Source organism: Carassius gibelio, chromosome B20 (assembly GCF_023724105.1).
Source record: "Carassius gibelio isolate Cgi1373 ecotype wild population from Czech Republic chromosome B20, carGib1.2-hapl.c, whole genome shotgun sequence".
NCBI classification, from domain to species: Eukaryota; Metazoa; Chordata; class Actinopteri; order Cypriniformes; family Cyprinidae; genus Carassius; species Carassius gibelio.
Genome location: NC_068415.1, coordinates 27,123,685 through 27,247,880, shown reverse-complemented (window position 1 = coordinate 27,247,880; position 124,196 = coordinate 27,123,685). Strand labels below are relative to the sequence as shown.

Genomic DNA, 124,196 nt, shown 5'->3' with positions numbered 1-124,196 from the left:
ACTGTCAATCAGACTATAATGGGAGGGGCCTGTCTTTGTAAGATAGGCTCGAATTGAGAAAGGGGTTAAGATTTGAGGAGCTTAAAATTATGATCTTAGCATCTCTATATATGTTGTATGCATATGTTTATAAATTGGCAAGTCATGTCAGTAGCTAATGACAACAAACCAATATTTATTTATTATAGATTAATGTTTAGCAATATGGAGATGATTTTAACACTTTATGCTTGAATGTGTTCTTGAATGGAACTGTTCATAGAACTATTTTAAAATTTAGCTGCTACAATTTAAAGTTGTTTTGAAATCTATAATTACACCTAAACTCTATAAATGTCACATGCACCAGTACCCAAAACATCAGTTTAAATGTAATGCATTTATTAAGGTGAATTTTTTTTTGTCTTGTTATACAGTATTGTTCAAAATAATAGCAGTACAATGTGACTAACCAGAATAATCAAGGTTTTTAGTATATTTTTTATTGCTACGTGGCAAACAAGTTACCAGTAGGTTCAGTAGATTGTCAGAAAACAAACAAGACCCAGCATTCATGATATGCACGCTCTTAAGGCTGTGCAATTGGGCAATTAGTTGAAAGGGGTGTGTTCAAAAAAATAGCAGTGTCTACCTTTGACTGTACAAACTCAAAACTATTTTGTACAAACATTTTTTTTTTCTGGGATTTAGCAATCCTGTGAATCACTAAACTAATATTTAGTTGTATGACCACAGTTTTTTAAAACTGCTTGACATCTGTGTGGCATGGAGTCAACCAACTTGTGGCACCTCTCAGCTGTTATTCCACTCCATGATTCTTTAACAACATTCCACAATTCATTCACATTTCTTGGTTTTGCTTCAGAAACAGCATTTTTGATATCACCCCACAAGTTCTCAATTGGATTAAGGTCTGGAGATTGGGCTGGCCACTCCATAACATTAATTTTGTTGGTTTGGAACCAAGACTTTGCCCGTTTACTAGTGTGTTTTGGGTCATTGTCAACCATTTCAAGGGCATGTCCTCTTCAGCATAGGGCAACATGACCTCTTCAAGTATTTTAACATATGCAAACTGATCCATGATCCCTGGTATGTGATAAATAGGCCCAACACCATAGTAGGAGAAACATGCCCATATCATGATGCTTGCACCTCCATGCTTCACTGTCTTCACTGTGTACTGTGGCTTGAATTCAGAGTTTGGGGGTCGTCTCACAAACTGCCTGTGGCCCTTGGACCCAAAAAGAACAATTTTACTCTCATCAGTCCACAAAATGTTCCTCCATTTCTCTTTAGGCCCGTTGATGTGTTCTTTGGCAAATTGTAACCTCTTCTGCACATGCCTTTTTTTTAACAGAGGGACTTTGCGGGGGATTCTTGAAAATAGATTAGCTTCACACAGACGTCTTCTAACTGTCACAGTACTTACAGGTAACTCCAGACTGTCTTTGATCATCCTGGAGGTGACCATTCTGGTTATTCTTCTATCCATTTTGATGGTTGTCTTCCGTTTTCTTCCATGTCTCTCTGGTTTTGCTCTCCATTTTAAGGCATTGGAGATCATTTTAGCTGAACAGCCTATCATTTTTTGCACCTCTTTATAGGTTTTCCCCTCTCTAATCAACTTTTTAATCAAAGTACGCTGTTCTTCTGAACAATGTCTTGAAGAGCACACTCTACAAGAGCTGTGGCTTCGTCCTGGGCTTTGGCACGGGGCGCCTCAATTGCAGACATCTGTAGAGTTGCCGGCTGGGCGACACCTAACACGTTTGCGAGATTCTATAATCTCTGTGTAGAGCCTGTGTCCTCTCGGGTACTCGCCTCAGATGGCCTGTAATGCTAGACCGGCTTGGTGTCAATCACGCTTGCTGTGCCATTCCCCTCTATGGACCGGATACATGTGCCTAAGTGCTTAGTTCAGTTTCCCTCTTGGCAAACCCTGTAGAAGTTCCTCCCGCACCCTCGGCAGTCAGGCGTGGTGGAGCACTAGACGCCAGATCCAGCACTCGTGTGTATGCCCAAGATCAGCCCTTGTGCTGGGCTAGGTGCCGTGTGTACACCCTTTTGGGGTGATCCAACATGTGTATTCTTCCACGGTACGGCTTACCCCATGGTGAGTCTGTGTCTTTCCCTTGCAGAGGTCTCTCTGCCGTCTCTGCTGTGTAGTGATCTCACCCAAGGTGGCCTGAGTCTACCGCAGGGACTTCCATATGTAGCACTGCCCAGAGTGCAAATTACCCCACCATAATTGGGGGGTACTGCTCCTTCACTTCTTCTATGACCATCATGGTCCACTACCATATCAATCCCCACCATAATTGCCAAGAACAACATGTGTTGTGCAACACACATACAAGGTCTAAACATGCGACAAACTGATAATCAGTAGGCTACAAAATATCTCATTGTTATTATATATCCCAAAGAGAACTGTTTTGATCAACTCAAAAGTTATAAGTTAAGTGCACTGAAATACCATTCTAATAACTAGTAAAAGTAATACCTTTACAAGAAGCCTATTGCCTATTTCATGAAATATTGATTTGGTTTATTTTTAGATTTAATAAGACCTGGAGATAAGACCCATCCCTCTCATATACTGTATAAACAGAAACCAATTTTCCTGCGCTGCGGGGCGGGGTACACAATGCAAATCTCGCACGCCAATATTAATTGGCTGATTTTGTTAACACTCGAAGGCGATTTGTCTCTCTAGCGAGATCCCTGATTTCGTCAGTCACTGACGTAACGTCTCCATTGCCTACTTTAGGGAACGAGGGTTACATACATAACTGAGACGTTCTGCGTCTTGCTAGATTCTATGGGAAAATGGAAACTGAAAAAAAAACAGAAGCCTTTTTTCAATCATGCAGTGAAACTTTGGTTTGTGTAGTGAATTAAAAACTAACATATGACTTGGCAGCAGAGCTACACGAGCCTATGGTGACGAAGCCCGCCAAAGCCTGCCAGAATGGACAGGGCATCTGGCTAAATATGCGGGTGTTCGCCACATAATTCTCAGATTACCTCGACTGAAACAATGACTGAGTCATGCAGATACATAGCATGGCAAGCAATGCAGTACTACACCCAGGGGTCGAGAGCTAACCAGTGAACTAATTCCAGAGAGCTTGAGCATGATACGGCCATGGCCTCTGGACCACACCACTGGACCATGCCCAAGATACTCCAATGGGGCATTGAAGGCCCAAAGAAGAGCATGCTAGTGAGATGGAGTCTACTATCCATCTACAGAGAGTCTTTGCTTCATGACCGGAAGTTACTGAAGCTGACAAAGAGTTGTTCCGCCTATAGGGGTCGGAACGCTCAATGTAGAGTTTCAGAGCTCTGACAGGGCAGAGCAGAGATAACTCTCTGTCCTTTTCAGAAGGAGGAAGTGCGGAGAGCGTAATGACCTGTGCTCTGAACGGAGTGGAGAGCACCTTAGGTATGTAACCGTGCTTTGGTTTCAAGATGACTTATTTAGTTATTAGGCCCGAATTCCAGGTAGGCAGGTCTAATGGAGAGCACCTGCAGTTCCGCTATTCACTTTACTGATGCTAGTGCCAGAAACAGAGCAGTCTTCAGTGATAGCGACCGAATGTTGGCAGACTGTAATGGCTCAGGTCAGTGGGCATATCCCATGAAGGTATGGTAAGAGGGACTGTAGAAGATTTGTATTGGTCAAAAATGAATTGTTCTAGCATAATCCTTGTGAAGATAACCATTTACGTATCTTTGCTTTGTTTTTATTAAATATTTGAATGTATTAATTGTTATATTTCAATCCTGTCTCTCAATTTCAACTAAAAATGTACCATCAACAACAGACGTTGCATCCGTCGATCCATCGATTCTGCCATGTTTCCCATTGACACGCCCCCAACTCGGAAATAGCATCTTAAGATGCAGTATGAGTGTACTGTCAAAAGGGAACACCTTTTTTACCATGTCAACAACAGCTCTTTTCAGAGTAAACAGTTTACTAGCATTTTCCTTTAAATGTTAATGAGCTCTGCTGACCCCACCCTTCTCTTCAGAGCTGCTCTCTGAGGGACTGTTCACTTTAGCCACATTCATCTGAAACTTGCTAATTAGCACATTATTAGGAAAGGCGATTTGCAAAGATTCATAAAAAAAAAAAAAAAAAAAAACTTCTGTAGGTGAAGCTGGATCACAAATGATTTGCACGAACATAGATGCATTTATGAAGATTGGGGGCGCAATCCCTTTAGAAACAAATTGAATCTACTGTGTTTTTGGCGGCTTAGATGTTGGGAGTAAATGATGACTGCTTTGTGTATTATTACATCTAAGAAAGAACACCTCAATCGCTTAGGAGTCATTTTTGTGTACACCTGCTCTGGCCGTGAAGCAAAGGTCGACACCAGTCCAGTTTGTGCTGAAACGCTACTGTCAATCAGACTATAATGGGAGGGGCCTGTCTTTGTAAGATAGGCTCGAATTGAGAAAGGGGTTAAGATTTGAGGAGCTTAAAATTATGATCTTAGCATCTCTATATATGTTGTATGCATATGTTTATAAATTGGCAAGTCATGTCAGTAGCTAATGACAACAAACCAATATTTATTTATTATAGATTAATGTTTAGCAATATGGAGATGATTTTAACACTTTATGCTTGAATGTGTTCTTGAATGGAACTGTTCATAGAACTATTTTAAAATTTAGCTGCTACAATTTAAAGTTGTTTTGAAATCTATAATTACACCTAAACTCTATAAATGTCACATGCACCAGTACCCAAAACATCAGTTTAAATGTAATGCATTTATTAAGGTGAATTTTTTTTTGTCTTGTTATACAGTATTGTTCAAAATAATAGCAGTACAATGTGACTAACCAGAATAATCAAGGTTTTTAGTATATTTTTTATTGCTACGTGGCAAACAAGTTACCAGTAGGTTCAGTAGATTGTCAGAAAACAAACAAGACCCAGCATTCATGATATGCACGCTCTTAAGGCTGTGCAATTGGGCAATTAGTTGAAAGGGGTGTGTTCAAAAAAATAGCAGTGTCTACCTTTGACTGTACAAACTCAAAACTATTTTGTACAAACATTTTTTTTTTCTGGGATTTAGCAATCCTGTGAATCACTAAACTAATATTTAGTTGTATGACCACAGTTTTTTAAAACTGCTTGACATCTGTGTGGCATGGAGTCAACCAACTTGTGGCACCTCTCAGCTGTTATTCCACTCCATGATTCTTTAACAACATTCCACAATTCATTCACATTTCTTGGTTTTGCTTCAGAAACAGCATTTTTGATATCACCCCACAAGTTCTCAATTGGATTAAGGTCTGGAGATTGGGCTGGCCACTCCATAACATTAATTTTGTTGGTTTGGAACCAAGACTTTGCCCGTTTACTAGTGTGTTTTGGGTCATTGTCAACCATTTCAAGGGCATGTCCTCTTCAGCATAGGGCAACATGACCTCTTCAAGTATTTTAACATATGCAAACTGATCCATGATCCCTGGTATGTGATAAATAGGCCCAACACCATAGTAGGAGAAACATGCCCATATCATGATGCTTGCACCTCCATGCTTCACTGTCTTCACTGTGTACTGTGGCTTGAATTCAGAGTTTGGGGGTCGTCTCACAAACTGCCTGTGGCCCTTGGACCCAAAAAGAACAATTTTACTCTCATCAGTCCACAAAATGTTCCTCCATTTCTCTTTAGGCCCGTTGATGTGTTCTTTGGCAAATTGTAACCTCTTCTGCACATGCCTTTTTTTTAACAGAGGGACTTTGCGGGGGATTCTTGAAAATAGATTAGCTTCACACAGACGTCTTCTAACTGTCACAGTACTTACAGGTAACTCCAGACTGTCTTTGATCATCCTGGAGGTGACCATTCTGGTTATTCTTCTATCCATTTTGATGGTTGTCTTCCGTTTTCTTCCATGTCTCTCTGGTTTTGCTCTCCATTTTAAGGCATTGGAGATCATTTTAGCTGAACAGCCTATCATTTTTTGCACCTCTTTATAGGTTTTCCCCTCTCTAATCAACTTTTTAATCAAAGTACGCTGTTCTTCTGAACAATGTCTTGAACGACCCATTTTCCTCAGCTTTCAAATGCATGTTCAACAAGTGTTGGCTTCATCCTTAAATAGGGGCCACCTGATTCACACCTGTTTCTTCACAAAATTGATGACCTCAGTGATTGAATGCCACACTGCTATTTTTTTGAACACACCCCTTTCAACTAATTCAACTAATTGCCCAATTGCACAGCCTTAAGAGCGTGCATATCATGAATGCTGGGTCTCATTTGTTTTCTGAGAATCTACTGAACCTACTGGTAACTTGTTTGCCACGTAGCAATAAAAAAATATACGAAAAACCTTGATTATTCTGGTTAGTCACATTGTACTGCTATTATTTTGAACAATACTGTATTTGTACAAAGAGACATTTCTTCTACTAGCACCTCAGCAGTTCATGTCGCTAACCACAAATGAGTTTTAGAGGCATAGTGGTAATTTAATTTATTTATGGATCATAGACAAGCTGAAATTCAAATGTATGCAAAATTACTGGGAAATATTAACAAATATTTCCAAAATGATGATCACTGAAGGGCTTTGAAGGGGAAAAACACTTTTGTCAGTAAAGCACTGTAATTGTCAGAAGAGCACAAACAAATGTCACTTTCTGCTGCTTCTCATAGAGGAAAAGTGTTGCAAGGTTGAATTCAGTCTGTTTATTTCACAGATTTAAAATTAGAGCTCTAATACATGATGTAGCAGAACACAAACAACAGCATTGTTGCGAGCAGCTGTGTGTTATTCTGTGACAGATGGTTTTCTCTGAGAAAGGATGATGTCTTTAATGTCGCTGGTGAGACTGTGAAGCTCCTTCTGAAGGCCCTCCACATCATCAGAAACAGCAGGACTTTCTTGGGCTCCCTCTCCCAGACTGCTCTTCTTCTCCATGCCATGACCCTGCACTACCAGCTGCTTGACCACCAGACTCTGGTACTGAGACAACAGCTTGTGCTGCTCCTAAAACACACAGACAAATGCATAGCTCATGTGTTTTTGTAGATTTGTCATGGTGCCATATGATACAGAATTGTAAGGGTTTTGTTTAATTGTAAATTGCACTTTCAATAAAAAAAAAAAAAACAGAGTGCCATACTACCTATGCAAAAGCATATGTGACCCTGGAGCACAAAACCTGTCATATACAGCATGGGTATATTTGTGGAAACAGCAAACAATGCATTGTAAGGGGCAAAATAATTCATATTTCTTTTATGCCTAAAATCATTAGGATATTATATAAAGATCATGTTTCATGAAGATATTTGGCAAATTTCCTACCGTAAATATATAAAAACTAAATTTTTGATTAGTAAAATGAATTGCTAAGCACTTCATTTTGACAATTTTGAAGCAGATTTTTTTTTTATACTTATATTATTTTACATTCACAGATTCCTGATTTTCAAATAGTTGTATATCAGCCAAATATTGTCCAATACTAATGAACCATACATCAGATGATGTATAAATGTAAATTAAAAAAAACTGACCAATTCACTTATTTTCGTGGTCCAGGTTTACATATGGCATTTTAGTATTTTTATAAACCTCATTGTTTGTCCCCGTTTTACCATAAAGTGTGCGCAGTGACTGACTGTGCAAAAATCTTTTGTATAATAGCCATTTGTATATTTGAACTGATTTTACTGCAGGTTTAGGGCACAGCTGGTTACCTCAGGAATCTTGCTCTGCAGGAAGCCGATGATGTGCGGCACACAGCGTCCAGGTGCATGCAGCATGCAGTGTGTGATGTTCTGGAAGAGCAAGACACTGGTCAGATGCAGCACAAGCGCAGGGTCTTCTGTATCCCTCAACTGCTCCAACAGAGCCTGGCGGTGCACAAAGAGAGCCTGCCTGCAAACACACACACACACACACACACACCAACCATAAGTAAACTTTGTCAGGCTATGTCTGCATTTGCTCCTAAATAAACTATATCACATGATTTGACTCATTGAAGTCTCCATCACTGATTCTGTTACTTTCCTGTTTAATAGTGTAAAGCTGCTATAAAAGCATTATAAAAAGAGTGTTATGTCATGGATACATTGTCTCTATCTGCAGCAAAAAAAAGTTACGGTTTGTATGTAGTACGTAATCAAACATATAGACATGGTACAATTTAGGAGGCATAATTAATCGAAATAAAAATCGCAAAGGCAATAAATTGTGATTAGACCGAAGCTGTGATTGTCATGCGTATCTTTCAGTGAATCTCCATCGAAAGGCCAGAGGACGCTCTCGGCTGGAAATTGAAATATACCCCGAAGAAGAAACCCAGTAAATGCCTATCGCTGCAGAGGAATAAACAGAAGATTCAACTGCTTTTATTGATTGAATGTGACTTAGAGTTCTTTTTATTATAATTTCCATCATAATAAAGTATATCTATAATGAAATGCTATTCGACATAACCGTTATCACTGCTTCGAATACAATGGAATATTGTGTGCCTTAATTATTCTGTTTATGAAGCCACAGAAGGCTTTATTTCAAACACTCGACCAACGTTATGAAGTGATTTTGGAGTTAAAACGTTATTAAATGTGTGTTTTTTTTCACATGCTCTCAGATGGGAGCAGAATTTACTACACAGAGCCGTAGTTTACTGAGAAGATACGCAAACAGCTGTCATTATCGCGAATGATTTCGTTTTTCTAATCTTACAATTATATCGTCTGCGATTATGAACGTGATTTTGCATAGCTTTTCAGTGATCTACGGCTCTGTGTAGTAAATGCTGCTTCATCTGAGAGCAGGTGATAGCGATTCACTGCTAATCTCAGAACTAGCTTTACTGACTAAATGTGCATGAAAATCGCGATTAATTACGTTTGATTAATCGTGTGGCCCTAGTACAATTACACTGTCTACACGACACAATAAAGCCCATCAGTGGTGCTGTGGCTGTTTTGGAGGACTGAATGTTCCACGAAGGAAATATTTGTGCAGATTAAAAATGCATTATGTTATTATATGGGTCGACCTTGAGCCAACATTAAGTGCTAACTTGAGGCTTCCTTAAAGCAAAGCAATGCCCATGACTGAATAATATATATATATATATATATATATATATAAAAGACATTTGATTACTGCAGTGCAGTGCTGGGGAATGAAGTGGTTATACCTTTCTCTTTTCTTGTCTCCTTTCTTCAGAAGAAGCCCACACTCTTCTGCACTTGTCTCCAAACATAACAAAAAGTCTTCAATGGCCTGAAAGTGATAAAAAAAAAGCTCTGCTACTTCCAACCCAGACAACTGACAGTAAAATGTAATGTAATATTTGGTATTTTTCCACATTTTCTCCATTAAAAATCTGCGGAATTTTCTATAAATGGATTTAAACATGATGACACTCAATTCTTGTATTCATAACTGAAACCATTATAAAATGACTTAAACATTGATTAAAACATGCAGTGAGGTGTAGAGCTGTGTAAAAGTCATGTGTTTGAACTGACATATGAGCAGTTCCATGTTGTGTAATGTGTCAAACACACCTTTCCATTGAGACTGTTGTGTAGCTTCATCAGAGGAGATTTAACTTCATCTGAGAGCTTCGCCAGAATCTTCAGCCTGATCTGCAACACAGTAACAAACAGACCACAACATAAAAATGTGTGCTTTTTCCTATCAACATTTATTGTTTTGTGCAGCCAATTGAAGCTGTAAGCTGCTTCTAGTGGAGAATCCGAGAGAGTTGATGTCTATGGCCTGGTCTCTCAGGAGGCCACAGTGTTGATGAGCTTCCTCTCGCCCTGCAGTCCTGCTCAGATCTGATCCAAACCTCTGCCTCAGCAAACACAAAGCTATACGCACTGCAAACGCTGATTTTAACCCATTATCATTCTGTGTCTGGGGTTCAGTTCAACCAAATTTACTAATAACAAAGTGGAAGCAGAATGGTTCAGTCTAAATTGAGGTCCTGGACTACTACACATTTATTTCCCAGCAGCGGGGAGCAGCACGAGTGGGAGCAGAGGGTAACCGGCTGTGAATGCGGTTTATGTGACAGCAGTAGGTCGTACCTCACTGGTGATGGCAGTCGAGCTGTCCGAGGTCATATGCTCAGCTGCCACAAAGCTCAGCAGCACATTGGTCGCATCCGTACATACGGTCTTCAAAACATGCTTAGCGATGGTAGCCTGTGTCTCATCTGGTGTGTACAGGAAAAAAGCACAACGTTTGCGTCGGACAGACACTTCTGTAAATTGTGCATGATTGATGACTGATACACTATGAAAAGCATGCAAGGTTTTCTCTATAGAACAACTGAGATAGACACAAACAAACCTGAGAAGAGTTTGGTTCCTTTCTCAAAGAGGCGGATGTTGTTGTACAAGTTGTTGATCTCCTCCTGAAGATCCTTCATGTTCTTCTTACGACTCCCTCCTGCTCCGGCTGAACTTGTGGACATGAAAGCTGCACTGACCACTTCCTGGTACATTTTGCTCAATGGCCTGGCAAAAAAAATAGTTTTAAAATGACAAACTCAAGGTCTGTTCACACCAAAACGAATGTTCTGTATGAATTGAATGTAGAGATTGAACAGCTGTTAAAGGTGCAGTACGTAGGACTGACACAGAGTGGCTGAACCGGGTATCACAGTCCAAATTCAACACACTAGAGAGGGTTTTATTCACTCAGACCCTCCTCCTCAGACCTGAGGCACATGTAGGTTTAGATTGAAGACACCAACAGGAACGAGTGCACTTGATGATGAATGAAATGAAAGGCGCTGTGTTTTCCGCCAACTGGCTCTTTTATGATTTAGTAGAGTCAAAAACTTACAGCACCTTCAATGCTTAATCTGCTCAGACCAACACTAACAAGATACCATTCATGGAGCATTTTTTTAAATTGAGAGATGGTCTTTCAAACTATTCCAATTTCAATTCAGTCAATCAGTACTTTTTTTTTTTTACACTATTTTGTGGTCTCTATATGCTTGAATATGAGGGTTTGAACCTCTGTATCTGCTCTGCTAGTTCCTGCAGCATCTCCTCGGAGCTGTCACACACTTTCTCCCCCAGCACCTCCATGATCTCCTCCACTGAGAGGAAGGGCACGTCTCCTTGCTTGTTTCGGCCTGTAAGATCACAAATTAAAACAGGAAGTACAGCGGTTTCCTTCTGACATCATACATTTCACCAGAAAGGTTTTAAAGAGGTAAAACTTGTTACCATTAGTTATGAAATAGCTCATGTGAATTAAAAATAACAAAACTTCAACACAAAGCAAGGTTAGTAAAGCTCACAAATTTATATATACACAAAAGTTACATAATACAAATATAAATAAACATTAAAATGATAAATCAGCATGTATATATATATATATTGGTTAAAAAAACGAACAGTAACTAATAAATGCAAAGTGTATTATTAAGCGGATCTGTGTTCGTACCCTGAGAGGTGTGTGTGGTCTCCTCGTCACTGTCGTCCTCCCTCCTGCCCTTCTTCTTTGATTTGCGAATTCGGATCTCTCGGGCATTTCCTCCTCCTCCTCCTTTCACGCTTCCGCTGCCCTCTGAGGAACACAGAGAGCCAACAGCAATTTCTACTACAAGAATGAAAAACTACTGCAAAAAATCAAATTAAAATCTGAGTGATGTATAGTGTTGTTGCTCTGGCTAGCTTCTAGCTTTTATTCTGCATCACAACCGTTAACGGTGTATGGCTTCTCTCTATTGCTAAACTGTGTTAGATGGTATAGCAGAGGAAAAAAAAGCATTTGCATATTTGACCCTGAGTGTAACGTTTTCTTCCCAGAGGAGAGAGACTATACATCTTAACCTTGGTGTTTATTTGCCCTGCATTTGGTCAGTTTAATACACTTGCATACAGATGGTTACAACACTAAGAGCAGGCATGGATGAAAAGCCACACTGATGAATTACTCCGATTATCTGAAATAAACTCTTTACCTGAAGCCTTCTTCCGGCGTTCGTCTCGTTTGTCTTTCTTTGAAGAGGCTGAAGACTCCAACAAAACAGACGCTTGTTTGACATCATCCTCCGTTATCAGAAACACTGGGTTATTCTTCACTTCCTGTTGTTCAAGCGGAGAAGTTCAACAGCTATTTCTTGCTGGAAACAACGCTTTCAAGCCAGTGTGTTCACCAAAAACGTGCTGACGTCTTGTTACTTGTTCATCCATTAGTATTTTTGATTTAGTTTATATATTTTCATGTCTAGTTTTTAGTTTATTTTAATGTTTAGTAATTCGGTTCAGTGATTTGGTCAATTCTGTCATGTTAATATGAAGTGTGCAGGTACTCCAGATGTGTAGTGTACAGAAAAGGCTTGCATACCTTCTGTGCCTTCTGTTGCATGATATCATCGAACAAAGCGATGCATCCTGTGATGAACTTCTCGCTGACCACACACGTGGACAGAAGCCTGGCACTGGGCTGCACATTCATGCCCCTCAGCACTTCATTCAACAGAATTCCTACATCCTCCTCCGACAGACTGCTCGGGATCATCGGCTGAACAAGAAATTAACATGACATCTATAGAGGTATTTATTCAAATAAAAATAAATGTCTGCCTGACTGTACCTGAAGGTCGACCCAAGTGGCTGAGCTGATAGTCTCCTCCACAGAAGCCTCCAACTGATCTATGATGCCTCTGCCAACACATGCAGATTTGAGAAAGAGCAGTTTGCTAGACTTAAACCGCCTCTTTATGTAGCTGACCGGATCAGGTATCCCCAAACGGGTCAGCGCCTCAATCTCTGCAGGGAAAGAGACACAGCTGGACTGAGAAGAGCTTTGCAGGACTGTACTTGGATTGACATGAACTCAACTCCAGAGCTAGCCTAGTGTCACCAGTTTTTCTGGAGAAGGAAGACTGAACATTTTAAATGAATTAATGAAATATACTATCATTTAAAATAAACAGACCTAAATATCCATTCTGCTTGAGAAAGGACTCGACCCATGAGCTCTGGGTTTTGGAGTAGATGTCAGGAATGTAGATGGCTTTATCCTGCCTGCCTCCGACCACAGAGCCCTTCAGACGGCCACATTTAACCAGCTCTTCAAGCACCGCTGGTCAACAAGAGAGAGCCAACAGGCGGTCTGTACGCAGAATGCTCAAATACTGTAACAAAGCCAAACTGCAATACTCACAGTACATCAGATTCTCCTGAAAACCATAGAGATTCAGCAAGTTGTTGATCTGTGTAGGCCTAGGGATCGAATCACAACTGTTAAACAACTACAGAGAAATACATCTTTAAACACAAGAGAGACTGCAGGGAAAAGGTAAGACATAAAACTATTTATTCTATTGACAAATATGAGAAATCAGAGATTTATAAAAAGAAATCCACTGTTCACTGGTTCAACACAATTAGACCGATAGTTAACCTGAAATGTTAACATATTTCACGTGTTCTGTGAGTCCTGGTCAGTGGTATATGAGAATAAAAGCTTAAACTAAATCTGTTAATCATATTGATTACTTTTCATGATCACTTTATGAACTTTTTGGATGAATGGACTTTTTATGAAGGGACAGAAATCTCATTAAAAATACATCTGTGCTTCAAAGATGAATAAAAGTCTAATGGGTTTAGAATGAGTCATTTTCATTTTTGGTTAAACTAATCAATGGGCTACTAACAGCACATTATTTGGATAACTTTGTAATAGTTACTGAACACCTCTTATTCTATATTTTCCATCATTTCTCTATTGAGACGGGGGGGTGGAGTTCCTTACCTCGTGATGGCACTGAACAGGCCGCAGATGCAAGCCTTGTGTCTGGAGAGGAACGCTTGTGTGAAGATCACTCCTCTGTTGTACTGATCTATCTGACCCTGGATCTCTCTGCCCAGCCTCGAGTTCAGCTCCTAGCAGAGTGTTAAACTCTCCGTTAAACTGGCCAAAAAGGCAGTCAAGAGATCATTTCGTTACAACTGGAAAATAAATATTGTGTTGCTCATACAGTGTTCTAGTATTTTTTTACTATACACTACCATTCAAAAGCATTCCGTTATTTTTATTTATGTAGCTCTCATGAAATCCAAAGTGAGCCAGTATTTGGCATGACATTTCAAAACGTCTCACTTTCAACATTTGATATGTCATCTATATTCTATTGTGTATAAAATATAAGTTTATGAGATTTGTAAATCATTCCATTCCTTGTACAGTTTCCCAAGTTTTTTGGAAACACCTTATTCAGGACAGTTCTAAATAAAAAACACCATGCAATTTTCATGATCCCTCTTATTTCGTATCAATTATTACCATTTAGCACATTCTGCAAGGGGTGTGTAAACTTATGAGAACTGTATATGCAGAGACATGCAGACAGACACACCACAGTTTGACAATTACTGTAACTGCAATGCAAACGGGTTTCCACAAACCGCTGAAAGTGGTCATGAAGATGCATTCTCACAAGAAGAATCCCATTAGTTCACACAGACTGGACTAACCTCGGTTAGAAAATCTCCTGGTAGATCATACGTTTTGCAAAGCTCTGCGATGTTCACCTGTCCAGCCTCCTGGAGTTTATCATTCACCTCCTCAGCAAGTCGATCTAAGTATGTTCTTAACAGGAGAAGACTCATTTAAGAAGAAATGTGTAATACACTGACAGAACCGAAGAGCATTTTCAATAGTTCCCCTCTATTCCACAACTAACACTCTTAAGAACATGTATTGGTTTCTCACTCACTCGTCGATCAGTTGACCCAGAATGATCTGTGTGCCTTTGTCTGATTTGGCGATTTCACTTGCTCTGCTCTCCACATGCACCAAATCGACATTGATGATCTGTGACAAACATTAGAGAATAATTAAAGAAACAGTTCACTCAAAAACCCTCAAGACATGATGATGATGTTCCTTCATCTGAACAGATTTAAAGAAATGTTGCATTCCATCACTGGTTCACCAATGAATCCTCTGAAGTGAATGGGTGCCGTCAGTCCAAACAGCTGATTAAAACATCATAATAATCCACACCACTCCAGGAGTTAACATCTGGTGAAGCCAGCTGTGTGTGAATTAATTAAACTCATCACAAAGACATTTTTAACTTCAAACCTCAAGCTAAAATACCAGTACTCCATCCAAAATATTGGTTATTTTCAGTGGAAAAGTTTGTCTGAATCAGGAGAGAAATATGCACCAATCAAGCAATGATTACAAGCAGAAACTGTACTAAACAACACGTTCATGGATTTTGATGTGTGTTTACAAAAAGCGATGGATTTTTTTCACTGAAGAAAGCATTAATAAGGAAGATGCGACTGGAGTCGTGTGGATTATTGTGATGTTTTTATCAGCCTTTAGGACTCTCATTCTGACGGCACCCATTCACTGAAGAAGATCCATCGGTCCTCCTTCATAAGTTGTATATAAAAACTATAAATGTTTATGTTATGTCATATATCAAACCAACCTTTTGAAGGTCCACAACATTAATCCTCCCTTAAAATATAAAGCAAAACATTAGATTCAAGCAGTCGTGTAGTAGACTCTGTTACTCAAAGAGACACTTATTAAAGTCAAATACCTCTGTGCATATAGAGCTCGTCGCGCACTTCTCGGTTGATCTGTGCAGGAGTCACATACTCTTTCCCATCCAGAGTGTGAACCACGTCTAACTTCTTCTCCTCCACCAGCTTGGCCACGATCTCGATGCAGTTCCTCTCAGACAACCTGAAGTCAACACACAAACACACATCTGTAGTTAACTAAACTAATTCTGAGGGAAAATCGTACATGACAGGCAGCTACTTTCACAAAACAATACTGTTATTTCTGGTTTCACTCAAAGAAACAGGGAATTAACCATTTCATCAACCCTACTACACATATTCAATCAGGTTTGAATTTGTAAGACTTTTAAACCTGATCAAAACTTTGCATCTTCTACGAGTCCCCGAGTGATGCGATATATATATATTGTTATCTTTCTAAAAATGTCCACCTTCACTTTTTTTTGTTCTGAAATCTTTAATGGTTTTATAATATAAGCATAAGAGTAACTTTGTTATGGTTACAGACACTTGAAAAATGAACATGTACTGGACAAATTAGGTTTACTTGATTATACACACTTTTATATATATATATATATATATAAAATCATGCCAGAATGCATCATACAACATGCTTTTTTTTAAGGAATGTTTACGTATACATCTGTCAATCATCATTGTATTGCATTATTAAGATTATTTAAATAAAATATGACTCTAAAGTCATATTACAGGGGATAAAGAGTGACAGCTGATGTTAATATGCATTCTAATAATCTGCTAAACTTTTATAATAAATCTGACTTACTCTCCATACTGTTACAATAATGCATATGCTACAACGTGCTTGACACTGACAGACAGTCCAAAGAACATCATTGTGCATCATGACACGGCCAAAAACATGAAGTTACAACACAAGAGCTCGGTACTGGACAGAAATGATCAGTTCTGACGCGTCATACAGTGATGATGTTTATAGACACCGATGACATGTTATTGCGCGACCGTTAATGTCGCGTGAAACGGAGTCATCAGTTTAACAATATTTTTTTGGATCAAGACTCTTGTCAGTTTGCAAATTCCTGTGCAGGATATACTGCTTTAAAGACATTAGAAACCAGAGGCGGGATGAAGCACAACAGCTAAACAACTACAACAACATGGTTTTTACCTTTGGATAGTATCTGCAAACTGAGCTCTCTGAAAGTCCGCAGCTAGACGCCGGATTTCCTCCCAGTCTGCCGCCATGATTTCACTTAGTTACAGAACTAGTGTTCTCGTATTGCTAAAGCATTTAATTAATTCTTGATTTTCGAATCAGTTCTAAATAATCTCACGCTGAAAGGTCTGAGAGAAAAGACACGTCAGTATCCTGTAAATATCAGACGGAAACTCACGAAGGACAAAACCCGCGTCACCCTGCGTCAGCACGTATGCAAGGTTAAAATACACTATGTTTTAAAAGTTGCTTTTACTTATTTGATAATATTTACATTTTTGTTTATGACTTATTAAACAATATAGCCTATATAAATAAATATAGAATCTTTTTTGTAAATAAAAAAAATTGTGCATGCAATTGTAAATAATATTATTTATCATGTTGACCAGTACAGTAAATTTGAAATTTTCTGTCTAATTAAAAAGATTAAATTAAAACTTACCAGTGTCCATATGAAAAATTATAAACACATTCTTGCAAACTAGGAGACTCCTGTCACGATTTTCTTTAGTTCTTCAGCCTTTTTCAGGACAAAGGCGTATTTTACTTTGTTATAATTCTACAGTTGCAAGATATTATCATTGAATAATTACTATGTCATATAGGCCTACTTCTATATTTTTCAAATGGGTTTAAAGTTCAAGAAAAACGAGTTTGACGTCACTCAATATTTCGCGACAGTCCCGCTGTGGACCTCAAGGTGTCACCGAAGCCCTTCTGAACACTGCTGGACATCTATCTGCGTTCAGTCCATTAGCTTAAAGCAGTTTCTCAAAATAGTTTCTACGTTTTGGATGTTTATAATGTTATGCATGAATGAAAACAACAAATCCACTAAAGAAAGAATTTGTTCTGTTCAGTCAACAATAATCTGTCTCAAAATAATGTACAATTTGAATCGTCAGTTTAACATTACAAACCTATCTGGTGACACAAATGATACCAAAAGGGAAACAATGTGGTTTTTACTCGATAATATGAAATGATAATCTCCTTTTACTTTGCATTGCTTAACAATTGTTTTCAAAATTTTTGAAAGAATTGCTTCAGAATACATAATATATCGATATGATATAATGACAATGAATGTAATCAAACATAAAGGACTGTGAAAATGTGTGCTTTTATCTGTTCTTAAGTGTGTACACAGACACAGCTTAGTATTTATGTGGAATAAGACTGTGATGTTTTTAAACGTGTTCTTATCGAAGCAGAATGTCGACAAAATAACGTTTTTATTTATTTATAAAAATAATTTAAGCTAAGTAAAACACAAAACAATTAAAATCACTCTATGAAAGTTCTTACAGAGTCTTGTGGTATTGTGAATTTTTTTTTTTTTCAGATGTTAACGGATATATCTGTGTTGCACAATTAAAACACATTAGTTTGAATATTAGTGCAAAGTGGAGAGAGCAATGAAAAACAGTATTGTGTTGCAAAATTCTTCACATTATTCATGAGACGAAATGATTTCCATCAAACAACTGTACTGACAGATATAAGAGATCCAGATCAGCTTAGAAACAAAAACACCATCCAAATTCCTTCAAAAAATTATTTACTTTATTTTTTCTAGAAGACAAAACTTTCTAAATAGTGTCCTTAATTTGTCTTTTTTTTTCCTCTCTCTAATTAATTTTCTTGAGGCAAAATATTCTTGACTCAAACCAACACTAAGGCTATCAAAATACTTTAAAGCTGAACATATCTGAATATACAGAATATTATGGATATGGAAATCACATTTTTCAATATTCCCTAATAAAAGGATTGATTGAATGTATATTTTCCAAGTGGAAATGTAAATAAATCAACAAAATAACTTTTCTGTAGTTGCCTTTTAATAGAAGAGTACAAAACAACATCCAAAAAAAATATATATACTTTGCTTCAACATATATACATTTTACACATTTTATGATGAAAGATAGTCCACGTTGTTATCAAGAGTGTATAGCTTGCAGTAGGTCTGGATAATAGCGTAGAGAGAGAGTCCCACTTTAATACGGAGCCCCAAACATGACATTCGCAAGAGAGTAAAAAAATAGATACTTTAATCAGGATCTAATAATTTGTTCTCACAGCTTTTGTTGTCATGTTTTGTTAATTTGTTACCTCCTGTCAGTTAAACCGTGGCCATAATTGAACTAAAACGATGGAATATATTACTTCCAACATGCCAAAGCTTTAACAATATTTTCCCTCCACAAAATGAGTAATGTTGTAGAAGTGAATTCTTATTTTTTTCCCCTCTCTTATGTCACATGCAGGGCTCTATACACTTTTAAAAAGAAAGTTTCTTCACGATGCCATAGAACCACCATTTTATCTAAATGGTTCTATAAAGAACCTTCAACATCTGGAGAACCACAAAAGGTTCATGGCAGAAGAAAGTTCTTCAGATTATAAAACGGTAAGAAAGAGATGCTTTTTTAAAGAACCTTTGACTGAATGGTTCTTTGTGGAACTAAAAATGGTTCTTCGATGGCATCACTGTTAAAGCTGCAGTCGGTAACTTTTGACGCTCTAGCGGTTAATAAACAGAACTGCTTGTGTCTTGCGGAAGAACATTGTAGCCGGAACTACTTCTCTCTGTTTATGTCTATGAAGAATCACAAAGGTACTGGGTTACTCCGCCGCGGTACCCCCGAAGCAATCTAAAATAGTCTGAATATAAACACTTATTATAGCTGCACCCTAGTGATTCAGGACAAGCTAAAAACACGGTTTGGAAAATGGATTCATGGTGTACTCGCTTATTATATACATTTTTCTAAATTTTGAACACAAACAAAGTTACGGACCGCAGCTCTGATTGGTTGTTTCTCACCGGGAGCGATGGAGTTTCTGCAAATGGCAATAGGACACTGGGAGGAGCCAGAGGAGCTTGATTTTTTCACAGATTATCTGTCTCATATTCTACTGTCAGGACATAATGACAGGTTTAACAAATATGTAAAAAATAAATATTTACAAAAGTTACCTACTGCAGCTTTAAGAACCTTTTAAGCCTTTATTTTTAAGAGTGTACTTCAAGACAAAGTTCATGTAAACTCTTTCAAAGCTCCACAAAAGCTTTTGATCTGAGGTGGGCTGGCTATCTTCGCAACATCTCTTCCCAGACAGTTAGGTAGCACCGACTCAAGCAAGCCAGCACTTGTACGCACTGCTGCTGCAAACAGGGATATTCTGCCGTAGAATTGGTGTCAAAACTTGCTGGAATGAGTCATTCTGAGCGTCCCACAGTGATGTTAGTCAGCACTGCGCCTGAGAGCAGGAGGAGTACAGACAGAGCAGGATGAAGCTGTCTATGAGGAGGACGCAGTACAGACAACGCTGCGTATGCAAGCTCTGCGCCCTCTGGAAGCGCGTCAACAGCACCGCCAGCAGGACGAAGAAAGTGGCTATGTTTAAAATCAGGAAAAGGCGAATGTACGAGGTGGCGTTAAACAGGTCGTCGCTCTCTGCCGTAGCCCCCAAGCGTACCTCTTTGAATTTCCGCCCCTTGACAAATCCCACTTTCCTGCCCTTTCTGAAATCAGTGTAATCGATGAACGCCCTGGAGTCGCCGTCGGCCTCCTCCGGAGCCTCCTCATAGACGCGCTTCATCGTCCTCTGCCTCTCCTTCTTCTCCCTCGCCTCGATCTGAGCGAAGATGTCTGGGAGGCTGTTGGAAGAGCTTGCCTTCTTGCCTCCCTTCCCTTGCTTCTTAGAAAGGGAAAACATCTTCTCCACAGTCCCCGGAGTCTTCCTCTTGTCCGAGGACTTCAGGAGGCGCTCTGCAGTTTTGTGGAAACTGTCCGTGTTGAGAACCCGTGAAAGGACGTGCCTCTCCAGCTGCTGGAAGACTGGTTTGACATGCTGCAGATTGTCCTCCACAACATTAACGTATTCCTCCACCTCCTCCAAGGGCTGCTCATTTGTCCCTGCTGTCCTTTCAAACACTACTTTCTTTTGGTCCATCAACACCATGGCCATAGGCTTGGTGGAAACCACGTCTGTGTACAGATAGACGGTGTAGGTGTGATCCCCGGTGACCAGATAGATGTCCAGTGTTTCCGAGTCTCCGTGCACGCTGAAACTCTGAACATCCACTCCGGATCCGAAGAAGATGTAGGCCACTCTGCTGGAAGGGTGCCTCAGTGGCAGAGTCACATTCACATAATTCGAACCATTGTAGGGGTATCCACGGGGGTAGCTCCTGTATCCCACTACTGCCTTTTCACTGCTGCCCGTATCGTCCAACCAGAACATCTTGGATGTTTCGTTTCCGTGTCTGATCAGAGCCCCGTGAACTCCATCGACTTGGGTTTCCTTAAAGGGAAAGTCAGTGTTGTGGAAGAAGGCGCTCATGCTGCGTGTCTCGCTGCCTAAATGCAGCTGGATGTGGTCGACCATCAGCAGCAGCTGAGGATGAAGCAGCAGTAAGTTCCTTTGAAAACTCTTGATCTTCAGCTCAGGGTTGTAAGCTCCTTGACCCTCCCCACGAATAAACACCATGCCCTGCCGCTCCAGAGCCGCCTCCACCCGCCCCTGGCAGTCTGCCGCTTGACCGTGCTTGTACTTCAGCCATTTAGAGTTACAAACCTCTGTAACTTGGCCTTCCCATGGTGCAAAGCAGCTCTCCGACACAGCAGGCCCGAACATGACGGCATTGTTGAGAGAGGTGTATTTGGGACCGTACAATGCCTCTGTGATAAACGGGACTCCATTTGGAGCAAAGGTAAAGGAGTTCTGGTCCGGATGCTCGTGGCCCGCGTTAAAGTTCCTCCACCCTTTGATCCAGTCTTTGTATTTGTTTTGGTGAACCATGTCGAAAATAGCACGTCCCCCGAGCTTGCCCGACTTGAAGGACAGAAATGTGTGGTTTCTCCCAGCAGGCAGGGCACTACCGTAGGTCACCACCCCCCAGTCTTCGAAATAATGGAGGTGCGACGCACCATAATCAGGAGGAGGGGTGGGCTGCAGACTGGCATCATACCTACACAGAGAGAGAAGCACACACAACAGTCAGTTAAGACACAATGGATAATCAGAAAATGGTTAGGTTTCAGTTTGACCATTTTAAATCAAGTGGCACATGCATGTCATTTCATTTCAATCCCAAACAAGTCAAGAACAAAAAATTTATCATCTCTAAATAAAAGTAAAATAACAGGTGCATTTGCTGTCAAACACTTTTTCTCAGGTTTGGTCTCTTTAAAAAAAATGTTATGTACATAGACTTATACATATACATACAAACATCTTACACACACACACGTTTGTGCATATTATTCTTGTTATGTACTGGTTTTCTTTTTATTTATTAAAAAACAACATGAAACATCTTGACCCTCTAGCACTTGTTCTATTCTTGCTATATTTGAAATCTATTCTATTTCTGTTCTAAATACTTGTTTTCTTTTTATAAAAAGTTACCCTCTAACACTATTGTTCTCTATTCTTTTTCCATTCTATCAACTCGTTTTCTTTTAATTTAATAATAACAAAAAGCATTGCTATGCGTATTACATTAGACAAACTGAGCACTCATATAATTGCTCCTTCACTGGTTTTGATTGCGTCTGTTGTCCTCATTTATAAGTTGCTTAGGACAAATGCGACAGCTAAATTACAATTAAATATACAAGTTTTTTTAACCCCGTGCAAACCATTCTCAACAATATCAACAACATAACAGGTAGATAAAAGTATAATCAGAATAATTTTTTTTTTTAAATGACAAAAAAAACAAAAAAAAAAAAACAGTGCGTTCATATTAGCAATTTTTTCTTGCAGGATAAAAAGGTCTATTTCTTCTCTTTTGTGAATCATGCAGCAGTAATGAAGCACAGCTCACACAGAAATCACTCTTAAATCAACGGGGGGTGGGGGGTTTATTGTGCCTACAATATATGTGTCACTAAAATTGTGACAATGCTTCTAAGGAAAGTCAAATTCCCAAATATCGCAAAAAAAAGTTTACACTTGTACGAGGTGGTTTTTCAGGCAATGCGAAAAAGGAATTAGCAAACTGCAATGGAAATGTTTTGAGGGTTACATACACAGTATTCAAAACTAAAAGTTTGGGGGAAAAAAAGAAAATACAGGAAAAAAATAGCTAAAAAGTTATAAGTTCCATGCTCAGGAAGCCAACAAATCTCACCAGAGGAACTCCGTGTGCAGCGTGCACCAGCGCTGACCCCTGCCAGCCTGTCCTGGGCCCTCCACTACCCGATTCTGTCTGATTACCTCAGCCAGCCAGTTCCCGCTGCCGTTCCGCATCACATACCGATCCAAAAACACCAGCTGACTCTCTGGCCCATAGAACCAGTTATAGTTGGAATCTGCGATAGCAACTGTTCTCTGAAAACCTGCAGGAGCAAGAAACACAGTGAAACATTCAAAACCTAAGACGAGTGTGAAGATTAGGTCCACAGGAATAAGCTCTTTTTTGTTTCCCACAAACTGCACAACAAGTGTTTATTTCTCAGTCGGTGAGTAGAAGCTTGTTTGACTGCTGCAGAACTAAACACTTCTTAATTAAGGAGGTTGAGCGAAGATTAAAGGAAGAACAGCAGTTTACTGTGAAAGGGATATTAAACCTAGCAACCACTAGAAAATATTTAGCCAGAATGAATCACTTGTGTAAAAGAAGATCAGCAGTAAGCGCTGTCTTTAGAGGGGTGCATTTAACTAATGAGAGTTTGATGTTAGTATTTTCACCAGTTTGTTTGAGTTTCCACAGAAAACTTGCTACACTGCTAGCTACACTGAAAGTAAAGTACAAAAACGACTAAGAAGATGCCATATAGTCCTAACAGTACTGCATCTGTGTGCATTACCAGAGGGGATAGAGTGTATTGTGACTGCGAACCCTCTCAGTCTCTAGATTTTTTGCTCAAGGTTTTGGTTTCCACTACAATGAAATGGCTTTTGGCAGGAGGTTGCAAACTGTCCAAACCTGACTCGTCTGTGTACACACACAAACAGCTTGACGGCTCTTAGTGCTTTGATGTGCACAGAGAGCAATTGTTGTGGTTACAATTCATGGTCTGAACTTTGGTTTGGTGCTGGCCGGGTTTACCTGGTTATGGTTTTAAGGTGAGACCAGGCAACTGATCTGTAAAAGGAGTTTATTAATGCACTAGGCCTGGCGTGTACAAAGCACTTTATTACCAAAATGATCTGCTAGTTACATTTTTAAAAGTGGAGGATCCTGGGAAATTAAAAAAGGTCCAAAAATTTAGGCAACCAAAACATACTGTAGGTTTTTGAAAACTGAAGTTGCATATAGTGTAACAAAATTTAACCTTGGGTAAAGAAATGAAATGTTAAAACACTTGCAATATGACCCCTCTAAATGCTGTGCTTGTAATGATCACAGAATGAAGCAAAGCAAGGTCTTACCAGGCAACACGGTCCTGTAGAGAAATGCAAAGTGTTTGTGCAGCCAGGGGTGATTGAAGTGGTCGATATCAAAGTGTCTCTGTACCAAAAACATGTACTGAAAGAGTGAACGAGTGGTGTAAGTTCCATACGCTACACCCTCGTACAGAGACCCATCAGTCACATCTTGGAGAAGCACCATGGACTTTTCCATGATGGCCAGAGCCTGTTTAGTCCAGAGGTACGCTTCCTGGAGGTATCCTGAAATACAGAACAAAGTAGTAAAAACGGCAGCACAGAGATCAGAAGGCTCTTTTCATGAATATGGTGAACTTTGGGCAATATCTTTTAACAGTTCAATGTAGCTAAAAACTAACATTAAAAAAAAAAATTCTCTATTATATTCTCTACTGAACACTATTATTTTTTTTTAGACGCAGCCCTAGTGAAAGCCCTTGGAAAATCACAATTTAATAATTAATTAAAAAATTATTCATTGGTAATGTGCAGCTGAATTTTCAGCATCATTACTCCAGTCTTCAGTGTCACATGATCTTCAGAAATCCTCCTGAAGAAACATTTCTCATGATTGGGATGAAAAGAGTGGTGTTGCTAAATATTTTTGTGGAAACCACAACATTTAATTGCTAGAGGTAGTTTATTTAAATAAACAGGACACAGGTGAAAATAATCAGAAGCAAAGAAACAGACAATGAACAGATAGCTACATGGAAACAAATAAACTAACTGAGGAACTAGGGAAACCAAAACAGTAACTCAACACGTGAAAGTTGTGATATTAGTTGACAATCAGCATTTTCAAAAAAATCTTCAGAAAAAAAATATTCTCTTTAAAACAGATTTTATTTTATTTTCAACTTTGAATATACAGCAAATGTTCTAATAAAATACATATTTTTCAACAAAATGCCAGAGACTCAGGCCTGCCTAAGACGAAAATATCCAGATATGTACATAATATTTGCTTATCCATATTACATAAAAATTAAGTTAAATGTATGCATTTAGCAGACGCTTTTATCCAAAGCGACTTACAGTGCATTCAGACTATCAATATTTACCTAACATGTGTTCCCGGGGAAACGAACCCCCAACGCTTGACAAAGCAATGCTCTACCACTTGAGCTACAGGAACACATAACTAAATTTAATTTCTTAAATGGTGAAAGGAAAATAGCACTCAATTTTTACACAAGTGCTGCTTTCTGCAATAAGCCTGGAATAAGTCGTTTTCTCATGTGCATGCACTGTAAATGGGCTGTTCTTAGCCATTATAGCTCATTTCATCAGAGACATCATACAGAAACCAGAGATCCCTTAACCTCATCAAGTTACGTTTGATGGTATAAATGATGAATTGTACAAGTTATAATTATGTCCCTGGGAATCAGAAGACACAGACGCCAAAACTTGTTGCAAACCTCAGTAAACCTTTGCGAATTCCTGTACTAATTTGGACTTCCACCTCCTCTGCCTGCATGCTTGGGTGAGTATGAAAAGAACAAATATTTAGACCACAGCTCATCAGTTTATTGAGTAATCCTGTCACACCACACATTTCCTGGAACACACTATAGGTCCACCCACAAACAGCTATCTGAGTGATTCCTTAGACACACACACACACACACACACACACACACACCAAAGCCCTTTATTTTTTCCATCTAAATATTTTCCTCATTTTCATTGCTTTTTACAAGCTATATATGTTTTTTTATTATTATTGTTTTTCTACTACAGTCTTTTTCTGTTACATTTCACAAGAGTACATAGTATGTTCCAATATTAGTCTTGTAATTTTGAGCTCAATGAAGGCTTGGTTGAGAACGTTATGTTTGGAGAGTCGTACCACCACATCACTTATGCTATTTTTGCTGTTTGTGTATTTGTGTACTGTGTACATTTGACTAAATGTGCATTATACAAGCAGAGTACACAGCTGTACCACACAGCACTGGACTTGATGTCTGGGACTGAAATGAGCTGTATGGTACAGCTGTGTACTCTGCTTGTATAATGCACATTTAGTCAAATGTACACAGTACAAAGTCATATTTTCAAAGTTATCACATATTCCAACATACATGTTACTCGAGTACTTATTATGGAATGGTTTCAGACAATTACAAAGTTATTTTAAATGAAATTAAATTGTATTGCATTTTGCATTTATATTAAATACAATTTCTTGAACTTCAGACTTTTAAACAGGACTTTATGGATGTAATTTCGGTCACACTTTAGTTTGGGGAACAATTCTCACCATTAACTAACTAACTAACAGCGATCACTTTTACCTCAGTAAACTCCTAATTTCTGCTTGTTAATAGTTATTAAAACTCTCAGTTTAGGCATGAGGTCAAATGAAGAGATATAAATATGGTCCTGCAGTGTAAGGCAATAATCTGTGCTTTAAGTACTAGTAATCAACCAATAAGTTAGTACTATGCACGCTAACAAGCAACTAGTTAATAATTAGAATTGGTCCCTAAACTAAAGTGCTTCCATATTTATTGCTACTGTCTTTGGAATACATCATTACTGGAAATGTCACTTCTATTGAAATTTAAATATTAAATGTCATATAACACGGTACAGTTAAAATTAAATAAAATACTAAGTAATCACATACTCAAAAGTGCACAGTAATTTCAAAAGGGGTGTCTTCTTAAGAGATGTAAAGGTCTCAGTAGATCAGGTGAAGGTTGGAAGCTCATCCCACCACAGAGGAAATGTGAGCGCATACTGGAAAGTCACTTTGTACCTTGTTGTGATGAAACCTTCAGACGGTGCTGGAATATAGACGCATGGGACAGAGGTAGGAGAGTGCTGTTCTAGTGGTGGTTCTCATGGCCAAAATTAGAGCCTTGAGTCTGGTATAGGGAGCTACAGATGAAGCGAGACCAAAACAGTGTGATGTGGGCTGTTTCTGGTTGACTGGAGATCAGATGTGCCATGTAATAAAGTGTGAAACTGCAAAATCAGGCAGTCTTCATGAAGTGCCAAGTGAAATGTAAGTGGGAAATAAAGAACTACACACAAGTTCCTGACTGTACTGACCTAAAAGATGTTGAAATGAAGCGTTGGTTGGGATTACTGCTCTGCATACACAAGCCACACGGTTGCGCTTAAAGGGTTAGTTCACCCAAAAAATTAATATTCTGAGGCAGCATTTACTCGCCCTCATTTCGATCCACAACCATAAGACTTCCCTTTAACTTCAGAACACAAATTAAGAAATTTTGTCCATCCATTGAGAATCCATGCAACCAAAACTGATGCATCAAAAAGTCTAATAAGTAATTCATACTTTGTCAATTTATACTTTTTGCTGAATCAAAGTTTTGTTTGGATAGAATTTTTAATAAATGAAAGGAAGTCTTAAGGGTTTTTAAAACGACATGAGGGCGAGTTAGAATTTGGGTGTTCCTTAACCAAGGCTGCTCTCCACAAACCCACATCATTTACGGCATATCAATGCTGTTAGTTTATATAGAATCTTCTGCTTTGAAATGGAGCTGGGAATAGTGGGAAGAGTGGGGTAAGAAGGAGCTCCAGATATTTGGACAGATATGAGAGAAGTGGATTCAAAAGGAAAAAGAACGGCAGGACATACTTTCAGGGCCAAAAACTACAGATTATGTTATGAATAGCTGCAGGGGAGGAATATAGACAGAGAGAGAAACACAAAAGAGCAAGAGAGAGAGGGGAAAATATCTGTTCTGAAATACTGGAGTCATGTGGAGAACTGCTTCACTGGAGAAATAATTACAGAGGCTTAAGTTCAGCTCTGCAGAATGACCCTGAGCAGCCTTAAATTCCAGGCAGGAATTCTGATCTTCATAATGTGTGTGTTTGGGGGGGCACTGAACTCTCTCCAAAAACCATGTGTCAGTTCAAGTGGGAGTAACAGAGTGTGCACAGATTCAGTTCTGAAACTGAGAATAACTGTTCCGATTGGTATTAAAAGAAAGGTCTGTTACATGCTGTTGAAGGAGTTTTCTGGGTTTAATAAAAGGTCTTGTGGAATATTGTCAATTATTGGCCCTACAGCCCTAAAATATATTCATACTGTTTTTATTTTAATTTTTTCAACAATATCTTTATTTATTTTCAAACAAACTGACATATACATATACCCATTGGGACTCATACTCTTGCCCCAAACCACGCAGAACCCTGTCCATCAAACAAGACAAGTCTTTATTAGCAAGGAAATTATTTAAGAGGCCCCAGATATTAACAGAAATTGTTTGCCTTCCCCTGATTGCATACGTGATCTTTTCTAAGGGCAGGGTTGCTGTTAATTCTGAAAGCCATCTACCTATCCTTGGTCTGTCCACCTCTTACCAAGCAATTGCAATTACTCTTTTGGCCAACAACAGACCGATATCTAAAAATAATCTATGCTTCTTCCTTATTTTACAGTTAGCTGGGTAGATACCCAATAGAAACATTTTTGGTTCTAAATGTAATTTTATCTCTAATATTTCCCCAATACATTGTTTCACTTCTCCGCAGAAATACTTTATTTGAGAACACTGCCACAAACAATGGAAGATTGTGTCCTTTTCCTTGTCACATTTTATGCAACAACTGGTATGTCATTATTGAATTTGTTAAGTTTATCTGGGGTCATATATGAACGCATTAACCAGTTGCACTGCAGGAGTTTCAAACGTGAGTTCACTGTTTGTATTTGTGCTTGGTACACAACCCCACTCCCACTCCTCAACTGAGATATTCTCCTGTAGGTCCTCTCTCCAGGACTCAAGTTACGTACTGACCTTTCTGAAGATTCACCAACCAGTTCATTATGTATTTTGGGAATTAAACCCCTTCTCTGGCTATCTCTCACCATCATTTCTTCGAGCTTTGTTAGACTAGGAATGGACAGGGACTGATTTTGTCGAGTTCTAATAAAATCTCTCAGTTGAAAATATCTAAAGAACTGTCGTGCTTGACAACAGTTTCATCAAAAGACATCAGATGTGTATCTTAAAAATAAGATCTCCTATTTATAACTAAATTTTAACGCCCCCCCCACCTCTTCCTGGGGGGGAAGTGATCATTTCCCCATATCAGACTGAATACTGAGAGCGAGTCAGATACTCATATTTTTAGCCATAGGATTTTTTTGTGTTATTTTTGAGTTTCTTAGACTTAGCTGAGTACAGGTAAATGGGCAAAGGCAGCTTCACCTTCCATTTCTCTCCACAGTGGCACATTCTCCTCAGAGAAGTAGAACATCGTTGTTCTCAGTTGTGCTGCCCAGTAGTACCAAAGTGGGTTTGGGCATTTAAGCCCTCCTCTATCATACAGCAAGTACAACAATGATAGGCGCTGCCTGGGGCATCTATTGTTCCATAGCAACTTGATGAAAAGTGTCTTCAGCTGAGAAAATAAATTGCTTGGCGGTGGCAGAGCCACATTTTTTAACTAATACAACAGTTTAGGAAGTTCATTCATTTTGAGAGTATTTATTTTCCCCATTAATGACACTGGTAGAGCGGCCCATCTATCTAAAGAAATTGAGATCCCTTGCATAACTGGTCTATAGTTAATTTCTATGATATTGTTAAGCAGTGGAACAATTTGAATGCCTAGATAAGAGAAGCAATTGACAACTTTAAATCATGCAACTACATTAGTTGGATTTTCCCTGTCTACTTGGTTTAGTAACATAATGGATGTTTTAGACTTATTAATCTTATATCCTGAGATCTCACCAAACTTCCTAATCAGATCTAGCCGGGATGGATTTGTTGGTATTTTTGAGAAAAACAATTATGTCATCTGCATATAAAGCTAAACGATGCTCCATCTGTCCTATGGATATTCCAGAAATGCTGTCATGTGACCTCACTGCAATTGCCAAAGGTTCAATTGCCATAATGAACAACAATGGAGAGAAAGGGTCCCCATGTCTACACCCTTGCTTTATTTTTATACTTTGAGGTATTACTGTTAGTCAAAATTTGTGCATATGGCTCCTTATCCAATTCTTATCCAATCTTATCCAATTACAAAACATCTAATAACACTAACCTTACCCTCCCATGCTACCATAATTGAACATTATAAACTTTCTTTCATAAACCTAATTTTACCATAAATCAAATCAAATTTCACTCTCTGAAGGCGCTATATTCTAAGAGAATCCGAACACAAATGAAGTACAGTAGTATCCCAATCCCAATTATTATAAAGTGAATGCAGTGGCAATTGCCAAAGATACATTTTGCCTATTAACTATTGTTTATAAAGAGTAAAATAAAAAAATAAATAAAAGTATTAGTTTTAAAGTGTGTATATATATATATATATATATATATATATATATATATATATATATATATATATATATATATATATATATATATATATATAGATAGATAGATAGATAGATAGATAGATAGATAGATAGATAGAAAAAATATAATAAAAATAAAAATAAAAAAGGGGGACAAACCTAAAGAGCTTAGACTCGGAGAAAGGAGAGTGACATATCTTTAACAGTTACTATAAACGCTGAGAAGAAGCCTTGAACGTACTATAATCGGCTCAATCTTGTAAACTGTTTGTAAATCGCTTTGTAAACAGCTCCCAGTCATTTTCTAATAATTCAGTCCAGTCCCTCTTCTGACCTGATCCGTTTGATGAAGTCCTCTGCCTCAACATGGTTGTTAAAGATGTGCGGCCATTCTTTATAAATCACTAGTAGTCGGGCAGGAGGGATGATGGCGTAGCGGAGCCCCATTAGACGGAGCTACAGTCTCGCCTCGTCAAACATCTTTTGCTTCTTGTGGACACCGGCCGCCACTTCTTTGTAAAATCTCACTGTATGCTTCTTGTAACGTACTTCTCTTTTTTGTCTTGGCTGCTCTCGTCACCAGTTCCTTATCCCTGAAGTTCAGAAACTTCATTATCAGCGTTTAGGGTGAGGGGTTATTGTGTGCTCCTGGCCCAATTCTCTGAGCCCTCTCCACCGTTAGTTTTGTACGCCCCAGTTCCAGCGCTTCCGGTAGCCAGTTCTCCAAAAAGGCACACGCATCGTCACCCTCCGCTCCCTCAGGAAAATTGACCAGGCTCAAATTGGAGCACCTTGATCTCGTCTCCAGATCCAGTAGTTTTTCCTCCTTGTCCTTGTTTTTGTTTTCTAGGACTCATATTTTTGTTTGGTGCGTGGCTACATTATCTTCAGTTGTCGAAATCCTTGTTTTTGCTTCCGTGACTCGTTCTTCACAGTCAGTGATGTCTTTCCTGACACTTTCAATAGCAGACAATATGGCATCAAACTTGGTGGAAAACTCCGCTCTCATGTTGTTAATAGCAGTCAGAATGGTAGCTGCCATATGACCAGACTCTCCCTCCACTGTATCATTGCTTCTGTCCGACGATTTAGCCAAGGTTTTCTTACTAGAGTTAGCCGTCATAAACTCCGACAATTAAGCTTGAAGAGTTTTATTTCTCCCCTGACCAACTTTCTTCTGTGACAACGGCATCACCCTAAGCTTATCTATCCAAATAGAGGTATTATACCCGTTCAAGTCCAATATTAATTAAGGAATTAGCAAACAGGGTAGGAGAGCAGGTTAACACGCGTTCACTCGGCTATATATACATTTTATTTTTTTCACAAGACTTAAGCAGAGATTATGAAACTACTGCTATCAGTCCATAGGAGTTAGAGGAGAACAGGGCAACATGAGCTACTTTAATGATTTTACTGCAAAATAAGTTAATAATAAAAATAAAATAGTGTATTTGTTTCAAATAATAGTTACTATATATTTCAGGGTGTTGTATCCATGAAAATTAAAACAAGTTAGTCAATTAATATGATCTTTCTAAAAGAAAGTTTGTTGTATAATACATATTTTCCTAAGTCAGGGTTAAATGCGGATAAAAATAACACTAAATCAGACAAATTCAAGAGAATTTTGAATGTAATAATCCCATTGATTTAGGTCAAAATTACGTTGTGTTGTTCAATTTGTCACCTAAACGGGTCCAGTAAAGACTACTGTGATCTTTGTGGGTCAGCAACAAAGAATCTATGAATAAATTATTTTGTGTGTGTGTTTTATATTATAACATATATCTACAGTATATAGATATATCGATAAAGAGTTCATTTGCAAAAAAAAAAGGATAACTCTGTTTTTAAAAAGGTTAAAAAATCTTTTTTATTATTATCCTGCATTCAAATTAATATAAAATCAAACTGCAATTTGGTTGTTTTAATTACAAAAAAATAAAAAAAAATAAAAAAAGCTGACAATGAAATGCAATAAAAACCTATCACCATTAAAAAAAAAAGGATTTAGGAAGATAAAGTTGCGCTTTAGTTGAGATTTGAGAGTTTAGGAAGAACTACTTTTCTTCAATTTATGGTCACTTGAATACTTTTGTTATCTACAGGTGCATTAAAAAATTTTTAAATATCATGGAAAATGTATTTTTTGTAATTTAATTAAAAAAAGCAAACTTTCTTATATTGCATACTAACTGAAATATTTCAAGGTTTTTTAATTTTATTTAATTCTGATGGTTTCAATGTTTAGCTTATGAAAAAGTAAATGTCAGTATCTAAAAAATTTCAATATTCCATTTTGAGCTTGATTAGTTTGATTAATTTTGAGTATAAATACTGGGTACCTCATGGGCTAGTTTAGAACATTCAACCACAATTATGGGAAAGACTACTGACTTGACAGTTTTACAGAAGACAATCATCAACATCCTCCACAAGGAGGGTGAACCACAGAAGGCGTTGATGAAAGGCCTGGCTATTCACAGAGTGCTGTATCAAAATATATTCACAGAAAGTTGACTGGAAGGAAAAAGGGTGGTAGGAAAAGGTGCAAAAGCAACAGGGATGACCACAGACATGGGAAAATTGTCTGGAAAAGTCGGTTCAATGCCTCAGCAGTGCCACAGGCATGTCACACCACATTGAAGAAGTAATTTGTGCAAAAAGGAGCCCCAACCAAGTATTGAGTGCATAGTTAAACCTGCTTTGGAGATCTTGAACATTTCTGTTTTTGTGAAAAATCTTTTATCTTTTATGTGAAAAATCATCAAATATCTTTGATGCCGAATTTGTACAAATTTCCTTAGCTGTAAGTCATAACCATCAGAATTCGATACCCAGCCCTAACTAGAATAAGAAAATGTGCCTTTTTTAATAAAATTACAAGAAATAAAATACATTTTCCATGATATTCTATTTTTTTTTAGATGCACCTGTAGAAACATAGGGTGGTTCATTTTATCAGCTGGCTCATCTTACCCCTTTCTGCCCTACCTAAACACGAAAAAAGTGTGTCTAGGGTGTCACCATGATGTCACTTGTCTTGAAAGGCACCTCGATGGAGCTTCACACATACAGGTATGCAGATGCTTTTACACTGCCTGGACATAAAATACTCTGAAGGATTGCCAGACTCACCCTGGTTCATGACCACGAGGCTGCCGGTCAGAAGAGCAACACAGTTTGTGGGTTGGTGGTTGTGGAGGTACTGGAATCCCCAGCCGCGGTGGTAAGATTTCTCATACATGTATCGTGAAGCATTCCCAATCACCTGCAGGAAGCGCTCCTGCTGAACTTTACTGAGGTACTCGTGCAGGAAGTCATAAGCTGTAGCAAAGCCCACCAGAGAGTGAGCAATGGGAACCTCATCCCACGGAGCATCTTTCACCATCCTGAAACAAAACAGCTGCCTTTAAAACTCGGAAACACTTACTCTCACAAGCAAACTCGGACAAATACATTTTTTCAGCTCTTTTTGTTTAGAGAGAGAGCTATAAAAGAGCTAGAAGTAAGCCTCTGGATGGCTTTTGGGAGGAAAGCTGCTCTAGTCTGCTAACTAAACATATATTTGTATTGGCAGTCATAGAGATCACAAAGTTCCAGTTATGTGAAGTGACCAAAAAAAAAAAAAAAATTGTTGCTGATATTAATTACAGAAGCTATGTATAGAAACTCTCTGCTGACTAGAACCTGAATTTAAGTTTTTGTTGAGAAAAATGCATATAGAATAAAGAATAAGGTCAGATTAATTAAATGTGACCCTGGACCACAAAACCAGTCTTAAGTGGCGATTTTTCAGAATTGGGATCTTTACATCTGAAAGCAAAATAAATAAGCTTTCCATTGATGTATGGTTAATTAGGATCGGACAATATTTGAACGAGATACAACTATTTGACAATCTGGAATCTGAGGATGCAGAAAAAACAAACAAAAAAAAACTTTGAGTTTGTCCAAATGAATTCTTAGCGTTTTACTAATCAATATGTTTTGATATATTTACAGTAGGAAATGTACAAAATATATTAATGGAACATGACCTTTACTTAACATCCCAATGATTTTTGGCATAAAAGAAAAATCTATAATTGTGACCCATACAAAATGTACCCCAGCGACTTAAAACTGGTTTAGGGGTCAATTTCACGACAATAGACATGAAATATGGCTTGGGATGCAAATGTTACCGTTTTATCACTGTAGTATCTTTAATAGCATTGCAAATTGCTTTTAATAAGAGCTGATTCATATTAATACCCAGATAAACAATGTCCATTTAGATTCATGTGTTATATTTGAGCATTTGAGAGACAAGTGAATTGGGTTTCAAGTCAAGTCAATTCACCTTTATTTATATAGCACTTTAAACAAAATACATGGCGTCAAAGCAACTGAACAACATTCATTAGGAAAACAGTGTGTCAATAATGCAAAATGACAGTTAAAGGCAGTTCATCATTGAATTTCAATTGCATTGATTTCATTTGCAATTCAAAGGACAGTAGTATTACGATCTAGAAGTGAAATTGCTTACAAACCTGCATGGGCTGTTTTTCTTGGTAAGAAAAGAAGTGTAAGCTAAATGTTGATATTTAAGCTTCCAAAGAGCAGTGGATGCTGTAGATCTGAATCTATACCTACACTCTGGAGTGTGAGCAATAATGACAACAATGTTATGAGTAGCAGAAGCTGGAGGTTTGTGCTAGGCTGGTCCTGGTTGGCCACTACATGCTGGCGGCAGTGTAAATGAGAGAGCAGAACCGCAGCAGTTAACCCAACCATCAACATCTGAACACACTGGAGTAGAGAATGAAAAACTGGCACTATGAACGTTTAGGACTTGAAAATATGTTTAAGAGCTGTGCACACATGAGAACTAAAAACCTCTCTAACATAACTCCAAATATGCAAGCAACAAAGACCCTGTCATATGCATATAACTGCGGTTCCCCGAATGATGGAATGTGGTGCTGCTTCAGTGGCCAGTGTGGGAGCTCTGCCCAAAAGTGAATCATTCCACAGAATCGTCCCAACTGTGAGACATAAAGACCGTTGTGTTTCTGAATAAATCGGATGAATAGATGATTCATTGCCATGACTCTAGACAGTCTCTTGCCCCCACATATTCAAGGACAGGAGCGAACTTGTATAATTATTTAAAAAAAAACGCCATCCATAACTGTTCACAAGTGTTTAAGACAACTGAAGATGCACCCCAAAGTAGCTGGAGCAATCTTGTAAATTCCTGTTATTCAAGAGGTAGAGGTCACAAACTTTCCGAAAAAGAACGAATGTGTCGGAATTAAATGATGACAGTGGAATCTGGGTCAATGTGATTCGCAGTTCAGTGAACAAAGAACATCCATTGGCTAATTTCTGTGTTAGTTATTGAATACATGCAAACCAGATTTTGTGAGGACAGTAATTAAGACTTTGATGAATTTGATGGGCAACATTCATCAGAGGGTTATCACAACACTGTAAAAAGTGATTCTCCATATTTACTCAATAAAATTGTGACAACAGATTACAAGCAATATTATTAATTAAATTTAACACATTAGAATTAATTAGAATTAACCATTCAAAATGAGTAGAATAAAATGAAAAAATAAAGTAAAATTTAGACAAAAATATTGATTTCATTGGACAAAAAACAAACAAACAAAAAACATTATGCCAAAGAATACTATGTTATGCATGCAAGGCCAGTAGTTGGCGATCATGAAACACCCTGTGAAAACATTATATGCATGCACATGATGTCAACCTTTTTACAAATTCGCATTTTTGTTGCTTACATAGATATTATTAGAGTTATTGAAGACACCTAATGTTCACGAACAGAATCACTAAAGGAGAAAAGGGTAAATTATTGGTTACCATTACAGTGGTCAGTGTTTGCTTTAGTTGTGCTCTTGACCCTTGACGTTTTAACGTCACATTTTGTATGGCTGTTGTATCTCAGTTATAACACCTAGACAAGTTAAGAGAAAATATGATCAGGTGGTGTTGGTTATGCTTTGACATAATCTTTGTTTTACCTGAATATCTGAACTTATTTAGAGCCTGAGCTCTGAGTTAAATTAACATTTGTTATAGCCGCCCTGTGATTCAACAATAAAAGATCTGGAATTTTCAGTATAATCTAGAGTTTAAGAATTCTGATTTTAAAAACCAATGTAGGGGGAGGTCTTCTTTTGGCGCACAGTGACATCAAGAACCAGCGTATGAATCTCAAGAATGGTGACAAACAGCGTATTCAGATAAACAGATGATCTGTAAGCATCACAAAACAAGCTACTAAAAAATTGTTGCTCATAATTTATTCATGCTGCAAAGCATGATGGGAGCCATAAATGAGTTTTGGCACCCAGAATGCAGTGCAACATGCTTTTTGATGGTCACCATTGTTGAGGTTCTCAGCCTGATTCTTGATGTCCGTGTGCCTAAACGAAAAAATATCTTCCTTTTTTAACAAGATTTTGATCAGAAGTGCTTCTAAGAATTTCTCTGATTATCCCGAAATACCAGAACATATACTGCACAACCACAGGAAGCCTGTTATTGAAAAGACACACCCAAGTCAGAAAACCAGATCAAAGGATGATGTCAAATCAAATAACACCATCTGATCTAATTTTTTTCTTGGCTTGTCTAGCTGCTGTATCACAAATGCACTAACCAAAATCTGCATAAAGTATTAAAGGTCAAGAGCACAACTAAAGCAAACACTGACCACTGTAATGGTAACCAATAATTTACCCTTTTCTCCTTTAGTGATTCTGTTCGTGAACATTAGGTGTCTTCAATAACTCTAATAATATCTATGTAAGCAACAAAAATGCGAATTTGTAAAAAGGTTGACATCATGTGCATGCATATAATGTTTTCACAGGGTGTTTCATGATCGCCAACTACTGGCCTTGCATGCATAACATAGTATTCTTTGGCATAATGTTTTTTGTTTGTTTGTTTTTTGTCCAATGAAATCAATATTTTTGTGTAAATTTTACTTTATTTTTTCATTTTATTCTACTCATTTTGAATGGTTAATTCTAATTAATTCTAATGTGTTAAATTTAATTAATAATATTGCTTGTAATCTGTTGTCACAATTTTATTGAGTAAATATAGAGAATCACTTTTTACAGTGAGGGCTGCAAATCTTCTAAAATTTTAAAAGGACAGTTCACCCAAAAAAGAAATTACTGTCATCATTTACTCAACCTCAGGTTGTTGTTTCAAAGCTGCAGGAATTTCTCCTGCTGAAAAAAAAAAGAATTTGGACAAAATCAAGGAAAAAAGTCAAAAGTACCAGCAACTGGTTTCGACTACCCACAATTTTTTTTTTTTTTTTTAAATGTTGTCTTTGGTTGAATACAAGAAGAAGAAAAAAACACCATGCAGGTTTGGAACAATGCAAGGTTGAGCATGACAGAAATGTTCTTCTTTTGGGTGAACTATCCCTTTTAGAGCTTTTGTTTTAAAATCTACTTTTACTCATATTAGTCCAGATCTAAATCTGCAGATAATTGGTGCCAGTAATACATGAACACATATTGATCTTCATAAATTTTGGCAGTGATATCAGAGGTAAGGCAAGCACATAAGAAGCATCAGGTACAAGTTCAGACATATCAGAGGCGAGTCTAACTGTCAATCCCTGCATTCAAGGCTTTTGTGGTTGTAGTGTCAGAAGCAAGTTTGGCTTGTCAACATTTTAGAGATAAGTTACAAGAAGCGATATGGTTGAAAGGGTTTTGGAGGTTTCTGTGAAAGTATTATAACGATCAAGCTCTCGACTGTTAAAGGGAAAGTGACAGCGAACACAAAACAGGCTAGGCACAAAATTTGTGTGCAAATGTTTTCACGCAGAAATCCTGATTCATCAAGACATCTTCAATTGTTTTTTTTCTACATGCAAACTCAAACCACGTTCCTAAAGAGAGAATCATTGCGGAATTAGAAACATGGAAGGTGACCCCAAAGAACTAGTTAATTATAGAACGATCTCAAATCTCCCTTTTCTGTCCAAGATACTAGAAAAGGTGGAATCCTCACAATTATATAAATTCTAAAAACTAATGGAATGCATAGTCGATATAAAAAAACTGGATGACGAGTAATTTCTTAGTGCTAAATTCAGAAAAAAACAGAGGTGTTAATTATAGGACCTAAAAACTCTGCTTGTAATAACCTAGAACACTGTCTAAGACTTGATGGTTGCTCTGTCAATTCTTCGTCATCAGTTAGGAACCTAGGTGTGCTACTTGATCGCAATCTTTCCTTAGAAAGCCACGTTTCTAGCATTTGTAGAACTGCATTTTTCCATCTCAGAAATACTGTTTATCTAAATTACGGCCTATGCTCTCAATGTCAAATGCAGAAAAGTTAATCCATGCATTTATGACCTCAAGGTTAGATTATTGTAATGCTTTATCGGGTGGTTGTTCTGCACGCTTAGTAAACAAACTACAGCTCGTCCAAAATGCAGCAGCAAGAGTTCTTACTAGAACCAGGAAGTATGACCATATTAGCCCGGTCCTGTCAACACTGCATTGGCTCCCTATCAAACATTGTATAGATTTTAATATCTTGCTTATTACTTATAAAGCATTGAATGGTTTAGCACCTCAGTATTTGAATGAGCTCCTTTTACATTATAATCCTCTACGTCCGCTACGTTCTCAAAACTCAGACAATTTGATAATACCTAGAATATCAAAATCACCTGCGGGGTTTACCTAACATTGTTCGGGAGGCAGACACACTCTTGCAGTTTAAATCTAGATTAAAGACCCATCTCTTTAACCTGGCTTACACATAACATACTGATATGCTTTTCATGAGTTCACACTTACATATAATTAGCTGAAGTATTATAATGCATATTTGGCGTGCTGTCCGGGGAAAGGGCTCCGAGCTCGGGAATGGCCCGAACCTAGAGTACCCCCCGTATATAAAAGTGTAAAATGAACTCTATTGGAGGAGATGGGGTGGAGGGGGGATGCTGATAAACCGTCAATGGAGACAGGTAGGCTAATTCAGCTGTATTTATACCCTAAGGTTGATTATTTTAAGTGGTTCCACCTGCGCTAATTAGGCTAAGTATCTGACGTGCTCCTCCTGAACCTTGTTATGAAACTACAATTAATATCCAAATCCGTTAAAGGATTTTTAGGCTGCATTAATTAGGTAAACCGGAACCGGGAACACTTTACATTATTAGAAGAATGGCATCTACGCTAATATTAGTCTGTTTCTCTCTTATTTCGAGGTCACCTTGGCCACCAGATCCAGTCTGTGTCCAGATCAGAGGGTCACTGCAGTCACCCAGATCCAGTACGTATCCAGACCAGATGGTGGATCAGCACCTAGAAAGGACCTCTACTGCCCTGAAAGACAGCGGAGACCAGGACAACTAGAGCCCCAGATACAGATCCCCTGTAAAGACCTTGTCTCAGAGGACCACCAGGACAAGACCACAGGAAACAGTTGATTCTTCTGCACAATCTGACTTTGCTGCAGCCTGGAATTGAACTACTGGTTTCGTCTGGTCAGAGACGAACTCGCCCCCCGACTGAACCTGGTTTCTCCCAAGGTTTTTTTCTCCATTCTGTCACCGATGGAGTTTCGGTTCCCTGCCGCTGTTGCCTCTGGCTTGCTTAGTTGGGGTCACTTCATCTACAGCGATATCGTTGACTTGATTGCAAATTAATGCAATATTTAACTGAACAGAGATGACATCACTGAATTCAATGATGAACTGCCTTTAACTGTCATTCTGAGTTATTAACACACTGTTTTCCAAATGAATGTTGTTCAGTTGCTTTGACGCCATTTTTTTGTTTAAAGCGCTATATAAATAAAGGTGACTTGACTTGACTTAAACTGACATACATTAATACTAATAACAGAACTAATAATGCATTATGCTTTTATGTAATTGATATTATACTATATTATATATCAGAGTGCATCTTTAGACAGCATAAGGGAAAATGTGTACCTGGAATACTATGCAAGTCGCTTTGAAAAAAACAAAAAACAAATGGCTGTATAGAAGAGGTTTTGCAGACTGGAAATGGAAATTAAGTTTAGAGGATATTACCAAATTTGTGTACATGCACCTGTTGTAAATATGGCAAATATTTTGTGTGAGAAACTAAGAAACTCTGAAATCACAATACTGCAAATAAATACCTCAAGAAATCATCAGCTGTTGCCGATCATTTTAGTACTTAGCATTCACTACAAAGGTTTAAGTAGTGTTTTAGCTCAAAAACAGGACACATTTCTATCAAATCAACTGGTGTAACTGGTCCTACTCAGGTTTGAAGCAGGCTGAGCAGGTTTCGAATCAGCATCCAGGTGGGCACTCGAACAACAATGCTAAAAGACAGTGACCATTAGTGTTAATTACTAGTTTGTCACTTGAGGTCAGGTGAGGGAGGTTTACCTGCATAGCTCTTACTAGCAGACCTACATAATACTCATCCACATTAACTACACTGTGTTACGGCACGTTTCCCTAAAACATGGCTAGCTAACTACAGAAGTGCCATTAAACTATTGGTAACTTGTGACCATAGCTGCTTTTAGGAAATGCATCCCCAGAGCAGGATTTGAACTATAGCTTCAACCTGCTTAGACTGTCTCATTAACGAGAAATGCCAACAACTCTGCATTTACATGCACAGCTCTTCACTAGGGCTGTGTGATATTGATGAAAAATGGAAAAGATAGAATCACTACAACTTCTGAAAGTGATCTGAAGTGTTTTAGCTAGTGCTGTCAAATGATTAATTGCATCCAAAATAAACATGCGCGCGCACTTTGGGTGTGTGTGATGGCTGTGAACACAGAAAACTGAACAGATCACACACTGACTGTGATGTGGTTTGTGCTCATGCTTCAGGTGTGTGTCAGACAGCAAGACGAGATGGCAAGGAGCCGTTTTCTGCAACTTTTTAAACTCAACTCTTTTTAACATCAAACTAATGTCTGCTATATGCATGGACCTAAAACTTTTAATTTTTGCAACATTTTGAAGTACCCTATTTTCAAAATGATTCAGACATTTTTGTTGTTCAGTTGCTTTGACAATCTTTTTTAAAGCGATATATAAATAAAAGGTGACTTGACATTGCATGCTGTTATAGCGATATGCATATTTCAATATATAGTATGGAAGGATTTTCCGGACTTTTTTCAAATGGAATTGCAAATTGTATTTTCATTTCCGTTTTCAAAATGTGGACGCATAAATTGTCACATAATCCAAATGCAATTGCAAATCTTGCATTGTGCGTTCGCGAAAGCAAAAATGCAAACGGTAGTGTCTGCCAAATTTCAAATGAAAAAGCAAAGTCCATTTTCAAATGCATTTCTCATGTCTTACGAGCTATGAGCCAGCCATATTTAAATAGCAATATTAATTACCACATTTGCTTTTTCACTCTCTCTGCACAGCACATGTAAACTGCCAAAACTCGAATGGAATCGCAATTCCTTTTGCATTTGAATCCGACGTCTACATTGAAACCTGTCAATCAAGTGACAGGGGTGGGGCCATTTTATTGGGCGTGTTTGCATTGGGATTTGACGTCACTCACGGTTGACGGTAATAAACAATTATTAATAGACGATTTTGAACGGTAATGTAAGATTTGCAATTGCATTTGGATTATGTCAATTTATGGGTCCACATTTTGAAAACGGAAATGAAAATACAATTTGCAATTCCATTTGAAAATAGTCCAGAAAATCCTTCCATGATATAGTGCAGCCCTACTCATTACACAGGCACACTTTACCAGTTTGGCTGCGCAGCCATGCGCTCCATGTATTCCTTGGCTATGTCCAGTGCACCTGCTCGGTGTGGGTACAGCAGGCAGAACATAGAGAGCAGGCCCAAGTTGTTCCCATAGACTTCATTCCAGCGGGCACTAAACTCAGTAGGGTTCCAGGGGGGCAGATACTCCTCCGGTCGCTCCAGTATGTCCTCCCCGGCCTCCCGGATCTGTCGGGCCAGAGCCTTGTGTGTCCCCACCGCTGCCCGCTGCAGCTCCTCAACTTCTGCCTGGCCAAAGTACAGCATGGGGTGAGTTCCCTCGTAGTTCCCTCCAAGGAACGGAATGCCTCCGCTGGGGTCCACTTTAGCCAGAGCCGGGGACACTAGGATCCACAGTGCACTTATAAAGAACACAGTTGGTGCCCCACGGGTGTAAGTTCTCATTCTGGCATCAGAGAGGTAGAGACCACATCACCTTGCTCCCTCTCAGCTGAGGAGACAGAAAGAGAGAGACGTTATTTTCCCTGCTACACTGCTGGGTCAGAATGCCTACAGTAATTAGAGCCAGCTGTACGCCTGATCTCTGTGGGTTTTTCTATGCATTATGAAACGGAGACGAAAGTTCACCCTGACGCTTTTCTTCTCCAGGCTCTCCAGGAAACACCTCTTACCTAAAAGCTCCCAAGATACAGTACTCAAAAACACAATTCATCAAACTTCAATGGTCATCATGTCTGTATGATAATAGTGGAGTGTTTAAATAGAGTTTTTAAGTGGAAGACCCAGCCATGACCAATCTTCAATGCTCTTATTGGGGGTGGGGGGGGGGTCATCTTGAATTTCTTCCATTTTCTAATGATTGCACCAACAGTTGTTGCCTTCTCACCAAGCGGTTTGCCTATTGTCCTGTAGCCCATCCCAGCCCTGTGCAGGTCTACAATGGTGTCCTTAGACAGCTCTTTGGTCTTGCCCATAGTGGAAAGGTTGAAGTGTTGAAAGTTTAAAAGGTTCAATGTGATTTTCTGGATTATTTTATTCTGTCTCTCACAACTGAGGTGTACCTATGATGAAAATTACAGATCTCTCAATTCTTTGTAAGTGGGAAAACTTGAAAAATCGCCATTATATAAGATACTTATTGGTCACACTAGATTTCAGTTTACATTTTTAAAGAGTTATTTTTGGTGTTTCACCTTTATTACGATAGGACAGATCAGAGTAGACAGGAAGCAAGGTTGGAGAGGGATAGGGGCAGAATCGGGAAAGCTCCTCGATTCAGGATTCAAACTCCGTAGTGTGACAGCTCTGTGTTCAGCGCACTGGCCACAAGGTTATCAGCACCTCAGCTTAATTTGTAAAAACTGTGTTAGTTTGTGAAGATTATCCTGATGAACAAAACATGCAAGTATAATTAATTGTATTGCCACAGAGCTTATCTTCTGCAAAAATCCAGAAGCGAATAGGAAAACACCATTGGCTTGCTTGTGTGTGTATATATATATTGTTATATATGTTATATATTGTTAAATATGTTATTATACACACCCAGTACTGTGCAAAGGCCACTAGTATTTTCACCAACAAAAAATGGTTTTAAGTCAGTTATTTCTATGTTTTGCTGTAGTGTGTCAGTAGGAATTCATTTTACATTTCCAAAAATTATTTTTGCCATGAAATGTAATCCAGTAAGATTTTTGTTTGCACAAAGGAGTCTGACAGAGGCCAGTGCTCCACACAAAGATCTGATCTCATCATCAGTCTGTCTGGAATAACATGAAGAACAGAACAAACTGAGACGGACTCAATCCAGAAGAACTGTGGCAATGTCTCCAAAACGCTTCAAGAAACCTGCAAAGATAAAGTACTGTGCAAAGTTTCAGGGACTTTGTAAAAATGCTGCCAAGTGAGGATGTGGTCAAAATAATGCAATAAATAGATTTTATCAAATCAATATCAATTAACTTAACTAAATTAAATCAACATTTGGTGTGCATTAAAAAAAGCTTTTGTCCTGGGTGCACTTGAGCATTGGTTCTCAGGTAGTTTTGCAGGTAGGTTTCTTGAAGTTTCTTAGAGACATTGCCACAGTTCTTCTGGATTGAGTCCATCTGGTTTGTTCTGTTCTTCATGTTATTCCAGAAAAACTGGATGATGGTGAGATCAGATCTCTGTGTGGAGCACTGACTGCTGTCAGACTCCTTGTGCAAACAAACAAACAAACAAAAAACTCACTGGATTATTACAATTAGTGGCAAAAAATAAATTATCAGAGTAATTAGTCACATACCATTTATGGGATCATTATTGGCTCAAAATAAAATATCTGAGGGAGGCATTCATAAGCTAAGCAATTGCCATTGAGATGTGGGAATGCTAATGTATAGCTTTCTCCAGGAATCACAGACCTCCTTAGTTTGAACAAACAAAGCCACAGTGTTTACACGTTTGAGAAAGCCTACCTACTTATAGCTGACTGACCATACAAGCTGAGAAAGGTGAAAGTAAATGAATGTTCACCTTTAGTGAGCGAGTAAAGAGTCCAGACACAGACACTACTTACATTATTATTATTTTTTTTTGATTAGCAGCATTTAAGCTTGTTGTGTCTGGGAAAAAGTCAGAACTTGCTAATATTCAGCGAACCACAACCGCGTCTTTCCAAGAACAGGAATGTGTGCTCTCTGCTCCTCCTCCAGACTGACTAACACACAGTTGGTCAAATGGAAAATTAGCTGGTCCAGTTTTATGGGGTGTCTAGACATGCGTCCAGTGCAGCCGGTATCTATTACCCCGGTCTTACAACAACAACAACAACAAAAAAAAACTTCAGAAATGATCCTTTCATTTTCTTCAATATGAATGATCGAATCACAATTTAAGATGCATCATTAATTCATAATTTCCTTCCAGTTAGTACTGCACTCATTGGATTCTGGATAACTCTTTAGAAAGGTGAAACCAAATAGGGCAAGTCACAGCAGTGGCCCTTGACCCCTCAACTTCTGCATTCCAGCTAGGAAACACATGGTCAAACAACTAATGCTTGCATTAGCTGTGTGTGAAGGATCGGAGCGCGCGCGCGCGCACACACACACACACACTCAAAGATGTAGAGAACAGGGTTGTGTTAATCTAGTTCGTCTCTTGAAGAAAACAAAAGTAGCTACACTGTATGCCATTTCTATTGTCCTTCTATAAATCTATCACATAGAAAAACCACATGCCATCAAAGAAAGAGAAAGCCCATCTAATTATGTTCTTCGGCTAACCAAAATTGTACATGGTTATCTATATTGTAATTATATATTTTCATAAAAATTATGACATTTTCAGTGCAAGTCACGCGGACTGATCACAAATATCCCAAATAAAAGATCTACGAAAACATTGTGCAGAAAATAATAATAATAACACGGTTAAAATAAAGCGGTTTATCAATTGTATATGCAGTAGCTATAGTTAAAAAGGAAAACAAATATCTTTAACTTTTTTTTGCTGTTGTTAACTTCGTTTGAGGATTCAATGTTAGACTCTTAGAATCTGGACTTCAAAACGCTCTTTAACGCTCAAAACATGAAAACTTACGTCAAATCATAAGACAAGTTCAAGTTTCGTTACCTCTCAGATCAACTGGCGTTATCTTAACCTTGCCAAAAAACGCCGAAACCGTGGGTCTCATGCCTGACGGAAAGCATCCGTGGGCCTGAAAGAGTTCGTCGTCGATAGATGCGCAGAACCGCAATCAGCTGCGCAGAAAGAAAGCCACTAAACCAACGTCACATCTGCTGGAGGAGGTGCGCTCTGGAGGAGAGGGAGGGGAAACATTCCCCCCGTGGGTCCATGCCTTCTCTCTCTCTCCCAGTAACACTTTCAATGTGGCCTGTGTATTCAATAACCAAGACATGGAAACCTTTAGAATGAAATTTGGCTAGTGGATATTTTCATTCTTGAGAGTTGTGGTTTTGACGTTCTACCATCTACATTTTAATGAATATACACTATATAGTAAAGAATTAGGCTACTATATTTATTGACACACACACACACACACCTTCCGTTTATTTTTTACCATAATTTAAATATTGCATTGAATAGCCTAGTTGTACTTCTTATATTTGTCATATAAAATGAACTAGTGTAGGCAACAAACACACAAAAACATATGTACACATTATACATTTTCACAGGACCTAAGAGATTTCCTCTTATATATTCTTGTAAATTTGAATCCACCATCCTGATTGTAATAATAATAATAATAATAATACAAATAAAAGATCTTGTTAGGTCTAGGTGTCAACTATTCAAATAGAATATAACTGAATGTTTATCATTTATATTCAAATGAAATGCATTTCTTTGCATCTACCTTACCCATCTCCTTTAAATAGAATAAAACATTTGTGCTGTTGAATGTGAGCAATAAGCAAAAACTGCATAGTTTGCAAATACGCAGTGGCAATCAGGAGCATCAACACATGAGATTTCTTAAACACTTTTATTTTATCTGCACATATGAACACTTTCCCTGCACCTCAATAAACAAGCACTAGTGCTACTCACGACATACAGGAGACTTTTTTTTTCTTTTTTTCAGAAAAGTAGGTCATGCTTATGATGAGGGTTTCCATACGTCTGTACTCATGATGAAGCTGCCAAGTGTCACTTAATACTCTGATTTATAACACTGTACCATTTTTTATGTAAAATCCATAACAGCCTCCCAATGCAGAAACCTCATCAGAGCACACAACATAAAAACATCTATTCCACTTACATTGTTTTAAACAAATCATTATTAAAGCTCAGGGCCAGCACACACATGAAACAAATAACAGGTTTTGGGTGAGAGATGTGCCCTGACACATAAAACCACTGAATGGGAGGGTAAAGCTTGGCACCATTCAACACCGGTCCTGCACATGACAGAAACTGACTGTTTACACTGACTATCACCCAACAGCACAATATATTTTTACACAATATGTTTCTATAACATTACATACACAGAAACAAATCACCTCTCTTCATTCAGTAACAATGAAGACCTGAAACGAAAGGCATTTACAAGGAATAGTTCACCACTAAATGAAAATTCATTCTTTACTAACCTTGTGTTGTTCCAAACGTGAATGACTTTCTAAAACAAACATAGACTCTTAAATATAAAGGTGCTTAAAAGGTTCTTAACAGCGATGCCATAGATGCACCAATTTTTGGTTCCAAGTCTGTCTTTGAAGAAACATCTCTTTCGAACCTTTTTATAATCTAAAGAACCTTTTTTCGCCACAAAGAAACTTTTGTTAAACAGAAGGGTTCTTCAGGTGTTAAGGCTCTTTCTGAAACCATTTAGACAAAATTCTATGGCATCGTGAAGCACCTTTATTTTTAAGAGTGTAGGACTTGTTTGCTATATTTCCTGTCTTCCGATGTGAGGAACAGACCAAAATGTGAGTCCTTTTTCACTGATAAACTTTTCCCGTCAGTGAGCCATTAGCCTGAGAACTGCTGTAACTGGATCATCAAGTCTGCAAGTTAAACAAATCAGTCTGACTGTAAACACATCATTGAGAAGATCGGCGAGAAAAGAGCCACCTCAATGATCCAGTTCTTGAGTTCAGCTGACTAAATCCATCAACTTATGCATGGGCTCTTTAGCTAACAACTCACTGGAGGAAGAAATGGTCAGTAAAATAACAACTTGTGGCATCAGAAGACTTGAAATGTAGCACATTAGTCACACAGACTAGTTTCCTGTGTTCTTCTTACAAATTTTAAACTGTTGCTGTATAGAAAGAGCTGCATGAAGATTCTTCAGCAAAGCCTTTATGCTCCATCAACAACTCAGTGGTTTGGAACAACACGATGGTGAATAAATACCAACAATTTTTTTTTTAGTTTTGGGTAAACTATTCCTTTTATTACTGGCGCTTGGAAGTATGACGTCCATTTCTCCATTTATTACAAGAACATCTGCAGAATACAGTAAGCTACAGTAAGCTAAAGTATTGAAATCATAATCAAATGTTGGAAAGTAAAACAAACCGGCCCAGGTCTGAACCAGTTACAAAACCTGCAGGTTACCACCCTCTCAAAACACCAGCCAATCATGAAAAGAGCAAAGAACTCATGGCTGTTTCTTGATTGCATGAATACTCAATATCATTTGTGCCTTGCTTTCCTCAGAAAGCATTTACAACAGCTGCAAGTACAAATCCTCTTGAGGTCATATAACATTCCCTTCATAAAAACAGGACAAAACAAAACAAAAAAACACACATAGCTCAAGGGAAAGCTATGTTTTCTTTTCTCTGTACACCATTAAAAGTAGTTTAATGGTAGTGGGAGCACAATACACTGTGACTTCCTCCTACATCCAATGATCAATGTACAGATATTCAGCATGTTTACAGACACAACTTCATACTGTGGATGCTGTAGTGATTTGGGAAGGGGTGAGAAGAAAATACACAGACAGTGCTCTGGGTGTTACATTCACACAGCTTTATCACTGATTGGACGAATGGATGGTCTAGCTCTGAGGTGAAGCTCCAGAACGTAACGATGAAACAATCTCTTGGTCTATGCTCACAGGTGTGAGGGTTTGGGGCTAGTTCTCTTCCCATTTGAGCAGTGAGTCTGGAGGTCTGGGGTAATAACCTGTCGTGACGGGCCTATCCGAAGAGAATCTCTGGAACTTAAAGTCTAGAGGAAGATCTAGAGGAGAGATGGAAAAGGTGGAAGTTTTACAGACAAACTACATGTACAATTATAGGGCCAATAAATATTTACACTGAACAAGTCTTAAGACTGAAATATTTAATTTTAATATGTATATAAAAAAAAGGCCCTAGATGGTCAGGGACAATTGCACCAATTAAAAAGATGCATTTTAATGCCAAATAAGAATACGTAAAGTAATAGAGTAATGATGACTTATGATATTGCTGAATAAATTATTTTGCCTTTCAGAAACAAGTTCTTAATGGGCTAAATTATATAAATGTACTGATAATCTAATCAGACAAAATAGTTTAAATGTAATAAAATTTAATATTATTTAGAAACACCATAAATAATGTTTTGTAGAAAGGTCAATATTTGCAGTGTTAACCAGCATCAGGCCTGAACCAGTAATTTTCCACAGTTACCAGGGGAGTATTCGATCTGCAAAGTCACAAAGTCACATTTGGTGCTTTGTAACTTTGCAGACTGATTACATGCAGAAATACAAACAACACACAAAAAAGAAATATCCCCTGGAAGTTTTAAGTCTTTGATTAGTCAATTAAGAAATTAAGATTAACCAAACTCTACAAAAGATACTAAAAGTCATTTAATTCTCATTCTCCCATGCTGAGGTTAAGATAATTGTCATAAAATGACAACGCTGATGATATTAAAAATCTGAAGCTTTTCGGTTACAATTTTAAAACAAAACAATACGATTTTGAAAGTTACGATGTACCATGATTAATTATTTATGACTGTGCACCATTTCTAATTCATAAAAATTTACTTTTTTTTCAATAAATGCAAACTGGGATATAGGTTTAATACACTTACCTGCAATAGCCTCAATGCTGGGTATAGCCATGGTGCTGTATGTGTGAATACTGTGGCAACACCAGGTGAGCCTCCGTGTTTCCTCTCCTTCATTCTTTTGCACATCCACAAAATATGAGCCCCACTGGTTTGATACAGCTGAAGGAGATTTCATTCCTTGATCCTAAGAGAAAGATTATAAGAAAGGCAAACAAAAAGAGAGAGTGAGAGAAAGAGCACAAGGTCAGTCAACCTTGAAAAACCCATCTGTGCAGCATCATGCATAATTCTATATAATTCAGCATTCTCAATATTGTATACCGGAGAGATTGTGTTGAGATTCGTGTGATATAGTCTTTTACTTAAAAAATGGATCAAAGGTACGTTCTCTTCTGAAAAAAAAAAAAAGTTAACTGAAACAAAAGAAATAAACCTGTGACAATAGCCAGTTGGAGTGCCCACAAATTCTGCTAGAGGGAACTTCACCCTGTACCTTTGCCATTCACACCGAAATCCATTTCCTATAAACCTTTTCCTGGACTCATCAGATCTCATCATCAGTTCACAGCTGTCTTTTATTAGTATTAGTAGTAGCCCTTTATTGTTACTAATCACAAGTACCAGCGAAATTAGCCATCAACCTGTCCATACATACATACATACATACAATATGAATATGCTCCTATTGGGAGTACAGTGTGAGAACAGAAAAAACACATCAGCAACAAAGCACATAATCAATACAAACACAGAACTTTGCAAATGGGGACGGAAATTGGGGGGGTTGAGGTAATCCAGCGCAGGCAAGCAGCCATCCAGTCCATCTGTAGAAGTCTATAGAAGGAACGCAAGAGCATCTCACTGCAGGTAGATGTCTTCAATGTCCTCCACGGAAAGAGCCGACAGACACACGACCCGCCATCTCTCCCACGCGTCCATCGTGTAGCCAGCTGCGAACGTTCCGGCAGGGCAGTCAGTTTCCCCTGAACCCAAGCTTCTCGTCGAGAACATGGTGTCAATTGCGTTGAGAGACCAGTCAACCAAATCAAATCAATGTTTTCCAGTTTTGGAGAGCAGTGCATAATTAGGAGGACTATAAAGATTACACTCACACATCGCTGTTTACTGTTAGCCTGTAATGTTTTCTGGTCTTCTGTGTTGCCTTGCCTTAGTGTTTTTGTTCTTGTATTATTATCTTTTTTTGATTGAGACTGGCATCAAATGTGGAAGATCCAACATTATTGTCTGTCTGAGCTGCGGGCATAGCAATGTGCTCATTGGGCATAGCACGTCTCTCTCAGAAATAGTCACATGCTCTCCGTCTTAGCTGTGATGGCTAGGGCCATTTTATGAGTTTGGGCCTCACACACACCATCACAGTTCCTGAGTTTAGCCCAGAGAGGGCTTCTGATATAGAGTTTAGCCTAGAAAATGCTTCTGTTTCCAAGTTTAACCCAGAGGTTGCTTCTGATTCAGAGTTTAGTGGAGAAAGGGCTTCTGTTCCCGAGTTGAGCCCAAAAAGAGCTCCTGTTCCTGAGTTTAGCCCAGAGAGGACTTCTGTTCCAAAGTTAAGCTCAGAGATGGCTTCTGATCCCGAGTGTAGCCCAGAGAGGACTTATGTTGAGCCAAACAAGGGTTTCTGTTCCCAAGGTTAGGTCAGAGATGATTCCAGCCCCTGACCACAGCCCATGTACCCCCCCCCCCAGTCTTGTCTGCTTCAGCCTCTGAACAAAGATCAGTGTTCACTCCAGCCCCTGACCTTAGTCTAGTAATGTCTCTGACCCCTGACAGTAATCTAGTTTTGACTTCAGTTCCTGAGTACAGTACAAAGCTGGCTCTAATCCCTGAGCCCACTCCAGTCCATTAGTCTGATCCAGGACCAGATCCAATCTATGAATCGCTCCAGAGTCCCCTCTAGTCCCAGAGTCCCCCCCTAGAATCCACCCTATTTCCTGAATCCATTCCAGAGCCTGCTATAGTTCCAGATTCCATTTACGAGCCTCCTCCAGTTCCAGATTCTGCTCAAGGTCCCTCTGAGGTGGCAACTTCCATTGCAAAACCTCCCATGGTGGTGATGTCCACTCCAGCTCCCACTCTACCCAAAACGCTAGGAATTCTCTGTCACCTCTGATCCAACCACGAACACTATTTTTGAACTATCCCTGTATCCTGGTGCTTTTGTTGTTGCACCGCAAGTGCCATCTCTGAACTCTGTGTCTTTTAAAGATCCTGTTGCTACTGCTCCAGAACCTCCAGAGGTGGCAAGGGTGTTCACTTAAGCTCCTCTTGACAGGGGTGCCCATTTATGAACTCTTCTCTGTCCTGATGAGGTAATTGAGACCTTTAGTGAATCCCGTCATACCAGTCTTGGCCAAAGAAGCTGTTCATGAACTCTCAGCTCTGCCTGTTATGGAAACTGCCTCTGAATTCACTCAAGGAGGCCAAGAAGGCTACCTGTGAACTCTTTGTTTGTCCTGCAATGACTAAGGTGGTCTGTAATTCTTAACACTTAGATTACCCTGTCATGGCTAAGGAGGCTATTTCCGAGCTCTTCATCTGTCCTGTCACGGCTATAGAGGTCATCTGTGAACTCCCTGCCTGTCCTGTAATGGCTATGGAGGCAGTCTGTGAGCTCCCTGCCTGTCATGTAATGGCTATGGAGGTCATCTGTGAACTCCCTGCCTGTCCTGTAATGGCTATGGAGTCAGTCTGTGAGCTCTCTTACTGTCCTGTCATGACTAAAAAGGCAGGTCCTGAACTCTCCCTGAACTCTGCCCTATAACGGAATCACAGAAGCTGTCTCTGAACTCTCTAAACTATTTTGTCATGGCCACGAAAGCCATTTCTGAATCTCTGATTATCCTATTACGTTCTAGGAGGCAGTTTATGAAATCGCAGCCAGTCATCTTTGAACTCTTTACCTGTCCTGTCACGATCAAAAGGTCTGTCCCCGAACTCTCTGCTCACCCTACTATGGCCAAAGATGCCATTTATGAACTCCCTGATGGTCCTGTTATGTTCATGGAGGCAGTTTATGAATTCGCATATTGTCCTGTCACAAACAAAGGGGTCGCCTTTGAACTCTTTACCTGTCCTGTCATGGTCGAAAGGTCTGTCCCTGAACTCTCTGCTCCCTCTGCTATGGCCAAAGATGCCATTTTGAGGTCTTCTGCTAGGTGATTATTTCAGTGTTGCCTTGCCTTCCCTTAGTGTTTTTTTTAATCATGCACTATTAATAATTTTGTGATTATTTGCTGCCTACCCTGAACCCTGTCTGTTGGATTACTCTTTTGGACTGCATTTAATTTAATTGTTTGTTAAATAAATAAATAAACAAACTATATAAAAATACCAAAGAAATTTTTTTTTATAAAACTTATCTTCAAAAAGTAAATTTAAAACTAAAACTGGTCTCACTTCATTACATTTTCTTTTCATAACAATCAACCAAAGAGTAAAGAGTCCTAGAAGAGATCAAGCCATCAAAGTCTGGCCTCTGACATAAGAGTTAAAGGACATGATTTTGAGATCTGAAGCAAACTATTTCTCTCAGCATGTTGTAAAGATGTAAGCCTAACTGAACAGAAGGACATCAATAGAATGAAACTCTATGATCTAAAAAAAAAAAGGAAGCGTTTGATCAGAAATTCCCATAGTCTGACAGAAAAAAAAAAACTTGCATAGCACTGGCTTTGTGACTTTTTCTAAGAAAAGGGAAAAATTTACCACAAAATACAAATCTAAGACGTCAATTGGTTAATTCCCCAATACAAATTTACCCCTTATCAGCACTTCTTTTAAACAAGGCTTTTAAAAGTATCAGTATAATAAAACTGAGCATAGTAAATACTGGAATAAATTTTTTGCATAAGCAGTGAGTAAATGTCACTGTGGTCACTGAAACGAAATAGCAAAGAAAAAAAATTGAGTTGTGTAAAATGTGTCATTGTCTTAATCTAAGTGCATGGTTAACCTTGTGCATGATTTAAATTGCACATAATTCTACATTTAAATGGAGAAAATGTTAATCTTGTCTAGTTGAGAAAATGTAAAGTGGAGTCTTTTTTTTCCTGAAAATGTACAATTCTACTAATCATGTATACTTTCGGAAACACTTTCTTTTTTAAGATGTCCTTGATACATGTACTTACTACAAACCCAATTCTGAAAAAAGTTGGGGCACTGTACAAATTGTGAGTAAAAAAGGAATGGAATAATTTACAAATCTCATAAACTTATATTTTATTCACAATAGAATATTGATGGCATATCAAATGTTGAAAGTGAGACATTTTGAAATGTCATGCCAAATATTGGCTCATTTTGGATTTCATGAGAGCTACACATTCCAAAAAAGTTGGGACAGGTAGCAAAAAGAGGCCGGAAAAGTTAAATGTAGATATAAGGAACAACTGGAGGACAAATTTGCAACTTATTAGGTCAATTGGCAACATGATTGGGTATAAAAAGAGCCTCTCAGAGTGTCTATCAGAAGTTAAGATGGGCAGAGGATCACCAACTCCCCCAATGCTGTGGACATAAAATAGTGGAGCAATTTCAGAAAAGAGTTTCTCAGAGAAAAATTGCAAAGAGTATGAAGTTATCATCATCTACAGTGCAATATCATTCAGAGAGTCTGGAATAATCTCTGTGCGTAAGGGTGAAGGCCGGAAAACATGCATCTCTGATGGTATGGGGTTGCATGAGTGTGTGGCATGGGCAGCTTACACATCTGGAAAGGCACCATCAATGGTGAAAGGTATATCCAAATTCCAAACATATGTTCCCATCCAGACCTCGTCTCTTTCAGGGAAGATCTTGCATTTTCAAACATGACAATGCCAGACCACATACTGCATCAATTACAACATCATGGCTGCGTAGAAGAGGGATCCGGGTACTGAAATGGCCAGCCTCCAGTTCACATCTTTCACCCATAGAAAACATTTGGTGCATCATAAAGAGGAAGATGTAAGACACTTGAGCAACTAGAAGCCTAGACAAGAATGAGACAACATTCCTATTCCTAAACTTGAGCAACTTGTGTGCTCAGTCCCCAGACGTTTGCAGACTGTTATAAAAAGAAGAGGGGATGCCACACAGTGGTATACATGGCCTTGTCCCAACTTTTTTGGGATGTGTTGATGCCATGAAATTTAAAATCAACTTATTTTTCCCTTAAAGGGGGGGTGAAATGCTATTTCATGCATACTGAGTTTTTTACACTGTTAAAGAGTTGGATTCCCATGCTAAACATGGACAAAGTTAAAAAAATTAAGTTGTACGTTTGAAGGAGTATTTTTGTTCCCAAAATACTCCTTCCAGTTTGTCACAAGTTTCGGAAAGTTTTTTTCGAGTATGGCTCTGTGTGACGTTAGATGGAGCTGAATTTCCTTATATGGGTCCTGAGGCACTTCTGCCGGAAGAGCGCACGCTCCCGTATAGCAGAGCAGAGAGAGGCTGTGCACAGACAATCACTGATCAGAGCGAGAGCGTCGCGAAAGTCACAAAAGAAGTGTGTTTTGGTTGCCAGGGCAAGACAACCCTGCACAGATTACCAAAAAAAACAGCATTAAGGGACCAGTGGATGGAGTTTATTTTTACAGAGCATCAACGGAGTTGTGCAAGTGTTTTTGTTTGTTCCCTGCATTTCGAAGATGCTTGTTTTACAAACAAGGCCCAGTTTGACGACGGATTTGAGTATTGTTTATTTCTTAAGGATGATGCAATCCCAATGAAAAAGGGTCACGATCGTGTGTTGGAACTGCAGGCGGTGAGTAAAACTGCTTCAAATATCTCTGCCTCCTTGTTAGTGCGTCCCCTCCCATGCCGGAGACCCGGGTTCGAGCCCCGCTCGGAGCGAGTCGTTGCTGCTGCTGCTTTCGTTCAGTTTCAGCCTCGGGATCTGATTCTGGATCATAAATAAACGGCTGAATCTGACTGTAAGCCATGGTTTGTTTTGGATGATGGGTTTTCCCTCAAGGTAATGTCACAGCTTCCACATGCTCTCAATGCAAAAGCCTAGTGGCACTCGTGATTCTTTAGCTCCGCCCACACGTCACGCCTCCAGTCGGTCGTGTTTTTCCGGCAAAAATCGGTACAGACTATCTTTCTCTTATGAATATAATAAAACTAAAGACTTTTTGGATTTATGAATGATGCAGTACTACTCTATATGTACTCAAGATTAACAGGATATTGAGTGAAAACGAGCATTTCACCCCCCTTTTAAAATGATACATTTTCTCAGTTTAAACATTTGATACGTCATCTATGTTGTATTCCGAATAAAATATTTAAATTTGAAACTTCCACATCATTGCATTCTGTTTTTATTCATAATTTGTAATGTCCCAATTTTTTTTGGAATCGGGTTTGTATTATAACGATAAATGATGCATAATTTACATGCAAGTAACCCCAAACCAAACCCTAATACTAATCCTAGCCCTAACCATGTAGTAAGTACATGTAGTTAATTAACATTAGTTGTTATATATATCAGTACTTAAATGTATAATTACACTAGAACAAGGACAAGTTAAAATAAAGTATAATTAATTGTAATTATATTCTAATTATTTAAAGTCATAAAATAAAGTATAATTAAAATTAATTAATTGAGTTGCATTTGTTTACCAGTAATTGCTCCTTAATTAAAGGACAACTTTAGCAGAGTAGCTTGAGTCACTCTTAAATATCAAACGAACATTTTAGACAGTTAACTTTCCAAAGACCAGGAAAAATTATTAGAGAATATTTTCAGTGAAAATGTAGAAATTGTAAAATACATAGATGTAAAATATATACAATAAATCTCAAATTATAAACCCTAAATGACATAGTAAGGGGATGAGTGAAGTAACAGCTGTCTACAAAAAGATTTCCTCAAAAATGATATTTCTGCTGTATAAACACATTTTTACAAGAACATCTACCATCTTTCCTGTAATTCTCCACTTCCTCCTTCCTGCTAACTGCATTTCCTGTCAGTGGTGTCTGTATAAAAGAACATCTGATTGCAAGCAGATTCATGCTGCTGTTTTTCAGATCTCTGATAAAACATTCAAGATCAAAATATATGTATTTTTATTGGAATTACAAGCATAATTCAGTTACACAAAAATGTAACTAAACTGAACAAAATTTGATATTTGATGTTGCTTTAAAGAAACAGATATACTGTATATTTGTGCCACAAACAGATGAGCACATAATGCCAACTCATAGCATCTCTGAAGATGGAGCATGGAAAAGATCCTGAGCTTGACTAAACAGAAACAGCCTTTCACTCTCACCTCAAACTTGCCCTTTTTTTCCACCGGGCCTTCACTCGGAGTGGGGCTGTTACAGGGGGTCGCGTTAGCACGTGGAACGCCCTCCCCCTCCATCTCCTCCACAATCATCACCGTCTCCCACTTTCCAAAGCTGCAGGCCGGGAACATGTCTGAGCGCATGCTGTCTCCGAAATACACCACCTGCATCAGATAAGACACAGATCAGTGCACACACACACACACATGCTGACACACATGCACACATTTGTGATGCTTAAATGATCATGAAAATAACATTTAAACAGTCGAAATGTCACAAAACTTAGATTTTTAGGTATTCATATTTGCATGTTCATAGTACTTTAGTGCATATACATTAGCATTCTATATTGACTTATCAAAGATATATTCATACATTTGTAGCAAAGCCATAACCAATAATAACATATACATATTATATATACATGTTACCGTCATACAAGTGGATATTTCATATTTCAATCATTATAGTCTAGGAGTGGGATTCTTTAAGCACCTCACGATTCGATCCAGTTCTGATTCTGGGAATGACGATTCAATTCTAAAACGACTCTCAGCCTACATTACCTTGGGCTCAGTTTTGTTGGTCATGTTCTTCAGAAGTTCATGTAGATGAGGCCAGTTGCCCTGAGAATACCATCCAGGCTTTTCCAGAGATGGCAGTCCTTCACTTTCTTCAACATCATCCACTATTAAGACAGAGATGAGAAAGTGTGTTATATTTCAGAAACGCTGAAAGAAATTAAACGTTTGTGCATATATATTTTGAAGACTACTGTAAGTTCTATGCCTGAGATCAATCTTCTTACTACAAAAATAACCAACTGTAAAAACTATTACCCTGTTTGTGAAAATAAGGCGTGCTGTTGGAGAATTTAGAAAATAATGTAATTTCTATAGTTTATGTTTTATATGAGTTGAAAAAGCTGGGTCCATTGAACTAATGGCATGAAATCCCAGTGCCAAAATAACCCCAAAACATCAGTACCTCGACTTGAATTGTGAACAGATCAAAACAATAACAAGAAACACACCACAACAAAGGCAAACTAAAACCCTGAGAGTCGCAGAAACGCAGCGTATCACAAGCATGACTTGGGTTAGGAACAGAGAACTGATTCTAATTTAGAACTGGCTCCATTAAAAGAGGAAAAAAAATCATGCAGCCAAACAATTTTCATCAAGTTCAGTTGTTTGTGTGTCTTGAATGAGGGGAACCGCTTTAGCAGAAGTGTGAATTTGAAGGCTGAACTGACAGACTAATAATACAAAGACAAAAACATCGTTCTGCACTTCACTCACAACATACAGCTTTACTGCAGTCAGTTTCAGAAGCACGGGGAACATCTGTGAGATCCTCACCCAGATTTCTGAAGGGTCTCTGCTGTGGAACCAAAGAGAAGAATCCAGGCTTCAGAGCATTAGTGATAATGATGTCAAACAGCTCCTCAAAGTCCGATCTGCAAGAGTGAGAAATTATTGTATGGAGATATTTGAAGGGCAAAATCTCTGTATTGCCCCAGTGCTAAGAGTTGATATTTGATGAGCGAGCGTATGGTGCTCACCCGAGTATGTGCTCACACACGAGCCGGCAGTAGTCCGAGTGTGAGCTGGTGATGAGCAGCAGGATTTTACCGCTGTTCTTCATGCTCCTCAACCAGGTCTTCACCGCATCGGAGCAGGGCTGCAGGTAACGGCCAGGACACTGCTTCACACTGGGGAAATACGTCCCTGCGTCCTCTAAACACAGTCAGGAAGAATCACAGGCCTCAAACACAGCGTCGCTTTGAGGATTTGTTTTTTTTTCAATTGTCAGAAAATGATGGATATGTAAATTCAACATATGTACACACCTTAATCAGTAGAGGAAACTGAAATAACTTTAGGCATCACACAGAATTACTTAATAGAGTAATATTTCTATAATTAGTTTAAACAAAAAATACAACAAATAATAGGACTTTCATAATAGTTATTAGAACAAGGCATCACATTTATAGTAGCATGAAATTAAAAGACTAACTAGCAACAATATAGTTTAGATCAAACGTAAAATATATTTACTCATATCAAGCATAAAGATTAAAGAAGATGTACAATTATTAAACAAGTATTTTTTTTTTAAAGATAAGAAGCTTATTTTAAGAACATATATGCTCATCGAGGCTTCATATATTGATATATATCAGAAATCATTCTAATATTTTGATTTGCTGCTCAAGAAACATTTATTGTTAAAATCAATGCTGAAAACAGTCGTGCTGCTTCTTTCAATTCTTCAGGATTCTTTTGATGAATAGAAAGTTCAAAGTAACAGTGTTCATTTGTTATATAATAATAATAACAGTCTTTACTATCACTCTTAATCAATGCCTCCATATAAGTGTTATTTCTTTCAACATAAAAAACAACAAAAGATTAAAAAAAAGGAAGAAAGAAAGAAATCATTAGATTGGAAGTGAATGTTTTCTTTAGTAGCCGATTTAATAGTCTTCAATCAAGATTTGAGAGCATCACATTATCAGCACTTTTGTCTAAATCCGGCATCATCTTTCCTATTAATTTTCATTTGTGTGTGTGATCATTTTGGACCCTGTCTACAGCACTGCCAGTACTCTGCATATCTGAGATGATTTCCACCTCATTTTTATTTCTGATCCTAGCGCTCTATCGGACCTAACCCAGCCCATATGGTTCACATCAATCAGACACACACAACTCATGATTCAGAGCCTTTTCCACAGCCCACATCTCTCAAACAAAAACAGTTGGCCAGATCGCAGGCTTGAGCATCAAACTGAACTCAGCATGAGCCGTACACACATCTAACCCTGAATCTGGAACACACTGAACGTCCAGATTTAAACAAATCCGTGTAAGAACATGTCAGATGCTTCGCTTCCTCACTGAGAGCTTCTGCGTGAGGCAGTCCGATCCTATCAGAACGCACAAACCACACAAAACAGAGTTACTTGAGGGATAAAACCTAGACGAATGGAAAAATAGAGGCACTGGAGGAGTGTGTGGATTGGCGAGTAATAGTATCAGTATACATGGGGTGGCCGGCTGACTAAAACAGGAAGTGGACTGTGTTTGCCTGGAGTGAAGGAATGCGCTCCATATGTGAAAAGTACTGTGTCTTCATTTCATGAACAGAAGAAAAGGAGACGTAGGAAAACAGGCATATTCACTAGTCTTTAGTTTATACTGGCAAATACTGCTGCACCACGTACACACAGCCACGTCTCAGAGCCCTCAACTCATCTCACACACACACACACACACACACACACACACACACACACACACACACACACACACACACACACACACACACACACACACACACACACACACACACACACACGCACACGCACACACACACACACACACACACAGCAGCGGCTGGCAACCTACAGCACATATATGCACACATCCATGTGTATACAGTTTAATAATATAAGTATATAAAAAAACCCAAATGGAAACATTTAAAGTGGTGGTCTCTTACAGAAACCATAAGTTTTTGCACAACTTATGTTTAGATGCATAAGTGTTGTTTGCAAACATTCGTATCTTATGTATTTTGGAGTGTGTTAAACTAGACCGGGGCTGTCATGTATGTTCCCTCCAGGAACAGGACAGTGTTATCTTATCAGACTACTGCTGTAACAATAACAGTAATATAGACGATCCTGTTTAAACTGACTTTTGTCGGCCTGAAAATGTGTACAAAAAAACTAAACCAACAGCAAAGGCTTGGTAACGGAGTCATCAAGTGAATACTGTTAGCGTGCTGCCCTCAAGTGGTACACATCCCGTGTTACTCCCACACTGCCCCAGCTTCATCTGGTCATCACATTTTTAGTGCAAGTATCTACAGACTACTGTGAAACTTCTGGCTCTTATTAGAGATGTTTTGTTCAATTGGTAGAGAAGACGAGCTTTGGTCTATGATTACAGGAGTTTTAAGACATTTTGATGCTAAGGTCCTCAAATAAGCTGAAGATAGTTGAAGATGCAGATGGAGTTTGTCAAGATGTTTGTGTGGTAAATAGTTTTGAAAGCTTTGATGTTTTATTGGACACACTGTTGGTGTGACAGCAGAACTTTGTCAAGCAAACAGAATGCGAAGAATCCCTTTCCCAAAAAAACAAAGGCAGCTATGTATTTTTATGTACTGCATAAGGACACTTTTCTCTGAAATAGTACAGAATGCTGGCATACATAACGTAATAATTTAAATAACTGTCTTTTATATTGCCATCATACTAACAAACCAAAATTACTTAAACACTATCTGAAAGATAATATTTGATTTATTAATCTGACACTGATTTTTTTTTTCTTATCTTATTTTCACAATCTCTTTTCAAATATTCTCATTTTAAACAGGCAATCTACCGCCGCCTGGTGGTCGATGGATATATTGCACATAGGGCCAGATTTACAAACAGCTCGCACAAACACAAAACCTATTTTAGAGTCAAAAAACTAAAATAAATACATAATCAGGATTTGCTAAACAAAAAAAAAAAAAAAAATTGGGCTTTTTTTGTGCCTGACCTTATTGCATATGGGAGAAGAGAATTTAAATGTATAAAACAAATTGGTTTACTATGGTGTGCAGTAGTCAGTTTACCCCCTTTATGCTTCACACGGATGCAATACATGTCCATTTGCACTGCTTTTGGTGCTGGTAAATGAGCTGGCTGCATCTATGAACTTTAATTTGTGTACTTTAATTGTTTAGTATATATGGCCCTTGGTATTCTTTTATTTGAGAAAGTCACTTCAAAATTTGAAAGCTACTAACAATTAAACATAAAATCCCACTCCACAACAGCTCTTACGTGGTTTAGTGACTACGTGCATGTCTTTTAGTGACAGAGATTAATACAATGTCAAATCCAGTTTACTAAAAGACTTCTTCCCTTTCAAATGAGCTGGACTGACTCTCTTTCAATCTCAGAGAAGATGCCTCTAGATCTACTGTACAGTAAATGTGTCATAATGACAAAGATAAGTATTCAAATGACCACAGTTGGGTTTAAGTGGTGTTAAAAACCCAACAGGGCTAGTATCCACCCACCACACACACAAACACACACACACACTGTAATGTGATGTTTACAGAGGGAGGCTGTTCAGGGGGCCCACACAAACCATAGTGGCATGACTTTAACATAGATAATGCAACCAAATGCATCAAACAAAAAGACTCCTATTACCCAAAACACTATTAGATGATAACATGTAACAAATGCTTCTTTAGCAAAAAAGGAACAGGGAACACTTTACAATAGAGGGGGATGAATATGAAAAAAACATGAGGATACTGATGCTTGTTAATTTCTTTGTTTCTGCTTTTGTGACTGCATTTTCTACATACAGACAGACAAACGCAAAGGTGCAGCATGACAGCAGAAAAGTGACGCCCCCCGGGTGGACCTGTGATCTTATCCAGCATTCTGATGGAAGCAGCAAGCAAAACTGGGAACGTCTACCCAACAAAAACAACAGCTCTTTGTAGTTTTGGCGTCTGAGCACAGTCAGCGACCACCCGCATACACAGTGATTACGATCAGAGCTCACGTTCAGAGCTCTAAAGGGCCATGTAACATGTAACAAGATTTTAAGAGAGATGTTTGCATTGCATCAAGAAGCTTTCTATCCCTTTTTAGACTGTAATGCAACTGACATGTTCAAAGCCCAGAAAGGTAGTAAAGTCATCGCTAAAATAGTCAGTGAAATCAATGGTTCTGCATTAACTTTATGAAGCTACAATAATACTATTTGTACACAAATGCTGCATGCATGTGGTGCTGCTGATGCACTGATGCTGGGCAATATCAGCTACGCAGCGCTGTCATTGGTTTCAAAAGGTTTACAGATTAAACCAATGGCAGTGCAGTTGCACTGCGTTATTGGAAAAAGGCTTCAGTATCGAGGAAAAAGGAGCTTTTCCCCATACGCAGTATGAGTGAGGTATCAAAAGGGAATAAAGGGAATGCTTGCTGCTGCTGTTATGTGAACAAATCATGCTTAGTAATTACTCCTTACGCGAATAACCTGCGCATAGTGTTACAACTATTATGTTTTCTGGTTTAAAAATGTACATCTGATAAACGCACTAATGCACTGAAATCAGAGTGAAAACCATTTACTTATCTAGCTGAGTTTAGGAGAACTCTGAAAGCGCACTGCAGGAATCTCCAGTGAATACTGGCCAGCCATTTATATACAGGCAGTAAGCTCATATGCAGCATGAACCAGTCAGTTTGTGCCAAGTCATTTAACTCTCTTAATGTCATCAGTTAAGTTAAAACCCTGTCAGGCGGCACCATCTAGATTTTCATGAATAAAATATATATTTATTAGAGGTCGACTGATGTATCGGTTTTGCCGATTAATTGGCACCGATAGTTGATTACAGGAACGATCGGTTATCGGCAAAAATCCATGCCGATAGTTTTCCGGGTTGCGTCCATTGCTGGAGTGACTGAGAAGGCTCTGTTTTCATTAAAAGGGGGGTGAAATGCCAATTCGTGCATACTGAGTTTTTTACACTATTTAAGAGTTGGATTCCCATGCTAAACATGGACAAAGTTTCAAAAATTAAGTTGTACGTTTGAAGGAGTATTTTTGTTCCCAAAATACTCCTTCCAGTTTGTCACAAGTTTCGGAAAGTTTTTTTCGAGTATGTCTCTGTGTGACGTTAGATGGAGCGGAATTTCCTTATATGGGTCCTGAGGCACGTCTGCCGGAAGAGCGCGCGCTCCCGTATAGCAGAGCAGAGAGAGGCTGTGCACAGACAATCACTGATCAGAGCGAGAGCGTCGCGAAAGTCACAAAAGAAGTGTGTTTTTGGTTGCCAGGGCAAGACAACCCTGCACAGATTACCAAAAAAAACAGCATTAAGGGACCAGTGGATGGAGTTTATTTTTACAGAGCATCAACGGAGTTGTGCAAGTGTTTTTGTTTGTTCCCTGTATTTCTAAGATGCTTGTTTTACAAACAAGGCCCAGTTTGACGACGGATTTGCGTATCGTTTATTTCTTAAGGATGATGCAATCCCAACGAAAAAGGGTCACGATCGTGTGTTGGAACCGCAGGCGGTGAGTAAAACTGCTTCAAATATCTCTGCCTCCTTGTTAGTTCGTCCGCCTCCCATGTGGAGACCCGGGTTCGAGCCCCGCTCGGAGCGAGTCGTTGCTGCTGCTGCTCTCGTTCAGTTTCAGCCTCGGGATCTGATTCTGGATCATAAATAAACGGCTGAATCTGACTGTAAGCCATGGTTTGTTTTGGATGATGGTTTTGTCCTCACGGTAATGTCACAGCTTCCAAACGCTCTCAAAGCAAAAGCTTACTGGCGCTCGTGATTCTTTAGCTCCGCCCACACGTCACGCCTCCAGCTGGTCGTGTTTTTCCGGGAAAAATCGGTACAGACTATCTTTCTCTTATGAATATAATAAAACTAAAGACTTTTTGGAGTTAAGAAGGATGCAGTACTACTCTATAGGTACTCAAGATTAACAGGATATTGAGTGAAAACGAGCATTTCACCCCCCCTTTAAAGTATGAGAGCGGTCTCTAGTGGCTGAAATCACTGACAGCATGTGCTGTTTGTTTAGACACCTGATGCTGCACACTAAACAGAGCCAGAAACTTCAGACCCAGATTTAAAAGCAGCTGACAGAAAATCCTGCTACGCCACAGAGCGGCATTCACATAGTTTTGCATTAAATTAGATTATATTTGCCTGAATCATTGTTAATGTACATGATGAATAGTATATTGAGCATTTTCATCGAAATTTTTGTCTTTCTGTATCTCTAATAAAGTCTGTATGCTTCATTTATAGAGCTATAATATAGATCAGTCTTTCCATTTGCTCCGTTTTTTTTAACAGTGAACTTCAAAATTATCTAAACCTCATTGTTCATTCTTGAAATCAACTTGTGTCTGTTTGGTGAATAAATAAACAGTTTTAGACCGCTGCTTGAGTTGAACATGACACGTCTGTAGTGTGTGTGATACCGGTGAGTTCTCTCAGCATTGCTCTTTTATTTTGATTAGATAATCATTGAAGTGTTCAAGGATATAAAAGTAGTTAAAGTGTGAGAGTATACATTGTGCTGGTATAATTGTAGGGCCCTATGTTTTCTGCGATGTGGAAAACGTGGACGGAATCGTGGAATCCATTCATAGAAACGGAATTTACAGTTTATCGTGGAATGAAGCTCGCTGTGATTTCAGCGTCTACCGACGTAAACACATGAAGAACATCTTCAGAACTGCTCTGAGTCACTTCATGAGCATTTGATCATTTGATTGAGCAAAAGCATCATATCACATGCACAGAACTGTAAAGGTATTCACAGCAACCCCTCAAAATAAAAGTCCGGTTTCTATTTTTCAGTAGATGTACATAGCCTACTACTGCTACTTAAATGAAACAAACATTATTTTTTTAAGGATTAAATCACACAACATTTCTTCCATGTTTAAATTTTAATAGTAAATCCCATTTGTTTGGCAAAAAGGTACTGCTTTGTGCTTTACAGGTATGTGTGTACAATTTGCGGTATTTTTTATTATTATTTCCTGCTCTTATTCGCTTAAGAACATCTTAAAGGTGCAATAAGGGATTTCCGTTGCTTTGCTTCAAATTCAACTACACGGCCTTTCTCCAAAACATTCAACAGTCCAGTTCACAATATCCAACAGTTTCCTGCATCCTTGGTATAACGGAACAACTTATTGAATAATAGTGCTGTCAGTCGATTAAAAAAATAACCAATTTATTCGCACATTTTTTATTAAATTAATCACAATTACAGTAATCCCACCTAACAATAAGTTTTTAAATACATTTATATAAATATTAAAATAGAATGAGAATATATAATCATATTTAATGCTCTTATGCTGTTTTAAAACACTTAAACTCTAGGCTACATGTGATTTCAGATGTTTTGCTAAAAACTAAAAAAAAAAATTCACTATTCAGTGTAAGCTCTGCTTACCATTGTTTATTTTGCTGTCCATGGAAATCTTTGACCTAGCAAAGTTATTGGTGGGAATTTCATGTTCTTTAATATATTTTTGTAATGTTGATTTTTCTTTATTGTTGGCTACTACCTTATGCACTTTAAGTGTTTTGAGATGAAATATTTGACCTGGAAATGGTCTTTATATTTTAGCCAGGGCTCGAGATTAATGCTTGTCCGGGACAAGTGGATTTTGTGAAGGGGCAAGCAAAAGAGAATTTTACTTGCCATACACAACAAGTAACCTGATAAATTTTTTAATAACAAACAATAACTAGGGCAGGACAATCTGGCGAGAATGATTCTGATTTCAGTGTACACGGTGACTAATAACGGACAGTATCAAGATGCCGTCAGTTGTTGGCAGTTTAGAACGCGATGAGCGATCCAGTAATATATATATCAATGCTGATAACGCGTCTTCATTTCTTCTTCGCTGCTGTAAACAGTGGTTGCTTGTGGCTACACAGCACAACTTTTGCAATGCATTCTGAGCAGCGAAGAAGAACCGTGCAGCGGTTAGGCAAAGCTAGCGGTCATAACTAGGTCTTGTTTAAGAAAATGGTATCGGATCGGTATATGGGTTCATGTACTCGCCGATGCTGATGCCAGAATTTGTTGTGGTATCGGAGATTTTTCCGATACTAGTATCGGAATCGGAACAACTCTATTTTACAGTGCTGCTGACTGTTAAATAAAGTAGTGCACACTATCAGCAAAGAATTTATTATATGAGATGACCTCAACTTCAGTGGCTCTACCATTGGAGAATGCACAACTGTCAATCCAGATCACATGTGCCCCATAAACCAATCACATTATAGTATCTTACAACTGTCAACCACTGTAAACAGATACTATCTGAATGAATGAGAAGTGCCATAAACTGAATATAATCTGAATATGATCAAAGTGTAAGTAACTCTGTTTTAAATTTCAAATATAGCTCTAAAATAAAAATAAAAATCTGCAAACAAAGATTAGAGGACAGACTGATGATTAATTAAATAATAAGCTTTTTCCAAACAAAAGCAGTCTATTTAGTGTACTGGAGCATCTCCTCCACTGAGATCCAGCAAAAAAAAGCCATTTACTTGCCTTGCTCTGCTATCAGCACAATAAAATATTGTCCAAGATGTTTCATTTCTTAAAAATGCAAAGTTGTCTTTTAACACACATTTGAACCGATATCGGTATTTTCTGTTAACATTACAACCTATCCCATGTTCTGTCATTTAGTATCTAAAGGGTAGGCTAGATGTGTAGACTAAAACAACACCTCCTCATACTATAAAATAATTCACACACTTTAGTGGTAGCACTGCAGATTCGTAGAATATTAGGGGAAATTATAAAAAATAAAATCATAAATATACATTTATGAGGTAACAAGGCAGGTATTTTATGCCAAACTTGAAGTAAAGGCTCACCAACACAAATTTTAATTTGAAATATGTTTTGTATAACAGGTAATATTTGTTTTAGAACATTAATTTTATTTTTTACTTTAATATAATTATTCAATACACTGTAAACAAAATGTGATGATCTTAAAACCAGAATATTTTAATAAAACAAAGATTCTGAAAGATTCTTACACTACTACTACAATTTTTTTAACAGTAACAAATTAAAATTCATATGATTGATATCACATTTTCTACCAAGTGGACTCCCGACTTAATAAATGAAACTGGACATTTGGATCATGTCAGCAAATGGAAATGTCAGTCAGCTTTTTATCACGTCAATTATTGTGCCTTTAGTCCCCCAAAATAGGGTGCTTTTTACCCCAAATGCCATATTTTTACATATGCTTCAGTTACATATGCTTCAGTTACATATGCTTCATATACATATATATATATGGTAATATATAAATATATATATATATTATGCATTACTGCTTGTGATCACATCAAGGATCAGCCAAAGTTCAAGGTGCACAGGAAAGTGCCACGGGGAGCTTTGCCTTTTAGAGGTTCAGAGGAAAATAAAATCAATGCACCCTTTACTCTGTTGCACCTTTAGCTCTGTTGTAGCCTGAATAAAATTTTTTAGACACATAGCACAAAATACCACAAAGTCGCAGATGCTTTATAAAAAAAAAACAAAAAAAAAAAAAACGTCATCCTATGCTTTATTATGTGTTAACTTATTTCACTGTGTTTTAGTGCTGTGCAGGGTTGGCAGTGGAAGTGCTGAGCATCTGTGAGAAGCTTGAATTAGATCCTCAAATACTTCAAAGCCTAAATGCAAGATGATGAAATAAGCTGTGCCACTCCATTCAGAACCACTCACACCGCAGTTTATGACAGTTTATGGGAGGAGAGAGCTCAGTTACCTCCTCATAAAGAAATGAATCAAAGAGATACTGACCATTTAAGACTGCAAAGTACACACACCCATAATTCGCTATTCATCTCTCACAAAATAAAGCTATTTGTATTTTTACAGCATCCAGCCTATTTATGAAAACTTAAAAAAAAGGCCTCAAGTTGTATTTTTGTTATTTGCATGGCTGATTGCATATTCGCATGAGCATGCAGTGAACTTATTTGACTTTCCGCTGTACACCTGTTTGAACCCTGGTAAAACAGCCTGAAGAAACCACCCCTCACCATTTTTAGCAGCGAGGCCACTAATGAGTGTGTGTCCCATGTGGCATTTTTTGTGCGGTTTCTGAAAGACAAGAGAGAAACTAAAAGTGCAGTTCCAGAGGGTCATCAAAAAACCCAGCTGAACCTAAACACAGTGAATGTGAAACTCTGAAAGAGCATCATATGCCTCCCTTTAAGCTTATAAACAGTGACTTATATAGAAGAGTTGTGAAAGCTGTGCCACTTTTTCCTTTTAATCTACATAACCATAAATGAGGTAAAGCTAATGCTTAAAATTATATTCCATTATGTCAACTGATGTGAACTGTTATCAACTGAAATTAGAAGTGTCTATAACACAGTCACAGACATGTGCAATTTAAAATTAAAGTCGTCTATCTGTTTTTCCCATGGGCTGCATGTGTAAACAAACAGACAGCTCGACCACGAACAAATAAATCCTATGATTCGGTTCTTTTAATGAATTGTTCGAAAGACTCAGTCTGACTCTGTGGCACCTCTACAAATCTCCCCCTGAAAATTCTATCAATTTTAAGTAACTGAAGGACATCATTGAATAATTAAATAAAATTGATCTGAATAATGGCACTCCATGTTTTTCTGTAGAGCTGCTCATCATTGAAATTGATTTAGAACTGAATTTATTGATTTCTAATTGATGAATTTTGCAACATGAATGCATTACTGTAAAGCTGCTTTAAAACAACCTATACTGTATAAACCTCTATATAAATAAATGTATGTATTTTTCTTTACTCACCAGACAAAGTTACTGGTGAGATACAAAATACATTTTATTTCAAATTAAAATATAATAAATCAAGGTTCGTTTTCAGCCAAAGCATTTATATGGCTTCGCTGCCAGTTCACAAGTATGTATTACACACATATTTTTAGATATGAATAAGTTTGCTTTAACATAAAATAATTTGACCATTTGACCACAACTTTTCTTAAATCACAAACAGCTGTATTAACTGTCATTTTGCAATATTGACACACTGTTCAGTTGCTTTGACGCAATGTATTTAGTTTAAAGCTGCAGTCGGTAACTTTTGACGCTCTAGCGGTTAATAAACAGAACTGCTTGCGTCTTGCGGAAGAACATCGTAGCCGGAACTACTTCTCTCTGTTTATGTCTATGAAGAATCACAAAGGTACTGGGTTACTCCGCCGCGGTATCCCCGAAGCAATCTAAAATAGTCAGAATATAAACACTTATTATAGGTGCACCCTAGTGATTCAGGACAAGCCAAAAACACGGTGGGGAAAATCGATTCATGGTGTACTCGCTTATTATATACATTTTGCAAATCTTGAACACAAAGTTACGGACCGCAGCTCTGATTGGTTGATTTCTTACTGGGAGCGGATGAATTTCTGCAAATGACAATAGGACACTGGGAGGAGCCAGAGGAGCTTGATTTTTTCACAGATTATCTGTCTCATATTCTACTGTCAGGACATAATGACAGGTTTAACCTGTTAAATGTCACCCCGTCCCGTATACGGGACGCCTACGTTGACTATACTATTTTACAATCAAATCTAATCTAATCTTGACAAACTATATATCGTTGGAAAGGTCTAAGACTTCCAAATATATATTTTACCAATATTGTTTGTTAAAAAATTATGTAGGAAAAGTAATAGACGAATTTATGACAAGAGTGCAACCTCAGAAATCTACATTACAAAAGGAGCTTTGACCTTTGTTTAAAAAAAAAGACTTCCTCGTTGCCTTTTTCTCTATTACATTTTAGAAATCATCAGAAGCTATATATCACTTGAAAACATAAAATCTCAAAATTCATCCTTCAAAACCCATTTTAAAATCAGACATTGCATTACCATGTAAATGGTACATCAAAATCATGTTACAAAATGTTTTCAGTCATGAATTATAAAAATTTAGGTTTGTATCATTCACATTCATGTCTATCTTCAAAAACGTGAGTGACAGTTAACAGGTTAACAAATACATTTTTACAAAAGTTACCTACTTCAGCTTTAAAGCGCTAAATAAAGGTGACTTGACTTGACATGACTATGTGACCAGACCCTTTTCTAAATATAAGGTCAGCAACATAGATATAGGGCCATATTTGTGCCAGCGAAAACCGTCTTTTGCCGTTAAAATTGTACTGTCAGAATTTACTAAAGAATTAGCGCTGAAAAGGCAAGGAGACCGTTATTTTTGCTCCTGACCTTTTAGAATAAGCATTTGTAGGAGTTTCCCTTTCAGATGCAAAATTTATGGGAGGACAGTATTCAAATTAATCATGCAACTTAATCACTTAAAAATAATTTTGTTTGCGCTCATCAAATTGCGCTGTGCTTGGTAGATTGTGTTAGCTATTATGTAAATGAGATGTTGCGTTGGTGTTCTTTAATTTGTGCGTTGTCAGTAAATCAGCCGCAGAAATTTTCCATCCCATCTTGCGTGGTTAAGTAAATCTGGCCCTTAGAGTAGCTAGCTCACTGACACATTTTAGCCCACTCTCTCTCTGTCTGATTTATTTATTCTCTGCTTTTTTCACTAACAGATACACAATCGACACACGTATCAGAGATCCACTGCACAACTGTGTAGATAAAGGTGAAACAAAGGCCATGCTCTGTGACCACAAGTGCTGAAACAAGTTTTTTTTCCTCTGGAAAGCTGTAAGTTGCGTTTGGTTTCCTACGTCTGCATATTCTATTCTTCCTCACAGCTAGGAATAAAGACCTTATGCCAAGCAGAACTACACACTGTACAGAAGTACAATTAAAAACTCAATGGATGAGAAATGGTGTGATAGAAGAATGAATGACAAAAAGAGTTAAACAGGGCGTTGGGTTTAAGGGTTGGATTTGGTTAAGATTTAAGAGTCTCAGACGCCAGTTCCAAAGTAAGTCTTCCCTTAACTCATCCCCAGAGGCTGTGGAAAACCATGGACATAACAATCTGTCATTACAGTAACCCCAAACAAGCTTCCAGATCTCTGGTAGTGAAGGAAAAGGTCTTCAGTATCTGTGCTTAGCTCAAAGACATTCAGATGGGGCGAATGATCTGTGAAATGACACGTACATATCTAAACATACTCGACACATTAATCATGTGAACTAGCCCAGCTGACAGTCTTAAGAGAGCTGTGTTAGTCTGAATCACCTCCTTTTGATTGGATATGTCTGTTAGGGAACATTTAGACAAGATGTGCTCTCACAGTATATTTAAACACAGCTAGAGGGAGCACAATAGATTGGAAGGGACAGTTTTTTTTTTTTAAGTGACTCTTTCAAACTGGCAGACCAGCTTAATAATGCAACATTCACAGCTGGATACATGTAAACAATAGAAGTAGAAGTCTTTCTTTTTCCAATCAAATTAATTTTGTTGTTGTTGTTGAGAAGGTAGTTTTGAGTAAACCTGACTATGCCCGTAAGAGAAATCTGTCAAGGTGACATCAATATCATGTGCCTGTGCAGTTTTAGAGCAATTTATTAATATACTTATTTTCCATATACATTTTTTGTTTGTTTGTTTCTTGAGCAGCAAATCGACATATTAGAATGATTTCTGAAGAATCATGTGACACTAAAGACTGCAGTAACGATTCTGAAAATTAAGCTTTGATATCAGGAATAAATTACAGTTTAAAACATATACAGCTAAAAACTGTTACTGTTTTTAAGATTTGTAGACAACAAGTAACAGCATTTTCAACGTTAATTAGGCAGAAAAGCTGCAAAAAAATTGTCACACTTTAATCGGGACAGAGCTGAGAGGCTAATACATTCATTACATGAAATCAATGCCTGAAAGTTTGCTCTAAAATCTTAGTGACAAGACAAAAGACAAATTTGAGAAAGGTCTAATTTGGGATTTTAACTCTGTGTGATTCAGTTCTTTAAACAAGGACTTTTGCATGTTTTAATAAATCAGATACAAAACCAGCTTCTAAACAGTTATTTATCATAATCAGGAGATGTGGACCAACTACATCAAAGGTTTAAGAAAATATGAATGAAATGATAAAAAGTAGACCCCGAAAGATTAGGCTATATTATTATTCTTTTGAAGCAATGCATACATGGGGAGAAGAAAAATGAGAAGAAGATCATGACTGCTCTGCTCTCGGTTACTGAAGCCCTGCGACTAGCAAGAGCAGCTTCAAAATCCTCAGTACTCATCTTACTGGACCTCTTACAAAAGTCTGCTGCTTTTGACACTGTTAATCACCAGATACTCCTGTCCAACCTCAGAAAGATGGGCATCTCTGGAACCGCACTCCTGTGGGTTAGTGTGCTTTGTGGGGGGGGGGGGTTGTTTCTAAGTCACAACACCTTGCTACTGGGGTTCCTCAAGGCTCAGTACTTGGACCACTTCTCTTCTCCATCTACATGACGTCATTAGGATCTGCCATTCTTATCACTGCTACGCTGATGACACCCAACTCTACTTCTCATTCCAACCAGATGACCCGACGGTAGGTGCTCGCATTTCAGCCTGTCTCAGTGACATTTCTAGCTGGATTGAATCACCTTCACCTTCAGCTTAACCTTACAAATACAGAACTGCTGGTTGTTCCAGCTAACCCATTGCTTCATCACAACTTATCTATACAGCTGGGTTCATCAACCATAACTCCTTCGAGGACAGCCAGAAACCTAGGAGTTGTGATGGATCATCAGTTAAGCTTCACAGACCACATTGCTACAACGACCCGGTCCTGCAGGTTTGCCTTATACTACATTAGGAAGATTAGACCCTTCCTGTCAGAGCAAGCCACCCAACTTCTTGTCCAAGCTCTTGTTCTCTCCAGACTGGACTATTGTAATGCTCTCCTGGCGGGCCTTCCTGCATGTACGGTCAAGTCTCTGCAATTGATCCAGAATTCAGAAGCGAGGGTTGTCTTCAATGGGAGAAAAAAAGCTCACGTTACTCCTCTCCTCATTAGGTTACACTGGCTACCAGTAGCCGCTCGCATCAAATTCAAGGTACTGATGCTTGCCTACAACATGACCATTGGCACGGCACCAACATACCTAAACTCACTGGTTAAATCTTATGTGCCCTCCAGAAGTTTGCGCTCTGCAAGTGAACAATGCCTTGTGGTATCATCCCAAAGAAGTTTAAAATCACTCTCACTGACCTTTTCCTGGACTGTGTCCAGCTGGTGGAATGACCTCCCAATCTCAATTCGTACAGCTGAGTCTTTACTCATTTTCAAGAAACATCTAAAGACTCATCTTTTTTCGATAGCACTTAAGCAACTAATACTAGCACTTTCCCTTCTTTTCTTGTCTTTTCATAAAAATAAAAAAAAAACCTGGCTATGCGTTCTATACTAGACTAACTGAGACTTGTCATGGCACTTGTATACTGTTGTTGTTCTCTTGTTGACCTGACTGCTTCTATTGTTCTCATTTGTAAGTCGCTTTGGATAAAAGCGTCTGCTAAATTATTAAATGTAAATGTAAATATGTACCATCTATGTTTGTACTGAATGTAGGCTACTTACTGTGCAGTTACTGCCTTTAATTTCAGATGGTTATGGTTATTGTTTTCAATAGCTAAAAGCTATTTTAAATACCAAATAAACATCTTGTTTATGCACACTTTCCTTCTTTCTTGTTAGTTGCTAAAAGATAAAATAAAAAATCGGAAATGATGATCGTGCATCCCTAAATAATAAGACAGCTTATGAACATCCGGACATAATTTACTGTTCTCACTTGTTTTCTTTCACTTAAGACCAAAATGACAGTGTTTACGAGGATACTTGCAAAGACAGGCATTTTCATACATGTGGATTAACCATTCAAGGTCAATAAAGCAACAAAAATACTCACACAGTCTTTGAGCAGCGGATTCATGTGTGTGGTCTGCGTGCGCCGAACAGACCATGCTCAGAAAGAGACAGCACACACGTATAGTGCTTTAAATGGCTTAAAATCATTTGTTTAAAAAAAAAAAGCAATGCTTATCTGTGCAAATGATAGATTTTCGTGACGATGGCGCGCCACTACACTACATGAGTACATAAACACACAGAGACAACACAAAAGTCCAAAATCTCTATGATTTGACAAATTTTTACCGGTACAGATACAGATTTCAGCCCCATCCCAAATCAAACACACCTGAACCAGCTAATAAAAGTGTTCAGTGTTGCTGAATTAGAAGTGTGTGTGTGTGTGTGTGTGTTGGAGAAGGGTTGAAACTGAACTTTCCAGGAGCAGGACTGTCCAATATATTTATGGGTACTAGACATGTGCCAGTACTTGGTAATGTGATATATCATGGTAATGAACATGCACTTCTAAATGCTGTGAATAATTACATATTACAAATTATTCCGAAAATGGAATGCATTTTAAGAATCCTATTCCCAATAAACTGGTTAAAATGCACAACACCACGACGGGACCCGACGGGTTTGGTTGGGTTCGGGCTTAATTTCTATCATTTTACACGGGCTCAGACTTGTGCTTCAGTTTGCGAGGTAAACGAGTGGTCATGTGATGTGTTTCGATTGGTGAAAGAAAGATGCGAAAATGGATGACACACCATCAATGAGCACATATTAATTGAGTCTTAAATGCATAATGTAGACAGAGTATAAAGGCTAATGTTGTCATTATTCTTTTATTAAATGTCAGCTGCTAGAGGCGAAGCAAATCCGGCAGAACCTTTATTTTAATTTCGTTATTGCCAAATACCCATGTTAATTTAGAATTTATCTTAATTTAATTTGTTAAGAAAGACTTGTTTTATTGGTGCGTTGGTCTATTTATAGGTTAAATGAGCCTATGTCTATTTAGAGTGCTGATATATTAAGATGTCACAGAGGACTTATTTTATTTCTTTATTTCAACTTCCAAGTGGCATATAACCTGCGTTAGTCATGAATAAATTATTTGAAAACATGTATAAATAACTCATTCTTGACAAAAGGCAAAAGAGCCCCGCAAATGAAGTACAATTTCTTTATCTGCCTCAACCCGACCCGACCCGTGCATCGGGGACATCATGAAAATTACATTGCTACTTAGACCTTCGTATTGTAAAACCTAATAAAATATGAAAATATATATTCCAAATATTTAATATAGGCTATAGGAAATTTCACAACTGATGGTTCGTCCGTGAACAAATCTTTTAGGTGAACGAATCGTTCTAGTTCACGTAATCCCTTGACTCATATTTCTTGTTCACTGAAGTTCCTCCCTCCACAGCAGCGTGCAAGCTATTAGCAGTGCATGCAAAGGCAGCTCATAATCAGCTCTGTGAACTGTTTAATCCTGTCAAAGAGTTACTCATACTCGAGCCAATAGCCTTCAAGTATGAGATGTGACGGAGCACGTGATTTGTTGAATGTAGTGAACCAATACACCCTTCAGCAGATACAAAGCGCAGTTATAGGTACTGTGCAGACTCTTGAACGAGTCATTATCTGGCTCGGATCGGTGTTCATTCTCTCTTCACAGCAGTTCAGTCAGTGTACTGTTTGAGTACATGAATTACTCCGGGATATTGGTTTGTTTGAACTCAGATGGAGTGTCAGCCACATTAAAAAAGTGAACAGCTTAAATCATTTGTGGATTAATGCGTATTGGAGACGCGAACTGTTTAAAACGATTCAGTTCGATGTGATGAACTGGTTCAAAAAGATCGAATGATTCGTTCGCAAACTGGACATCACAAACTGCTTTGTTTTGAACTCTCTTACAACAGACACGGAAGAGAAGACAATGCTGAATAAAGTCGTAGTTTTTGCTATTTTTGGACCAAAATGTTTTTTGTATGCTTCAAAAAATTCTAACTGACCCTCTGATGTCACATGGACTACTTTGATGATGTTTTTCTTACCTTTCTGGACATGGACAGTATATCTTACACACAGCTTCAATGGAGGGACTGAGAGCTCTCGGACTAAATCTAAAATATCTTAAACTGTGTTCTGAAGATAAACGTCTTACTGGTTTGGAACGACATGAGGTTAAATTATTAATGACATAATTTTGCTATCTGGGTGAACTAACCCTTTAACATAAACTGCCAATGAAAAATAATATTTTGAACATTCATTCATTTTAAGTATTCCAATATTTAATAACACATTGCTAAAATCAAAAGTTGCAACTGTATTATTTAATGAGCTAACATGAACTACCTGGATCCCAACAATGCCACCTCTTGCTTATTGACTTTAATCTAAATTCAGAATAAAGAACCAAATTCCCCAAAGATTGAGTACTAGGCTTAAGGATAGTTGAGGCACATTGGGGCCATATATCTATGAGAACAGTACATATATTAATATTTGTTACATAATCATTTTCAAGCCTGTTGAGGTTATGCTTTCCTACCCCCTATAAAAAAGTTTGGACACCCCAGGTCTTGGGCATCAGTGAAGGTTTGCACCCTTTGTAATACTTGTGTAACTAAGTGCCTCTACTGTGACTGTCCTGAGAAAACCCAGATCTCAGAACTCAGAACTGTTAGAACATTTTAAATATCCAAAAGATGCTTAAAAAATTAAGAATAACAACAGTAAGCAGTTTAACTCTCAAGTACTCTGGTGTGTTATCACATGACACTGTCATAGTTCATTTCCACAAACGTGAAGGTCAAATTAAATCTGGAACACACTGTGTTATTACAATATAGTTATGACTACAATAGAGTGAACTAAACACAGCAGAAATAAATGTAACTTTTTTTGCATATACTGTATGCAGGTAACCCTCCTCTAGCACAGCTGCAAACAGTGGCAACAAATGATCTCAGTCTAGTTTGTACTGAACAACAGAGTGTCAAATACGGATTGCAACACATATTCTGACTTGGGACCTGATCAAGTGCATTAGCAAATAATGTGCAAATTAGCAACTCGGGAAGTTTGTTCTGGGATCAACTATAACTTTGGACATCTAGTGTCCTAATTTTACCTGAATGAGAAAGTGCCTAGTAGGAGGACACATCATGTCTTCTTAAAGTGGCTGACAAAGAAAAATTATATATATATATATATAAAAAAAGTGTTAAATTCTTCTTTAAAACAACGGACATCATACATATGTGGAATGATCAATATCAAGCCTAAGTACAGTACAAGTACTATTGGAAGTGTTACAATTTTCATATATATATATATATATATATATATATATATATATACATACATACATACATATACATACATATATATACATATACGTACATATACTTATACATACATATATATATATATATATATATATATATATATATATATATATATATATATATATATATATATGTATGTATATGTATATGTACGTATATGTATATATATGTATGTATATGTATGTATGTATGTATATATATATATATATATGAAAATTGTAACACTTCTAGTACTAGTACTTGTACTGTACTTAGGCTTGATATTGATCATTCCACATATGTATGATGTCCGTTGTTTTAAAGAAGAATTTAACACTTTTTTTTTTTTATCACAGCATCACTTGAATTATATTTTAATTTCTTCAAAAGGGGAAGATTTCCTGTATTGATGTGTTGCCCTTGAAAAAAAAAAAAGATTTCTGTTTTTTTAAATATAATTTTTAATTTAGTCATTATAAAGTTCAAATACCACATAACCACATTGGAAGATGTAACACCCTCCACAAGACTGCAAAAATCTTTTAAATATACACCTTTTTTTTTTAATCTGATTAATTGAAGAAATAATTGGCAGATTAACCAATTACCCGACTAATAATTGCAGCCCAGGCTTTAGTTATGTCACCGTCTACTTGTTAGTCAGAAAAAGCAGTGTTGTGCAATGTCAAATATAAATAAATATATATATATATATATATATATATATATATATATATATATATATATATATATATATACATACTGCATAGTTTAAATGCATATACTGTATCTGCCAAAAAAAGTACTAAATGACCTTCCACAGATTTATAGGGTTATGGATGTAAACACACACACAACTCACAGTGAGTATCTAGGCCAGTTAGAGAAGTGAACTGAGGGGCGTAATTGGCTCTGGGAGGGAACATACACAGCATTAAAGTGAATGTAAATACTGCCTGGTGTTGTTTGGGCTGTATTCTCTTTAGTACTGGCAATGAGATAAGTATGCCAGCTTTGTTATACTTCGATCAGACACAGGCCCCGATGACCTAATGTTTAAATTCAAAGGAAAGCAGGAACAAAGTCCTTCATTTTTCGCAAACATATTTTGCAATATTTGTTTGTGGGGTGGGTATAGTGATTTTATATTTGGTCAAATAGGCCACGTTTGAATGTGTTTTTATATTGATGTAGGCTCAATCATTGTGTGTCTTGCAATAACTGGGCCTTGATACTGGGCACAGATTTCAAAGCAGGTCATTTTGTGCCCTAAGAAATCTATGCATATTTAAATGGCCTCTTAACTTCAGTCCTGCTTTATTCCTGACTGAAACACTGGACAAAGATTAATCTAAAGTATTTCTCTTTCTGTAATACCTTCTACCATTTATACAAGCTCCACTGGGCCTCGGGTCTGTTTTGATGGCATCACAGGAAGTAGCGAAACTACAATAATAGACCCGTTACTAACCTATCAGTACTCAAAATCATTTAATTACATTTTTTCCCCATTTCTATTTGCCTTCCATGCTTAAATGTTTTGGTAGTTATTATTATTATTATTATTATTATTATTTATTTGTTTATTTTTTTGATAAAAGCATGGGGAGAACTCTTTCCAGCAACCATGCTTGGCAATTAGAATGTTTAAATGTACCGTTAAAGTTAGATCATTTGTTACATAACTTTTTGTCAATGTTCCATGCCATTATAAACACCTAAAAAAATACAATTTAACTTGAAGGGTCTTTAAACTATGGAGCCAAAAGAGTCTCAATAAAGATAAATGCACACACTGCATTCACATACGCACACATAGGATTCATAAATACACACACAGGATACACAAATGCGCACAAAATTCACAAATACACACACAAAATTTAAAAAGTACAGAAGATTCACAAATGCATACAAAATTCAGAAATGCACACAAAATTCAGAAATGCACACAACATTTACATATCCACTCAAGATTCACAAATGCACAGGACAAGATTCAGAAATGTATTTCTGATGCAAACACACATACATCTTGATTTACAAACTGCTTGCGTTCTTGTGATTGGCTAAAACAAGGGAGATATCTGATTGGTTGCTGATCATTCCCTGTTTAAAAAAAGGCATTTGTGTCTAGCCAAGTCAGAGGAGTCTCAAAATTCACACACAAATGCAGTGAAGTTCACAGACCGCAAGCAGTTTGTAAATCAAGATATATGTGTGTGTGCATCAGAAATACATTTCTGAATCTTGTCCTGTGCATTTGTGAATCATGAGTGCATTTGTAAATATTGTTTGCATTTCTGAATTTTTTATGCATTTGTGAATCTTCTGTGCTTTTAAAATTTTGTGTGTGCATTTGTGAATTTTGTGCGCATTTGTGTATCCTGTGTGTGTATTTATGAATTATGTGTGTGCATGTATGAATCCTATGTGTGCATATGTGAATGTAGTGTGTGCATTTATCTTTATTGAGACTCTTTTGGCTCCATATTAAACTGTTATTTTATTATACAAGTACAGGTTATAAATGTTTTAAGCAAAACCCACACCCCTACATTTCTAAGTTTACAAAATAAAGTTGCATAGCGATTTAATAAGGGACAGAGCATTTTATATTTCAAAATAGGATGGTTTCCAACCCTAGTCATGAGTTTGTCAGTACAGTTCACTTAACAGTGCTATAACTGAATAGAAGCAGTTTGGCTGTTCTTCTCTTTCTTTCTCTAATGAATCCAGACAAAGTGTAGACCAACAAGTTAAACTTTCCACTGCAAAATTACTTTGGTCATAAAAAGTTTAACATGCATCAAAACATAAACAGTGGGAAAGTTGCCATGTCAACATATGCTTTGTTCACATGAGCACTGAGTATACAAAAAGCATTATTTCACACAATGCTATATGTATACAGGTGCTGGTCATATAATTAGAATATCAACAGAAAGTTTATTTATTTCACCTATTCTATTCAAAAAGTGAAACTTGTATATTATATTCATTCATTACACACAGACTGATATATTTCAAATGTTTCTTTTTATTTTGATGATTATAACTGACAGCAAGGAAAATCCCAAATTCAGGGTCTCAGAACATTAGAATATAATTTAAGACCAGTACAAAGAAAGGATTTTAAGAAATCTTGGTCAACTGAAAATTATGAACATTAAAAGTATGAGCATGTACAGCACTCAATACTTAGTTGGGGCTCCTTTTGTCTGAATGACTGCAGCAATGCGGCGGGGCATGGAGTCGATCAGTCTGTGGCACTGCTCAGGTGTTATGAAAGCCCAGGTTGCTCTGATAGTGGCCTTCAGTTCTTCTGCATTCTTGGGATCTTCCTCTTCACAATACCCCATAGATTTTCTATGGGGTTAAGGTCTGGCCAATTAAGAACAGGGATACCACATCCTTAAACCAGGTACTGGTAGCTTTGACACTGTGTGCAGGGGCCAAGTCCTGTTGGAAAATGAAATCTGCATCTCCATGAAGTTGGACAGCAGCAGGAAGCATGAAGTGCTCTAAAACTTCCTGTTATATGGCTGTGTTGACCTTGGACCTCAGAAAACACAGTGGACCAACACCAGCAGATGACATGGGACCCCAAACCATCACTGAATGTGGGAACTTTACACTGGACCTCAAGTAGGGTTGCTGCGGTGAGGAAAATTTCCCACTGATTAATCAGCGTGCCACAACACCGGTAATACCGGTATCACCGTGGGGTGGGGGGATAGGAGGGGATGTCCTCTTTTCCGCTTCCTCACTTTTAAATAGCTTATAAACGCATGCGCATTATGCGTTCACTTTCAAATTAGCGTCAATTGGCAATCTGGCGTCAACTGCTTAAATGGAGTAATTGCACAGGAAGATGTTACCACCTGCTGGGCATTGCTGCCTGTCGCACCTCCACCAGTGCCCATGGGTCAGCTGCAGGGTCATCAGCCAGAAACCACCATTCACCAACGTTTCGCTCCTTTAATTCTGGAACGTCTCCTGGTGGCGGAGCAGTGACAGGGACGTCTCCCTGTCACCCCCTGCAGCTGATCGCTGTTCTCCCTGCAGCTGTGTCTGGGGTTAGGTGTTCTTCCCCCAACATTTATCTTTCCTCCTCAGCCAGAGCCAAAAGCTACCTTTCTCTGCCTCCTCTGCCAGATCTTTGTTGCCCTCCTTAGCCTCCCTCCGGTCACTCCTGCTTCCCTCAAGAGGCGTATGGTTGACAACCCAAGGAAACCTCGGGATCCGACCTCCACTGGGTAGATGGTCATCTTCCAGCCAGCCTCCCGGCACTCAGCAGCGAGTTCGGAGTACCTGGCCTTCTTCCGTTCGAAGTCGGCCTCGATTCCCTCATCCAGTGGTACAGTAAGCTCAATGAGGTGTATCGATCTTGCCTTGGTTGACCACACCACTATGTCTGGCCGGAGAGATGTGATGGTTATCTCCGTGGGGAACCGGAGCTGCCTGTCCAGGTCAACCCTCATGTTCCACTCCTGGTTGGGGGAGAAGGGCCTTACTGTTTCTCTTAATCTGGTGCTTCTCCTTACTCCTCCTACCGACACAAAGATGGTGGGGTCCTTTGCTGATGGTGGTTGTTTGCTACCCTGTCGACACTCCTCCAGTACTTCGGCTAGCTTTCTCAGAACCTGATCGTGGCGCCATCCCTAGCGTCCCTGTGTGAGAGCGATCTTACAGCCTGACAAGATGTGCTGGAGACTTGCGTTGGGGCATTGCAGAGTACACATGATTCTTCATTCCCAAACCACTGGTGGAGGTTCCCAGGGAGGGAAGCGTGTCGTAGGTTGAACGAATGAGGAAGCTAAGTCTTGCCTGTGGGATCTTCCTCACGTCTGACCAACAGATGTCCCTGTTCATGATTCCCTCCCAGGTTGTCCAGCTTTCTTGTCGACCCTGCGACACGGCCTTGATTTTGTAGCGATCTTCCTCCATCCTCATCACCTCTACTACCACCATCTCCTTCCTTTGCTTGCGAGTGGCCTTGGACAAAAAGCATGGCATCTCTCCCCATCCTAGCCCTGCTCTTCCTGCCTGAACTCTGCCCATGATCTCCCGGTGTTGTAGCCAACCAACAGCTTGATCGACCTTGGTTTGGGCATTCCACTTTTCGGCCGGTAAGGACCTTGACATTTGCGTTCCTCACTGACTCGTCTGTGGACTCCCTCAGCTCAAGAACCAACCTGGTCTTTTCTTGCATGTAGCCCAACTGTATGGACTGTAGTGGTAGCTGCAGCATGTTTTTTCCAAAGAGACCAGTTTCAGATAGGCACCGTGGCAACCCCAACCACTTTCGGATTAATGAGTTGGCTTTTCCATCCATCTTACTTACGGTTGATGAGGGAATCTCACTCATTTTCAGGGGCCACATTACCCTCCTGTAGAGTGTAAACTGGTAGCACCAGACCTTATACTTCCCAGGGAGTTGGCTTTGATCGATCCTTGCCAGTCCGTCAGAGAGCTGCTTCATGACGGTTTTCCCCATCTGTTTGTCAGATAGGTCTGCAGTGTACTGCCTCCCCAGGCTTTTGATGGGTTGCTCTGATAGGAGTGGGATTTTTTCCCCTCCAACGACAAATATGGTATTGTCATTTCTGACTCCTTTTCTGAGGGACAAGCTCCGGGACTTGGAGGGCTTGATCTTCATTTTTGCACATGATATCAATTCGTCCATCCTCTTTAACAGTCTTGATGTGCATGCTGCTGTCTGAAGGAGGCTGGTGACATCATCCATGTAACTCCTCAGTGGAGGAAGCCTCTTACCAGTTGGGAGTTTGATCCCCCCAACCATTTGCCTTGCCCCAATGAGGATTATCTCAAAGGCTGCTACAAACAGTATTGGAGAAATAGTACACCCCATCGCGATTCCTACTTCGAGCTGCTGCCATCCGGTGGTGAAGTCCTGGAGGGAGAAACACATCTGCAAGTTGCTAAAGTACTGAGCTACCAGGTTCTTGACGCAGGTGGGCATGTGGAAAAATTCCATGGCATAGTTGATGGACAAAAAAAAAAAGATCTCTGAGATTAAAAAACAGACCTTTTATTAACATAACAAATAAAAAATACCACCATGTTTAGCTGAAAAAAAAATGGAAAATCGGCAAACCGTGGACCCAAACAAATAAGAACCAATGAACGTTTACTGCTTAGCCAATATTAGAAATTTTGTAAAAAGAATAAGATAATAAAATAGGCCTTAATAAGTTACACATTTACAGCTGTACGAACAAATTTAAATGAACTAAAATAAAATAAGAAACGAATATAAAAAAAAAAAACTACTAAATAAAAACTCTATAAATTGGCATTTATTAATAGTTCTCCATTTTTTTTTATTTTGGGCTGCGGCGCGACGTCAGCTTCCTCCTAATTTTGTTCTTCCTCATCTCTCAAGGGGTGCGTTGACTGCGCTTTCCTACCGAGGATGACCATTTCTTGGTCTCTTCAACATTCGGGTGGGTCATCCAGTTAGCACGGGTCCAGGAATATTGTCTAGCGCATGAGCTGCCAGCTTGCTTCTGGCAGAGCTTCATATTTATCGTCTAAAGAAGGCTGTCACACACCGGATGAGAAATGCTGCGCTGTGTCTAGGACATCTGGAGGTATCGCACACCGGACGAGTAAATTCTATACGCACAAGCTCAATTTCCAGCTAATTTTATATAAATTATGCAGATGGTGCTCTGTGGCACAGCAGGAATTTGAACAGCATCCTGATTCATAGCTGGGCACCGTGGATAGACGACGAATGTCGCCACGGTGTGCATACTTGTAGAAAACAGTGACGTGTTCGAATTTAAAGAAGTGGCACTGCGCTTCTCATCCGGTTTACAACGTCCTTAAAATAGATATGATGCTGGCTTTCAGGTTGGCTGTCAAGTTGTCCATCCTCTTCCGATGGGGACAATGTGAGACGCAGTACAGGGAGAAGATAGGACACGGTTATGCTGTGATGTGACTGTCTCTTGGCACACAGCATTGTAGCTGCGTTCAGTTTTTAATTATAGTGTATGCTTTCTTTTAAACTAAATTATTTATAATTATTATTTTTACTTAATTTCAATAAATATTTTAAGAAAGAACAAGTACTTAACAAAAATCAAAACAAAGGTGACGACGTGTCACGGTGGGAAAGTGACGTAACCGGTGTTGCGGCTTTAAAACAGTAACACCATCAACACCATCTATCGTGGCAAGCCTAACCTCAAGCAACGTGGGTTGTGTGCCTCTCCTCTCTTCCTCCATACTCTGGGACCCTGATTTCCAAATGAAATGCAAACTTTACTTTTATCGGAGAACTTAACATAACTTTGGACCACAGTTCCGTCCTTTTTGAAGCGAGACGCTTCTGACGCTGTCTGTTGTTCAAGAGTGGCTTGACACAAGGAAAGCGAAGCTGAAACCCATGTCTTTCATACGTCTGTGCGTAATGGTTCTTGAAGCACTGACTCCAGCTGCAGTCCACTCTTTGTGAATCTCCCCCACATTTTTGAATGGGTTTTGTTTCACAATACTCTCCAAGGTGCGGTTATCCCTATTGCTTGTACACTTTTTTCTACCACATCTTTTCCTTCCCTTTGCCTCTATTAATGTGCTTGGACACAGAGCTCTGTGAACAGCCAGCCTCTTTTGCAATGACCTTTTGTGTCTTGCCCTCCTTTTGCAAGGTGTCAATGGTCGTCTTTTGGACAACTGTCTTGTCAGCAAACTTCCCCATGATTGTGTAGATTAAAGAACTAGACTGAGAGACAATTTAAAGGCCTTTGCAGGTGTTTTAAGTTAATTAGCTGATTAGAGTGTGGCACCAGGTGTCTTCAATATTGAACCTTTTCACAAAATTCAGATTTTCTGAGATACTGATTGTGGGATTTTCCTTAATTAAATTTAAAATTAAATTAAACTTAAAATAATTCATATTAAGTTTCAGTGCAGCGCTACTTCGTTTACAGCAGAAACCGAGGAAATGCGTTAAGCCCCACCTGCTGGAAGAGAGTTTCATGCAAATATTTTTGTGTAGTTTCACAAAACTGAAGTCAACACATTATGTTTTTGCTTCAAATTTCGAAATTATACATTCTAATTTAGATTAAAAAAACTGCTCATGTTGCATGCAGCATCTTTGTTTGGATCATGATTAAAATGCAGTGGTTGCCTCTTAATTTTAAATGGAAAGAGCACAAAGAAAGCCTTATTTTGTTTATATGAAGATATTTATTTTCTTTTTGTTATTTATTTGATACTTGTTTTACATTTTTTATTTAATTTTGTTATTTACATTTATATTCCATTTTAATTTTGTAATTTAGCAGAGGCTTTCATCCAAAGCAAATTACAAATGTGGACAATAGAAGCAATCAAGACCAACAAAAGAGCAATAATATGCAAGTGCTATTAAATATGTATATTATTATAAATATGTATTGTTATATTTCAATTTCACAAAGAAATGTGCAGCTTTTTCTCCAAGCAATAATAAAATTACGTTTAATTTATAAATTGTCTTAAATATAATTTTGTAAAATACATAAATGTATCGTGAATCAAATTGTGAAATTGAAACCATGCAGTGTGAAATCTAATCATACATTGAGCGAATTGTTACATCCCTAGATGCAAGCAGCCCAATGGTTTCTAAGCTTGTTCCTAATGTTTTACCACTGTAACCAGTCAAATGCAAATATCATTTTAGAAATAAATGGTACAGCCAAACATAAGTTGAAACAAACACTGTGGGTAATGATTTTTTGAGGAACTAAAGGATGCACCAAAAACAGAGAACACACTGCAGAAAACATAATTGTCTTAATCTTCAGCAGCATCAAACCACTCCTTAGACAACATGGCAGACTGTCACAACTCATCATCCTCTCGCAAAAAACCCTTCAATGTAAACTTAAGTAGAAAATAAGGATGTAAACAAAGTATGCCACAATTATATGTGTTCTCCACACATATGATTTGGGGTGGAACATTTGGCTCTAAATAGAGAGGAAAACAGGGTGACAACGGTGCAGAGCTCTAGAACAGAGCCACGACTGACTCTCAGACAGCTCAGACCGCCACACACAAAATCATTTAGATGGGAAACTTCAGCAAATCAAAGCATTCTCTACACACATGGCCCTCAATATATACATATAAGGCAATATTGTTCTCTAAAAAAATCAGCAGTGAAATGAAGAGCATGCATATTATCAAGAGCATGTGCATACTAAATTATTTTTTTTACCTTTTATAATTAGGTACAGTATAAATACTATTCAATTCATTGGCTCTTACAGCAGATCATGAGAATGAACCTCACTGGTTCACACGTCAAGGAAGCATGCTTGAGATTCTGTTTGACATTACTAATGTGTGCATTAATTCATTTGATAAGTGAATACAAGCCTAAATTAAATCTGTTCATATAAAAAGTGTCTTCAGAAATTGTGGACTAAAATGCTCAGCTCAAATCATTGGACTTTAAACAAAGACCATGTTCTTGTTCTTTATGAGAAGTGTTTATTTAATTTAATTTTAACCTAAAAGGCATGTTGTGTGTCACCGATGTTAAATCGTTACCATAATAAAACCTTAATATCAAACCTATAAATGAGTTTGGAAATTTTGGAGAAATGCTTAATAAATGCATTACACTGTTACAAAACCTCATTATATTTTAGCCGACTATATTTACGGTAGATTTAGACAATTAAAATCTTATATTTAGTCGACTAAAACTAAAAACGATTCAGATCACTAAATCATGACTAAAACTAAATCCAAAATTGCTGTCAAAATGAACACTGGTCTTTACACTCTGTGCTGTTCAGGGTTACCACTGCCTCAATGTGCTGTTATAGCCTATGTTTTATATTGATAATGGATGTACAGTACAAAGCCTATAATTTACATAATCAATTATATTTCTGCATCCAGATACATCACAAATATGGAAACATTTTAGAAGAATTGTTGTGGAAAGAAAGTAAGTTAAATAGCCTATAGTTGAGTATATGATGTTTGATGATTTTGCTTTATGTTCAAGATTCAAGATTTTATTTGTCACATACAAAATTATATATAGCATATATAACCAGTAGTGAAATATGAGTATGTAATGTTATTTTAGCCGACATTATTTCTGAATATAATAATAAAATGTTTGACACAATGTATAATTTTGTTTTTCATTTAATGCAGTTGGCAAAAAAAAAGTTAAAGAAATTATGCTATTTTGACTATGACTAGATGTAAGATACAAGCTTAGTGGCCAGATTTACTAAACAGAGCAAATTAACATTACAGGGCAATTTCATAATTGCATCAAAGAGGGGGGAACTTCTGCTTATGATTTAGTGACAATACACACATTAAAGAACACAGACTCAGCCAGATTTGAATAAATCCTGAAAGTACTATTCTAAAGCTGCCTTTCCAGTTTCATATTAACGTCAGACTGGTAGTTATTAATATCCAGTGGAGAGTAGTGTGGGAGCTGCATCGAGTCAATTTTGGATCTGATTTGAGCTTCGGATGCATTAAAATATTCAAACTTCTGTGGCTAGACCATATGCGACCGTCGACCGGATGTGATGTATTCTAATCAAAACTACTGTTGCAAGGTCAGAATGACCAATATTCTGTTCTATATAACATTATTCGTTAAACACTATTTCTGTGAAATGGTGCTTTAGATTATGGCAGAAATATATTTTATAATATTATTACAGTATTGTTTTATAAGTCACATCAGTCCAAAAATATGTCATGAGGAGGAAAAAACATATATAAGTCGCACTGGACTATAAGTCGCATTTGTTTAAGTGTAGGCTACAGTAGCACTGAGCAGCATAGAGCGCCCTCTCACGGCTGGAGACGGTAATGTTTTCTATTGGCTAATTTCTCTATGTTCATTTCAAATAAATTTTGATAAATAAGTCGCACCTGACTATAAGTCACAGGACCAGCCAAACTATGAAAAAAAATTTGACTTAACAAATACGATAAAATAATTATTTACATTAATTAGCCCCATAAAAACTACTCTTTTTATTTGGGTGGTGTGGGGGGACATTTTTGGTTTTGTAACGATGCATTTATATTTATTAAAACTATTAATTATCTGGTGAATATGCGGAGGTCAAGGTTGATGCACAACAAGTTTGAAAGTTCTTTGCGACTGCCACTAGGGGGAGAAATGTGACAGCCATGTCCGAATGTCATGTGCAGTGGAAAGGCGGCTTAACGCTAAAAGTTGGTTTGCACCAGGCATGTACTGGCCATCGGGACTACCGGGAGATTCCCGGTGGGCCGCGGTCTGGTTGGGCCGGTGGGTTAGGTATTTTGTTTTTAAATCATTATCGCAAAAATATTCGTAAGTATATTTTTGAACAGTCCAATTACGGCCAAACGTGTCTCTCATGAAGCCGCAAGATGCTTTTTTTTTTTTTACGTTAGTCACAATAATTTATTTAAAACATTACAGCAGAATAAAGAACAGATAAAACGACGCGTGCGCATGATGCTAATGTGAGCTGCGAGACGTGCCGTGTTCACTGCTCATTGGCCAATCAGAATCAAGTTCTAGCCTTGAAAAGCGGCCGCTTTACAACCGCGACGAAATGATATGTTAAATAATAAAATATCTACGCGTAAAGGAGGGGCCGAAAGTTGAGAGAGAGAAAACGACAAGCACTTGAGGCAGATGCCACCAAATGTGTCAAGATAAATAAATCATTGGCTGGAAGGCAAAATACTTCAGTGAAGACGTCCTCAGTAATGTAATGATACACGTAGGCTACTGCATTGTTTTGTTTCAAAAAGTTAGGATATTCCAGCTGTAATATGCCACCACTCACTGATCTATATAAATTACATTTAAAATTCTCAGCTCTCAAGTTCTGTCTATTTTATTACAAAATTCAGACAATACCGTTTTGGCGTCAGAGAATGTGACGTGACAGATCGCTTTAGCGCCTCAGTTCAAGTAAACCGATCCTGTTACTTTCTGTTTAAAGATACAGTACAACTTACAGAAATGTATATATGCCTCAGAAATAATATCGATCAGTTATCAGTCAAAACAGCAGGAGAACAATTATTTCACAGAATGTTACATTTACCTCAAGAAAGCCATTTAAAGACCATAGCAGGTTAGTTGAGAAAAATAGCCACAAGAAAGGAGTATTTTGCTAAATATGTGCACTACAGTACATATTTATTATATTTTCACCTTAAGTATTTTACATTTGATTATGCAATTTTTTTACATTTTTATTACTGACTGTTCACTTGTCTTCATTAATGTTTGAACTTAATAGTTAGTGTTTATTGTGGTATTGAAATTAGAATTGTGAAATGAGATTGCAGCTTATTTACAAAGACAACAATAGCAATTTTATTTTTATCTTTGTTTATGCATTTATTTTTGGCAGGGCAAGAAAAGTTCTGAACCCTAGCATTGAGCTCTGCATTTGAATAAAGTGACTCAGCCAAGTATGGTGACCCATACTCAGAATTCGTGCTCTGCATTTAACCCATCCGCAGTACACACACACAGAGCAGTGAACACACACACACACACACACACACACTGTGAACACACACCCGGAGCAGTGGGCAGCCATTTATGCTGTGGCTTTTTAAAGGCCTTTGATTATGTTATGAAAAATTTAAAATAAATCACTACACAACGTTCTTTGTCTTAATTACTCTTTTATTTTATTGTAGATCAGTGGTCTTTATAAATAATGCTTACTATAGTTCAGTGGTCTTAATACTAGCCTACTATAAGCAGCCAACAGGTCAGAGGTAATTTGTGTGAATTAATATATAAAAAAAAAAAAACAAGTGTTATGTTGCAGCACATGAAATATAGTTACAGCAGAAATTGTGTACCCTAAGCATTAATATTTTATTAGAATAATAAGAAGCACATAAATTGAGACCTTTAGATATTTAAAAAAAAGCCTGATAAAATAATTTACATTTTCTTTGTTTATTATTTTAATAGTTTTTTCTTGGTTTTGATGGTAATACATTCTAATCCGTAATTTTACATCCAGTATGTATGTATAGACATGTAGTGTGTGTGTGTGTGTGTGTGTGTGTGTGTGTGTGTGTGTGTGCGCGCGCACGCATGTTTACATGCATGGTGGGCCGATCTGGATGAAGTCCAGGGCTGATTTTTTGTCCCAGTCCAGCCCTGGTTTGCACTGGCAAAAGCTGTTAGTAAATCTGGCCCCAATTTTTTTTTCTTTGGAGTAAAGAAAATTCTATACTTATTATTATTGGCAAAAAGTTATAAATAAAGTTATTTTCAGGTATTTTTATACTCAAACTGGTTTTGGAATGGTAAAACAAACATTTACATTACAGGCGAGATTTTAATACATCGGAAAGTCGTGGCCTAGTGATTAGAGTATGACTCCTAACCCTAGGGTTGTGGGTTTGAGTCTCAAGCCGGCAATACCATGACTGAGGTGCCCTTGAGCAAGGCACCGAAGCCCCAACTGCTTCCCGGGCACCGTAGCATAAATGATGCCCACTGCTCCGAGTGTGTGTTCACTGCTGTGTGTGTGTGTGTGTGCACTTTGGATGGGTTAAATGCAGAGCATGAATTCTGAGTATGGGACACCATACTTGGCTGAATGTCACGTCACTTTCAAAAGGAATGCACGGACAAGAAACATTAAAATACCGATTCTGCTTGGAGTGAACCGATTGAACTGTTTTGAACAAATTTTTAAGCCCTGGTCATTTGTCACGATTACTAACTGATGTTCTGTTAAACACAACACATACTATATATTCAGTATCAACTGAATTGTTTTCCAGAAATGTAGAGACTTCAGTTCTCACTCTCTAAAGTAACCAAGTATAAACTTGAACTTTATTTAGCACCCCAAACCAGACCGGACACCTTATTCTGCTGCTGTGTGAAGGCAGCCAGAGTCAGAGTTAGAGAGAGAATTTGAGACAAATTTCAGAAAATTACCTAAACTCACTCCTTAAATTCTGCTAAAACTGACGTTGGATTCACCACATAACCAACGCCTTTACCAATGGTTATTACAGGACCATTTTAGAGTCTATGGCAATTACAGCATTTTGGCTAGCCAGCTATTGGTTTATTCAAGGAAGAATAATTCAAGCCTTCATAGTGACCCTCACATCGGTGAGCTCTTTCCATTGTGGCCTGTGACGAACTGAACAGCCTCTCATTAAGGGTCCATGTCTGCTTCAGTCCCGGTAACATTTCCTTATAAAAAGACCAACTGGCAATGGCCGGACAACTACCCCGTGACTGGACACCTGTCAGAGAAAAACTGGTACTGAAAACCCGAAAGTAAACACACACACAGAAGCTAACGCAGTTAATTGTCCCAGGATACAATAGCAGCACGTCAGCCAGCCACAACCTTGGCACATCCAACAGCCCAGTAATGGTTTCTGGACATGTGAAGTATCCATTTTGGGAAACAAGACGTGTCAACACTATCTTTAAGTGTCCTTCACTCTAACCTAACATACTTCAAATCAATCTTTTGTCCGAAAAGTTCTCCGTTTTGCAGGCACTGGGATGTGCTTTAAAACAGTAGGAAAATGAAAACAAAGCAAAACAAAACATAGCTTAATTTTGTTTATTCACCTTTTTAACCGACCTGGACAGAGTTGACTTTTCCAAAATACTAATCTAAGTTTCTCCGAATATAGCAGGTCTAAGGAAATAAAAGTAATAGCTTAAATAAAAATAAAACGTCGACACAGACAATTTAACTCCATTACTTGTCTGAAAGATGGAAAGGTACAAAACTATTTCTAGGCAGTGGTGTGCAAAAGGGTGGGTTGAGTTTGGGTAGGGGGTCTTGAGCGGCAATTTTATTTTATTGAAGTATTATTATTTTATTTTTTTGCAAACAAACCAATACACCCTACACCCCCCCCTCCATCACCCACCAAAGCCCCCCACCCCCCGATCCGCGATTGTGCCCTTGAAACGCCATCTCGCCCCTGCCCCCTCCAGAGGTCTGTGCACGCCACTGTTTGTAGGTGAATTCAAATAGAGAACAAAAATGTTAAGGTTGCTAGATAATACATTAATGTAATCACACGTCTTATCTTTAAACTGTACTCAGCTGGCCTTGTTTATGAAACAAGAGCAAAACAAATGAGTACACCATCTAGTTTCATCTAGCTTGATAGAATGTGTTTCATAAGATCCACTCAAGTGTTTATGAGAACATGCCAAACAGCTCCTAGGATGAATGAACATGTATGTTTTGAGGACATGTGGGTCCTCTTTAACTTGGGTGGGCATGGTCATGTGTGTGTGGCAGCCCTGTGTTTAAAGACAGTGAACTGTGACAGTAAGATGGAGAAACCCTGCAGAGAGATGGATGATGCTCTGCACAGCTGCGCTTTTCCTAGGTTTAGCCAAAAACAAACAAATAAATAAATCCTATGCTGGCTGCTATGACTGAAGAATATTGAAATCCACGTGTAATAAACACACATCCTGATAAATTCAAGAGCTCTTGAAAGATGTCCTAACTGTTGGGTGGGTGGTGACTCGCAACTCCCTCCTTTCTGCTTTTAAAACTATGACCAACAACATGCAGTTCTTCCACATACCAGATAACGTACAAGATAAGACAACACATATGCATAAATGATGCAGTACAATGATTTGCATTATTAATATTGTGCAGATAGATCATCCTTGTGCTTCACTGGCTTTTTTGTGATTTGTGAATGTTGAAATCATGAGCTTATCTTTTTATTTTCTGTGCTTGTAACTGATAAGAGACACTTCTATATGCGCAGTCTAATGGTTTGAGGCATTTTTGGTTTAAATCAGGTTGTTATAGTTATACAACAGGCTTATACAACCAAACATATCTACACAACTGTTGGGATTCAACATAAATGTATGGAAAGCGACAGTAGTGTATTTCACTAAATATAGGACTTCTGTAAGCGAGCGTCAAGTTTTTCCGTCACCACCTCCTCACTCAAGACAGAAGCTCAGAGGAAGACCACATCGGAGGAGGTAGATTACCTCACCAGACGACAAAACCCAAACTCCTGAGGGCTCTGGGTAAACCACACAGAACTCTTATGGGGAACACTGTCTGGTTTGCTTCTGGTTCTTAAATCAGACACGACGTAAGAGATTAGACTGTCAAAATCTTTGGTATAGTTACTGTATGTAGGAGATCTTATGTGTCACTTTTGATTAGGAGTGAACCGTTATGAATTATATTACTCCATCCACTGGGATGTCAGGTGGCGACATTACACAGAAAATTGAGTTATTGAACTAAAATATAGCACATTCAACTAAAATGTATAATAATTATTTAACCAGCAAGCGAGCAGCACCGCAGGGTTAATCTTGAAACTTGAATATTGTCACTTATAAGGATACTTCACCCAAAAAGTCTGTCATTAATTATTCTCCTTCTTATCAGGCCTTCATTCAACTTCCAAACACAAAAGATCATATTTCTGATTAAATATGAGAGCCGTCTTACCCATCTTAGACTGCAAGGGTACTACAATGATCAAGGCACAGAAATGAAGCAAGGACATTGTTAAAATAGTCCATGTGACATCAGTATGAAGCTACGAGAATACTTAATGCATGTAAAGAAAACAAAAATAACTTTATTCAACAATTCTCCTCCTCAATCCATCTGCTGTGGCATGCCGCCATTGTGGAGAGTATGTCAATGCGTGCATGTGCTTTCCTCTGCAAGTAAACAACACAAGAGCATGCTGCTGCTGCTTATGCTGAACGTGCCTGTGCTGTGCCTTGTTTATGAGAGAAGGACAGCTTGCACATGCATCATATACATGCAGTGTAAAAAGCATGTGTATACGTGACACTATTAACAATGGCAGCAACCCTGCAGGAGGTGGGATTAGGAGAAGAATTAAGGTTTTTTTTGTGCGCAAAAATTATCCTTACTGTACATTCTGTGCCTTGAACATGGTAGTACATTTGCTGTCTGAGGATGCTCTCAGATTTCATCAAAAATATCTTCATTAGTGTTATAAAAATGAACAGAGCTCTTACTTGTTTGGAACGACATGAGGATGAGTAATTAATGACAGAAGTTTCATTGTTGGGTGAACTATTCCTCTATAGCAGATTACTTATAACCAAAAACAACAAACAGTAACATTGTGCAAAGATGCTGAAATCCTCAGTGCCATGTGAAATGTTAGCTTGGCTTAAAACACTCCTAGTCACACAAAAAATTAAATAAATTTTATCTTGCATGCGAGTATACCTGAACTAAATATCAAACAAGGTTTTGGTAAAAAATGATCAACATGATTGTCATTATAATTGATTTTTCTGCAAATAATTTATCAACACGCACCCCTATGTATGATTTTGTAATTTTCTTTGCATAAGAGCCAAGGCCTTGTGGCCAGCGCTCTTGACATACTTCTTAACCCGACCCAAGTTTGACCCCCGGATGAGGTCCTTTCCTGGTCCTGCCCCACTTTCTCATCTCCCATTGCTTCCTGTCTCTTTCACGCTGTCGTTTTAAAGCTAAAAGCTCAAAAATATTACTTTAAAATGAAAAAACAACAACAATAGTCTCAGTGTTGGTCAGTAAAAGACCTAAAAAAAAATAAGGAACACAAACAAATAAGGAATTGAACACTCCTTTGACACAAACACAAGCAGAGACATTATTTTTAGAATGGAATGCTTAAATTTTGATAAGACACACAATACTGACATCAAAATAAGTAAACATGCACACCACTGTGCAGTCTTCTCCATTGGTTTGAAATCGTGTCAGGATCTGACTTAAAGAGACACTTCCAACTTTTGATGTCCGTGTTTTTTGTTTTTTTTCTAAATGGAGCTGTCAGGGGGACCATGGATCTTCTGGTGAGCAGCTATGGGCTGTAAAATAAAGCAGCTTCTAAATCAGATACAATATTGTTTTTAAACAATAGCAATGCTTCAAACTTATAGTTTTGAATTTAATGAACAACAACAATAATAATAATAATAATAATAAAACTGGTGCAAAATTGTCTACTGCCAGTTTAATCATCATAAGACCACTAAACAATTATGTTTCGTATTAAAATTGAATATTTAAGGTCAAAATTATTAAAAAATTATAATTAATAAAATACTTGCATGGTGTTACGTGCAAGTTTTACACCTTTCTACAAGCACAAAGAAAATGATTAGAACACGTAAGTGACAGCTATGCATTAAATCATAATTACAATAATAACTCCAACTGATCAATGTTGTTCATCTGACACTTTCCTATCATCAAAATCCTAAAAATAACCTTTGATGACCCCTTTTGCAAGTCCACCCAACAGTTCCCATGAGGACAAAAAGGACTTCAACTCTGCCCTCTGCTGTCCTACAGTAGAATCAACCACATTTCTACAAATATTTGATTCTGATCCTGATATGCTTTAAAGAAATAAATCTGAAAGTCAAAAGGATAGGAAATACATAGACAAAGACTACACTATTTTTAACCAGCTATCTTACTCTTGAAACATTATGCAATTATGTAACAACCATACTTCATGAACACCAACAAAATAAATGTCAAGGTACAGTAGAAAAGCTAAATAAATAAATCGATAGATCAAAACACACCTCCTACACAGAACAGCCTTGAGGAATGATTTTCCCCCAAAATGTACAAAGTTAAAATCTAATCAAATATTTTTATGCAAAATACTTTCATGAAAATGGACGAAAAATAAAAAGTTCCTTTAAAGAACATTGTTTAATATATAGTGTCAACATCCCATTTTTCAGTTTGGTGATTATTAATTATTATTATCATTGCCGGTTAGGATCAAAAGAAAGCATGACGACAGATCAGATAGGAACTAGCACATTATGCAGGCACTCACAAGGGACACCATACCCTTCATTAAAACTGACATCACACAAGGAGGGAGGGAGATTTTGGGTGCTGCTGGAGAAGCAAATTTGGTATAAATAGCAGAATTCCCTCCTGTGAACAGGACTTCCACGGACTGACTGGAAACATACAAATATACAGATTGGCCGGGACAGCTGCCCGCCCACCTCTGACTTCTGGAGCTCCAGCCTGCTGGTGGGTACAGCTGCTCTATAGCCCTCTGCTCCAGCGTAACGCTGCTGTGGAAGTATGTGGTACTGCTGGAATGGATGGGAGATGATGATCTTTTAGATACTGCTTTGTATGTGTGTAAGTGAGCTCCAGGGCCACAATTAATATGAATGCAATTTGAACGGGGAGGCTCTCTGGTTGTTCAGGCATGAATCTGATGCTTTTTTTTTAATTTTTAAATTTATTTTAAATTTATTTGGTTTTTATGTGGATTTTATTCAGATATGTTCTTGTTAATAATGCCCATTTTAAGTGTTAGGAGAGGGAGATTTTAGTCCTGTGATTCCTTTGTCACTTATTCATTATTGTTTTCATTTTACAACTTCTTTACAGGCTTAGCTTCAGACAATGGACCTTCGGGTAACAAGCATTCTTCTCCTTCTTGTGGTACTGGCTGAGGCGACCCCTGACAGATACTATCATGTGAAGAAACAGCCTTATCCTGTAAAATCTCACAGTGAGTTTACTTCTGGAGTTTATACACAATTCCTCTGTTTCATTACTGTAATGTTTTGTCATGTAGAATGCTTTAGGATATTTATAAAGGATAACAACAGCAGGTGCAACATTAAGACGCTATACTAAGGGAGCTTGGCTTGCCAAATAAAATGCAAACATATGTTCAAATAACTAATCAGGTTGAAAAATTAGATTAACTTCTTTGCCACAAGGATATCTCAGTCGCTCAGATAATCTGTATTTACACAAATCTGGAACTATCTACAGTCAACAAATATATCAAACATGACTTTAGATATCCAGTTTCTCTTTAATTGCCAATTTGCATGCAATGCCCAGAATACATTACCTTTAAATAGAGTCCTAGTGAAAAGAGCATAACTACAAATACTGTTAGTTAATTACTCTTCATTTGGTATACACCACAGCATATGCAATCTACTTCTTTTGAAAATCGTTAAATCTCCAAAACAGATGTAACCACATTATACAACAGCAATGCCCAAAATAAGCCACAGTGGTGTTAAATTATACCATTAGTTTCTGGACGAGCACTCTTTCAAATTGGAAAAAAAGGGCCTGTGTTTTCTGTGGTGGTCAAACAATCCAACCCAACTGTCCAGTACCTATGACTACATAACATTTATTAAACAGCATAATTTTAAATATATTTCTGCAGGTGTTTTTAGATCATTATAATCATCATAATAGACGTACATAGCACACATTAAAAAGTTAACGTTTAGTTCAAGTACAAGCAGATGTTGATCATAGAATCACTTGCAGTTTAGAAGGTCTCTTATCACTTCTCTAACCAAAGGGTATAACAAATTACAAACATTATAACACGCATTCGTTCACTATATTAGTGAAGACTAAAATAATCTCTTAGATTTGCACTATGAAACATTCAACGTTCCTTCCACGTTTTTTATGTCAGGTTAATGACATTTTCTATGGCCTAACCCTGCCCTTAAAGACAACACTCACAAAAACTGATCAAACACTAGATTTTTAAATCGTAACATAATTTGAATGAACTATTAGATAAATACTGTAACTCAGTAGTCTGTACTCAGCAGGTTTTTTACTATATTAGAAAGAGTATTAATACATTTTGAAAAAATGTTGGACTTCACAAGTAGTCAAACCTGTACATACACACATCTGTAAAAACTTTAATATATATATTCTAAAATCTTTCTTTTTACCTACATGTGACTAAATCATAGGTGAGATTAAATAATATGAACAATTTCTTAACAACATCAAGCAAGAAAATGTAGCTTGTCAAATTTCTGAAATTCAAAATCCATTATTGAGCAAAAAGTGTATGTAATGAAAAGTCTTACAAGCAATTTAAGAATTTTTCTTAAAATTAAGTAATGTAAGATTGCATCTAAATTATATTATATTTGTATTTTATTTTTAGCCGTTGCTGGAGAACCTGGTATTCCAGGTTCCCCAGGTGAACCTGGCCCCCCCGGCCCACCTGGCTCACCAGGAATTCCAGGAAAGAGCGGCATTGGACACCCTGGTCCATCTGGTCCACCTGGACCACCAGGTCCAGCAGGCTTCTCTTCACCTGGTAAACCTGGAAGTCCAGGTTCACCTGGAAAACCAGGCGCACCAGGAATTCCAGGCGAGAAAGGACATCCAGGGCCTGCAGGACCTCAAGGTGCAAGAGGAGCACCAGGATCAGCTGGAAGCCCTGGACCTGCTGGCATTTCTTCTTCTGGAAAGCCTGGACCACACGGTCTTCCAGGAGCAATGGGCCCACGTGGAGAACCTGGCCTAAAGGGTCATCCTGGAATTCCTGGAGAGCCAGGCCAGAAAGGAGAACCTGGCCATGGTATTCCAGGAGCACCTGGTGGCACAGGTCCAATGGGCCCTCAGGGGCCTCCTGGTCAGCCAGGTCAGCATGGAATTGGAAAACCTGGACCAAATGGATTTCCTGGAGAGCCTGGAAAGCCAGGAATGCCAGGTAGGGATGGGTCACCGGGTCCTATGGGCATAGCAGGCCCAAAGGGTCATACAGGGGCACCTGGAGTAGGAGCACCAGGTAAACCAGGCCAAAATGGCGCTCCAGGTTTGCCTGGATCAATGGGACAAAAAGGCCCTCAAGGACCAGCAGGACAGCCAGGCGCTCCAGGTCTGCCAGGTGTTGGCAAACCTGGATCACATGGACCCCCAGGAGATCGGGGAGTGCCCGGATCACCAGGTACAACAGGCCAAAAGGGAGAACCAGGGCCAATGGGTCACACAGGTCTGACAGGTGCTATTGGCCCAATAGGTCCACCTGGTCCACAGGGTGCTAGGGGATTCCAGGGAGAAGCAGGTCCACAGGGAGCTAAAGGTGACATTGGTCTGGTTGGCGCACCAGGGCAAAGGGGTGCAAAGGGTGAGCAAGGTGCACAAGGCTTCTCAGGAAAACCTGGTGTTCCAGGCACAGCAGGTCCAGCAGGTCCTATGGGTCATATGGGGCATCAGGGTCCCAAGGGCGAACCAGGATTTACTGGTGCACCAGGTATCCCAGGTACCAAGGGGCCACCAGGAGAAAAGGGACATACAGGTCTTCAAGGGCCACAAGGTGCAAGGGGTGAAAATGGTGTTCCTGGATCAAGAGGACCAACAGGCCCAGTAGGACCTGCTGGTCCACCAGGGCTTAAGGGTCATCCAGGACATCCAGGTCCCCCTGGTCCAGCGGGGCTCACAGCCAAGGGAATTTCTGGACCTCAGGGTCCTCCTGGTATCCCTGGTGCCAGAGGTCATGATGGTCTCCCAGGTCCACAAGGACCTCCTGGCCCTCCTGGACCCCCAGGCGAGATGATTTATCACGATCATAAAAAGGATTCATATCCATCCCATGAGTGGGCAATGCCAGTTAGTCACGATTTAATGAAGGCACCCATGTCAGCATTCACAGCGCTTCTTACCACAGCTTATCCTAATGCTGGAACACCAATTGTATTCAACCAGGTTGTTTACAATGGAGAGAACCACTATGATCCCAGCACTGGCAAATTCACCTGTCAGGTTCCAGGACTTTACTTCTTTTCTTTCCATATGCATGTCAATGGTGCAAATGCATTGGTAGCACTTTACAAAAATGGAGAACCAGTCCTGTTCTCTTATGATGAGTACAACAAAGGTTTCCTTGACCAGATGTCTGGCAGTACTGTCCTCATGCTGAATTCTCAAGACGAAGTGTTCATCCAGGCTCCAGATGACCAGTCCAATGGCATTTATGCTGATGATAATGTTCACTGTTCTTTCTCTGGCTTCTTGATTGCCTCAACGTGATAGACATACTCAAGAAAACCTCAATCTTTCTTCTTCAAAAATTGTCTGCCTTTATACTCATTTTCTCACTGCCCCAAGAGCCATGCAGAATAGTAAAGAATGACTAATTTAGAAAACATGTCTGTAGCTTGATTTACATAAAGACCTATTTGTATGGAAATATTTTGATAGTCTCAATTATTATGGAACACCAATAAAAATTATGCCAGAAATTAGACAAAGGACCTGTTGCATTTGCCTAAAGCCTGAACTGATGGTTATGTATTAAAATGGTGCTATGTGTTTGCCTTTTCTCCTGTGCTCAAATTTTAACAAAAGGCTCCTGTGTTTAGTATGACACAACAATCTCTTTAAGAGACATTAAGTGAGCCAGGTTTTGAAATAAATGGATTCCAAAGTGAATAATAATTGATTGTTCTGTTTTGTTTGTTCATTTAAGTTGGTAATATCTCACAAGGTGTGTATTATCATAACCAACACAAATAAAGTTTTAGTGCCAGTGCTGCTGTTTGTTTATGAATGTGGTAAAAAGTTAATGCTTTACAAAGGGAATTACTCAGTACAAAAGACCTTTATGTTTTCATCCTGAAACATATCTAACCTTGACTTCAAACTTTGTAAAAAAAAATAAAATAATAAATCTTAAGCTAACTCATTAAAACATTCAAAATTTTATGTGGATAGGTCAAAGACTGTGTTCTTTTTGATAGACACACATTGGGTTTTTACAGCCATTACATAATATCAAAATTAAATTACACTTTGAAATGCTGATCATAAAGTGTGTATAAGAGAGATATAAGATGGTTATTTCTACATACCGCGAAATGCAGATGTGTTGTAGTTATGGTCAATGGCAGCAACAATGTCCTTCCAAAAGTCAGAAGTGATTTCAGCTCCTCGCTAGGGTTAAAAATTACAATAATAAATGTTGTAACAATAACAAATGACAATATATGCTGTGTTAGGTAAACATTCACTCTACGGCTAATTAACAAGTGCTACTTCTGATCTAAAATAAAAATACACAAAATTTTTAAAAGCACTGATTTATTTTTACCTTATTGAACATATCCACCACTCTGGCACAGAGAAGAGCACCAGGGAGGTCAAAATAGTTGTCATAAAAATAGTATTTTGCTGCAACAAATGAGTGCACTAAATCAAATATTAAAGCAAGGACAGTTATTTGATAATATTAGGATCATACAAATATTAAAGGAAAACTCCCTTTTTTTTTAAATTAGGCTCATTTTCCAACTCCCCTAGAGTTCAGGTCTGGAGGTAGCACTTTTAGCTTAGCTCAGCATAGATCATCGAATCTGATTAGATCATTAGCATCTCGCTCAAAAATGACAAAAGAGTTTCTATATTTTTCCTATTGAAAACTTGACCTTTCTGTAGTTACATTGTGTACTAAGACCAACAGAAAATGAAAAGCTGCGAATTTCTAGCCCAATATGGCTATGAACTATACTGCCATTCTGGCGTAATAATCAAGAAACTTTGCTGCCGTACCATGTGTGCAGCAGGCGCAGTGATATTATGCAGCGCCTGAAAATATTTACATTTATAAATTTATATTTATACATAAAATCTTTCAGGAGCTGTGTAATATCACTGCACCTGCTGCACCAAAGTTCCTTGTTTATTACACCAGAATGACAGTATAGTTCCTAGCCATATCAGCCTAGAAAATAGCTACTTTTCATTTTCCGTTGGTATTAGTACTAGAGCTGTAATCGGGCCATAAAAGTTAGGCCCGACAGGACCCGAGCCCGAGAAGTACATTTTGAGCTTTTTAAAAGCCCTAACCCGTTTACAACCCGACATTATTCAAATGTGTGCACACACACAGCTCTTTTGCCTATTGTAAAGAACGAGTCATTTATACATGTTTTCACATAATTTATTCATAACTAATCACTTGGAAGTTGGAATAAACAAATAAAACAAGTCCTCTGTGACATCTTAACATCTCAGCACTCTAACTAGACATAAAAATGAGCCTATTTAAAAAAAAAAGTGGAGTGTTCCTTTAAACTCTAAATAAATATTACATCACAAAAAATGAATCAGAAGATTTAATAAAATGATTAGTGTTATACTGACATTGGAAATTATAAAATGAACCATCTTCAAAAACACATCCTTACCAGATCGTGTGTACGAGGTATTGAGGCTATTAAAATGCTTCCATTCTCTTTTTGGACCATAATGCTTTATGATGTCGTCAGGACTAAGGTTTTTAGTGCCATGAGTTGCTCTACAAATAAATAAGTTTTAAACAAATGAACAACTTAATATAACAGGTTAAGATAAGTTTATATATTTCTTTGTGTACAATTAATCTTTTTCCAGAAAAAGGAGCTATAAAATTTACTGCTCAGTAATTATTCTCTCTCTCTCTCTCTCTCTCTCTCTCTCAAACACACACACACACACACACACACACGTCATACTGAAACTGACTTACCGCAAGACCGTACCGTCCTCTGCCAACTTGACCAGGTTGCCCTCCTCAAGGTCCACCACAAGACCTTTAAAACTGGTCACATGACAAAAAGCAATTGTGTTTGTGTACTAGAGAGATAAACAGACTCATACTAGGACATCAACTTCTTTGTTAAGAAAACAGGCACTATTATAGATATATTAATTTTATTGTATAATCTAGATTAATGATAAGAATATCTACTTGCAACAAGATTCAGTTTGTTAATAAGCAGGGCTGGTAGTTTGGCGTATAAAGTGCATATTCTTAAGAGAGTTTTCTATATATTTGCCTTATGTTAATTTTCCAATACAGCATGTGAATGATGCACTCAATATCATTAATGTGGCGCCTAATAAACATGCTGAAGCCGGTTTAATTTAATGTTAAACAGCAAAATATTAAGTTTTATTTTTTACATTTGATAATTCAATTTCTGTAGCATTTTTAATAGATGTTAAATAAACCTTTTGTGCTTGAAAAAATTATTTCATTTTTTAATACTTTATATTATGAATCTGAATTATGCTGTAAATAGTTATGCAATTCTGTAAAATGCTTTAAATATTTATTAAAGAACGATTAAATGCTACTAAAGTCTTATATATGGTCATTGGTATTGATGAATCTGGTTCCATGCAGGTCTTCCCAATTATTTTACTAATAAAAGTGTTAATAAAACTCACCAGAAATCCCAGGTAGCAGGTGTTAAATGAAGTAGATCTTTATCATAGCCCTTGTGTTCCACCAGATACCGTGCAAAACTGTCATAGATCAGCTGCACACCGACAGAAGAAGAAGAAATACATGTAAGGCTACTAAGTGACGGTTCAGTTACATGAAGATGTCAGGCCTAACCATAAATGAAGCTTCATCTCGAGCTAATACAGTTCAGCTTTATCAAGCTGCCCATAAACACGTCAGATGAAATCAACGCAAATGGTGATTGCATGAACATCCTCCTAGAATGACAGACAGATGAGACACACCTCTCGCCTTCTCAATGTGTCGATCGATCAGTGATCGATCTTATAGATCAGCGCATCAACGCTGTTCTGCTTCAGGTCCAGGAACGTAAAGCAGACAGAACAAATCACGCATTTCATTTGCACTGTTGTGTAAGCCCTATTATGCGTCTGAGGTCGGTTGTGTCATGATATGCGTGATGCCAGAGCGACTCACCCTGGAGGTCTCCTTCAGATTGTATCGACAGAGCGTGTGGTCCAGATCAAAGCCAATTACATCACACTCCGACAGAGAGAAGTATTCGCTCATTGTACAGGCTTCGGATGGAGCTGGAGATGGGAACCGTGAACACTAACGGATCGTGATGTCTTGCAGTGACAGCGACGACTTTAAGCTGTCGATGCAGCTCGCTCGGTGGCGGGATTCTGCGATGTATTTGTCTCTTCTGCAACACGTGGGATAGCGGCGCCAACACAAAATCCTACGAGCCGTGTTTCTACGGAGACGTTACAGGGAAAGCGCAGACAGCCACAGAACGCGTTTCGGCATGTGATACGGAAATACTACGGTGCCGGTTACACTGTAACACTGCAGACGAGCAACGCGGATTTTTGTATCATACCTGCACGAACATATAGAATGTGTAGATATTCGCGCATTTCCGGATGCTGTTACCGTAATAACGCGATCAGAACGGACGGGCACACGTCACTTTTAATGATTGAACATGGTCATGCCTGGGTGAAGCTGCAAAATAAATCATTATTCCCATGAATAAAGTTTTCCAGTCATTGATTGGCTACAAATACAAAGTGTGTGAGCCTGTCTACGCTAAAATTCCCAAAATGTAATTTTTTGAATAATCAACACCTTTAAAGACTGTGGTTATAAGTTGAATAACAAGTTATTTGTAGCTATTAACTAATGATCCCTTAAGCATTGCTATATAACATACTGTTTTCATTAATGGTGTTTTTAATCACTGTTTAATCACATATGCATGATCATATGAATTTAAACTTTAATGACATTTTAAACATTTAATCTGAGTCCATCTTCAAGAATCGGCTTAAAACACATCTCTTCCATCTTTATTTGACCCTCTGACTTTAACACTCACTATTCTAATTCTATTCTTTAAAAAATCGAACTACCTTTCTAATCTTTTTGTATTCTATTTTCTTTTCATTTATTATGCAATTGTATATGTATGTGTATGTGTGTGTGTATGTGTGTGTGTGTGTGTAAAGACCTCTAACTAGCTTGCTCTATTCTTTTATTTTTTATTTTTTATTCTATCTGTTTTCTTTTTATTTATTATATTAGTTAAAATCCCATGCTAGGTGTACTGTGTTAACCTAACTGAGACTTGTTATAGCACTTATATATCATTGCTCTTTTTGTTGTTTTTGATTGCTTCCACATCTTCATCTGTAAGTCGCTTTGGATAAAAGCGTCTGCTAAATGAATAAATGTAAATGTAATCTTAGATGAAATAATGATCTGTTAAACATTAGGTCAGTGGTCTCAAACTCAATTCCTGGAGGGTCGCAGCTCTGCAGAGCTCCATCACACCTGCTTGGATGTCTCTCGTGATCCTGAAGACCTTGATCAGCTGCTGGATCAGGTGTGTTTGATTAGGGTCGGAGCAAAACTGCAGAGCTGTGGCCCTCCAGGAACTGAGTTTAACATCAATGCAGTAGGTGATGTTAAAGTTCATTTGTCTTTAAACATTTACAAGAACATTATCTCATATGTCTAGCTATATGTGAATATATACTGAATGATCAGTTAACCATTATATAATGTTTGCTAATGATTTATTAATACAAGTTATTTTAAAGTGTCACCTAAATCTGTTATGTACAACAAAAACAATAATGATCTATTAACGATTATTTTAATCTCAGTTTCTGGCTTATAACATCCTAAATACAGACAAAAAGAATGGTTCAGTGGGCTTAAAACTACTACTGTTGTTTAATAAGACATCTGTCGTGTGTAGCACTGGTAGCACTTTTAAATAAGCCCTTGATGGAAATAGCAAATGAGAGGTCAATGATAAACATAGGATTCAGACAGCAGTGCAGTGAATGGGTGCCGCAGAGAGTGTTCCATCAGAGGGCACTAGTGAGCCACAAATGCAGCAAACATCTACAAATGTGACAGTGATCTGTACTGAGTCACATGTCAACATCATAGGACCATATAATTGATTGGGACAGTAAACATGTTTTACTTTTCATGTCCTATTGTTATATTTAATGCACCTTTAAAAAAGCACCTAAATTGAGCAGAGCTGTGAAGTCAACTTACATTTGTGGATTATTATTCTTTTATATTCCACAGAGTAAAGTCAGTACCACAATATGACAGAATTAAAATATTTTGCTGAACCATACCTTTAACATGAATTCCTGGAAGATTGTTTTCTGTTTGGTTACAGATCCAATAATTGTTGTCCAGAAAATCCATAGAATAGAATAAAAATCCATAGAATCCATAGAATAAAATCCCTCAAAACAGTCTTTGTAAAACATTTGCTTTATTTTAAAACCTGTGGAAACTGATAGTCTTGAATGTTGTATCTAATAAGTTTATAATGCTTAAACGAACGTGTTTAGATAACTTTGTATGTGTGAATATTAGTACAATTATTCAATTTGACAAGTTAAAAATTAGTTCAGCAATCTTAGAAAAGTATTGTCACATAATAAATCAGGATTAGCTTAAGTCTCAGTTACCAAAAAATGTTTTCAATATATCTTTTTAATTATTCTCTTTACTTTGTGTATTCCCAGTCACAAGTAGACCTAAAACTGACTCCCAGAGTGGATTGCTGCATAAATAAATTATGCATTTGCTTTAGTTTGCTGTCTAATTTGATTGTTAATATTGTTGTGTTTCACATGCTGAATGTTAATGTCTGTGCATGATAATTAATGAATTAAAGATGATTAAAGAATGATCATATTAACCTCAGCAATGATGTTTATAATACTTGTAGCCTACATTTTTAATGCACCATTTAATACATTTATTGCATTTTTTATTGCTGCATCAAGTGTGGAAGTGGATTGATGATCTAAAAAAAAGTAGCTCATTTATATGACTCATGTAAATCAAAATAACAGTGATTTCTTGTAAAACAAACAAGCATTACATTTAAAACAGATGAATATGTATGATGTTACACTTGCCTAAAGGGGAAAAAATATACTCGGTGATGCTGACTTTACACAAAACAATTCTGGGGAAGTTACAGCAATTTATAGAGTAAACTACTTTGATGTTCTTTTAACAGTTTAACAGCATTTAAGTTGATTTTGAAAAAATAATGAATTAAACTGCATAAGTAGGGGAAAATAATGATAATTTTATTAAGATTGCTCCACCTCGTGGTAATGAAACAAATCAGTGTAGCCAACCTTATTGGGATTTTCTGAGAAGCCTATTGAAGACATAGCACTCATAGCAGTCTACAGTTTTTTTTACGATTAAGTTGTACAAATTGGTGCAGGTGTATTGAAACAGACTGCTTTTAAAATTTGATTAAAATGAGTTATTTTTCCGTGTTTTCGTTTAGCTTACTAGTTAATCATTGCGTAATGTGGCCAGCGTTGGAGAGAGTCAGTCCTGGTCTGAGGAAACAACAGCTCACAATCCAGTCTGTGTTCATTCAGGAGCTCGCCTAAAAACATTCAGCCTTCTCTGGGTTTTAAACTTTTTAAGTTTTTGTAAATCGGAATCTGCCTTGACGGGACCGAGGAGCGGAGAATGATCTCGAACTGTATCAGGGGAATGTGACCAGGAAATGTGAACAGATTTTTGACTTCAAGCAATAAATCGCCTGCTTTCCCGTCGACAGGGCTGTGCTATCTCGTGTCATCGGTCAAAGCGTTTTCACCTGCTCACAGAATGGAATGAAAATAAACCGTATGATCACTGAAATGCGACATACCGCTTCAGTTTAACTTGATTTACAAACACGGGTCTGTTGGACAACTTCACGATGGCAGACTTAAGAGAAAGGTTCATACTGTGCTGCCAAAGTACTTTCCCGTGTTTCCGAGACCCGGCGAACAGTGCCTCACCTAACACTCGTGAAGGGATAACCAATCCATTTACATCCCCGACACCTGTGGAGAAGCCCAGCTACGTTTACATCGCGCTGTACGACTACACGGGGCGCACGGACAATGATTTGAGCTTTAACGCCGGGGATAAACTGGAGCCACTCCGGAGAGAGGAAGACTGGTGGTACGCGAGAGGAATCACCGGGATCTCAGCGAACAAAGAGGGCTACATTCCTGCCAATTATGTTGCAGCCGTAGAAAGCCTCGATGCTGAGCCGTAAGTTTGTGGCACTTCTGTAAGCAAAGAAACCCCTGGCGGAAAATGTCATTTCATATGTGTAGCACAATGCTTTTTTTTAAAAGAGATTAATTGGGAACAGGGGATTATTAGTGTGGTTTGGAAGTCCCATAATTATTGTAATGTGTACCAATGTATTGTACTGCGCGCATAGACCCTCATTATGAGCATCTGCTTTCAACAAGAGGGATGTTATGAGGATCCCTGACAGCAGCCGGCAACAGACTCTGGTTCTGCAGATTTAATGTGGTTAAAGTTCAGGAAGTACTACAATGTTGAGCCTGTTAATGATTCCTAAGCTTTGTGCACTGTAGGTGTCATAAATAGATAAAAAGTGCATATATATATATATATATTGATGTTTGCCTACAAAACTATGGAATGGAATGAACTCCCCAACTCAATCCGAGCAGCTGAGTCCTTAGCCATCTTCAAGAATCGGCTTAAAACACATCTCTTCCATCTTTATTTGACCCTCTAACTTTAACACTCACTATTCTAATTCTATTCTTTAAAAAATCTAACTACCTTTCTAATCTTTTTGTATTCTATTTTCTGTTAATTTATTATGCAATTGTGTGTGTGTGTGTGTAAAGACCTCTAACACTAGCTTGCTCTATTCTTTTTTTATTCCATCTGTTTTCTTTGTATTTATTATATTATTTAAAAGCCCATGCTAGGTGTACTGGGTTAACTTACCTGAGATTTGTTATAGCACTTATATATCATTGCTCTCGTTGTTGTTTTTGATTGCTTCCACTGTCCTCATTTGCAAGTCACTTTGGATAAAAGCGTCTGCTAAATGAATGTGTCTGTGTCTGTGTATATATATATATAACAGACATTCTGCTAAATTCAATCATTAGCAGACGCTTTTATCCAAAGCATCTTACAAATGAGGACGGTGGAAGCTATTAGTTGGTTAAGTGTTGGCGAAAAAGATGAGTCATTAGATGTTTTTTGAAAACGAGTAAAGACTCGGCAGTATGAATTGAGATTGGGAGGTCATTCCACCAGGTTAAATGTGTCATGTCGTGTGATCAGATCTCTATGCTTTGTATGTCACTCTGGCATGCTAAATAGTTTCTGACGAAAGGACTTTGTTAGAGTTAACTTTCCAGTTTTCCAGGTCTGTCACCAACAGCATAACGAGCTTGAGTGTGAATGTTTTGTAGCAATTTTAAATTATTTATTTATTTATTTATTGTGTTGCTGATGTGTGACAGCACCATGTGTCAGCAGATGAATATGATATCTGTGTTGAAAGATTTAGAGGGAACGTACTGGACACAAGGTGTCTTCATAAGCTTTGTGTATGTTACAACAATCATAAACCCCAAGTCAGCCAAAAGTTGGTTTATTATGTATGAATTTCATAATCTTTATTTGAACATACTCAATTTTTGTCCAGGTCTGGACCCTAAATTACCCCAGTGCTTCTCGACTAGTTTTGTTTTAGAAGTTAAAAAGTCCATGACATTAAACTGGGAATGAAGGAGTCTACAGCAAATTACTAATATAAATTCTACTTAAGTAAACGTAAACATGTTTTTAAAAAACACTGAAATGTATTAACATTATTGTAAGCTGCATAGGTACAAAATATGCCAAATTCTAGGAAAAGTGACAATAAATAGGAAAAGTAACTTTGTAATTGCTTTAAACAACAGCAGAACAGTGACATTCCAAAAAAAATAAAAATGCTTTAATTGTTTTCTCATTATTTTTAATTGATCCATGATTTTGGTTTGTTGTATTGTATTAATTGCATTTTGTATCTTTTTTTTTTTCTTTGTTAAAATTCAGTGTTTGACTGCTGGTTGATTTTTAGCTCACATAACATTGTGATTCTCTTCCACTGCAGATGGTATTTTCCAGAAACAAAGCGCTTGGAGGCCGAAAAGATGTTGATGTCTCAAGAGAACAAGAATGGAGCTTTTCTAATCAGAAACTGTGAAAGCCAGGAAGGAGAGCTCTCACTCTCAGGTACATCTGACGTCAAAAATAAAAATAAACAGTCTGTTTCTCTCAGATCAGAAGACATTTTGTCAAAGTTTGACATCATTTGGCTTATGTCACAAACACTTGAAATATTGGTATCTTTATCTACTATGCAGTCCAAGTATATACAACACATTTTTGTGTTTCTCAGGACTCAAACCTGCAGAACTTGTTGGCTATGGTCATATGATCTATTACGTCGCACAGCTTCACATGTATCAGCATATCTTTGCTAACCCTCTTTGTGAAAAGTAAAAAAAGAATTACATTACATAGAGTGTAACCATTACATAGAACACAGAAACCCTAGTTAGTCCAGGTGATATGTGAAATTAATGTTAATTTATTTTTCATAAAAGCATGAAACTTGGTACACTTTGTGTTGTTTACAGCACTAAACATGTTCAGTAATGGAGCCATTGTAAAAACACATTGTGGTTGCCATACTGACCATTTTTCTTTCCACCATAATCAAATTATGTATTTGTGTCATATTTCCGGAACCAAACATGATAACACAGAAAAGGTGAAGTCTACCCCCGTTTTGATGGTCAAGGATTACAATCAGGGCCTAAAATTAACACACCACGCCAAGTCAGTTGCCAGTTGGCGGGTACAAGTTTAACAAAATTATAACAATAATAAACAACAGCCAGTTTTGAAAGAAATTCACTGTTTCTGACATAGGCAAATAAAGTAATATTTTCCGAAGACAAGAACATTGTGATTATAGCGGTTCTGTCATAAGCGACAAGAGTGAATCAAATAATAGGATACAACAGACTGAAAGGTCAGAGCAGTGATGGCCAGCTTGTCCCTAGACACGGTTCTAATAGCTTTTACCTAAGAAGATATTCCTGCTTTATTTCGTAAGATTAACTTTTGCCTTCTTTATTCTTTATAACCCGAGAATGCTGCGACAGATATCTGGGGTTATGCCGCATAAACACCACAGTAAACTATAGTTTGAAAGGCTGCGTGTTCGGCTGTACGCATACTCTGAGCTGCTTTAGACAGCGCACCAGTAGCGCTTCAACGGACTAAAACACACACAATTATGTCTAAATACACTGTTTTGGCGAGTTACCTTGCAAACATCATCTTAAATAAGTTACAAAGTCTTAAATGACCATAAAGAGTTGGGAGAAATCGGATATGTGTCAGATCCACGTCATATGAACCATGTTTTAAAGAGACAGCGCTGATTTTAAAGTTAAACCTGCTGAAGTCTGTCATTGATGTAAATCAGAGAACAAAAGGAAAGAGAAATCCTTGGACTGTCCTAGTCGCTGATTAACTTTAATTCAGTGACTTTATGAGAAAGATTACAATGGAATCTCAGAAGATGCAGACTGAAATTATAAACATATTTCATGTAAACTTAATTTACAATCACTCTCTGGGGCCAGAGTTGTCTATTATGCTGTCCACAAGGGGGAAGCCAGAGTCCTGCATGCATGCGGGTACACACAGGCCAAATTTTTGATGTAACCGGTGGAAAAATATTTGTTTGTAGAGTGTGGTGCAGATGCAAGACGGACGTTGACAAGCACGGGCAGGTTGTGGGTCCAATAACCAAGACTATTTTGACTCGGTCCAGTACATGCTGAGCAGTGTAGCCACTCGCACTGCCACTGATTGATAGCTGTAGTCTGATTGTAGTAAAGGTAGCTTTCTTTGCTTGCTTTCTGTATTTAATTTATTCACAATTTGAATAAAAGTTGAAATAAAGCGAGTTTTATCTACCTCATGTAGGAGATTTAATGCAGGTGCATGTCCCAGTTTTTATGTCAAATGTGTCGTGTATGGGATCAAATTAGTGTTGCTGTCAGATAATGTGTTGGGTCTTCTGTTAAGTACTGCGATTGTGGAAAGATCATTTCACCAGCCAGGAAAGGTGAATGAAAATGCCTCTATGTGATGTTCCCATGAGGCATTGCTTACTTACAGACCTCTTGAAGGAATGTAGATTTGTAAGAGTGGGGAGGAAGTAGGTGAGGGTGCTGAGCCTGTGGCTGTTCTTTACTCAAACATCAATCAAACATTAAAGTCTTGAACTTGATGCACATTGAAACCAGAAGCTAGTGCAGGGAGGTAAAGTGAGTTGTGACATGGGCTCTTTTGGGCTCATGGAAGACCAGTCATGCCAGTGCATTCTGAATCATTTGTCGAGGTTTGATTGCCAATGATGGAAGTTGCAAAAGTCCATCCTAGAAATGACAAGGGCCTGGGTAAGAAGTTGTGCAGCATGCTCTGTTTGGAAGGGCTGGATCCTCCTGATGTTAAATGCAAACCTGCATGATCGAGATGTCTTTACAATATTGATTAAACTTTATTGTCCTCAAGGGCAATTCTTTGTGTAGGCAGCAGTATACACATACACATACATATAACAACACACACACAAATTACAATAAATCATTTAAAAACCTAATTGCAGCAGGTATAAATAAATTTCTATATCTATTTGATTTACACAAAGGGAATTTAAATCTCCGTCCTGAAGGAAGTAGTTGAAGATCAACACACAATGGATGAGTGACATCGGAAAGGACTAACTGGCCCTTCCTAGTCGTCCTATGCTCATAAATTTGTGTGATAGTCCTTAATTGATCCCCACTATCTTACTGCACATTATAACTATGCTTGACAACGTCCTCCTATTCTTAACATTAAGATTACCATACCAACAAACAATAGAAAAGCTTAAAACCGCTTCAATAAAACAAGTATAAAACATTTTCATGAAAGAAACATGCATGTTGAAAGATCGAGGTTTCCTTAGAAAATACAGACGCTGAAGAGCTTTTCCTCTAATAATATCAGTGTTTGCCTCAAATTGTAATTTATCATCAAGTACAGTCCCTAAATATTTGTACTGGGTAACCACTTCTACCTGATGTCTCTTTATGACAGAAGGCAACACAGGTACAGAGCTCTTCTTACGGAAATCAATGAACATCTCCTCGAAGATGGTCGTCGAATGTCAGTTGGTAGCAAGATGATGAACTGTGCTGTATAATCGGAGAGGCAGGGAAAATGAGAAGCCCAGTCTTTGCCAGGTTGGGCTGCAGATGATGTTCCTTCATCCATGCCAAGATGTTTGCCAGGCAGCCTGAGATCCAGTCAGCTCCTATTGGGATGTCTGGTTGAAATGAATGATAAAGCTGTGTGTCACCAGCATAGTGAATGGTAGAAGAAACCATGTGCTTGTATAATATGTCCCAGTGATGTATTTTATATCTGGTAAGAGGAGGGGTCCAAGAATTGATCCCGTGAAAGTTGATGTTCTTTGGATACCTCTCCTCCCTGAAAACCTCCCCAAACCCTGAAAGACCTACCTGGGAGATAAGATTCAAACCAGTGAAGTGCAAATCCTGTGATGGTAGACAGGAGAATCTGATGATTCACAGTGTCAAAAGTGGCAGCTAGATCCAGCAGAATAAGAACTGATGATTTGTGATCAGCTTTCGCAATCTGCAGGACTATGCTTAACGACAGTAAAGCAGTCTCAGTTGAATGGTCGCTGCTGAAACCTGATCAGTTAACATTAAGTTGGTCATTCTGTGAAATAAATAATGTAACAGTGTCTATAAGGGTGTGAACCAAATGGTCCATCCGTTCGAATAACAAAGGAACAGCATTCCTCGGAAACGTCTTGTAGATTGGTGGATTTCCAGTCGGAAGGTCCTAACAGTATCTGTTGTTTATAGCCCTTTTCGTCTTCAGGTATACAATTCTATCCCACAGACCTTTGGGAGAAGCTAGGATTCATACAAGGGTTAAGATTGTTCGAAAGAAGACATGCTAATATCGCTATTGAAGGACTGCTACACTACCATTTTCAATTAATTTTGGTCAATCCTACTTAATTTTTTGCTTTAGAGAAATGTGAGAAAAGACTGCTCAGCAAAAATACAGTAAAGATGATGATAAACGTGGCAACTTTTTAGGCTAGGTTGCACTGGCCTGTCTAGACAGATATTGTCTTGACAAGAAGTTAAAGTGGATCATAAAGTTTCAGTTTATGTACAGTATTTACATCCAGAGATGAGAAATGGGTATGTGAGAGAAGAGAGGAGGATACTTCAGAGGAAAGGTGATGTGACACACAGCCAAGTATGGTGACCCATACTCAGAATTTGTGCTCTGCATTTAACCCATCCAAATTATTATTAGTATTGCTGACCTGAGACTCGAACCCACAACCTTAGGGTTAGAAGTCAAACTATCTAACCACTAGGCCAAGACACCCCCAACGGGAGCGTACGTTTCGCTTAAACGTTACTGGTAGAGGAATTGGTGGCACACAGGTGTGAGACAAGGGGAAGTTGTTCGAAAAACCAGCAAGGGTCGCACAGTCTTCTGGACAAATCCAGGTCTCAGTCAAGCCCAAGATACTAAGAGTAGACTGAGAAGCAGTGGCCAGAATGAAGTTTGTTGACAGTTGACTAACAGTTCCAGAGACCTACAGAAAATGAGAGTTGCAGCAGAAGAGGTGCAGATGGGACAGAGTTTAGCAAGATTGCGTTGGCGTCTGTGTGTGATGTTCGAGCAGGGGTGGTGAACGTCAGTCCTGGAGAGCTGGTTTGTGGCGGACTTTCTGATGCAATATGACATCCAGGTGGATGCTGCACATTGGTGGTGTTTTTTTTTTTTTTTTTTTTTTTTTTTACCAAGGCTGGTGTATCGGCTTCCTGATCAGTAACAAGAAAGATAAACATATGTTTCCTCATTCCAGAGTCTTTGCGTGTGTGTGTTGGGTGTAGACAATGGCTCCAGAGACACATGGTCTATCTTACGACACTGAAACCAGAGTCTTTGAGTCATGATTGACATTTGAAGATCATGAGAGGTAAACCTGTGATGAGGACTCTGCCTGGTTATAGCAACAGCCAATGTAATCAGCCAGCATCATAATTAAGTTTGATTTAGTAAAAAACTGAAAAGTTTTGTATGTTTTGCAACATTTTCAAATTGATTCATATTTAGACATATCCACAAAAATGGGTAAAACGCTGTATTGCATGTACCAGGACAGTAGTTGGTGCTGTCACCTTGTTAGTAAACCGTACCTGTAGGGAAGTGATGATTATATGATGTACATGATGTGTCTCTGCTGTTGGTTGTAATATTGGTGAAGAAAATCCACACTTTGCTGAAGAAGCGTTAGCAAACTCTTGATCAAGAACAACAGTACCATATACTCATTGTGTATGTTTGTTCGCACTTGCCTTTAAAATGTGCAAGATCTTAAAATGTGTGAAATGCGCTAGGCTTTTTTTCCTTCTTATACTGTACCAGACAAATGCATGCATAGCACGTTTTGCTTGCTTAAGTGTTTCTGTATTATATGAGTGGCTTTGGATATAAAACGCAGCACGTTTGGGCGAAGAAGTAAAAAATACATTTATTTGTGAAAATACCATAATTATGAAATTAATAAGGAGTGGTTACCAGCATTATTACAGCATAAAGGAATTACAAAGAAATCAGCTCTAATCCTATTAAATTGTTGAACCATGGAGCATAAAAATAAAAATTGTGAACAAAGCAAGCAACAAAAACTTGTAAAATACAATTTAATTGGCATAATTAAGTGTGAAAATAACCAAAGGATATAAAGTCAACCAAAAATTGAGAAGAGATGAAACCAACTCCTAGAGGACCTCAGATGATGCTAACCCTGAAGCAACATACAGAACTACCAAAATAAGTGTGATTGCATCATATAATAATAATTGCTGTTAATAGTGTTCATCGTCAGTTTGATTACGTCTTTAATTGATTTTCTGTACATTTCTGCCATATGCACATAAACCGATAGTTACCACGGAAGCTACTACTAAATATTGTAGAAACTTAATTTTATGTAAAGTTGCTTTGCAATGATTTGTACCATAAAAAGCACTATACAAATAAACTTGAATTGAAAAATTATTCGGAGACCAGATATGATTTCAGAATTATGTGTGTGTGTAAGTGAGGATAGCAAAATAAAGTAAACTGTGACGAATTATACCAAACAATTCTTCATGCAGAGGACTACCAGTAAAACGGATACAAATTTGGGACCAAAGTCTGGGAAAAAGATTGAAGTTCACCTGGATGACAGCATGCCCAGGAGACTACAGGCAGTCATTAATGCTAAGAGTATTGATAGTCATACTAACAGCGTTCTGAATAATTTTGAGTTGACTGTAATCCATCACATACCTTTCTATCAAAGTTATCAAACATTATCAAGCTGAATTTGCTCTGACACCGCTTAACTCAAGAGTTCTTCTCATATTTTATTACCATCTTCTAAACTATAGAGAATTTTGGCTTAAACTGTGATTAATGTGAGAAAGGTTGAAGTTGTCTGAATAAATTTAGGTTTGACTGTATCTATTTAAATGAAGTTAACCAGCTAACACTATACATACTCTTTTGGTGTCTATACCCAATAATTAAAAAGTTGTCCACTGACAGGCTGCCCAAAACCACGTTCATATTTTGTGCATGTTTTCACAGCTTGTCAGTGAACAACAGCTCTGTGTAGTTAATGCTGCTCCATGTGAAAGCACGCAGGTGATGGAGATTTACCGCTGATTACAGAACCGGCTTTACTTACAAGATGTGTATTAAATATCGTATGCGATTTGTCGTGCAGCCCTAGTGCATTGCATGAATGGCCTAAATAAATATCTTATGTTTGGGAGTGATTTAGAAAGACAATGTGCTTTTTATTATTTTATATAGGTATTTTATTATAGGCCTAAGTATTTTTTAACCCAACAGTCCCAACTAAGTGTTTGGATTGAAACAATTACCAGCATGTTTATACCTTATACCTACACAGGGGCACTGAATAGGTACATTATAATTACAAAAATGTTATGCTGTAAATTCTGTACGTGCGCAGTACGTGCTGGAATCTAAAACATTACCAATTGAGGTCCTTGATATACTGTCTGTCTGTCTGTATTGCAGTGCTGGACAACAGAAAAGTGAAGCATTATAAGATCAGAAGGCATGATAATGGTGGCTACTTCGTTTCAAGGATTCGTAGTTTTTTCACATTGAAAGAACTAGTGCAGCACTACTCCAATGAGGATGGCCTCTCTGTTCATTTGGCAGAACCCTGCAAAAAAGTGTGTAACATTTAATTCAAGTTTATTTGTATAGCGCTTTTTACAATACAAATCGTAATTTACTATTACATCAGTCAAAAACATTGAAGTACAGGTTTTGTGTCTGTGTGTGTGGGATGTAGACAATGGCTCCAGAGACACATGGTCTATCTTACGACACTGTGGATCAGTGGGAGATCCCACGTTCCTCTCTAAAACTCTTGAAGAAGTTGGGAGCAGGGCAGTTTGGTGAGGTCTTTGAAGGCATATGGAATGGCAGCACAGCCGTCGCTGTCAAAACACTCAAACCAGGTACACACACAAACAGAGACAAGATGGATATACATACATGCACATGGCTTGCTGTACTGTATGTACATCTGTATGTTTGATAGGAACTATGGATCCAAAAGACTTCCTGCGAGAAGCTCAGATCATGAAGAAACTCCGTCATGCCAAACTGATCCAGCTCTATGCCGTCTGCACTACGGAAGAGCCCATCTACATCATCACAGAGCTCATGAACCACGGGAGCCTTCTAGAATATCTGCAAAGTAAGACACACATTTACATTAAAACACTTGTGTTATGTGGGGCAACTGAATACCGTATTATTGTACAGTACACATCGAAAGCAAGCAACACAAGAAAGCAATATAACAAACAATAACTGATTTCTGTGTGTGGCTGACCGGGTTTTAATAGGACCACAGAGGCTTTTCTGGGAAATCAGCCTGTGAATAGCTTAACTACCTGTGGTAAAATCACTGTAAAGCACTGCTTTCACTGTATAAGGCGTCATTTCTGGACAAGGACAAGAAGAGATGGAGAGAGGGAGGGAGAGAGCCTTGTTTACACAGGCTATGCTTCCTTATTGACACATTTTAAAAGTCAGTCATAAATGCACTTAGCAGTAGGTATCATGTGGTTGTGGTCATTACAGTAAAGGTGAATATACAGTACAATGCACCTCGCAGAACAAAATAAAAGGGATCATAAAAAAATGCATTAGCTTCTGAAGGGCTGCAGCAAATTAAAAAATATGATCTTAAAATAGAAAATATTTACACATTCTTCACATAAAAACTGTTTGGACACCGAGATAAGGGAAAAGTCTGGAATACCATCCTTAAGATTATAGTGAGATTCATGATTAATAAATATACATTTCTTTCATCAGCATATTTTGGATTTAAAATGCCTTACGGGGGTTCAAATTTTCCAATTCTGGGGGGAGCTCTGGGGCAGTTGGGGGCATTCACCCAACCCTATTAGGCTTTCATTCAAGTCGAGTCAAGTCACCTTTATTTATATAGCACTTTTAACAATACAAAACTCCATCGGTGACATAATGGAGAAAAAACCTTGGGAGAAACCAGGCTCAGTCGGGGGTCAGTTCTCCTCTGACCAGACGAAACCAGTAGTTCAATTCCAGGCTGCAGCAAAGTCAGATTGTGCAGAAGAATCATCCGTTTCCCGTGTTCTTGTCCTGGTGGCCGTCTGGGAGACAGGGGGCCTGTACCATGAAGCTAGATTAGCTGGCTAGCCAGTTCAGTTTCAGGCTAGTCTGCACCAATCCTGGGTTTTAGGTACCATGTAAGTAGCTTGGCTTTTATTGGCATTCATTGCCATAGTAACTTACACTTCACGGCTAACCTGCTCTGGGACAGGTTATGTTCTGGGTTAAAGATCCCAAACTGAAGTTGGACCAATCACATGTGAGAAAAATGACACATGTCTGACACAAAGTCACTCCAGTTCATCTTGCTCCAAATTAAAGATCGCTAATTCTGGCTTTAATGATAATTACGGAGTCATTTTATGGTTTATATAATTTATTGTTATTCATATTATTATTCATATTATTATTATTATTATTATTTATCATTTACACACAAGCAATTTTGGCTTAACAGTTATCATAAATAATTTGTTTTAAAAATATGAATGTATATAGATCATGTAATATAAATAAGCTGTAGTATCAAAAGATTGCACTATTTAAAAATTAAAAAAACTGACCTTACATCTATCACTATATATTTTCAAATGTATAAACTAAGTTAACAAGTTTCACTTGTCACTGCACTGATAGAGCAAATATTATTTATTTTATTTGTCCTCCTTCATTTTTCATATAAGGTTTAAATTTGTTAGATTCTTCAATCTCTCAACCTTTAGCAAAACCTTTAGTTTTGAATCTCGCTGGGTCTCTCGCGAGAAGTAAATCAAACTTGCTTTGTGTTGCAAGGCTCGTGATTGGCTGTTCGCCAGTGATGTCACACATTCATCTGCACGCGCTCCACAAACTCAGGATCAAAGCCTGAGTTGACAAAGAAAGTTGATGAACAGCATCATGCTACCAACAAAGCCAAACTGGAGAGGTTTTAACTCAAAACTAATCCTGTAACTCTGAATTTGTTCAGCTACCATCATGGTACAGGCCCAGGGTCTCTGGGGCTCATAGACTAATGGACAGAAAGAGCAGGCCAGTCAGGACCTGGAAAGACTGCTTCAGCTGCCTAATTTCCCAGAACCCTTTCCTCCTGGTTAGGCAGCTTATTTGGAAAGATAATCAGGGCCAGTGTTGTGCTGGGGCCTGTTCTTCGTAAGTTGCTTATTACATCCGAGATCAAATGACACCTCCAAGATGATATCATCGTGCTATTCCTGATCCGGCTAATTGGGTTCTTCGAACACACCTGTTGTGTATGATTAGTATCGCTGAATTTAGTTATCTGAGATAATTGCACGTTCATGTGTTGTCTTAAAAGGGGATATGTATCGATACTCGAAACCATGATCAGCAGTGCAGCGATTGGCTGGTGGCTAGACGGCAATGTAATGACGTCATATAATTTAAAACGACACCCAACGAAAAACTTGACAAATTTCTGGACTTGTATAAGGAAACAGCCAAGCAAACAAAACTACATAAATCTTAATAAATAGATACATGAAACAGATAATAGATACATGTTTTTATTGTATTAGAATTTTTTTCATGATTCCCAATTATTTAGATTCGCAATTTATAATAGTTGTGCAGTCTTTACATTTTTATTTCAATGTAGAAATTATCTATTCATTTCATTTTATATTTGGACAGATTTGTTACGTGACAGCATTAATGAAAGTTTCTTAAGGGTTAATATCATGTTATCTGCATCTCCTGCGCTCCATCAAGCCACTCTTATAATAGCAGTCATCACTCAAAATAATGCACGACTCTATTATCTGTATAGCATGTGTGTAAGACTCTAATACAATTATGAAGTAATAATTTTATGACAAATAAATATTTCAGTGAGTAAAACTGGCTGTCTATAGTAGGCTGTTATGGACTACACAGCATTTTTATATTATTTTTAAATAATTTTTTTAATGATTATTATTTTAAATTATTGTCCCTGGATCAGTACAATACTCTTGTAATAAAGTAGCGGTGGTAGCAGACATATTTTGAGTATCAGTTCTGGTTGAAAAGAAGCGATCTAATCCTGTTTACATGAAATAAGCTGCTCCCGAGCAGGTTTAAGCTTACGGACCTGTTGCTATGACAGCAGCTCCGGGATGAGCATCGAAGAACCAAACGATCCAAGATCACGCCAAATCGTCAACATTCAAATCCAGCTAACTGAGTTAGCGACGTACGAAGAACGGGCCCCAGATCTCATTCCCCTATTGTGTGAATATTTAGTAGGTTGTTTACCACATAAACCATAGGTTTTAGAGGTTAGCTTATTCTGAAACCGTAACAAAACAACATCTGACATGTTTATTATATTTATTCCCTTCCCTATATTCTGTCATACAGAAGACAGGGGAGCTTCTCTGCAAATGTCTGATCAGATAGAAATGGGATCCCAAGTGGCATCTGGCATGGCGTACCTTGAGCTGCAGAACTACATTCACAGAGATCTTGCGGCACGAAATGTTCTGGTGGGAGATAACAATGTGTGTAAGGTGGCTGACTTTGGTTTGGCACGTGTATTTCAGGTAAGAAATATTCTCAGCCTGACCCTTCAGCTTGCCTATGGGGCAGTGGTTCTCAGATGGGCAAGGTTGCCAACTCTCATGCATCTGGCGTGACATGCCAGATGCATGAGAGTTTTGGCAGCTTTGAATGGGTTGCCATCCAAAAATGAGTCAAAATTTCATTTCAAAGATTAAAAAAAAAGGATTTCCCTATTCAGTCTTTTTCATATCAATATATTTGGATGCTGTTGGGTCTATTCAGTTATATTATTATAAATATAAATATAAATATTATTAAGCAAATCTGTTGAGAACCACTGTATCCACTGATTTTGGCAAAATAATACAAAAACTGTACTTTTAACTTTCTCACTGCATGATTTCTTTAGATGGAAACTGAGAATGTTTATGAGGCCAAAGAAGGAACCAAGTTTCCAGTGAAATGGACTGCTCCCGAGGCCATCCACGAGAACAAATTCACCATCAAATCTGACGTTTGGTCTTTTGGGGTCCTACTATATGAAATTGTGACATTTGGACAGATGCCTTACCCAAGTACGTCATTCTCATATATAAGTTTGCTTATTTTATCCATCGTTATCATACAGAAAAATACTACGAATTTGTCTAGGCCACAGGGGCACAATCCAATAGCAGTAGCAAGTAGAAAGTTATGTTGTGATGTAAACTAAAGGCTACTGATATTTTTTTTTTAAACGTTTTTCCAACCTAAATTTTCTGTTTCAGTACTGTACCATACTTGGCCAGTTTATGTTCAATGTACAGTCTGGTTCCTAAACAAAGTTTATTGTACAAAAATAAACCAAATTTTAAAATGTATTGATATCAGTATGTACTGCAGCCCTTCCTCACTGAATTGCATTTATTATTCTGTTTTCTCTGTTTCTGTTTTTTAATGTTGCTTTTCACTCTTTCTCCAGCCATGACAAACTTTCAGGTGGTACAACAGTTGACCAAAGGCTACAGGATGCCGTGCCCTCTTAACTGCCCCAAATATTTATTTGACATCATGTCCGAATGCTGGAAGGACTCTCCTGCAGACAGACCCACCTTTGAAACTCTGCAATGGAAACTCGAGGACTTCTTTGATATGGACATCAGCTCTTACGATGACGCAAGCCGCTACTAAAAGACACTGCTGCTTACAAATTTGATGCAACTGCAAATGAGCCAAGTGCAGGGATTTGATGAGCAAGCCTGAGATGCTATTTTAGTATCAAATGAACCAAATGCCTTTATGTATTCTTAATGTTCAGATATAATATGCTAAATGCACTCATCAAGAGTTTTCCTATGTACAAACTACTTTAGTTAAAGCTGAAACGTGTAGTCATTTGGATGTTAAAATGCTTTCTCTTATCCAATAGCAGTAGAAAGTTATGGTGTGACATAAACGAAAGGCTACTGACTATTTTTAAAAAGAAAAAATCCCTTCAGTGTTTCCAACCTAAATTGTCCTGTACCAGTAAGTAATATATATTACAATACAGGGCCAGTTTATTATGTTCAGTGTACTCTTTAGTGTGCGGAGACAATTGGTAACCTGTTTCCCTGGAAAGTGCTTTCAACACTGTCCATTCGGTCCTCCAGTAACAAACTGGAGAATGGGTGGAATTGGAAACCGGTTTGCACACAGTCATAATTTATGCAATATCTGTTAATGTTATTGATGCTGATTTTGCACAATCCACAACACAATTCAGCTTTGAATCAAAAATATATTCTGAGCCTTCTTGATTATTTCCTCTTTGCCTTCTTCTGTTCATTCTGTGGATGCATACTTCAGTCTGTATTTGCTGTTGTGTGCATATTACATATCCTATAGTGGTGGTTTAGTGTCACTTGATTTGCACTCATGCTGGTGCCATGAAACCGATACTATTGAGGAAAAGATATAAAGAGCATAGGCAGTGTAACGGGGTTAACCTGTTTTATGTTGAACGAGTCACTTCCTGTCAGACTAGCAGCATTACTTGTTCTAAAAGAGGAATGCTCAGAATCCACGACATTCATTTGCTCACAGCATTCAGCAAAACGCGCACATTGAGACTAGATTCTCAACTGAGCTTTAGTCAAAACTGGCATAATTAGATATATTGTACAATAAGAAAATAAGCCATGCTTCTTGAAAACCAAATCAGTATATAATTATTTCTGAAGCATCATGTGTAATGTAATGGCTGCTGAAAATTGAACCGTACCATATAATTTTTTTATATATATATTAAAATAGAAAGGTTATTTTTTTTAATACTACAATACTACTTTTCTTTAACTGTATTTTCAATCAAATAAATTAAGCCATGGTGAGCATATTTTTTTTTTAAGGTA

General features: G+C 38.1%; 5 protein-coding genes across 5 annotated transcripts; 2 read left to right on the top strand and 3 right to left on the bottom strand.

Annotated features, from left to right (window-relative positions):
• Positions 1 to 6,714: 6,714 nt before the first annotated feature.
• On the bottom strand, positions 6,715 to 17,004 carry ufl1 (UFM1-specific ligase 1). The gene is made up of 19 exons (XM_052586884.1): positions 16,765 to 17,004; positions 15,623 to 15,768; positions 15,509 to 15,537; positions 14,780 to 14,877; positions 14,538 to 14,652; positions 13,816 to 13,946; positions 13,222 to 13,280; positions 12,994 to 13,140; positions 12,649 to 12,824; positions 12,400 to 12,576; positions 12,014 to 12,137; positions 11,494 to 11,616; positions 11,056 to 11,176; positions 10,381 to 10,547; positions 10,116 to 10,243; positions 9,588 to 9,668; positions 9,215 to 9,300; positions 7,755 to 7,935; positions 6,715 to 7,038 (listed from the first exon to the last, which is right to left on the bottom strand). Exons 1-19 carry the CDS (start codon positions 16,839 to 16,841, stop codon positions 6,820 to 6,822), a joined length of 2,385 nt encoding a protein of 794 aa, XP_052442844.1. The 5' UTR covers positions 16,842 to 17,004; the 3' UTR covers positions 6,715 to 6,819.
• Positions 17,005 to 18,641: 1,637 nt separating this feature from the next.
• Positions 18,642 to 46,104, bottom strand: dse (dermatan sulfate epimerase). Its single transcript, XM_052586270.1, has 6 exons — positions 45,945 to 46,104; positions 42,349 to 42,816; positions 33,668 to 33,921; positions 24,211 to 24,450; positions 22,967 to 23,174; positions 18,642 to 21,799 (listed from the first exon to the last, which is right to left on the bottom strand). Exons 2-6 carry the CDS (start codon positions 42,768 to 42,770, stop codon positions 20,074 to 20,076), a joined length of 2,850 nt encoding a protein of 949 aa, XP_052442230.1. The 5' UTR covers positions 42,771 to 42,816; positions 45,945 to 46,104; the 3' UTR covers positions 18,642 to 20,073.
• Positions 46,105 to 46,810: 706 nt separating this feature from the next.
• On the bottom strand, positions 46,811 to 105,132 carry nt5dc1 (5'-nucleotidase domain containing 1). The gene is made up of 12 exons (XM_052586272.1): positions 104,593 to 105,132; positions 104,097 to 104,188; positions 103,393 to 103,464; positions 103,073 to 103,182; positions 101,977 to 102,056; positions 101,738 to 101,819; positions 58,753 to 58,927; positions 58,550 to 58,647; positions 57,755 to 57,876; positions 57,170 to 57,349; positions 49,893 to 50,055; positions 46,811 to 49,043 (listed from the first exon to the last, which is right to left on the bottom strand). Exons 1-12 carry the CDS (start codon positions 104,683 to 104,685, stop codon positions 48,937 to 48,939), a joined length of 1,374 nt encoding a protein of 457 aa, XP_052442232.1. The 5' UTR covers positions 104,686 to 105,132; the 3' UTR covers positions 46,811 to 48,936.
• Positions 96,990 to 101,418, top strand: col10a1b (collagen, type X, alpha 1b). The gene is made up of 3 exons (XM_052586271.1): positions 96,990 to 97,118; positions 97,488 to 97,611; positions 99,046 to 101,418. The coding sequence occupies exons 2-3, from the start codon at positions 97,503 to 97,505 to the stop codon at positions 100,914 to 100,916; spliced, it is 1,980 nt and encodes a 659-aa protein (XP_052442231.1). The 5' UTR covers positions 96,990 to 97,118; positions 97,488 to 97,502; the 3' UTR covers positions 100,917 to 101,418.
• A 2,694-nt stretch (positions 105,133 to 107,826) lies between the features above and the next one.
• Positions 107,827 to 123,605, top strand: frk (fyn-related Src family tyrosine kinase). Its single transcript, XM_052587227.1, has 8 exons — positions 107,827 to 108,729; positions 110,615 to 110,736; positions 117,727 to 117,887; positions 118,010 to 118,178; positions 118,262 to 118,420; positions 121,684 to 121,865; positions 122,234 to 122,399; positions 122,786 to 123,605. The coding sequence occupies exons 1-8, from the start codon at positions 108,389 to 108,391 to the stop codon at positions 122,992 to 122,994; spliced, it is 1,509 nt and encodes a 502-aa protein (XP_052443187.1). The 5' UTR covers positions 107,827 to 108,388; the 3' UTR covers positions 122,995 to 123,605.
• Positions 123,606 to 124,196: the final 591 nt, after the last annotated feature.

Bases quoted from the DNA above. Each gene is read 5' to 3' on its own strand.
- ufl1 (XM_052586884.1), bottom strand. From the start codon at position 16,841: ATGGCGGCAGACTGGGAGGAAATCCGGCGTCTAGCTGCGGACTTTCAG. The intron at 10,244-10,380 runs GTTTGTTTGTGT...TGTACACACCAG, and splicing joins AGGAACCAAACTCTTCTCAG to ATGAGACACAGGCTACCATC. The intron at 9,301-9,587 runs GTGTGTTTGACA...TATCACTTTCAG, and splicing joins ACAACAGTCTCAATGGAAAG to GCCATTGAAGACTTTTTGTT.
- dse (XM_052586270.1), bottom strand. From the start codon at position 42,770: ATGAGAACTTACACCCGTGGGGCACCAACTGTGTTCTTTATAAGTGCA. The intron at 24,451-33,667 runs GTGAGTCTGGCA...TCTGTATTTCAG, and splicing joins CCTCGTGGTCATGAACCAGG to GATACCTCCAGGAAGCGTAC. The intron at 23,175-24,210 runs GTAAGACCTTGC...TTGCTCCTGCAG, and splicing joins CTACAGGACCGTGTTGCCTG to GTTTTCAGAGAACAGTTGCT.
- col10a1b (XM_052586271.1), top strand. From the start codon at position 97,503: ATGGACCTTCGGGTAACAAGCATTCTTCTCCTTCTTGTGGTACTGGCT. The intron at 97,612-99,045 runs GTGAGTTTACTT...TTTTATTTTTAG, and splicing joins TTATCCTGTAAAATCTCACA to CCGTTGCTGGAGAACCTGGT.
- nt5dc1 (XM_052586272.1), bottom strand. From the start codon at position 104,685: ATGAGCGAATACTTCTCTCTGTCGGAGTGTGATGTAATTGGCTTTGAT. The intron at 58,928-101,737 runs GTATGTAGAAAT...GACTGTGTTTAG, and splicing joins CAACACATCTGCATTTCGCG to AGGACGCAGGGACGTATTTC. The intron at 57,350-57,754 runs GTAATGTAGGCT...TATCTGATGCAG, and splicing joins CCAACAAAACTGAGCCCAAG to GTGGTGTATTTCGGAGACAG.
- frk (XM_052587227.1), top strand. From the start codon at position 108,389: ATGGCAGACTTAAGAGAAAGGTTCATACTGTGCTGCCAAAGTACTTTC. The intron at 121,866-122,233 runs GTAAGAAATATT...TGATTTCTTTAG, and splicing joins GTTTGGCACGTGTATTTCAG to ATGGAAACTGAGAATGTTTA. The intron at 122,400-122,785 runs GTACGTCATTCT...CTCTTTCTCCAG, and splicing joins TGGACAGATGCCTTACCCAA to CCATGACAAACTTTCAGGTG.